The 144,179-nt window shown below is 40.8% G+C and overlaps 1 protein-coding gene across 1 annotated transcript; it reads right to left on the bottom strand.

Annotated features, from left to right (window-relative positions):
• Nucleotides 1-65,205: 65,205 nt before the first annotated feature.
• On the bottom strand, nucleotides 65,206-139,219 carry LOC138822795 (GATA zinc finger domain-containing protein 14-like). The gene is made up of 4 exons (XM_070015719.1): nucleotides 139,041-139,219; nucleotides 67,084-68,033; nucleotides 66,263-66,954; nucleotides 65,206-65,589 (listed from the first exon to the last, which is right to left on the bottom strand). The coding sequence occupies exons 1-4, from the start codon at nucleotides 139,217-139,219 to the stop codon at nucleotides 65,206-65,208; spliced, it is 2,205 nt and encodes a 734-aa protein (XP_069871820.1).
• Nucleotides 139,220-144,179: the final 4,960 nt, after the last annotated feature.

The following is a 144,179-nucleotide window of genomic DNA, read 5'->3' as shown; positions in this document are numbered from 1 at the left end:
AAAAAATGTGACATTCAGTGTGTTCTTATGTCAGCTCAAGTAACAGCTGCAGGAAAGTTTTTGAAGATCTCCAAGAGTGCTCTTAGGGAAAAGCCAAGGTTTTATGATGTCATATAATGTTATGTTCAGGCAACAGAGGAAAGAATGAAACAGGAAGCCTTACTTTTCTATTTTGGCATCCAGGAACAACCAGACAGGAATCGGAGCTAACAGAGGAGTCTTTGAGAGCTAGTGAATTGGAAGTAACAAGAACCCATCATGACTTTTAGAAAGATCAGCTTGATCTCTGGCTGCACAAGAAGTTTAACAATTAGAGATAATCTTGTTAGAACATGTTTCTAAAATAGTGAAAAAAATCCTTGCAAAGACAGGTTTGTGATCAAATACTTTCAGGAAAACAAGACATTTAAGGATATAGGTGGACCCGTTGCAACAATGAAAATTACAAGTTGTCATGTCGAAAATGAACTTTACCACTTCCTGTGAAGAGAGAAGCTACCATGACATGAGAAGGCTGGGCAGCTAGGTCCTGAGCAACCATTTAAGAAGCCTAGAAGAGATCTGAGGAAGGCCACTCGGAGCTGAGTATGAGCATACTCACAGCCAGCAAGGAAGGATGCCTTTTTCCTACAACCAGGAAGGATTGAATATGGCCAACAACCAGAATGAACTTGGAAAAGGACTCTGGGTATCAGATGAGAACACAGCCCCAGCTAGAAATAAGGCCTTGATTCTAGTATTCTGAGACCCTGATTTAAGCACCCAGCTGTCCTGTTCCTTGACTTAGTGGACTATGAGTCAATAAATGTGACTTGTTTTGAACTGTGAATCTTGTGGTGATCTGTTTTCAGTGACTTTATAATGATATCCAAATGAAAATTGCTTTCTTGAAGAAGAGGAAAAGGAAAGGAGACAGGATAAAGTTTAAAAAATGCAGACGAAAGCTGATAGCAAACTATTACATGTATTACCTCTGAAAACTATTTATCATATAATCTTAAGTTAAAGAAACTTTTAAGGAGTTTTGGTTTTGAGGTCTTGCAAACATAAGCCATCTCAGATTGCCCAGGTATAATCAACTGCCTATTAATATTGCACAAAAACTGATTAAAAATAAACCTTTAAAACAAGTATTAGAGAAGAAAAATAAGGAAGCTTTTATAACTGTGAGACTCCCTAACGAAGATTCATCTGAAATCCTGCAATATATGGAAGGCCCTCTGGAGAACTTGCTTAGCATGTGTGAGGCCCTGGGTTCAATCCTCAGCAACACAAAAGGAGGAGAAGGAGGTAGAGAGGAAGAGGAGGAGGAAAAGGAAGAGGAGCAGGAGGAGGAGGTAGAAGATTGTACAATAAACATGCAATTATGACACAATAAAGTGTTAAAATTTAAAGAAAAAAACACAGACTGTACACACAGGTCTTACAGAGCACATAGGGAACTGATTAAAAGAAGTCTTCTGGGCTGGGAAAGTGGCTCAGTGGTAGAGCGCTTGCCTTGCATGCATGAGGCCCTGGATTCCATTCCTCAGCACCACTTAAGCAAAAAGAAAAAAGCCGGAAGTGGTGCTGTGGCTCAAGTGGCAGAGCACTAGTCTTGAGCTGAAGAGATGAGGGACAGCACCCAGGCCCAGAGATCAGGCCCCACAACTGGACCCAAAAAGAAAAAAAAAATACCTTCCCTTGTATTTCCTCCATGGATTCCTTGAACTACATCAGCTTTGAATCTGCCTTAGTCATAAATTGCTCTTTGTTCAAACCATTTCTTGAAAATTTGTGCTCCAGTGCACATTGGAACATAACCTTAGTCATATACTCAATTCACCTGTGACATAATGATTTAAAAATCTACTGCTAAACCAGTAATCCTAGCTACTCAGAAAGCTGAGATCAGAGGGTTGTGGTTCAAAGCTAGTCTAAGCCCGAAAATCTATGAGACTCTTCTGTCTTCAAATAGCCACCAAATAGCTGTAGTGACCTGTGGCTCAAATGGCAGTGAAAAAGCTGAAGGATAGCCCCAGACCCTAAGTTCAAACCCTAGTATCACTATAGAAAAGAAAAAGAAGAGAAACCTGATGGCAGAAAATCATCTTCAAAGATGCCACACAACCTTAAAAACCTTTAAAAGATTACACAGCAAATAGTTAAAAGTTAATCTACATTGGACAAAATGTAATAGAAATGGCCAGCCCTGTTGAGGTGGAGGCATGGGTCAGTGGGTAGAACAATTGTCAGTGAGTGAAAGTTTCTTGTACTGGGTTTAAGTCCCAGTCTAAAAAAAATCAATCTTCAAGCAGAAAGATTGAAAACTTCTGCAAAATACTGAAATAAAGTACTACAGTTTGAACTCAGGACCATGTAATCTTAGTTTGCTTTTCCACTCAAACTGGCACCCTACCACCGAAGCTTGCAGCTCCACTTCTTTTGCAGGTTTGCTGGAGGTAAAAGTCTCATGAATGTGTTTGCCTGTCCTGGCTTTATACTGGGATGGAAGATACCTGTATCTTGAGTCCTAACCTCTCAATGTCCAGAAATATTCTACAAATATAAAAGTGATTGTGTGATTCCCTCTAAATATATATTAATAATATGGAATTTATAGAGGAGCTATACATTTCACAGTACTGTCCATATGGCTCCATATATACTGAAATCCGGTATGCCATTGTGTTAACTTCAAACTGAGATCCTCAGATCTCAGCCTTTTGTGTAGCTAGGATACAGGCATGAGCCACAGGCACTCAGCTTGGTATAACTTTGGGTTGCAGTGTTTATTCAACTGAATCAATTTTGAAAATGTCTTCTTCCCTAACAATTTATTAATTATGGAAATTCTGAAATCTTCAAAATAGATTTAAATTCAGATATGTAGATTTAAATGCTGATATTTCTGCTGTCAAAATATTATTGAATAGAGAAGCACTTTTTCTTAAATTAGTAACAAGAGTTTGTTGGTAATAACTAATTCTTGAATTAAAGAAGAATTTAATAGAAATATGAGCAAATAAGCCTGATCAGTGTATTTCTATCTGCTCACCTCCTAAATCCTTTCCTACATTACCCCAGTTCATCCCCTTCCTGGCCCCAGTGTTGGCATTTTCCTCATGTTATGAATGAGGAAACAGAGACACAGAAGAGTTTAGATAACTTAACCAAGGTCACACAGCTAATAAAAGAACCGTAGTTTGGACCTGAGAATTGTACTCCAAAGTCCACATCAATTCTTCCTCTAAAATTAAATGAAAGTGATTTCCATGTATGTATGTAAACATAAAATGTTTTCCCACCACTTTGAGTGCTTTATTAGTTAGAAGTCTTATTGCTTCACACAAAGAATGTCATGTGATTCTCATTTGTAGCAGTCTGTTGGCAAATAAGTAAACAGGACTCCGATTTTTTCTCACTGTATCTATTCAGTTCTGGCTCACTCTAAATCTTGCCTGTGGTTGCTCCACAAAATGCAGACACTCATTTCTACTTGGTGGTTTCAGGAGCAAGAGGATTACTTTAAGCATACAAATCCACTCATGTGGGGTAGATCAGATGAGGGCACGTTTCATGTTTATTTAGTGCAGTTTCTCTCAGAATAAGTTAGCCAGCAATGGAACTTCACATCACTGTTTGAATGAAACCTTTCCACTCATAATAGAACAGGTCTTGCTAAACTAGGCAGCTCTACTCAGGGGCACTTGTGATTTCAATGTTGTCATAAAACAATGAGACACATGAGTGCCAATCAAATATTTACCCACTAAATCACCTCTCCATTTATTGAACTACTGAAGTACTGGCTTGGGGGCCTTAAAACTGCACTGTAACTGAATTAATTTACATTTGAGTCAACTGAATGTTTTTTCAAGGCAGGAAGTAAAATATAAATGGAAGTCTCTGAGGAGGCATCCACTAGATAATCCTATGAAAGTGCCAGGCGGACCAATCAAATGGGGATGTTGCCCTGGTTACCAGGAAACAGAGCTGGGACTCTCATTGTCAGGAAGATATTGAAAATGTGCCCCAATAAACTCATAACACTGGAGGCATTCTGTCCTCTGTACCTTAATTATTGTGATCTTGGCTTTAGGAAGGAAGCCTGAATGGAGAAAAGTATCTTTGTTCTACCAGTTGGCAGTGTTCAATTCTTAGAAAGCTTTGCCAGTTGTATGCACAGCCCATCTTGAAAATGAAGGTAATTTCCTAACTGGAAAATGGAATAAACTTAATCATTCACGGAAGCCCCCTGCCATGGCTACCCAGAGCAAACTCTTGTTCCAAATGAGTAACACGTTTCTGTAGTTCCATGTCAGGATGGGGAGATAGATACTCTTGTCTCAATGGACACAAATTAAAGTTCGCGTCTCACAGTGGCTTATAACCTGTCACAGCACACTCTGTATTCACTCCCCATTACAGTTCAGCTAGGCTTAATGGGGAAGCTCAAATATATATAGTAAGCAAATCAAAGGGATCGAATATTCATCTTTATACAGATTATTAAAAGACGAAGAGCAGGTGTACCCCAGCAACTCTGGCACTCAAGAGTCAGAGTCAAGATGCTCTCAAGTTTGAGGCCAGGCTGAGCTAAAAAGAAATACCCTGTCTAAAATTTAAAACTAGAGAACAGTGAAACTATTAGCAACAACAAAAACAGGCAATCACTAAGACAGACAAAAACAGAAAGGCAATTGTGATCTGTAATAAGATCCAGCACAAGTTAGACCCAAATTAAAATTAGAATCAGGTAGCAATGAAGTAAACTTATTCCATCTTCCTTGCTATTTGGTTTGACTATCTTTCTTATATAAAAATCTATTGGACTGAGGGAAAGGGAAGGGAAGGATGACATTCCCCAAAGATATAATGTACCCATTGCGTAACTTATGAAATGGTAGGTCCTTTCTTCATAACAATTGTTTAAAAATCTATTGCAATCTGACAAATTACCTTCTATCAACTGCAAATTTACCTGCTATAAACTGCTGCATAAATCATGAAAGGAATAATGGATAGCAGCATAGGTAGAAAGAAGGATGAGCTGGGAGCCAGTGGCTTACATCTATAATTCCAGCTATTCAGGAGGCTGAGATTCAGGGATCCTACTTTGAAGCCAGCCCAAGCAGTAAAGGATATGAGACTCCAGTCCCAAAATGTTTAGCAAAATATTAGTTTGGAAGGGTGACAAAAGTAGTAGACTGCTAGCTGAGTGCTAGGCTCTGATTTCAAATCCTGACACTTGGAAAAAAGAAAAAAAGAAAAGGGTGGGTGACATTGTAGTGTAGAAAATGGAAATGGAAATATGTCTGATTTACAAATTAAATAGAACTTTGCAGGACCAGTGATCTACAAGTATCAAGGTATATATCTGTAGTAAATGAGTGAAAATGCTCAGGTAGTTTAAATGATCTGCAGGGGATTCATATCCATAATATAAAACAAAATAAAAAAAAATTAAACATCAAAAAACCCATCAATAAATGGTCAAATGAATGAGACAGTTCTCAAAAATACCAATGGGGGGCTGGGAAAGTGGCTCAGTGGTAGAGTGCTTGCCTACCATGCATGAAGTCCTGGGTTCGATTCCTTAGTACCACAGACGCAGAAAAAGCCAGTAGTGGTGCTGTGGCTCAAGTGGTAAAGCACTAGACATGAGCAAAAGTAGCTCAGGGACTGTAGTGCTCAGGCTCTGAGTTCAAATCTTAGGATTGGCAAATAAAAAAGTACAAATAGCCAACAAATACATTTTAAAGTTCAACATCTTTAGGGATCAAATCTACATTGAGATTCCATCTCACTCAGTCAAAACAACTATCATCAGAAGAGAAAAATATCCACAAATAGCAGCATATTTTAGATGCAAAAAAATACCATCTTAATGTGAGTGGGGAAATGTACAGGAAATGTTTGTATGTATGTGCTGGGTATGTGTTTATGTGTGTGTGTGTGTGTGTGTGTATGTCTCTGTGTGTTTATGTGAAACACAAGGAGAATTATTCACAATAATAAAAAACAAAAATGTTATTTATAGGAAAATAGGTGGACATGAATATAATTATTATGCTAAAAATAAGTCGGACATGGAAAACAGCATATTTTCTCTCATAGGAAAAAAACTAGATTTTAAGAGAAAAATTGGAAGTAGAAAGGTCATGATTTGGGAAGAGAAAGGATATGTGGGAGAAGGCCAAGAAATGATGATGGTGGTGAATACGGTCAAAGTGCATTATGCACATGCATGAAATGTCATGTAACCCATTATTGTGTACATTAATAAATGCTGATATGAGAAAAATAAAACATCAAGAGCTAAAAATAAAGTATATAATACATTGATATTCACAAAGTTTTGCAACCATCACCACAAATTCCAGAATATTTTGAAAACCCTGCCCTACACACAATAGCAAATTACTTTCCATTCCATCTTCCCCCTCAGCTCCTGAACAAAATGAATTCTTTCGTTTCTCTGTCTTCTATGCATGTCCTATGACTGGAGTATTAAAATAGTGTGATCTTTTCTTAGCATAATCTTAATTTAGCATAATTATTTTCAAGATTCATCCATTGTGTAGCATAGACCTGCACTTCATTCATTTTTATGGTTAAATATTGTATGGATATACTGCATTTTGTTTATTCAAAAGTTGAAGGGCTAGTTACTAATGCTTACCAGGCCGGGAACACATACCAGGAGAACAAAGTTTGGTCAGGAGGCAATAAGACACTAGGGAAAACACGGGCAAGAGCCAACAGAGTAAATTTTATGGAAGGAACCACTGAGGCAGAAAAGCATATTTACAATGGATTAATTTGAGTACTTCTAACAGCCTCTACAGTATAGCCCCCGACTATTTATGGTAAGTATTTTATCTGGTCCTCATATTTCAGACCATTCCCCAGCAGATGGGTAGTGGCATAATGTCTGGTAATCCCTGGAAAGGACATTCTCTCCAGATCAACAAGGTTCCAAGTACTAAAACTTCAGAATAAATTCGTCTTTAAGCCAGGCACCAGTGGCTCATGCCTATCATCCTAGCTTCAAAGGAAACTGAGATCTGAGGATCGCAGTTCAAAGCCAGCCCTGGAAGGAATGTCTGTGAGACTCTTAAACCACCAAAAAACCAGACGTGGCACTGTGGCTCAAGTGGTGGTGTGCTCGCCTTGAGCTGAAGAGCTGAGGAACAGTACCCAGCCCCAGAGTTCAAGCCCCATGAAAATCATCTTTAATATACATCTATAGTGACCACTTCCTTCAGGCCACCTTCAACTTCTTTTAATTGGTTTACAGAGAGGACAAAAACTAAAGAAGAGAGCTTCTTCTAGTAACTAAAATATAGTACCCAAGGACATAATTTTTCACTTGATATGATCATACATATAGCATAATGAAGTTGTAGAAATCACTTGCCACTATGGAGTAATTAATTGAAAACACAACATTTTCTTTAAAAAAATCTGCTCATTTGTGAGCAGATAATTACCAAACATTTATGATAACCTAATAAAATATGATACTTTAGTACTTCAATGTGTTAGTACTTACTCTAGTTCTTTTCATATCATAATGTTAACTGAAGTGTTTATGGGTAAAATAATATATATGAGGTTTGCTTTAAATTATCCCCAAAACAAACAGAAAAGCTAAAGGCACTGATGGCATAAGATAGAAATACTCATAATAACTGAGACTTGAAGATGAATCCATTAAAACTACAGCTGGGAACCAGTGGCTCTCACCAGTAATCTTCCCTACCCAAGAGGCTGAGATGTGAGGATCAGAGTTCCAAGCCAGCCAGGGCAGGAGACTCTGTAAGACTCTTATCTCCAATAAATGACTCAAAAAGAAGAAGGAGGAGGAAGAGGAGGAGGAAGAGGGGGAGATGAAGGAGGAGATGGAGGAGGAGGCAGAGGAGGAAGAAGAGGAAGAGAAGGAGGAAGAGGAGGAGGAGGAGGAGGAGGAGGAGGAGGAGGAGGAGGAGGAGGAAGAGGAGGAGATGGAGGAGGAGGAGGATGAGGAGGAAGAGGAAGCCGCCAGAAGCAGTGCTATGGTTCAAATGGTAGAGCATTAGCTTTGAGCAAAAAGAAGCTTAGGACAGTGGCCAGGACCGGCAAAAACAATAAAACAAACAAATAAAAAAAACATTTACAATACTTTTTGTCTGTGCATGAATACATTATTCACATAATAAACCCTTTAAAACTAAGGTGAAATCCACAGGAAAAAGAAGTACTAAAATTTGCAATCAGTTTAGGAGAGTAATTATATAGAATCCCAAATTCATATGTAATATGTATTTATACTATTATGAATCAAAACTCCATCCCTTTTCCTTAAATTCTAGGATTGCTAAAGTGACTTGATCTTTTCTCTAGTTCCAAATATCTGCAGGCTAATATTGACACAGGTTGATCCAATTCTTGGTGAAGTAGCTTTATGCTAAGCAATGGGATCCTGAGGGTGAGGCAATGCAGGTTGTTATGCTTTCTGATGACAGTCTGATCCAATTAGGGAATTTCACTAATCAATGACTCTTCACTCTCAAGAGAACTTTACGGAACACAGTAGAGGTTGCTTAATTAATAAGGTTAAAACACCCTTTGGGGGGCTGGGAAGGTGGCTCAGTGGTAGCACGTTTGCCTTGCATGCATGAGGCCCTGGGTTCCATTCCTCAACACCACATAAGCAAAAAGAAAAAAAGCCAGAAGTGGCGCTGTGGCTCAAGTGGTAGAGCGCTAGCCTTGAGCTGAAGAGCTGAGGGACAGCTTCCAGGCACAGAGTTCAGGCCACACGACTGTACCTAAAAGAAAAAAATAAAACACCCTTCAAAAACAAGAAAGGAAGACATTTCTATCTGTGTCAAGGAAACATCCTCCAAATATAGTACTGTGAAGTCTTGGTGGGAATATTTGGTCAGAATGATCAGAAGGAAGGGAAAGAGGGAAGGAAGGGAAGGGAAGGGGAGACTATTGATCTTTATACATTTATTAGTTATGGGTTTTAAATAGTATTTCCTTAAAGTTCCCATAAAATAGGAATTATTTTTTTGCTTAAGAAAATTATTCCTTCTTGAACAAGTAAAAATCTATTTTAAAAAATCCCCAAGTGACACTTATAAACCAAGCAATGGAGGAAATTAATAAAATAAACCATTCTCTGAGAATTGTGTCCTCATGTGCCTATAAAGTGAGGGAAAGAAATTGCAAGAAACATTCAATGTGTAAGAAAACTTAAGATATTTAAATTACTAGATGCAACTACAATGGGGAAATGACAGATAAACTTTGCTGAGGTACCTTGAATAAAAGCCATGAAGCCCACATTTGTGGCCCCATAGCAACTTGTCTACTACTATCAACTAGTCTGCCTGGACCAGGACTTGTCTCCTGAAATCCAGGATACACATTTAGCTCCTGGGAGATGAAAACAGGGAGCACTCATTAGAAATGCTTCAGAACAAGGAGTGATCAGAAGGAGATTTAATTACTAAGACAGCACTTGAAGAAAATACCCTGACACCATCACAGTAGAAACCAACTCCCACAGTGTAAACAGATGGGCCAAAGAAGGAGGAAGAAAATGACCATACAATTAAAACCATCATGTTCTTTGTAGACACAGTCTGCCATTCTTCCTACAGGATGGTTTACTGGTGCCAGCTCCCCTTCTGAGGTCATACATTCCATCAAGGGAAAGAAGATATTCAAGCCCCATAGGTGTTTGTCCAAACAGCCAACATGGCCATTAAAATTATATTTATAAAACACTTTTAATAAACGGAGGAAATAATAATTAAATAAAATGATATCTGTAGAAATGGTTTATATACTTTATAATTTCCAAATGTAATCTCCAAATATTTTGTAACCTTAAAAATGTTATTCGCCAACAAGGCAAAAATAATTCATAGCGTGAAAACTTAGAGCAGAGGTTTCCAGTTGGAGACGGAGCAAAATGTCCAAGGCAGCTTGTACTGGCTGTTATGGTTGTAGAGGTTGAACTGGTTGTAATGCTCTCTATGTTGAGGCAGTGAATTCACACTGGTGTACAATTGCGTTAAAACTCAACCAATACCACATTTGTATCTATTTCACCAAATATAAATATCACCTCATAATAAAGAAAGAGGAACTGTAATGAGAGGCATTATTACAAAGGGGAAAAGAAACATCTATATCAGTTATGTGCGTTAAACTGTCAAGAATTTAGCCATTTAAACCAATTGTATACCATCCTGAGTATGTCTTATCCAATGGCCTTTTGGGGATATTGCTTAAATATATAAGAGAATAATTAGGTGAGGGCTAAAATCATCCTATTATCTAGAAGAAAGGCCAGCTTGAGGATTTCAGAGAAGGGAGGGGAGGAGAAGGGAAGGGAGAGGGAGAATGAAGGGGGAGAAGGAAGGAAAAGAATAATGGAAGGAAGAAAGGGAGGGAGGAAAGGAGGGAAGGTGAAAAATGGGGGAATACTGGAACATATACATACAGGCAATAACTTCATAATAAAAGTCAAGTAGTTCAACAAATAAGAGCAAGGATTGACAAATATGAGTGCATCAAACTTCTGCATTGAACAAAATGTTACTAGACCAAAGACACAGCATACAGGATGGGAGAACACTTTTGCCACATATCATCAGAGGCAGAAAAAATGTTTAACAAAATCCAACATTCATTCATGATAATACAACACAGTAAAGTATAAACAGTGAAAACTTCCTCAAATTAGGAAGTAATTGTACAAAAGTCTATGCCTAATGTCATACTTAATGATGAGAATCTTGAAGCTTTCCCATTAAGATCAGGGACAAGACAAAGGCGGTCTATCTCACTATAGCTTTTCAGCATTGCACTAAAAATCCTAATGTATATGGCTAGAAAAGTAAATTAAAAATACATCTATTGGGAAGGAATTTCACAGATATTTGATCATGCATGCAGACAATATAAAAGAATGAACAATAAAAACAATAATCTTCCTAAATTAATAATTATAGGAAAGTTGCAGGATACAGTTAATATATAAAAAGTCAATTCCTTGTTTATGTATCAATGATGAATAAGATTTGAGATTAATAAAACAATACCATTTTCATCACCATCCAAAAGAATGACACACTTAGGTATACACTTAATAAGATACATGAATAGTCTCTATAAAGAAAACAATGAAAATAAACTTATTAAAGAAATCAGAGAGGTATGCACGTTCATTAACATTCTTTCCTAACTTATTTTTTTATTTGACTCAATCTCAATCAATATCCAAGCATGTTATTTTGTGGATAGCTACAAACTGATTGTAAAGTTTATATTGAGTAATAATATCCAGCACAAGATGAAAAACAGGATTTCAAACCATACTACAAAACTATAGTAATCAGAACAATGATACTTCTCAATTTGATGGTTAACCTAAAATTTACATAAAATGCAAAGTAATTGAATAAAAAGTACATATATGTAATACTTCAAATAGCATTGTTAAATGCCACTGATATGGATAAAATAAATTGATTTTTGTATAGGCAGAAGAAAAAGGGTTGTGTGGTAAGTTGTTAGTCACAAGAGGGTCTTATTGGATTGACAACAGTTTACTCCTGGGGGGGAGGGTCGGAGAGATGGGGGATGAAGAGGGGAAAGGATCAGAAGGGGAAACAAAGGAGGAGGTAACAATGCTTGATAATAAATGTACTCACTATCTTGCCCATGTAATTGTAACCCCTCTGTACGGTATTTTCACAGTAAAAAAAATAAAAAAGAAAAAAGAAAAGTATTCATTACCTCCTTCCTTATGTAAATGAAACTCCCTGTTCATCACCTTTGCAATAAATTTCTTTAAAAAATAGATTAACAGGGATGACCTGGTCTGTGTGTGTGTGTGTGTGTGTGTGTGTGTGTGTGTGTGTGTGTGTGTGTGTGTGTGTGTGTGTGTGTGTGAAGTCAAAGCCTGGGAGCTGTCCCTGAGCATTTTTGTTCAAGGGTAGCATTCTACCACTTTATCACCCAACACCACTACCAGTCTTTTTTTGGGGGGTGGTAATTAATTGGAGATGAGTTTCATGTACTTTCCAACCAGAGCTGGCTTTGAACTGCAATCCTCAGATCTCAGTTTACTGACTAGATAGAATTACGGACACAAGACTCTGGCACTCTGCACATGCTATGTTTTCTTTTTTTTCCTTTCTTTTGTTGTTGTCAAGATGCTGTACAGAGGGGTTACAATTACATAAGTAAGGTAATAAGTACATTTTTTCCATAGGTCATGGAACCTGAACCCTAGGCCTGGGCACATTCCCTCAGCTCTTCAGCTGAGCTTCCTTCCCAGTCCCAATAAGTAAAATTCTTGTGAAACTTGTTACCTCTTCCTTCAATTTTTTCCTGTTTTCTCTCCACCAATTCCCCCATACACACTACTTCATTTTGTACAGATCATTTCCGACGTATTGTTTTGTCTATATTGCTGTTGCATTGGTTTCCCCCTTGTGTTTTGTCTCACCATTTTGTTGTTCCCCTTCCCTTCCCTAATTCAAATAAATGTATATGAAATAACAGCGTACCAAAATCAAATTCAGTGACAACAGGGAATATACGACAGGGGGAAGAACATACAAAAGAAACAACAAATAATATAGTACATTAAAGCAACAACAAAGGAAAACCTCTTATAAGATCTTAGAAGAAAGCTCTTTAGGTTGGAACTGGAACCTCAGAAAACAGAAAAGTGAATTAATATGCTTCTCAAAACATGCCCATATCAACAGGAAGTTATTGAGTTTGCTAAGGGATCATCTTGCTGAGGAATATTTTCCAGGATTATTTTGGATTATAGTGAATCACTTTTGAATCTTCTCTAATCTAGAATATAAATACCAACTTACACCCACCCAGGCTGGAAACAATGGCTCACATCTACAATTCCAGATACTCTAGACAATTATGATTTGGGGCCATTCTGGGAAATAAAGTAAACATGATACCAACTCAACAAAACTAAAACCTGGACATGATATATGCCTATTATCTTGGCTATATGGGAAGTGTTGAATAGATGGATCTCACTTTAGGTTAGCCTAGAGAGAGACGACCCTCTCAGAAAAACAAACACATAAAACAAAACAGGATGGAATGCAGCTTAAGCCATAGATAAAGCACCTGTCTAGCAAGCACAAGGCTCTACATTCAAACTTTAATATAGTGAATAAAAGCACACAAACCAATAAAGCCAAGTTACTTCACAAAATCTAGCTCAGTTGACAATATTGATTTTGTACAATTAAATATTAATTTTTCTTAAGCCACAAAATACAATTTAGTTTTAAAACAAAATGGTCTACAAACTAGTTTACAGATTTTTTTGGGGGGTCATGGGACTTGAAATCTAAGCCGCATTCTGTCCCTCAGCATTTCAGCTCAAGGCTAGCACTCTACCACTTGAGCCACCATGCCAATTCCAGATTTTTCTGCTTATGTGGTGCTGAGGAATCAAACGCAGGGCCTCATGCCTACAAAGCAAGCACTCTACCACTGAGCCACCTTCCTAGCCCTAGATTACAGAATTCTACACCAAATTCTTTGTGACGTGTGTATCTGGCCATCTCCAGAATTTGTGAAGATTCTGTCTTTTTTTTAAATTTAATTTAATTTTATTCGTGAACATACTGTACAGAGTGGTTACAATTACATGGGCAGGATAATGCGTACATTTCTTACCAAGCATTGCAGCCTCCTTTGTTTACCCTTCACATCCCTTCCCAGCCTCCCACCTCCCCCCAATCCCAATCCTTCTTCTTCCCCCCCACCCCACCCCCGCACCGACGTTGTAAAGCTCGTTTTGGACATGACAACTTGTACTTCTCATTGTTGCAACAGGTCCACCTGTATCCTTAAACAACTGGTTTTTCCGCATCTCCTCAACATGTTATACTGACATCAAATATAGTGAAAGCAGGGGTTATACTGTGGGGGAGGGACATACAAAGCAACAAAGAGAAAATCTTATAAATGCGTTAGAAACACATGAATGAAAAAAAAAACATTAAAATACATACCTAAGGGTTCATTTTCCTGACCTCACATTATCTGACCTTTTCTGCTTGACTCATACATATACTATATATTGCAAATAAGGGAAACCATGGGACCTATGTTTTTTTGGCCTGGCTTACTTCACTTAATATAATTTTTTCCAAGTTTTTCCATTTCCTAACAAATGGGGCAATGTCATTCTTTCTGATGGAGGCATAGAATTCCATTGTGTATATATATCACATTTTCTTGATCCATTCATCTGCTGAGGGACATCTGGGTTGGTTCCATATCTTAGCTATGGTAAATAATGCTGCAATAAACATTGTTGTGCTGGTAGGTTTATTGTGGTCTTGTTTGTAAACATTTGGGTAAATGCCCTAAAGTGCGATTGCTGGGTCATAGGGGAGATCTATATGAAGTCTTTTGAGGAACCTCCATACTGCTTTCCAAAGTGGTTGAACTTCATTGTTGGTGGGAATGTAAACTTGAAGATTCTCTTTTAATGCATCCTTCCATTTAGAAGCATCTCTAAATATTGACTCTATTTAATATTTCATATTGAATAGGGTGCTGTGGTAGACAGTGTTTCCCCCAAATGGTAGTAATACACTTTCCTACCACATATCTTCTCATAGTACTTTTGCTACATGGAACTGAATTCTGCTCTTGAATGTGCTTGTGATTCACTTGTAAGTTACATAATGGGATGTGGATATGACTGCAGAACTTTAAATGTAGCAGCTGTCTCCAGAAAGCATGACTCAGGTTCTGGTAGCATCCACAAAACAAGACTGAGTTTCTCTTAGCACTACAATGCTACCATTGAACCATGTAATGCTGCCAGAACTTGAGTCTTGCTTTCTGGAGACAGCTATGCTGGGTTGGAAACCCGGCTTCATCAGGTGTGGAGACCATGAAAGTTCCACAGCTGCTCCTTCCACTTGCTCTTCTTATAACAACTCCAATTTCAAGGGACAACTGTGGGAAACGCTGGACTTTTGCTCATGTGTAAATTTCCCTTTTCTGCAGCAATCTCTGCTATAGTAAATAGCTTGACTTCACCATGATCATAAATCTAAGAGCAAACAGTTACCAGGCTACTCAGGAAGAGACTTTGGTTAACTCATTAGTGTCACATAAAGTCATTACAGCAGTATCAGAGAGCGAACACATGAAGCCTGAGTGTCTACTATTCCTTTTGCCAATAATATTCCAGAATGTGTTTGAAAAACATTGCAGTGAAAGGAGTCTTAATAACTCTCTGGCTCTTCTATCTCAACTTCAGCCTGAAAAACTCTTAATGGGAGGGGAGAGAGGAGACGGGGGGAATGAGAAAGCGACAGAAACAGAAAGACATCAGAGGAAGTAAGGAAGTCGGAAAGAAATGAAACAGCGAGAGAATGACATACAGGGCAGTCAGAGAAAAAAAAGGAGGAAAAAAGACAAAGATAGATAGAGAGAGGGACGGAGGAGAGGATAAAAGGCAGGAGAAGGAGAAAGAGACACAGAGACAGATAGAAGGACCAAGATGGACATGGAGAGACAGAAAAGGATAAAGTAAGAGAAAGGGGGGAGGAGAGAGAAATGAAAGAGAAGGAGGGAGAAAGACACTGGGAGACCTTTGTCTCTTTCTTTGAGAGGAATGAGGAGATCATACAGAAAACATCACGGAATGGATCATCAGATTTTTTAAAAAGAGTATCTCTTGTGGAGAAAAGTCTGACAACTTGGGACTAAAGATTAAACTGTTAGTGAACTAGTGATTAAGAAGTTTGCTCACTCGGGCGATGGTGGCTCACTCTTGTAATCCTAGCTACTCAGGAGGCTGAGATCTGAGGATCGAGATTCAAAGCCAGCTGGGGCAGGAAAGTCCGTGAGACTCTTATCTCGAATAAACCACTAGAAAACCGCAAGTGGCACTGTGATCAAGCGGTAGAGCATTAGCCTTGAGTTGAAGAGCTGAGGGATAGCTCCCAAGCCCAGAGTTCAAGCCCCACGACCGAAAAAAAATTGATTACAATAACTAGTATATGTCTGGGACAAACAGAAAAGGTCAAAAGCTATGTACATGTGACCAGACAAAATACTGTTAAAAAAATTGAACCCCAAGAAAAGGACACAACTGTTTTTTTTTCTTTCTTGCTAATGTTTCTAATTTATTTATAATGTACCAAGTGATTTTTTTTGTTTCTTTTTATGTTCCTACCCCAGGGTATAAGCCTTGTTTTCACTATATTTGATGTCAGTGCCCTGCATCTTGTATATACACTTATCTCATTTGGGAAGGGGAAGGGATAAAACAAAATTCTTAAATAGGGATACAGGTTGAGTCATTGTAAAAATGAGATGTACAAGAAAATGAACTTTACAATTTCGGCAGTGGGGTAGGATTGTAGTTGTAGAGGTGGGAGGGAAGGAATGATGGGGTAAAACAAAGGAGGAGGTAACAATGCTTGATGGGAAATGTACTCATTAACTGGCTTATGTAACTCTAACCCCTTTGTACAGTGTTTTTGCAATAAAAATATATTTTAAAAAAGATGTTTGCTCACTTTTTTCATTGTTTAAGAATTAGGCAATACTGTGGGCACTGGTGTGTCATGTCTGTAATCCTAGCTGTTCAGGAGGCTAAGATCTGAGGATCTTGGTTTAAAGCCAGCCTGGGCAGGAAAGTCTGTGAGACATTTATATCTAATTAACCACCATAAAGCTAGAAGTGGAGCTTAAGTGATGGAGTGCTAGTCTTCAGCAAAAAAAAAAAAAAAAAAAAAAAAAGATCGGGGACAACACACCGGCCCTGAGATCAAGCCAGGACTGGCACAGAAATAAATAAATAAATATGATAAAGGGGTTACAAAAGTCTCCTTAAGCTAAATAATATTTAGTGTAATATTTTAAAAAACCTACAAACAAATCTATGGTAAACATAATGACAAAACTTTCAACGAAACAAAATCACTAATACTGCTATTACTCAGCTATTACTAATACTGTTGTTTCTCAGCCCTAAAGGTCACACAAATTATGCTTCACTAATATATCCCATTCAGAAATTGTGCTACAAGAAAACAAACAAGAAAATGAATGGTTGTTTTAGATTTTCCCAAGCATATCCAAGCTCTCTTTTATGTGTAGATCACACTTATCTATTTATTACATCACTTCAGGAAGCTGTGTAAGTCAAAGTGTTGCTAGACACCTGTATTACCTATATTTATTGAAATGCGATATGTGTGCATATCTATCTGTCAAAGAAATGGAGATGTCGTAGCCTTAGGAAATCTTTGCATATAGAGAATGCTGATTCTGTATTGATTACCTCCCTAAGTGGCTTGAAACACCAGCCTCTGAGTAGCCTGTAAGAATACCCATATGGAAGGTTGAGCCTATCTTCCCTAGATAGTCTGCTGGTACCTGTGTATGTCCATTTAAGGTCTGGCATCTTGTCTTCACAATGCGGTGAGGGAAGGCTATGTCCTTCTCCCTTCTCAGGTTATGGGCATGCCTGGATAGCTGGAGACAGGGGCGAGCACTTGGCTGATATGTTACTGAATCTGTCAGCCAATTCCTGGGACTGGGAGTGTCCTGTAACCCTACTCCAAAAGGTACATACTAAAAGGCATTGAACAGCATAGACACCATTATACCATACCATGTGTCTCCGTGTTTGTGTCCTGTCTCCTGTTTCCTGGCTGTTCACCATTCATCCCTTTTCAGCTCTCCATCGGAGCTGAGTTGGTTTCTTGGTATTGTTTTTTTTTTTTCTTTCTTTCCTCTGTGGCCTGTTTCCTAACCATATTATGTGGGATCTGCAGTCCTTTTTAACAACTGGCTGCATGCAGACTGCTAACTATAATATAGACTCCAAAATTCCATCTACTAAAATGTTGCTGCTTAGATAATACACCTTAAAACAGTCACAGATGAATGAAAAGGAAAGTTCTCTGGTGCAAATACACAACATGAGGGAAGGGAAGAGTGGGACATGGACAGCAGTTGGGCAGAGATCATTGCTGGGATAGCAAGTTGGGCAGGGCTGTGTCATGCCCTCTCCAGACCACCCCTCCCTGACCCCAGAACCTCTCTATGACTCCCATACTCTGTGATGCAGGCCTGGGGTGTAAAGACAAGCCCCTGTCCCCCTCAGAACTCAATTGCTTAAGGCAGTCTTGAGATTCAGACTATGGAGAAAGTTCTCTCTTTTCTGAATAACAGTACTGAAGCATGGATGAATTTTTCTTAGCTTTTTTGGATTTTGACCCCTAATATACCTTTTTGGATGCCATGGGGGTCCTGATTTTGTATTTGTTACTGGCTGTTCCTACAAGTTTATTCAACTCTTTGGATCAATGCATTCATTCAAAAGGTAAGGAAGTGTTGGGTGAACCCTCAAGAGAGATTTTGTTATGTTTGACATGGGAAGTTTGAGGAGACGAAGTATTGCGGTTGTAGGGCATGAGGCCCAGCCTGGGAGGGCTCAGGCTTCCATCTGAATGAGAAATGAATAGTGACTTTTTTCCTAACTGTGCTTAAGTTACATGGTGTGAACACTATAAGAACTCGTAGTTTCTGACATGTGATCTTGAGTCCTGTCCCCAAGTCAGATGTCCTGTCATAGGGTTTCCTTCCTGCTGAGATGCACATGAGAGCAGTACTGACCTATGAGGTACTCTGAGCAGAGCCTCAAGTGTAAGCTCTGTCTTCCTGTGAGGGAGCACATATGTGGGCTGGTGGCTGCATGTTTGATGCCCTTCTCTAGCAGAGGCCCTCTGATTAAAAATCTATATGCATTGTCAAAACCCCTCTGTGAGTTTTTCAAAGGAAAATTGAAAATATTTGCCCATTAATATAAGGAAAAATCCCTGTTGATTAAAATGAATCATTTCATTTCCATATCATCTCTGAACTTGCTAGAGAAAAGAGAAATAGAAATGATTGAAACCCAGTTTCTTATTTTTTTCTCAGAATCAAGGCAGACATATAAGGAAAAAGGAGAGGAGCATTTAGAATTATGTTTTATCGTGGGTGATGGGAATTCATCAATGGTGATTCTTTTTCTTTCATGAGGTGTCAAAGCCCATGGTCTCTGAGGAAATCAGTCGCTATATATTGTCTCTCTGAGAAAATGAGCCCTCAAAGGTAGACAGTCAGGCCCAAGACGCTTCTCAGAGTCTGTGCTGTGCCAGCTCTGGGCATGAGGCAGTGATAGACCTGGACATGTGTTTTTGCTCTTTAGGGGGACAGGTGAGATGTAAAGCCACAACTTCACTTGTGTAAGGAAGGAGCTTTACTCCCAGAAGCTCAGACCCATGTCCAAAGTAACCACCCTAAGTGTTTCCTATAAAGAGACTTCTACACAATCCTTATGTTTCCAGTTTCATTACACTGTTCTGGTTTTCCAGGTCAGAGAACTTGCCAGAAAGACATTGAAGAGGAGAGGAAACTTCTTTCTATTTTTAAAAGGTAATTAGCCATTCTTCTTTCCTGGTCACAATATTACATTATAAGCACCCATGGAGAGTACAGGTGGCTAGTTTACAGAGGAGTAGCCATAGCAAAGGGTGTGTGAAAGGAGACGGTACTATGAGATCACAGATGTGTGAGAACAGAAAGGGTATATGGATGCAGGTGTCCCCCTTACCCCCTCTCACTGGCAGGCCCTCCATTTCCCATGATAGTCCTGGCAATAACCTTGCACTTTTTGTCTCCTGCAGCTCACTGAACCAATCTGATGATATCCACCCCTTGAAGACATTGCTGTGTCCAGAACCCCTCTGTCACATATGTAACAGAACCACAGCAAAGGTCAGTCAGCTACTGTCTAGGGCATCCCTGGAAAATGATGCTTTCCCCTTGTCCTGTTTGGTTTCCACAGCTTTGATAAAAAAGTTATCATTCACTTGTTTGACAAACCCTCCTGGACATTCATCTCCAGCCACTTCACCTGAACCTTGCCTCTCATCTTCCTCCAATGTCTCTCTTAACAAAGTCATCTCCTTAAAGAACTTATCTTCACCACCACCACCAGGAGACTCTCTGTCATCATCATCTATTTCTCCCATGGATTCCCAATTCTTGGAAGACCTATTCCTAGTTGGGATTTCCCTTTGCCCATATAATACTCAGGAAACAGGAAACAGGACAAGATAGGTCCTTGTATATGGTGGACAGTCTTGATGGATTGCCCACTTATTACCCAGCAATCACGTATGACTGAAACAAGAGAGCCATTGACAGTACAAGCCCCTCTATGTCAAAACTCCCCATGCTGCAGCTCCATGCTGCAAACCTGCCTCTTCCCAGCTTGGCAGAGTATTATATGGACCAAGAGCTTACTGACCTCGATAGTCTTGCACGATTTTTTGAGGGAGACACTACAACCTACATTACAAATTCTAAAACTCACTCATTTATCTTCTTTGATGTCCTGAAACTGCTGGAGAGACAAATCCAAAAGAGAGGCGATTTCTTGATGTCAGAGGATAAGGAAGATAAAACACAATATTTCCCCAATCAGTCAAAGCCAGAGCACCAGTTGAATGTTTCAGAGGAATTGTTGCAGTCTATTGTTGATCAGCAAGACTCAGCAGTCTCTCTTCCATTTGCAAGCACCACAGGCAAATTCGAGAATTTTCACATGCACCAAGAGCAGCCCTCACATCCGAAGGTCTTTGTGGACCATTCATCTCAGCTTTTCTGGGGTCTCAAATCCCTACACTGTGAGTCCCTGAGCATTATGTCCCTGCCTCAGGTGACTGTCCCTCAATCTGCTTCAATCAAATTATTCATGCCTACAATGCCCATAAGCCCACTGTCATTTCTGGTCAAACAACTCTGTCCTTGCCCCAAATTCAACATCAAGCATTGTCTGAAGTCCTTCTCTAATCTCCATCCCAGCATCTCCCTTCTGTCCAATTCCAGACCCAGGTCGAATCCCCACTTCCAGTCCTGCCACCTTCTGGATCTCAGCTCTGCAACTGCGGAGTTTGTTTTCATATGCCTCAGCCTCAGAGCAAGACACAGCTTCTTAAACTGTCTCAAATTGATGGTCTAGAATATAATGTATTACAGAAAGTTCATAAAAGCATATGGGGTTTACCCCCTGTCATCCAAAAATCCCAAGAAGACTTTTGTCCTCCAGCTCCCCATTTTTCATTTGTTAAACATACCTGCAAAGCCCATGATTCTTCCATCTCTATACTTCCTGGAGACTTTCCTCTTGAAGATGAGCTCCGGAAAAATACTAGAGCATCACGTTCGAAAGTGGCTCATCCAGCACTGCTGAGACCTGCCCAACAGGATCATTTTATCTTCATCATCAATGAGTATTCAAACAGAGAAAAAGAGTAGCCATGGACTTGGATGCATTTCTATTTTCACTAGTCCCAGCATCAAAAATTTAAGCAAGGTTGAACTGCCACAGTTAGAAAGGCAGCTCAATGAGAGGAGTTTGGAGATACCTCCTCTAGAGCAGGATATAAAGAAACAAGGACACGGTTTACAGAACAGAAAAAAATATCAATGACTGAGCCATGCCAAGGTGGCTCCAGATGATCTTCCAGGACCTGCCACTCACACAGACCAAGAAAGACCTATAGATATTCATTCAGGATATATCACTCAAGCACCTTATAGGCAAGTCAATACCAGAAGGCGGCCCTGGAAGCACATCTGAGCAAGAAATTTGATGAAATCAATAAGGATCAGATCCCAGAAATTGTGCAGAGTTCAAGGCATTCTGTCAAAATGAATTTTTCTGAGAATTTCCTCAGCCAAGTGAAAGATTCGGTGCCATTGGAGAGAAAGGAGAGCATCTTTAGTTCTTTCCCTTATGGCGAAATGCAAAATATTTTCGAGGATCACATTGAGATTTTTTCACTGGAGAATGGTGAATGGCCTTCCACAGAAGATTCAAGAATCCATAGAAATCTTCAATGTAAAAAAGCTCCAAACAAATTCTTACAAATTCCATCCTCAGACATTCTTAATTCTGAGCCGGATTCTAAAATTGAGGTTCCCAGGCCTCTAATAGGACACTCTAACACTTTTCACGGGGACACAATGAGAACAGCAAATGTCCCTCTTGTGGATAATTGCCTCTCTGCCACTGTACCTGTGGGCAAAAGAGGACAGGAGATTGTAAAGCAATCACCCTTATATACCAGTCTTCAGTTTGCAGTTGAAGATGGCAAACCTACAGCTTTGTCCCACAAAAATGACAGCAGCGATAAACCTGTGCACAGTTCAATGCTGTCCACAAGACAAGTTGGTACTGAACCTGAGATACTAGATAAGAGTGAGGGTTCCATCAATAATACCAAAAAGTTTCAGAGAAAAATGAAGAATTTAGATCATTTTTCTATGACCTACAAGTCCAAGGAGCTACTCAAAGCAGAAAAACATCATGATTTTCAATCACAACCTAATAACCTGATGACCAAGGAGTCAGGGTGTTTCCCAGTGACAAAAGTGAATTCTCATAAAGTAGAAACTACCCTGACTACTAAAAAGTCCCCAACAAGAATCTCAGTTCCTGATTCTATATCAATAGAAGAACTTAAAAGCAAAATGATTAATGAGTTGAAGTTAAAATCTGAGAACAGGAAGCAGAGGCAGGTTCAGCAAGCTCCCCCTGATCCACCCCGAACTTCAGATAAGGGGACAATCAAGGGGACAGTCCAGATCTTGCTGACTCTTTACCAGGGTGTCCCCAGTACACAGTAGCCATCCAGGTATTTCATGTTAATTCATGCAGCAAAGGGAGCAGCATGCAGCAGCAGCAGCCAGAGCCATAGGTCCCTAGCCACATGATACCCAAGTGCCAAGCCCAGGATTCCCCTCGAACAATGAAGACTAGTCTCTAGGTTATCTCCACTAGGGACACAACAGCCTACCAGGTACTTCATGTTCAGTTGCACAACAGATGGACCAGCATGGAAGAGCAACAGGAACCTACTCAAATTATATCCAAATGCCAGGACAAGTATTCTTCAACAATGCAGACCTTGCTTGCTTGTGACCAAGATTCCCTACAGCAGCCTCCCAGGTGTTTCATGTTCAATTGTACAACAAAGGGAACAGCATAGAGCAGCAGCAGGAGGAGCCATGGGTCCCTAGTCACATTGTTCCCAAATGCCAGGCCAAAAAACCCCACTCAACTACAAAAAGAGTGAACCTTAAGGTATCCAAACTGGATGAACCTGGCAGAAGTGATGCCAGACTGGAGAAATCCCAACTGAGAAGAAGAGCCACACCCCTCCAAACAAGGCACAAAAGATACTTGGGAGCAAGCCTTTCCAAGCCCTGTCACAGAAGAGACAGCCCTCTCCTGAAAATAGTTTCAGAAACCAGATTAAACAATTTTTCCAATGGCTTAGCCCTAATAAAAAACTCAAAGGGGAAGAAGGTTTGATAGGGAAGGGTATTTCTTCATCTTATCTGCAGGTGAGAGGTCTAGATAAAGCTGTCTTTTCTAGAAACACAAAATCCCAGGAAGTCACAGAAGATGTTGACCAAGTCCTGTTGGAGAAACAGGTATGCAGTAGTCATGCAATGGATGTCACCTGCTCCAGAGGGCCCCCTTCTTCCTCTGTGAAGGCTGGAAAGACCCAACAAAAGGTAGAACTAAAGATCCCAACAGAGAGGCTCCAGAGACACTCCTCAAATTACAAGGCTACCTACTCTACAGTAACCAAAACCCTTCCAGTCAAGAAGCTGCCACTGCAGCTCAGAGTAATTTTACAAGAAACAGATGCATCAAAGACAGGGGCAGATACCGCCAGAAAAATGTGGCATTGCAAGACAAGGCCTTCCATCAAAGATATCCAGAACCCATGCCCTAAATGGAGCCAGGACCCAAAACCAATACCGACTACCCATAAAAGTGAACTTGGTCAAGTACCTCCAGATGCTCCTGTCTTTGTGGAATGTACCATGTTGGGAGATTTGTCCCTCTTATTCAAACACAAAAAGCTTTTCCAGAATTTTCAGAGAGGACGCTTCCTTCCTCCTAAATAACTGACTCCTTGTTGGGAATATCAATTTCCCTCAATAAATGTTGTTCTGATAAAGTGCTTTTATGTGTACTATGTTTGGCATGTGGCTTTGGGGGTAGCAGAGGGCTTGTAGTTTAGGAAGATAAGTGGGTTCAATTCTGATTGCCACTTTGTACTTCTAAAGGGCCACTGGTTCCCTTAAGCACAGATTTCACAACGCCCTCAAAATGCTTCCCAGCCTATGATGTTCTGATCCCTTAGGTTAGCCTGAATGATACTGGATGGCAGCTAACTTTCTTCTTCACTTGGGATGACAGCTTTCTCATATCTGGAGACAAGAATTTTGAGAAGAGTGACTTAGTCATTGTTGATACTAAGCAGAAATCGCACATGCCATGGGGTGGCCAGGTGGTGGGATGGAGCCTGGAAAGGTTGAACCTGGTGTTTGGAAGTTTGCTGCATAGGATTTTAGGTGATTTGGGGGTAGACTCAAGGAACAAAGTTAACACATCAAGAGTCTTAATGTGTTTCAGAAGCACACTTTATCTTGCCACTGACCCCTGTGGTCTTCAGACTGCCTGGACTTAGTTTTTAATGGAGCTGAGCATTGGACTCAGGGTCTCACACTTGGTAAGCAGGCACTGTCACTTGAGCCACGCCTTTAGCCCCCTTTGCATTGATAGGTTTTGAGGGGTTTTGTTTTGGTAACCAGTCTTGGGGCTGGTAACTGAGCCCCTGAACTTCAAATGGTTAAAGCTATTGGCCTATGATTTCAGACTCAGCTCCACTTGCAGTTTTTTTTTGTGTGTGTACTCATCCAGCACAGGTTGGATTTGAACTTCAATCCTCAAATCTGGTTCTTGGGGCTTGACCTCAGAGCATAGGTGCTGTTCATGGCTGCCTTTTTTTTTTAATACAGGGGCAGTGCATTGTCTCTGACCTATTTTGCTCAAAGTACTCTACGAGTTGAGCCACAGTTTGACTCGTCTGTCTAATTTACACCAAAAACCTGTAAGTCAGAGTTTCATAGACTTTCTTTCTCCAGGCTAGGTTTGAACTTTGATCCTTAGATCTACACTCTGAAGATTTTAGGTATGAGCCATTTGTGTGCAGCAACATTGGGGTTTTTGTTTGTTTGTTTGATTTTGTTGTTATTGTTGGTCCTGGGGCTTGTACTCAAGCAAGACTGGGCAGTGTCCCTGAGCTCTTGTGCTCCAAGTAACCATTTACCAATTAACCTACAGATTTACTTCAGCCTTTTGGTATAATTTTACATAAGAGTCTCACAGAATTTCCTCCCTGGATTCCTGAGTAGCTAATATTACAATGGTTTGCCATCTGTGTCCAACAATATTTAAGTTTTTTTCTGCATGTATTCTTTGGGGGGGCAGTCATGAGGCTTGAACTCAGGACCTGAGGGTTGTTCTTGAGCTATTTTGTTCAAAGCCAGGGCTCTCCCAGTTAAGCCACAGCTCCTCTAGTCCTGGGACTTGAACCCTGGCCAATGTCTCTTAGCGCTTTTTTTTTTTTGCCAGTTCTGGGGCTTGAGCTCTGGGTCTAGGCACTGTCCATGAGCTATTTTGCTCAAGGCTAGTATTGTACCACAGCATACTGTTGAGCCACAGCTCCATTCCCAACTTTTTGGAGACCAGTGTCACAGACATTCCCAGGATGGGATTAAACCTTGATCCTTACATCTCAGCTTCTTGAGTAACTAGGATTATAGTCCTGGCAACATTGATACATTTTAATTTTTTTCTGACAGTCCTGGGATTTGAACTCAGAACATGAGGACTGTCCCTGATTTTTTGGGATTTTTTTTCTCAGCTATTTTGCTTAGGACTAGTGCTCTACCAATTGAGCACATCTCCACTTTGTGAAGTAAATTAAATAGGTAGCCAAGAAAGAGAACACATGCAGTATTCAGGCAGAAAGAGAAGTTGTTTTACCAAACTGCTGCCCGAATGGTGGAGAGGTGGAGAAGCATGGCTGAAAGTGAAAGGGGCTGAAATCCTGTCTGGGTTTAAGTAAGAAAGGTGGGCGGGAGGTGCAGCCAGGTGAGAGAAAATGTGGCCATGCTGGATGCAGATGTTACAGAGATCTCAAGTTGTGCCTTCGAACAAACACCCAGTCCCCTGGTTTAAACAAATTGTGGGTAGGAATAGAAGCAGAATCATATAATGCTCTAAACTGGGGCCACATACAATTATACACCAGCTGTAAGGCTAGGGATAATGGGTTGAGGATGTCTATACATTATTTCAAAAGGAGTAAAGCCAAGCTGATAGGGTGAATTTCTTACTTTAAACAGGGCAAATGGAAGGAGTGATACCCATTCTGCGCCAGTCTCCAAGGCCCATTTAGTTAAGGTCTCTTTTAGAGTCCTATTCATTCTTTCTACCTGCCCTGAACTCTGGGGTCTATAAGCACAGTGCAATTTCCAATCCGTCCCCAGTGCCGCGGCTATTCTCTGACTTTCTTTTGAGACAAAGGCCGGTCCATTGTCTGACCCAATGGGGAATTTCTTCCAGGATCTTCTTAGCCACGATGTTCGAGGTCTCATGGTTTGTTGGTAGGCTTCAACCCATCCTGAAAAGGTGTCTACAAAAACTAGCAAATATTTATATCCAAATTTTCCAGTTTTAATTTCTGTGAAATCTACTTTCCAATACACACCTGGCCTATTTCCACGTAGGCGAGCTCCTTTTGTAACTGGTTGATTGGGGGTATTGGTGAACTGACAGGCTTTACAATTTTTAATAATGTCCTCAATGAGTTGATTTCCTTGCCTAATTTTTACTTCTGAGTGTCAGAGCAAGTCCTGCACTCTTTGGGTTCCCACGTGAGAGACCCAATGGATTCTCTCAAGAATCCCCTTGCCCAATCTTTGTGGCAAGTAAGTTTCCCCTCACCATTTTCCCACCAGTCTGTTTCCTTCTTTGTCCGGTGGTTTATTGGACATGGGAATTTTCTTTATCCACTCCAAGTCTTCTTGGGAGCACTGAGGCTCAGGATGCAAAGCTCATGACCCTGGGTCTATTAGAGTCAGTACTTCTGCTCTGGGCTGGAGGGCTGCCTCCTTAGCAGCGTGATCAGCCAAGTTATTTCCTTTGGTTATAGAATCAGTCCCTTTTGATGGCCAGGGCAGTACATAATGGTAATATTTGCTGGTTCCCTTAAGGCCTAGAAGAGGCTTAAAATTTTTGTTTGTTTTTAATAGTCATTCCCTCAGCTGTCAGCAGCTCCTTCTCTTGATAAATGGCCCATGGACATGCATGGTGGCAGAAGTATACCAACTGTCTGTGTAAATGTTTAGTCTCTTCCTTTTTCCCATATGTAGGACTTTTGTTAATGTCACTAGTTCTGCTCTTTGTGCAGACATTCCCTGGGGGAGTGCTTCTGCCCACACTATCTCAGTGTCCGTGGTGACTGCTGCACCCACGTACCTTTATCCATCTCAAATGTAACTGCTGCTGTCTGTGAAACAGGTATGCTTGGCATGCGATAGTGAAGCGTCCAACAAGTCTGGCCTTTTTTTCTTGGCCCAGTTTCTCTTTTCATGCTCAAGTTCACATTCTCTGTCCTTCCTTTCCTGTCTTTGCTCCTGTCTATCTCTTATTGTAAACCTTTTCCACTGTGGCTACTAAATCCCTAATAGACTTCTCACCAAGTCTATCTAGAGCCTGCAACTTTTGCTTTATGTCTGGTGCAGCTTGATTTATATAAGAAAACATAATCACCTGAACCGACTCCTGGGTCTCAATATCATATGGTGTATATTGACTAAAAGCTTCCATGAGCCACTCAAGATGTGCTACCAGACTTTCACTTCCTCCCTGTCTAACATCATAAAACTTGGACATATTAGTAGGTCGGCAAGCTGCCGCCTTGAAACCTGCCAACAGAGCCTAGCAGTAGATGAGGAGTCGCCCCCTACCTTCAACCATATTGTAGTCCCATGTTGGTTAGATCTCAGGAAAATAGGCAGCAATCAGGGCAGGATCCGTGATGGGTGCTCCTGTGGGACCAGGGATGTGTTTCTGGGCCACCTCTCAGAAACTATCTCTCTCTTCGGTGGTAAAAAGTACCTGTAAAAGCTGACTGCAATCATCCCAAGTGGGTTGATGAGTAAAGAGAATAGTTGCAAGCAAATGAATTAAATCCTGGGGTATCTCAGAAAAGGGGGCATTTTGGTTGTGCCAATTGTATAGATTACTGATAGAAAATGGCCAATATTGGAGTTGCTGTTGACCTTCTGCATCCACAGGACCTATGGTGCATAAGGGGAAAACAGCTGCATTAGAAGGGGGGTTGATTCCATGGCATCATCAAGTGACTGGCCCCTCAGAAACTTTAAGGGCAGGTGCCGAGGGTTCAGCTGCTGGTTCTATAGCTCCCTCCTCCTCTTGGTTATTCTCAGGTTCTGCAAAAGGACCTGGGAAGGGGAGTATGGGGGAGGAAACATTTCTTCTTCCAAGTTATCTCCCTTAAAAACTGGGGGGGATTACCTTTTCTTTTCCTTTTTCTCAGTTTCTTTTTGTAAGTCTAAGGTGCTAGATGCAGTGGTGTCCATGGTTTCCAGTCCCATCAGTAGTACAGTCCAAAAACAATAAACAATATAAACAAAACACATGCAGGACTGACAGTAAAATATGCTATGAAGTTGAGATCTCCCGAATTGGTCCGCTGACTTCTGTCACAATGGGATTCCACACCCACGGCCCACAGCAGAAGGAGCGGACCCACAGTGGGCAAATTGGCCCTTGGTAGGAGGCCCTCTTGGTCACCCACAATTCACAGGGCGGGTTTCCAAGACCCCCTTCCCCCGCACCCCACACGGCGGGATTCCAATGACCCCTGCCCCTCAAGAGGATCTGGGATGATTCCCAGTTCCTCCAGGGTTGTCGTGCAAGCACATTCACTTTGACAACCCTTTACACAATACGAATCGGAGCAGCTGTCCTCACAAAGGAAGACGAAAGTAGAACAGACATACAACAGGACAAGACAAATTAACAAAGACAGTGCTGATTTACCTTTGGAGTCTGAGGTCTCGGGGGTCTTTGGGGGGATCCCGGGCAAGCACCCACTAATATGTTGTGCCTAGGTTGCAGGACCCCCACCAAGAAGACCACCGAGAGTCAGACTTTACAGCTGTTTTAAGATTTTATTTAGACAGGCTGCAGCTCAGGCCTCTTCCTACAATGATAATGACAATTTGCCTTATGAAAGTTAAAATGTGTTTGTGCATCTTAAGTAAGTATCACTATTTCACAATACTGTGAAATATGTGAAATTTATGTAATCACCTAATGTCAATTAATTCAACTGTTTTTTATTTCTTTCATACAATTGTTTCTAACATATTTATAAGATTATTTCTTTGTTGCTTTGTGTGTCTTTCCTCCATGTTATAACCCCTGCTTTCACTGTATTTGATTTTGGCATAATTTGTGGAGGGGAAGGGAAAAAACAAATCGTTTAAAAACAAATCGTTGACCCATTGAAACAATAAGATGTGCAAGTTGTTATGTCGAAAAAAAACTTTATAACTTTGGTGGGGGGGATCGGGTGAGGGGGGCAGGGGGACATGAGAAGGGATAGAAAGGGGAAACAATGGAGGAGGCAACAATGTTTGATAAGAAATGTACTCGTTTTGCCCATGTAATTATAACCCCACTATATGGTATTTTCACAATAAAAAAAAGAAAAAAATGTGAGAGAAGGAATGGTTAAGAGAGATGGGTGAGAATGTTGTCAGACACTTTGTACTCATATACTGTTTTGTAAAATGGGAACTTCTTTCTACAACTACATAAATATACTTAAAATAAAATAAAGAATTAGCTGGTTATGTTGGACATAATTACATCAGTTCACTTAGAAAAATGATAAAGATTGCTTTTTTTTGCTTTCAAAGTAACTGTCAGATGGAATGGCATGAGAAGTAATTTGGTAGTAGAACCTGGCTTTGCCCTTCATTTTACTGTATGGAACAGAGTACACTACCAAGGGAAAGGGAAAGTGTGTGCTTAAAGTGAGATACTTTCTGTACTAATCTGCTGTGACAAGTAACAGACTGCTTCTGCTCAGAGAGCCCTTTGGACTGGAGCTCTGCATGGAATGCATGGTCTTACAGACTCTGCTGTGTCACAAGTGTGGATTCAATAGCTCATGCTTTTCCTTTGGGGAGAAATTAGGGAGTGAAGGCTTCAGGAAGAGGCCCATCCCTGTCACTCCTTTTCTCTGTCCCTCTCTCAGGACTCCTGAGCTCCCAGAGTCGATGCAGCCACCCTGAGAGGAAGGGTGAGCTCAGATTATCCTGTGGACATGCCCAGTGCTTTACTCTCTGTGGCCGAGTAGTCACCATGGACTCTACTGACTGGTGTCTCAGGTGGCTGAAGTGAGGTCCCCAGTACCTCCCCATCCAGACTTGGTGTGTTTTTCCAAGGTGGGTTTTATTTTGTAGTCTGTGTGTTGGCCATTTATGTTCTGGCTTCACGTGGCTGTGGCTCTTTGCTCTGTGTAGCTCCTGGTGCACATGGGCTATGTGACAGATGGGGTGACCAATGATTATGAGGTACCCAGCAGCTGTCATGCACTGAAGCAGAACTAGCCAGGCATCCAGGCTGAGAAGCCTTGCTCTTGGTAGTGTGACGCATTACTTTGCTCTTGGCCCTAGTGTCTTGGGTTGGCTGTGCTTGTCTTGTGTGGCAGGTCAGTATAACATTCATGGGGCTATGAAACCTGGTCAGGCCAAAGAACTATGTTCATAGGGATTTTTTTGTCAGCCATGTGGCTTGAACTCTGGGCCTGGGCACTGTCCCTGTACTCTTCAGCTCAAGGCGAGTGCTCCATCATTTGAGCCACTGTGCCACTTCCAGTTTTCTGGTGACTAATTGGAGATAAGGGTCTCATGGACTTTCTTGCCTGAGCTGGCTTTGAGCCATAATCCTCAGATCTTAATCTCTTGAGTAGCTAGGATTACAGGCATGAGCCACCAGCACCCAGACCTAGGATTCTTATAAAGGCATCAGCAGAAATTTGGGTGAAATGGATTAGAGGCCGAATAGTAGAATGCAGAGAATGGTGTCAGGCTGGCTGGCAGGCAGTGCTGGCAGCTGCAAAGGGTTTTCCCTTGGGCCTCATTTCATAAAGGTAGTGACTGGGGCCACTGAAGAGCAGACTATGTTACTATGGCTCTGTAGGCCAGCTGCCTGACTTCTGCCACTCGGGTGTCATTTTCTGCTGCTCCTGCTACACTGTTGATTTTGTATTCTCTGTTCATTGTTTGTTCATGTCATTGTAGTAGCTTTTAAATAGGCCTCTGCTACTCCTTCTTGGCTGCCCTGTAGTGGATTGACGTGACACCGTCTGGCTGTTCCTCTTCTTCCTCTTCAGTATTTTGCTATTTAATCAGGGCTACAAGTAGATTTGCAGCACAGTCTTAGCACGCTGATTCCTAAACATGAATGAACCCCATAGAGGGGCAGCGTGCAGGAGAGGGGAGGGATGCAGGTGTCCTGCAGATTTTAGGAAGTTGGTGTTCAGAAGACAAATGTTGCCCTGCTGTTTGTTGGGCTTGCTAACTCAGTAACTTGATGTCTGTCCCAGATGCAGTGGGTGCGGGTCCTGAAGGGTCTTTTCCCTAGAATTTTTATGGTACCTGTGTAGTCTGGGCTCCCACCTGTCTTTTTGCATTCAAAGCCCTAGACAAACTGACCTGTGGGTGAACAAGGGAGTGGGTAGAACACCATGCATCCAGTATCAGGCATTGATGGAGCCTCAGCCAAAGGCCATTAAGACTTTAGGAAGAGCAGTTATTTTACCAGATCATTACCAACAGCCAGAAATGGCTGCTGTTGAGTTTTCTGTCATCATGATGTCTGAGGATTGACCTGTGTTACTGATGAAGCACATCCTGAAGTCGGTGTTGACTGAGATGACTGTTTTGCATAATGGTTTTTGGTTCTGTGGAGCTGGAGGCTGGACCTGCTGATGAAGCTTGTGCTGCTTCTGCTTGGGCTGGTGTCCTAGAGACAGCAAACTTGCTGACTCCTTCTCAATGGCAGGAGAGGGGATGAGCCATATTATTATTCAACTAAATGTCCTTATCTCAGAATGAACAGATTGTTTCCTTTAGGGCTGTTTGGATGATTGTGGACCTGGAATTTGATAGCCCTGATCATGATCATGTGTCACAATATAGTGATGGTGTTTGTGTGTGCGAAAAAGGCTGGGGGTTAAATCCAGTGCCTTCTGCATTCTATCTAAGCACTCTACCGCTGAGCCTTGGTGGATGGATAAGAAGGGCTTTTAGCTGGCGGGGCAGCAGGGTAGACTTTTTCCATGATAGGCAAAGATCATGCAGTGTCAGCAGGAAGTTATTCAGGAGGAGCATGCATTTGCATTCATTTCCTTTATAGGGTCATCAGGGAAGGCTGTTACTTACTATCTTCTCTATCTTTTGATTCTTTTAAGGTTTTATAGAGGCCGGTTACCATCTATCAGTATTTGTAGATAAATGTCTCCCCATCCTGTTCACTTCTAAGTAGAACTTGATCTTAGTGTTCAGAAACTTTGTTCTTTTGCAGCTCTGAGCCTGTGTTTTGGCTATTTGAGTATGATAATATTCCCCGTGGTTCTGTGGCTGAAGAAAAGGAAGCTTTTCGGTAGTGGAAATCTGTAGGCATCCCTGGGTGCTGTCCTGCATGGGGCTCATAAGGCCTGCCCACAGCCTTTCTGCTCTCAGTTCTCACTAATGTTGGGAGGCACAGGCACTAGGCACTGTGCATATCCTTACTGCTGCCTTTACCTCTGCTGTTGGCTGAGCCTTCAGTCACTGTCAGTCATCATACTGACCATGAGGGATGGGCACTGAGCTTATAGGGATTGTGAAGAACCAGGATTAACAAGCTTGTCCTAGAATTCCAGACTCTGAAATTTGTGGTTCCTCCACTTTGCTGGAAAAACAGGTCTTACTTTGCCAAGATGGTGAAGGGATTAGGGCCTTTTATGACAGGTCTGGGTTCTGGGGTTCAGCATTGTCACCTTTGTTTAGATTGGCAATGAGCAAATGAGAGCTATCTGGGTCAGTGGACATGTGTTTCCCTTAGCACTGGGCTTAGTGTGTACCAAGAATCATGTGAGTTCTCCCAAATAGACATGGATATTATCACAACTTTGTACCAGAAGAACATGAGCTCTGGCTTGATCTGTTATGAAGTGTTAGAAATAGGGCTTGACCACAGGCCTCTATGTCTTCAGAGTTTTTGTGCTTCACCCAATGGGAGAGCCCAGGTTCCTGGGAGCTGAGCCTGTGTTGCTAATTACTGATACTCAGCAATGACCTTTGGGCAGTGTATCCTGAGCATTCTTCCTATGTAAAATGTCAGGTAGTCTCTAGTACCACTTAGTGATAAGGTACTGAGCGATGTGGGCACAGGTACTCTGAACTGTGAGTCTGCTTGGCCACTTTATTTAAACCTGATGGGTTCTTCAGAAGACCCATCAAGTCAGCCTCCAATTGCTACTACCCAAGCAAAGAACTGAACTCACTCTGACCTCCTAATGTTGGCAGTTGGTCGGGAAAGTCCATTGTTGCCACTGAGCCACTTGAAACCTGGTTTTCTGTGGATGCTTACAGAACCTGCTTAGGTCCATACTGGGCCATTATTCTGGGGATGTTTTTTGGGAGGAGATGTATTCTTGTTTAGCAAAGAGGCCTAAGGAAGCAGATAGGAGGTGGTAGCTCATGACCTTTCCATATTTTGGAGATTGTTCATTTGCTTCCCCTGCTGCCTCACAAAAGTGAGAAGTAGTCACAAATTAGTGCTCCTTGTCCAAAGTATTGAATCCAGTGCATAAATTATCTTGTAATATAATGAAACTTTGTCACTTTTAGTAGCCTATTACTGTGTGAGTTAAAGCATTTCTTAGCTGTCCTGAGATCAGCTAGGCCAGTCACAGGTATCCATGATTAATAATGTTAGGAGGTCCTGTGCTTCTGAATGGCTGTCCATCTGTGCCCATGGTGATGATGGTGATGAGCAACTGTTCACTGTGGTGGCTAAGCACACACTGCCCATGTTTGAAGCTCAGCTTTGTCCTTGAACAGTTTAGACTCTGAGCAACCTTCAGCTTTTCCTGATTTTGTCACCTGGAGAAGTCCGGTAAAATCTAAGAACATGGCTCACCACTCCATGGTAAGAACACAGGAAAACAACCTAACTGCAATGTGAGCAAAAGATTTGTATGGTCAGCTTTGACCACCACCAAATATAGATGACAAGCACATGGCAGGGTTTTGGATGCCATTACCTATTTGAAGTGCACTGGAGGTGTAACCTCAGACCTAACAATAATTTGCACTAAGAATGTGTGTTATAGTGATATTAGTAAGGATGAGAGAGATTCAGACAGTTCATTCAATGGCAGCAGAGTGCAAATGTTACACCCACTCCAGAAAAAAAAAATAGCCTATAAATGCAGCTACTCTTTGGCCCAGTAGTTGTATTGGAAGACATTTTTTTCTAAGAAAGGAAGTTGTTTTTTATACAGACTGTCCAGCCCAAGAGAACTAAGCTGTCTCTGGAAGTGAGTGGTAAGTTGTGAGCAGTACTGCCCTTGCTGGGGTAGTACTAGAAAACACGAAGATACAAGATATAGTGAAATCAGCAGTCCCTGTGGTGCTGTCCCTCACAGCCGTGTGATTAAATGTGTATGGCAGTACTGAGTAAGTGACTTTATGGAAAGCAAGTGCACATTGGCAAGAGTAAAAGCAGTAGGAGGGGAGATTTCCTCTCAGCAGCATGGCTTCTCTGTGTCATGACTGTCCGGTTCAGAATGAGATGACAATTGTGACAACACTTTGTCTGATGTCAACAAGCTGGTAAAGGCTTCATGTGGTCTCTAGAGTTTTCCAAAGGGGCATGCAGGGCTGTAATTTCACACTGAAGTGTTAAAATTCATACCTCCAGGAACCACAGAAAGGAAACCAACATAGTAATGGGACTGCTAATCTTAGAGCAAGGATCACCTGGCCACAAAGATAAGAAAAATAAGACTCCATAAAAAATCATTTTCAGAGATCTCAACTATCCCAATCACCTGATTTGAGTAAATTTCTTATCAAATGGTCACAGATCTGTCTTATCTCGGTAGAATTATTACTATTATTTTTTCAGTGACAGTTGTAGAGCTTAAACTCAGGGCCAGGAAATTTTCACGGAGGTTTTGTCCTGAAGGGTGACACTGACTACCTCTTGAGCCATGTCATTACTACTGGTTTTTTTATGTTTAATTGGAGATAATGCTCTGAAGGAATTTCCTTCCTGGGATGCCTTCATTGCATGTGACAGAGTTAGGTGTTGTGATAAACGTCAGTATGGGAGTATATATATGTGTGGAACAGACATTTATGGCTTCTTACTAAACTCACTCTGAATATCCCCCTGATCTTAGTCCTGTGAAATTCCTTATTTTTTCTCAAAAAAGACCTTGTCTTTGTTCAGTGCTCTGAAGGAAAGCCACCTGTCTTTCACTGAAAAGAAAGCTGATGATGCAGCAAGTAGACATGGTATGTGATGAACCTTCTTCTAGAAAATCAGGCCCATGGGGAGCACATTGCAGGCTGAGGTCCCTTGGTGAGGAAAACAGAATTTGTACCACAGCAGAGTCGGACAGGTCAGTCAGGTTGGGTCGGGGAGGCCAGGATATTTCTATGTCTGGTGGTGCCAGAGGTTCCTTGCTCTGTTTCTCCTCACAGGTGAACGTCTAAGAAAGGTACAGTGCTTTCCACAATGAGATCTCCATTCCTGCTTTGTTGAGGAAAAGGAAGGGTTTTGCTAGGGTTCTTTCAGTATCTCTGGCAGAGATTGGGCTCTCCAACCACTTCCCCCTCTCCTCCCTTCCTAAATCTACTTTCCCCCTCATCCCCACATTATTCCCTGCTAACCATGGACTGAGAGTATCCATTGGTGCTGTCTATGGGGATGTTCTAGACCCTTCTAACCTCTTGCTCTTCCCAGGGCTGTTTGGAGTAAGTAATCTTGCCAAGGTATCTTGAGTTGTACAAAATTGCCCATGGCATGAATCCCCAGTATTGGCACTGTTATTAATTCAAGTGACCTATTTCTTCAGAGCTTGGATGGGGTCTCCAAGCTAGGCCAGATTTGTCTAGGGAGAGTTCTCCCAGTGGTCTGCCTTCCCCTTTCTACACTGTCTTCAGTGCTGGCCAGCAGCTCCAACCCACCTGCCAAGGTGCTGGCCAGAAATCCTATCTGAAGACCGTGTGCACTGGTCTGCATACAGGCTGGTTGTTTTGTTGGGGTCTGTGGGCATTAGTTCCAACTGTTCATGTGGGGTCATCAGGAGAAGATGGGACATGGGCTGTCCATGTCTTTGGACAGACAGGCTCTTCCTCCCTCTTTCTCTCTCATGGATCTCTACACGAGATAGATGCTGGTAGGACCTTTGTTTGTGCATTGCACCCCAGGAATGTCTCCTTAACATGTACCCTCCGGGGTAGTTTTCCCTGCATTAGACTGGGCAGCAGCTGGAGTAGGCCCTTCCCTCTGTGTATGCCTTTGCACTTCTGTCTTCCAAAGTACATGCCACCCTGGGAAGATGAAAACAAGGTTTTCGGAGCTTTCTTTTTGCCCTGTGAGTTCTGTTCTGACTTCCATTCCTTTTGGGACACAGAGGCCTGTGACCTGAACCAAAGGTACTACTCCTACTACTAAGTGGGCAGATAACAGGCTACCAGCAAGGAAGGTAAGGAATTTAGAATAAGGAAGGTTGGATAGCTTCTTGGCTGCCAAAATCAAGGAGTCAAAGAGTGGGAAGGTCCTCCAAAGTGCAACTATTCAAGGATTGTGTTCCCTAATAGACAGTTCCAGGGGCTGCAACACTCGAAAATGATTTGGGGCCATGGATTGGAACTTTTTTATTCCACCAGAGAGATGTCATTGAGTTCCAGGTTACTTTTTCTTGAAACTAACAATAAGAACAGTAGAAACAAAGGAAACAATAGGTCATATGGGAAAGAAGGCAGAGGATTAGTGAGTAACACGGCAGGCAGGTGTGTGGCAAGGACTGGAGCTGTCAGAAGAGCAATTAGGCAAGGTTCCATGCATGCAGCAGCTTGTGGTCAGTGCATTTGTAGTGATGGCTGTTGCTCTGGTGTCAGTGTGGCTAGAAGATGGCGCAAGTGCCAGTGCCAGTGCAGCAGTGCCGGCAAAGCTAAGAGATCAGTCCCCAAGGGCATCCACACAGTGATTGCTCTCGGTCCTTCCACGAGGCTGCATTCCCCCCCCCATTCTTCTCCTGGTGTCTCCTCCATACACATTACACAGTATTCTGCCCTTGTACAGCCCTCTCCTGTGTGTGTGTATGTGTACCTATGGCTGGTTATCCCTTCTTTGGAAGGAACAGCACCAAGCCAGTTGCCTTCACTTACAGCCCCAGTGGGCTCCAGATGCTTCTGCTGAAATGGGAGGGCAGGGGCTGGGAGCTCCATGGGAGAGCCTCATACAGGCAGATGCAGCTAGCCCTTTCTAGCATGTGTTATGTGACTGCTATTGGTCTGAAAAGAGAAGGAATGGCATGAGGCCAGAAAGAAGCTTTGGTTGGGAGGGGATGGAGCATGCTGTGTGGTAATGGTTGAGACTATTTGTGATTCCATGGTAGTATCTGGACCTGGCACCTTCCCAGGCAGCATAAGGTCCAACAAACTTGCAGTTTTGATAGCTGGCTGTTGAGTGAGTAGGCCTACCTGGGGGCTTGTAAGAGGAGAGATGACAAAGAGGCCCGTGAAGGGGTGAAGAGGAGTGAAGGCTGGTTCTGCAAGAACCTATCTGCCCCAGAGGGGGAAGGCTGAGGGGAACACATAGAGACCTTCCAGTCCTGGCTTGGCCAGGCTGAAACTCCAAGGGGCTGAGCAGTGGGAGCAGGAGCTCAATAAGAGAGCTCTCACTATGGCCACATGTAGCCAGTTATTTATCCACCTTGACTGGGACTCTGGCACCAATCCAGGGGCATCAATTTAATGTAGTTGTGAGAAGAAAATGTGGGCAAGGTGGCTGCAGCAGAGTGAAAATTCCAGCTATTTTTCCTACATGTCCACTTGGGTGAGACCTGGGTGTGCTCCAGCTGACCACATCATTGAGAGCCTTGCAGGACCAGGCTCACCTGGTCACTTGCAGGGCTTGTTTGCTGGAGCACAGGGCCTCCATAGATCCGAAAGGGCTGTGGATACCCCCTGGGCATCTCCTACAGCTGCCCTTGGTTACTGTACATATGGTGTATATGTCCCCCACAATCATGAGAACCATCATCCCATTTTCCCTCTAGGTGTGGGCAGAATCTCTTGGCAAAGTACAACCCATCTCTCTGGAGGGTTGCTGGCAGGAGACCAGAATAAATTCTGCCACTTTTAGATAGGGGAACTGAGGAGGATCATGGGATACACACACACACACACACACACACACACACACACACACACACACACACACACACGTGTGAAAGCCTACAGAAAGGAGGAAGGTGTTAGGCCCCTGACAACCTAGCTGAGAGGCAGTGATGGGCCCAGGACTGGCTAGGAGGGGACATGTCAGAATGCAGCCAAAGCATGCCAAGTGAAATGCAGTTGAGTAGAGGTGGCTCTTAGGATACCTCATTTCACATGTGGGCAGTGAACTGCTTTCAGCTGTGATGAATGTCAAACCTGGAGGAGTGTTGGATACTGACCATGGAGACAGGGTCAGGATTACATTGGCACAGGGCCCTTTTCAGTGGTTTTGCTTTTGAGGATGTCTGGGGAGGAAAGGAGCCTAGGGCATTGTGGCAATTGCAAAGAAAGCCCTGTGTGACTGTCTCCAAGCCAGACACAGTGTTAGTGTGTTTTGTGGAAACCAGTGTGCACACACACTCACCCAAGTGAGTGACCAATGCAGGTGCCTATTGGTCACATTGAGGCAGGTGGAGGGTTAGCTGATGTTTGCCAGCTGGGGCCATCTCCTGTGTACAGGTCTGAAAAGATGGGTGATGACATGTGGGCAGCAAGAAGAGGGAGGGTGGGAGGGAGTGGCATGGGGTGGCTTCTGTTGGGGCTGTTTGTGGTCCTGTGGAAGTAGATGGGACTGGCACCTCCTCAGATAGCAACAGGGCCCTGTATTGTTGATGGTAGGTGAGTGTGGCATGCCTAGAGCATGTGGGATGAGAGATGACAGTGAGGCCAGTGTTGCCTCCCAGTTTCAAGTGACAAGCCAATCCACGTGAGAGATCTTTCCTTTGCCTTCTGTCCCTGTGGAGGCCTTCCACCTGCTGCAGAGGAGGAAGGATGATGGGCCTATGTGGGACTCACAGTGCTGGGCTGGCCAGGGCACACTTCCATGGAGCTGAGCGATGGGAGCAATAACTCACCAGCTAATGCCACCAAACCTCCTGTATTGTGTCTAAAATGAAACCCTTGAGTGTGGCCAACAAGCAGTACTGCCCAGCTTACCTCAAGTTCACACTCTCAAACGCTACCACTGAGGGATCATACTCCATGTACCTTGTAAACAGTACCTGGTCATGCTGTGTCTGATTCCTCAGGCTTTGGAAAAGGAGGATAAAGACAGTACAAATCTTCCATGGGCCGAGCTTCCTTCTACTCTGCTGGTCCTCAGAGCTGACCTATAGGCAAAGGATGTCGATATTCCTATCCAGTGATCTGGGCCAATATAACCTTGACCACATACAATGGGACCACAGATTCTACACAGAACAAATGTCTGAATGTATGTAGGTGCACCCGGGAAAAGGCTCATCTTCTGTGTATATGCTTCCCAAGGGTGGAGGCATCATTCAGAGAGTACAAGCACATCTGGTTCTGTGGCCCAATACAAGGGCCTAGCCCCAGTCTCTGGCCAGCACTCAGATGCCCTTTCCCTCTACCTTCGCTCTTCACTCATGCTGCCTGCACAGGCCAGAATGCCACCAATCTCTCATGTCCCAACACTCACCCTCCTGCATCCACCACCCCACACATCCAAGCCAAGTCCTACCTCTCCTACCTCAACCTCACCTGCAGGAAACATCCCCCTCGCTGCAGGTCATGTCCTGGTATATCCATTCGCTCCCTGGCAAGCTCATCCCTGAATCAGGAGCTGCTCTTCCACACTTGTGAATGGAAAGGAAAAGAACTTGAGGTTGAGGGATAGTGCAGAAAGGACAGAGGAAAGCAATCCAGAGACAAAAAGGGAAAACAGAGGGAAATAAGACTAGAAATAACAAATAGTGAAATTCAGGAGGTGGGGGAGAAAACACAGGGGGGAGCAATCTACAATCCTACAAACATCCCAAGTCCCACTGGCAAGCAGTGTTCATCCTTCCACCATTGCCCCAGAATCCTCCTTTGAGACCAAATTAAAGGACACTCAGGTAAGGCCCACAAAAATCACTTGTCATGAGACAGATCAGACACACATGCTTTTCACTGGCTGCCCACACCCAATTTTATAGCCACAGAAAAATGGCATAAAAATCCAGATGGCCCTTGCCTGAAAAATAAAGGTTCTTGGCCCTTGTGTAGATGATAATAAAAGTAGAGAGGAGTATATGCTATTGGTGATAGAGTCTGCTTCACCATCAAAACCTGCGTGGTGGACCGTCTCCCCAACTCCACTCATCTCACCACACTGGGCACCTCTGCTGCACAGCAGTAGCTGCTGGGACCTGGATGGCGCCTGCATCGTGGTAACAAGAAATGTTTCCCGGGGCTGGGAAGCACGAAAGAACCTTGAAGAATGATGTGTGTTACTGTCAATAATAGATAAACTGGCAAGCATCAAAAAGTAGCTTTTAAAGTTCTCCAAGTTTGCATAGTTAAGGGAACATATGATAGGTGAAATATTACTGTTAAATAAGCAAGAGAAAATCCATTATGAAACCCTGTGCAGGCACACCCTTCTGCACCCCATGCTCCACCATAGCTGGATGCTGGCCTGTGTGGCAGGCACAAGGTCAGAGCCCTTGGATGATTTTTCCCTGGAGGAGACCTCGACACCTAGCATCAATACCACAGCCAGAGCAGGGGTTCCTCACAAACTGCAGCAGACACATTTCTGGTTTGCTTTTCAGTCAAAGGTACATCCCACTAGGATAAAGGGGGGATACAGCTGCCTAGAAAGAAGAAAGCAAGGCTCTGCTCTGGTTTAAACCACATGACCAGCTCTGTACTCTACTCTTAGGTTCTGGCCCTTGAGCCAAATAAATTCATCTGTTTTGGAAAAACCCAAGGTGGTTTATTTCCAGTAGTGGGGATGAAATCCAGCCCCTCCCATTCCAGGGAAGAACACATCCCCAGTCCAAAGGCACAACCCTGTCCACTCACTCCCACACAGTCGATGGTGGTAACTGCACTGGGATAACCATGCTCCTGTTTTGCACCCAGCTGGACTGGTTTTAGGGTAGACAGTCTCCTCAGATCCATTCTGCACTACTGTGACAAAAACTTGAAAGCCCACACTGTCTTGAAATGTTACTTCCTGGCAAGCCACAACCCTGAATGCATCCCATGACAGCATCAGTATTCCAGTGCTTGCTTACATAAATACAAAAAGAAACTAAACTGACTAAATGGATGAAACAAACAAGATAAAGTACATTTCAAGTATCAGGATTCAAAACATCAAGGTTCCATTACTTGCAGATGACTTAGTAGCGAATCCTACTAGAATATCTACAGAAATGCAGCTAGACTGCAGAAAATACAAATGTCCAAACTACAGAAAAACCGCACAGTGAATGACTCCCTTAACTTCAATTTTCTTATAATTAAAAAAATCTGATTTAAAAGAAAATACTACTAAAATCAACATTACAAAACTTGTCCAGTATAAAAGATGACTGGGGCATGATACTCCAGAGACCAAAGTGGAATAGTTAGCAAGATGGAAAAAATAAAAGCCAGAGGGAGCAAATGGGAATACAGAGAACTTTACATCTGAATGTCTTCCACAAAGACTCTTAAACAATTCCTGTCAGTTAAAAAGAAGACAAACAACCATGCACTGACAAAGAAGGGGGTAGCCTGACCCTCCCTCAGTGTGGGAGGGCTATTTGGTACCCAGAACTGTAAAGGAGTTTGCACATGTCAAAAATTAATTGCTAATCTTCTTCCTCAGCCACCTCCACAGTGAGAGAGTATTGTGTTCCTGCTTCAGAAGTTAAATGCTTCTCCAAGCGACAACTGGCTCTTGCTCTATCTTGATGCCTCCTGTGCCAAAGATCAAACACAGATGCAGGCCAGCTGACAGAGTTGGGCACAGCTCAAATGACTGAGATGTCCAGGCTCCCCAAGGCCTTTGACAAGTTCAGCGTATGGACTCCTCTCCCAAAGTACTCTGGCTTAACCCTATTTCTCCCTAATCCAATCCAAGTCACTGCAGAGATGTTTCTGTTCTTTCTTGGTAATGTCTCTTTTGTAGATGTACTTCACTCTTGATTAAACATATTTCAATGAAGCCCATTTTAAAGCTGTACCTCATGCCTCCACCTACAGCAGTCTCAACAATCCAGAAGATTCCAGGCGTGGACTCAATGACTTTGACTTCCTGTCACTCTAGGTTGGTGTGACCTTTTATAACACTTCAGGTTTATGGAATCACAAACCTTATAATTCAAGCTTGACTGCTCAACGCAAGTTCCTCCTCTTTGCTCTGTATGTTATCCCATGGTCTAGATGTACCATGTCCTCATTTCCTGTCACCTGCAGGCACACACCTGAGTATTCCACTCTTTGACTGATACTACAAATAAAGCTCCTATAAACATCTCTGAACAAGTCCTAATGAGGCTATATTGTAGTGTGGACAAATATTTAGGTGCCGAATTGCTATATTACATTCTAAGTGCACAAAATGCTGCCTATTTCCAGAGTGACTTTCTGTACTATTTCCTATGGTCAAGAGAAATGCTCATGTTCTGTATTATTCTCTGCCAATAGAGAGATGATCACTCATTCATGGTGTCAGTCTGTGTCAGTTGGCACCTCTGCTTTGGGGCCTGTGACTACACAGTACAACCTGGCAGAAGTGAACCTGCTCAATTCCCAGCACCTGGATGGCAAAGACAGAGAGGAGAGCCCCAGCACCCTCTTCATGGGCACACCTCAATAATTCAAGCCCTACACTTCAAGGATCCCATCCCTGCTACTACCACATGAGTCTTTGAGGGACACTCATCCCAGTTGAGCACCCTGTGATCTTAAGATGTAACTTTGCTAATGTCTACTGCTGCTACAGCTTTTTGTGTCCTCATCTAACATTCATATACCACATCTTATACAAAAACTGTTAAAAAAAAAAAAAAAAACTTTGTCTTTTTATTAGTGCTCGGGCTCAAAGTCCAGACCATGTACACGCTAAGCAGGTTCTCCAGTGCTGAGCTCCGTTTTCTGCCTTTTCAAGTTTGGCCTCAGCAAGTGATGAGGACTTGAGTTCAATCCTCAATACTAGGAAAAAGAAGTTCTTATCTGATCATTACTGCTTGTCTCAGACATATACTTGTTATTGCAAATAAGGGAAACCATGGGACCTATGTTTCTTTGGGCCTGGCTTACTTCACTTAATATAATTTTTCCAATTCTTTCCATTTCCTAACAAATGGGGCAATGTCATTTTTTCTCATGAAGGCACAGAATTCCATTGTGTATATATACCACATTTTCTTGATCCATTCATCTACTGAGGGGCATCTGGATTGGTTCCATATCTCAGCTATGGTAAATAATACTGCAATAAACATAGTTGTGCTGGTAGCTTTAGAATGGTCTGGTTTGTGAACATTTGGGTAAATATCCAATGGTGGGATTGTTGGTAGGGGCGGAAAGTAGGGGAGATGAGAAGGGATGGGAAGGGGAAAAAAGGAAGAGACAAAAATGCTTGATAAGAAATGTACTCATTACTTTGCCCATGTAATTGTAACCATCTGGATATATTATCCCAATGAAAAAAGAAATTCTTATATGGTTTTGGTATACTTCTTCAGCCAGATAGATATGTAGATATAGACATATTGCCAAGAGTTTCTCTATAGTCTGTCTTTTTGCTAGCTCGCTGAAAACAAACTAAAGCCCAATGTATTTTATTTTTCCCAAGTATAATTAATTCATGTTCTGTATATCCTTCTTAACAAACATTAGTTTTCGGAGTTCTGGCTTCCCTCCATAGTCCTATGTGCCACTTGGAGTTCTAATTGGTGGATAGGCCACAGTTCGGGCTCATCCGCTTCCACACACATTGTACCACCACTTGGAATAACCATCTATTTCTCACTGAATAATCGAGTCTCTTGATTTTTTTTTAAAAATCAATGAACATTATATTCTTCAATTGATTCTGAACTTTCCATTCTGTTCTATTCAGTTACCTGTCTGTCATTGTCCCTAACTTTCATTGTCCCAAGCACTTTGCAATATTTCTTTTTTTTAATTGTGAAAATACCGTACAGCGGGCTTACAATTACATGGGCAAGGTTATGAGTACATTTATTATCAAGTATTATTGCCTCCTCCTTTGTTTCCCCTTACCATCACGTTGTAACATTTCTTGAACTTAATCATTTTCAAAATATCCTGCTCATTCCAGATCCTATGCACATCTATAGAAACTTTAGAAATTGGTTCATAAATTTCTATTCAAAAAAGCCTGCTAGGACATGGTTAAATAACCTGCCACACTGGCAGCTCTGAACATTCACTACATGAACATAGACTCTTATGATATCATAAGGCAGAGCCAGTCTGTGAGCAGCTGCTACAACATTTGAGATTCCAGTGATGACACTTGCTATGTGTTGCTGAGCTGGCTGATGGTTGGTAGCCCATGGAAGCCTCAGATTGGGGCTAGTCCCCAGACAACCAAAGACTGGATCAAAAGGCTGGGGCTTTTTGCCCAGATAAACAGAGGCCACGGCAGTGTTGATGATCAGTGGATCACATCACTGCTCATACCTACATGATGAAGCCACTGTGAAAACCGAAAGCACTGAGTTCAGCCCAACTCTGAAGTTAGATGGAAGTCCCTTGTGGGAAAGGGGTGAGGTTGAGGAAGGCTTGCAAGAGACATCCACAGTCTTCCTAAGAAAGTTGCATCGGCCAGGAGCTGGTGGCTGAAACCTGTAATCCTAACTAGCTACTCAGGAGACAGATCTGAGAATCGTAGTTCAACACCAGCATGGGCCAGAAAAGTCTGTGAGATTCATGTCTCCAATTAACACCCAAAAACCAGAAGTGGTGTTTCAGTTCAAGTGGTAGCTCTTGTGCAAAAGAGGTCAGGGACAGAGTTCAGGCCCAACAAACAGTAATAAAGCCAGATCACAAAGGCAGCAGGGCCACCTAGTGGTAGAAATAAATACCTCAGAACTCACAATGCTGGGCAGACTACCTCAAATGAGGATAAGTCCTAAAAAGACCTAATAAGAGGCCCTGTACTCAAAACAAATGGTGACCCTTGACAACTAAAGATCATAAAAAAAAACATAAGCAGAAGAGAGCCCGGTGTCAGGCCCAGGCCTGTAATCCTAACTACTCAGGAGGCTGAGATATAAGAATCATGGCTCAAAGCCATCCGAGGAAGGAAAGTCTGAGACTACTATATACAATTTACCACCAAAAAAATCTAAAAGGGGAGCTGTGGCTCAAGTGATAGAGTGTTAACCTTGAGCAACAAATCTAAGGGAGATTGCCCAGGCCCTGAGTTCAAGCCCTAGTACTAGCACACATATGTACACACACACACACACACACACACACACACACACACACACACACACTCACCACAAGGCCACATTCCCATGCCAATCATGCAGCTGCTCTGAGCCAGCTTTAAGAGTGGGTCCCTGAGCTAGCAGTCAATCATACCTGTGTGTGACTTGCCAACCTGCTACTGTGTAATTTCTCTTGTAGGGACACAAGCCTCAGCAGAGGGACCAACTTTTCACTGCTCCTACCCCTTCCACCCAGTCCCAGCACTATGCTCAATCTCATAAGCACAGGCTTCTCCTTGCACAGAAGGTTCTAATAGGTGCTCCCAAACTGCAAACCTCCCACCCCCAAGGAAAGGAAGAAAAAGAAAAATCTGCTTTTTCTCCAAACTCCATGGGATTTCTTTGTTTGGGGAGTACCTAGGACTCAACACTATATCTCCCCAGCTGGCAGGGAAGTGCTGGGCTCAAGCAGTCCTCCTGCCTCAGCCTCCCAAGCTGCTGGGAAATTCAGGAACACCACCTGAAAATGGAAACATTCTTTTTCATTTCCCTTCTTGGTGCTGTGAAAAGAAGTACGACGTGCGATCTGAACTCAAGGCCACACACTTGCTATTCACATGCCCTGGCTGCCCTCAAGCTCAAAGTGATTCTGGTGACACTAAATATAGTAGATTTGCCTCCCCCATGAGAAAAGTAAAACATGGGAGTGGAGCACAAATCTACTAATTTCAAGGCTGACTGATAACAAATATGATATAGTGGGGCTACACAAGGAGACAGGCATATAACATTGAGGTTTCCAAGATACTAGCTACCGACTGTGAGCCACAAAGCTGCAGTACAACAGGTGAACACAGGAGAATCTTCCCTGCACAGAAGTGTCTTCCCAAGGAGCTTCCAGAGACAAGAGCCTCCTTGAGAGCCCAGTCAAACCAGGATGCACTTAGTTAATGGAGGATGTGATCCTGCCAACTCATCACAGCAGAAGCAATACTGTGCTCCTGTGTTCATCCTGCCACTGAAGCAGGACAGCCACCCGGGGAGGGGTGTCTCATCATCTGAGGGAATCTCTTCATCTGGGGGAGGTATCATTGCCCTTGGAGGGTCTTGACACCTGGGAGCCTCCATTTGAAGAATCATACCTTTGTGTGTGGTGCCAGCACCAAAAGATTTGCTAGTTCATTGGAGACAGAGTTTCCCAGACTTTTCTGTCCTAATTGGCTTTAAAACACAATCATAAAAACATAATCTTCAGATCCTCTGATCTCAGTATCCTGAGTAGCTTGGATTATGGGAGGTGTTACCAGAACCTAACAGAAATCCTATCCTCAATGATGGCAACAGTTTAGTATAAAATCCAGCTCAGTATAAAATCTGAGCTCCTGCTCAATCCTGGAGCATATACAGGCAACCCCACTCAGAGCCTAGAACAGGACCAAGGGGCGAACGTAAGATGATGCTGCACATGGCCACCTAAGGACCAGCCATGATCACAACAGGGACATTGGGTGTAGAAATAGTTGCAAAGGACTCAAGAAGGAAGTGGAAATTTCAGCTAGCTGAGGAAGCCTATGCTACTTTGGCCAGAGTGGCAGCTCCTTCTGCCTGTTGCACAGTGTCATGTGGCAGACACTGGGGACACCAGTATCCCATCTACTCAACTGGGCTGGTCCAGATGAGCACAAAGGGTCTATGTGCTTCCTAACAGGAAACAAGAGCCAGAGGTTTCTCATCACGTGTGAGAATTGACTCTCACCGAAAAGAGGAGGAAGCCCCCAGCAACAGCCTGCTGGGACAGCCTCTGTGAGCCTGTTTTGCAAGTGGAGTTCAAAGGAGAATGTTGTCCTAGACTGCACCCTCTGAGCTCTCAAGAAAAAGAAAATCAAGGGGTATTGCCAAGAGATAGAAAACTGAAGGCAGCTCTGACATGGGGAATAGGCAGATATCTGAGCCAGTGGTAAACACCATAAATAAGGACTGTTCATCTCTATAAGAGTCTCAGTTTCCCAGAACAGCAGGAAAGAGAACCAGAAAGCTGGGGGTCTATAACCCTGAGCACACACAAACTCAGTGGGCTTGGGCCCTGCTCAAGGGCTCATCTGGAAGGGTGAATCCTCCACCTCGCTGAGACCCGGGCACAGCAGTTAAGATGGGAGGTGACTTGTTTGTAGAGTACAGCAGAAGGGCAAGCAGAATTTAAGCTGGAGAAGATAAGCTGTGGCCCGCAAAAGGATGAGACAGCAGACAGAATGGATGGGCAATGAGAACAGCCCTGTGCTGTATCACAACACCAGCACTTAGGGGCAAGCCACGCAACAGTTCCAGCCTGCAGCCCACTATATGTCCCTCTAACTACCTGCTATGCATCAGCAACAGTCTGCTACAGGGGCCGGCATGGGTCAAGAATCTCCACCGTGATGAAATTCTTTTGTCTTAATCATAGTTTGATCCCCAGTGATAATCATTGCTAAAAGGAATGACTGTCTCCCAGCACACACAGTCTTGAACAGCACAGGACAGACACTGCTCACTGCTGTGGGAGTTGTCAACAAAGGTGCTAAAACTTGAACAAATTGCCTAACTCAGCACTATTTCCCTCCCACTGTCAGGATAAACCTAGGCAGTGTGGAACAAAAGCCCCTGCCCCATTCAGAGAGAGAAAAAAACCTCCAGATGAGGTGCTCAGGCTGCCGGCCAAGGCAGAAACATGGTGGATGCTAGTTGCCAAAGAGCATTCATGATGGCAGTGGCTCACCCACATGAGGAGAGGGGAGATGAGGTTGGCAGCTCACCCACGTGAGGCTCAAGCTCAGGGTCTGGTCCAGTATCTTCCCTCTCCACAGCTTCACCAGCAGCTTCTGAAAAGACAACAACTACAGACCCCTCATCACAGACCAAATAAATACCATGTAAACTGATGGTGACAATGACCAAGCCATGTCTCCTGACCTTTGAAGCCATTCTGCACAGCCACACCACGCTCCTCAACATAGGCGAACATTCTCTTCCTGCAGTGGGTTCAGCTTCCAATACACCCTAAGCAGCCACAGTATCTCAGACTTCATGTTTCGCATGACAACTGCATCCTTCTCCTTCCTACAGGCACAGCTTCTGCTTCAGGTCCTGAACAAGGCATGGGAAAAAAGATAGGTACAGTGAGCTCTAGGAGACAGGAAAAATACCTCTACAAGTGGCGAAGCCAGGAGACTGAAATCTGAGCATTGCAACTTGCATAAAGTCAAAAGTGAAGGCATGGCTCAAGTAATAGAGCACTAGCCTTGAGCAACAAAGCTAAGCAAGAGCAAGAGGCCCTGAATTGAAGCACCAATATCAGTCCATGCACATGCACACACATGTGGGCACATGCGTCCATGCACGCGTGCATGCACGCGCACACACACACACAGACGCGTGCGCGCGCGCACACACACACACACACACACACACACACACACACACACACAAACAATGACTTGCAGACATAATCACTTTACACTGGGCCTGCAATGGCCACATCATACAGAGCTAAGAGCCACAGTACATGATTGAGCTTGGAGAAGCTGTGGAGGAGGGGACAGAACTGGAATCTCTGCTCTCATTCCATGATCCACAGGGAACAGACAGAGCCTCTTTCAGCCACGGAGAAGTGAGGGAGCAAAGGGCAGGTCCTGGATCCTCAGAGGACAGGAGTAGTTCCTGTTCAGCCAAGCCCAACAATGCTGCTCTCTCCCTGAAAGCCTTCATGGAAGCTGTCCATACATGCTATCCTAGAGTCGGTAGTGTTACAAATGTCTCTGGATATTGGGATGTCCTGTAGGAATAAGAACATCTACTCCAAAGGAATTTAGCAAGACAAAATTTACTCCTTCAGAAGGGTGTGTCACCAACCAAAAATTTGGCAAACAAATACACACAGCACACACTGTTCCCTTTAATTCCTAAAGCCAAGAGGCTTTGCCCATGTGCTCAGACTGTCTGAGCTCAGATACAGAATGTGCAAAAGGATGTGAATGAACAGGGTGTCACAAACATTCAAGGGTCTTTGTAAAGGATTCTTAAAGTACAGCAGGCAAAAGATATAACCAAAATGTAATCAACAAACGCCAAACAACCAGGCCAACAAATAAAGTTTCAAAAAAAATTCTCACAAGATTGGCAGAAAGGAGCCAATCTACTTTTGATAGAAAAGAAGCTTTTCTCACACTAGGAAACATGATCAAGCCTGACTCAGAGTAAGGCCTCATGTTATATCCAAGATGCTCCAGACACAAACCAAGGAAGGTTTAATAAGAGACTCCAAGGGACTGCAGCCCCATGGAGGGAAGGGTGAACCAGACCTTGAAGAGACTCAAGGGAACATAGCTGCAAAAGAAGTTACACGAAGCCATTCTCCCTCTCCTTCCTACCAAGACAACCTTTTTTTTGTTTTTATATTAAAAAAAAAGCTCTGGACTGGGAATGTGGCTCAGTAGTTCAGTGCATGCATGAGGCCCTGGATTCGATTCCCCCGGACCACATAAGGAGAAAAAAAGCCAGAAGTGGTGCTGTGGCTCAAGTGGTAGAGTATTAGCCTTGATCTGAAGAGCTGAGGGACAGTGCCCAGGCCCTGAGTTTGAGCCTGACAAAAAAAAAGAAAGAAAAGAAAAAAAGCAAAAAAGAAAAGATCTTATTACAAAGCCAAGTCTGTATCTTACAACCCTCCTGCTCAACCCAAGTTTTAAGATTACAGGTATGCATCACCATACTTAGCTGGACCACAGTATTTTGGTAATACTGGGATTAACAAAAAACAACCCATTAAGCTTGCTAGGATTGTGCTGCATCAATTAAACCATTCACCTAACTCAGGGCCGCAGCTTTTGAAAGCACCCTGGGGATTTGTTCAGTGTCACTCAGGTACATACACTCCCGGGGAAGGCAAACTCACAGAATTTTGGGCTCTATCACACTTGCTCACTTAACTCAGGACCTCCTAGAGACATTACCAGAAGATTTAGTATAGCCACTGGGCTACAGTAGCAATTCCCCATAAGAGAGAACACTGGGCACTCTTTAGAGGCACTTCTTTTTGTCACAGAGGAGCAGTAGCTTGTGCCTTTCACTGACACATGATAGGTAGAAGCCTGGTGTATTGCTGAACACCTCAGAAATCACAAGCAAATTCACAGAATCCCCAGACCAATGTAACAGTGGGAGCTCAGGCCACTGTGTGCCAGTAGCCAGCATCTCCTCCATCCCTCCACTTATGCATGATATTTTTTTTTCTTTAGACTCTTAAATCCAACACATCTCAGCCTCTCTCACTGTTATCCATGGAATCCTAATTCTACACTTCACCTTCACCAGCCTTCAGCTGCCACTTCCATGCCAAGTCTAAGCCTCTGGCAGAGAAAGGTAGACCCTACCCCACAGGGATGACAGGTGTGTCAGGGGCCCAGGCACACCTGCTCCATCTTTCTAGGGCACCAACTATATCCCAAAGAAATTGCACTTTCTTTCTCTTTACAAATGCCAAAGAATGATAGATTATGTGCTTCAATTTCTAACTCAAAGGGTCTAAAAGGAGGAAGAAGGACAAGGAAGAAGGGAGGACAAGGGAAAGGGAAGAAGGCAAGACACCCATTCACACTTGGATCCCAGCTTCTCCAGACCAGTCCTGTCCTCTGTTTTTCGCTGACACTCAGGGAGCTCCATGGGAAAAGAAATAATGACATGCGGGAAGGACACAGCCAAAGCCAGGCATCCAACAGGATATAGCCAAAGCCAGGCATCCGACAGGTCACAGCCAAAGCCAGGCACCCACCCAACAGCCCTGTGGTCATGAGAGCCCCTCTCTGATACAGCACTAAGTATCTGGTGCCAACCAGCAGAATGCTTGACAATGAACAGCAAGAAACAGCACAGTCCAATTCAGGTTCCAGAATCCCCTGGATCTACCAGCTAGAACACAAATCCTCAGATATTTGCATTAACTACAGACTTTTTTAGATAAAGGTTATCATTTTCTTTTTTAGGGGGGTCCAGTTGTGGGGCTTGAACTCTGGGCCTGGGCGCTGTTCCTCAGCTCTTCAGCTCAAGGCAAGCGCTCTACCACTGAGCCACCTTCCCAGCCCCAAGGTTACTAATTTCTTAAGTGACAGCAATCACACAATTGTCAACTATCACTCATATTTTAACACCCAAAAGAATATAGAGGACCTCTCCTCAGAAGACAGGGCTTGTTGAGAAGGGTAGTATACTATACAGAGCTCTAAGGAACACTAACTCCATCACTAAGCAGGCCAGTTCACAGAAACTTCCTCTGTTCCCTTGCTCATCTGCATTAGGACATCACTGCAGAATGACTCCAGACATGGAGGGGAAGGAGATAAGAAGAGGAGTTGAAGGCAAAGCCAGGGAGAGGTCTGGTAGAGCAGTCAGTGCAGAGGTACGCAGGACAGCACAGGATCCCTCCCCTCCTTCAGACCCAGAGACCTAGTCTCAACTGGGACTTAGCCCACCCACCCCACCCCCAGCCCTACAATCTGGACTCCTCCTGGAGGCCTTCCCACTTTGTCAGCATTCCCAAGAACTTGAAGTTAAACAGAACTTAAATCAGGGCAAACGTGTAGATGGAATCACTGCACAGTACACAAATGGCTCCAAAGGCTGATGTGGTGAAATGCCCAATCCTGCTTCTCCACCTGGTTTTCTCACAGTGCTGATGGAGACCTATGATTACAAAATATCCTCCTCATGAAAGCAGAAGACACACTGATGCTCCTCCTCCAAGTCTCTCCAAGAACGTCATCAGCATCCACTAGTCCATGAGCGGGAGCACAATGTTGAGCACTCAACCAAGAGGAAAGCAGTCACTAGGAGAGGATACGCACCAGAAGGAGAGCACTCACTCACCAGGAAAAGAGCACTCATGAGGAAAAGAGCACTCACCAGGGTGAGGAAGCCATTGTAACAATCGTTTACAGCATTCCCTGGCCTCCTACAATCACCCCAAATATGTCAGTATACCAGGATGAGATCTGGAGGACAGATAGCTGCCTCAATGACATAGGATGGGAACTTAGGCCAAAGTGTATTCCTAGACATCACCCTTACCAGCCTATCCTTCTGGGCTGCTTACCTGAGATATTCAGGACTTGACCAGGACTCTCTGCGCCCAGATATCTACCAGACATCTCACAGGGCACATACAGTTCACCTGCCTGTTCTGCTGCTTCTGCAGCTGTAGAGAACTTCTGGAACAGAAGTAGAAAGGTCCTTCCACTGTCTAAGAAATGAAGTTCAAGTCCTCATGTTGGAAAAGATGTTAGTATTTATCCCCAATTCTTCCATGGCCAACATCTTTCTCGAAGGCAAAGAAAGGTCAGAGCCAACCTCTCACACCCCATCAACTGTTGCACACAACAGTGTTTTGCATAAACTCTTCCCCTAAACCCCCTGTGAGCCCACAGGCACAATCTGCAATTATTTGAGCCAGAACTGTCTGTTTCCAAAGAGGAATGAGGCATACGAGCATGTGACCAAGTCCATGTGAGAGCTGGCCTGCACCCAAGCACAGAACGAGCCATAAGAAGAGGTGGTCAAATGCAATAGAATTGAAAACCCAGAAATGAACCTACAGACCTATAGCCATCTAATCTTCGATAAGGAAGCTAAAACAATAGAATGGAAGAAAGACAGCCTCTTCAGTAAATGGTGCTGGCAAAATTGGTTAACTACATGTAGAAAACTAAAGCTCGATCCTTATATATCACCCTGCACCAGAATCAACTCCAAATGGATCAAAGACCTTGAACTCAAAGCAGACACTCTGAAAACATTACAGGATGGAATAGGAGAAACACTAGGTCTCCTTGGCTCAGGCCGAAATTTTCTGAATAGAGACCTGGAAGCACAACAAATCAAAGAAAGGTTGGACAAATGGGATTGCATAAGGTTGCAGAGCTTCTGCAGGGCAAATGACATAGCTAGCAAGATCAATAGAAAGCCCACCGATTGGGAGAAGATCTTTACTAGCCATACAACAGACAAGGGTCTCATATCTAAAATATACTTGGAACTCAAAAAATTAAACCACCCAACAACAAGTCCTCAAAGAAACAACTGCCCAATAAATAAGTGGGCGAAAGACTTAAAGAGAAGCTTCTCTGAAGAAGAAAGAAGGATGGCCAATAGACACATGAAGAAATGTTCAACATCCCTAGCCATAAAAGAAATGCAAATCAAAACAACATTGAGATATCACCTCACTCCAGTTAGAACAGCAAAAATCAAGAACTCTAACAACAACAGATGCTGGAGGGGATGTGGACAGAAAGGAACCTTACTTCATTGTTGGTGGGAATGTAAACTTGTTCAACCACTTTGGAAAGCAGTATGGAGGTTCCTCAAAAGACTTCACATAGATCTCCCCTATGATCCAGCAATCCCACTTTTGGGCATTTACCCAAATGTTTACAAACAAGACCACACTAAATCTACCAGCACAACTATGTTTATTGCAGCATTATTTACCATAGCTAAGATATGGAACCAACCCAGATGCCCCTCAGTAGATGAATGGATCAAGAAAATGTGGTATATATACACAATGGAATTCTATGCCTCCATCAGAAAGAATGACATTTCCGCATTTGTTAGGAAATGGAAAGGTTTGGAAAAAATTATATTAAGTGAAGTAAGCCAGGCCCAAAGAAGCATAGGTCCCATGGTTTCCCTTATTTGCAATATCTAGTATAGGTATGAGTCAAGCGGAAAAGGTCAGATAATGTGATGTTAGGAAAATGAACCCTTAAATATGTATTTTAATGTTTTCGTTTCTTTCATGAATGTGTTTCTAATGCATTTTATAAGATTATTTCTTTGTTGCTTTGTATGTCCCTCCCCCACAGTGTAACCCCCGCTTTCACTATATTTGATGTCAGTATAACATGTGGAGGAGATGGGGACAAACAAGTCGTTTAAGGATTCAGGTGGACCTGTTGCAACAATGAGAAGTACAAAATGTCACGTCAAAACCAACTTTACAATGTCGGTGTGGGGGGGAGGGGGGATGCTGGGAAGGGAGGTGAAGGGTAAACAAAGGAGGAGGCTGCAATGCTTGGTAAGAAATGTATGCATTATCCTGCCCATGTAATTGTAGCCCCTCTGTACAGTATGTTCTCAAATAAAATAAAATTTAATAAAAAAAAAAGAAGAGGTGGTCAGCAGCCTGGTGGCACAACCCCCACAGGAACACCCACAAAAAGTATGGCCTCTGCGAATCAGAAACAAGGCATGCAAAAGCAGGACAAGGGCAGTGGTTAAACATGAACAATAGCCAGTCCACCACTCCTTCTGTCTCACAGCTACATATCCACGGTCAACAAGCCTCACAAAAACTAAACCTTAGATAAATATTAAGGAAATTGTAGAACACAGGGAAGACTTCAAGATTCAAGGATTGGAACACCGTAATGTTCCAAATCCAACAACGATCAAAGCAAAGAAATCCCTGCTTCTGACTCACTGAATGGTATTAACACTTTAGTGGTATGACATCCTAAAAATGGCCACAACAAAGAAAAAATTGACACAAATATCAATCCTCGTGAGAAAAGTGATCTTTGTTATTGCTGTTGAAGTCAAAGGCAAACTTGCATGCCTAATTTATGGCTCTGTGTTAACAGAAATGGAAAGTCAATCTGGAGCATAATTCAAGCTCAAAGCAGGCTAAACAGAGGTAGAAGTAGAGAAGAAAGAAGAGAGCTAAGGTCAGATGTATATGATCTTCCAGCCATTGTAGGATCTGCTTATTCCTTCTGGCTATGTCTGATAAATTAATGAAAACAATCAGAAACCAAAAGAAGGTAGGCTAATCAGCAAGCTTAGAGTAAAATACAAAGAATCTCGTCCTAAAATCTTCTTTCACAAGGATATTTCAAAAGATTTTAAAAATTGGATCCTTTGAGTATGACATCTCATTCCTGTAATCTGATATCCTTGGAAGACATAGGTATAAGGAAGGGGGAAGTGAGAACTTATCAGAAAAAGAGCCAAGGTGGGAGGTGTGGCTCAGAGGCTGAAGTGCCTGTATACCAAGAGCAATGCCCTGGGTTCAAACCCCAGTACTGCCAAAAAAATAAAATAAATGAGCCAGGCACCCCATAATCCAAGCACTCGGGAAGAAGAGGCAGGAAGACAGCTAGTCAAAGTCCAGCCTAAAGCACACAGCAAGACTTGTTCTCAAGGTACTTAAAGAAGACTGTTTGTTTACCTCTGAATTCCCCATTTAACAAGGGCTATAGCATCAGTTCCCTATACACAACACAAAGAAAAGAATGGGATGGGAAGAGAGGATGGACACATGAACACATGTATGTGGTCAGAGGCAACTGAACTCTGTCACTCTACCCCCACTTCTAAGCCTAAATCCATTCAGTTGTCAAGACTGGATGAGAAGTAAATTTTAAGTCCTCCCCTTCTACATAATGTTGACACCTGCCTGGGGTAACCCACCAGAACATAGCACTGTGCATGTTCAAATTCTGGGAACCCAATGCCTTCAGTCTAGCAACAAGGTGCCAGGGCAGGCTGCTCACCCACTTCATCAACTTACAGGCCTTGTAGCTGCTCCTACCCACTGCCAACTACCCAAGGCATTTCCTCAGCAACACACTGGGAGTTAGGCACAGTGCCCCTCAAACATGTCAAAGAAATGAGCCCAGTGTGGCAGTGACCTCAGGAGGAAAGTTAGTGGAAGGATGGCCTGGGCTTGATTGAGACACTGTCTCATTTCTCACAAAATAAAACAAAATGTCTTTTAGAGAAGACATCTAAACATTGCCAGGAAGCCTGCCACCCACAGCCTGGCCACACCAGTACTCTCATGAGTCTACCTACTAGAGAGAAGCTCCTAGTGGGCCACCCTGAGCCCCAAGGGAACCCCTTCAAGGTGGAGTGCACAGCTCAGAACATGCTGAGCCTCTAAGGGGGGAGGGGGTGCAAATGGCAGGGTGTCTGGGCAGACCAGATCTAGGGGCAGAGGGCCGGACATGTTCTGGGTGAGGGGCCAAGAGCCAGCTGGCTGAGGCTGGGAAAATCCCCGGGCGAGGTGCCAAAGGTCGACCAGCCCTGGTGATAAGGACGTCAGGTGCCAAGGGCCACACATGGTCTCAAGGCAACCTGGACAGTGGGGCTGGGGTCCACATTGGGTCTTGGGAGGGTGAGTGGCCCAGGGCTGGTGGGCTGGATCTGTAGGCATATTGAGATGAGTGGCCAGGGCCAACAGGGGTCCCTGGGCAGCTGTAATGAGGGGCTGAGGGCTGGGCCGGGGTCTCAGGCAGCCAGAACAAGGGGACAAAGTTCCCAGGAAATCCATGAGGAAGGGCGCAGGGCCAGCAGGTCTCAGGAACAGCCATGCTAGGTCCAACAGTCAGCCTTTTACTTTCCTTCCCAGGACCAGTACTCTACTGCATGCACATGCTATGTTCTCCATGTACACTCCACTATGTGTCAATACTCCACTGCATACACATGCCACATTTTCTGTATACAGTCCACTATGTGTCAATACTCCACTGCATGTACATATTGTGTTCTCCATGTACAGTCCACTCTGTGTAAATACTCCACTGCATGCACATGCTCTGTTCCCATGTACAGTCCACTGTGTGTAAATACTCCACTGTGTGTGCATGCCATGTTCTCTGTGTACAGCCCACTATGTGTCAATACTCCACTGTGTGCGCATGTCATATTCTCCATGTAAACCCATGTTGTGGAAATACTCCACTGCGCATTCATGTGGTATTCTCTGTGTACAATCACCTGCCAAGAGGTCCTTAGGTTGCTTCTGGCTTCTTTGACTACGGTGAACAATGTTTTATGAACATAGGTGTGTCTGTCCCTACCTTCTTCTGTTGGCATACACTTGGGAACTAGAGGTGTGTACCATCTCCCTGCACCAGCATTTGGGGACCAAGCCTCTGCTCTGTAAAACTCCGGGACACTCTAAGCACATCACCTCTTAGAATCTAGCACAATTAGTCCTTTTCATTTTTGTCACTTTAATAAATTTGAAATCGATTTTGATCCACTTTTCCCTAATCACCAGTGTTGGGCATCTTCTCCTTGTACCTTTCATGATATCCACAGGGCCTTTTGTGACCCTGGATGCATTTTGCCCAATTTTTACCATGTGTGTTATTGTTACCTTCAAATAGTTTTACAGAAGAGTTTTGATTTAACGTGTCCATATATGTGCACAGTGTATCTTGTACAAGCATTCTCCCTCCATTAATTTCACTTCCTCCAACTATCCCAAACCCGCTTATATCATTCAGTTTCCACGTTCCATTTTCACATACATATATTGAGACTGATATGTACATCCTCCCACCATTCTTCTCTCTATTCATTTTTCCCCTACCATTAGCATCCACATGCTCTAGTCAAGACACATTTCAGTTTCCTGATATTCATTTGTTAAACTATTAGCTTTTTGATGGGGTTATGCCATGGAATCTCACTCTAGCCTATACCATACTTTAGTCAGTTTGGTTTGGCATACATACATCCACACCCACACCCACACACATATATTTATATTTATACTCTAGATATATGTCATGCTAGCTTATACTATATTTTAGTCAGTTTGGTATGACCAGTATGTTTGTTTTAGGTATAAGATCCACATATGTTCCATGCACTAGTGGCTTATGCCCATAATTCTAGTCACTTGGGAGACTGAGGACTGATTGTAGTTCAAAGCCAGTCAGGCAAGAAAACTGTGATATTTTTATCTCCAATTAACCACCCAAAAGCTAGGAATGGAGCTGTAGCTCAAGTGGTAGAAGGCTATCCTTCAGTGAAAAAACTAAGGGACAGCACCCTGAAATCTAGACCCTGTACTGGCAACAAAGAAAAGTTTAAAAAGAGTTGCATATGAGAAGCGACATGAGCTCCTTATCTTTCTGAGCCTGGTTGCTTCACTTCAGATTCATCCATTGCCCAGCAACAACAAAAAATTCTTGTGTGTGTGTGTGTGTGTGTGTGTGTGTGTGTGTGTGTGTGTGTGTGTGTGTGTGTGTGTGTGTGTGTGTGTGTGTGTGTTTGTGTAATGGTCCCGGGGCTTAACTCAAGGCCTGGATAATATCCCAGAGCTTTTATGCTCAAGATTAGCATTCTACCACTTGACTCATCTCTGCTTCTGGCTTTTTAGTGGTTAATTGAAGAAAAGAGTCTCACTGAGTTTCCTGCCCAGGCTACCTTTGAATCACAAGCAGCATCAGATCTCAGCCTCGTGACTAGCTAGTATTACAGATGTGAGCATCAGAACCCAGAAGAAGTATATATGATTTTTCTTTCTTTTTTTTTTTTACAGGAGTCTAAAGTTCCCTGAGTCTCATAAAAGGCTTTACATTTAGACTCTTGACCATTGTTGGAAATTTTAAGACTGTGGAGAGTCTTAAGATTTTACCTTTTGAGAGGAACATGATCCTGAAGGGTCCAGGGGCAGAATGTTATACCCTTAAAATGAAATGTCCACCACCAGCTCATATTTTCAAGGCATACTGCCCAACTAATGCTGCTGGAGGAGAAACGTATTAGCTTACTTCTAAACTTAAATAGAAGTAGAATGGCAGCCATATTTCAGCATCTTAGACATCCCAGCCTTATCATGGAGCTGGTATAGTTTTCAGATATCAAAACAATATTTTGGAGGATCTACGTATCTTGACTGTCCCCACTAGCTCCTTTATATAATTTGGATTACTGATAGAATTATGGATCTCCTACAGACGTCTGCTTCGAAGGTGTTTCTGAAAACCAGTACCTCCAGCTAACAACATTGTTTGTTCCTTGCTTACATAGTCCTTCCTCCTCCATCTCCTTCTTCTCTTCTTACTCCTCCTGCTCTAGCCTCTTCTCCTCTTCCTCCTCCTCCTCCTCCTCCTCCTCCTCCTCCTCCTCCTCCTCCTCCTCCTCCTCCTTCTCCTCTTCCTCCTCCTCCTCCTCCTCCTCCTCCTCCTCCTCCTCCTCCTCCTCCTCCTCCTCCTCCTCCTCCTCCTCCTCCTCCTCCTCCTCCTCCTCCTCTTCCTCCTCTTCTTCTTCCTTCATTTCTATTTTTATTTTTTGGTTGGTTGTGGGGCTTTACCTTTTTTTTCAAGGTGGTATTCTAACACTTGAGCAATACTTCTTTTCCTGTTTTTTTTATGGTTAATTGGAGATAAGAGATTCATGAACTTGTCTGTACAAGCTGGCTTCAAACTGCAATCCTCAGATCTCAGCCTCCTAAGTAGCTAGGATTACAGGCTTGACCACTGGTTTCCACTATTACTGTAAATAGGTCTTTAAGAAGATATTGCACTACTAAAACCCCAACTTTTAGCTCAGTGCTTATCACTAAAGCACCAGGTTAGGAGAGCAGACTCAGGACACTCTCCCTGGATTGACAGACCTAGCTCTTCCTCTTAGAACACTCATGCCACAGAACATGGGCAAATGAAGGCATGCATGTCATTAAGGAGATACATGGCTTACACAAACAGGTCACAAGGACAACTGGAACTTAGTAGGCACTGTATAAGGTTCAGCTGCAATAACCAGTAAAAATAAACAGTATCACATCCACTTGATCTTGTGATATATCTTGTTTGTCATATATTAATTTGTTGAATTTTTATGTTCTTTTTGCCTGTCCTTGTGCTTCAACTCAGGATCTGGGTGCTGTCCCTGAGCATTTGTGCTCAAGACTAGTGCTCTACCACTTGAGCCACAACTCCATTTTAGGCTTTTCGTGGTTAAATGGAGATAAGAATCTCATGGCCATTCCTGCATGGGCTAGCTTTGAACCTTAAACCTTAGATCTCAGCCTCCTTTGTAACTAGGATTACAGGAATGTGTCACAGGCACCTAACCCTTTATATAATTTTAACACATTAAAAATATTTGCCATGAGCAAAGACACACAAACAAGAAATTATTCATCCAGACAATAAGTAATTACAGAATGAAAGGTGACTTTCAAGGCACTGAAGCTGCTCTTCCTTGGCTTCACCAAGATATAATGGAAAGGAGTAACCACTGAGAGTTGAACTTTCAATTGAATTAAATTCTAAGTCTATCTGAAGATTATGGCACCCAGGGTTGAATGTAGGGTTGGGCACTGTCCCTAAGCTTTTCAGCATAACATTTGAGCCATGGCTCCCCTTGGGGCATTTTTGGTGGTTGATTGGAAATGAGAGTCTCAGAGACTTTCTGCCATTGGGTGGCTTTGAACTACAATCCTTAGATCTCAGCCTCCTGAATAGCTATGACTATAGGCATGAGCCACTGGTACTTGGCAATTTTACATTGTATTTAATGAAACTCTTGAAACTCAAAGCATTTTACATTTTGTGTACAGTTTAGCTTCACTGTACATCCATTGGTAGTAATAACCACTGAGATATGTATATAATATTACATATATATTTTCTACATTATGGGGATGTGTGTATTTACTTATTATTATTACTACAGATCATTTTCACATGTTGAGTTATTTGATGTTTGCAAAATTAATCACATCAAGCAGTGTTTTAAATAACTCATGCTAATGCAGTCTGATTGTATTTCATGAATGTATTTAAGATTGCAACCTCTGAGCAGAAAAATGATCAGTAAAATATGTGAGACCTCTTATTATAAGGTCTACAGTAAATTTAGAAACAAGTGACCAGATAATATCAGCAAGAGACAACTTATCTCCATTTCAGCGATCTTAAAGCTGTTCTTAATCCTGAAGCAAATAGCATTGGTTTACTTACAGTTATTATGGTCCTTTGTGATTTGGAAATTAAGATGCAATGCTCATAGGACAAGCCCTAAGAACTTGTATGCTAACATTGCTGGAAGGAGAATAGGAATAAAGTGGGGAAGTGGTCTGAGTCCAGAAGGCCAATGGGAAGACAATAGCCTCTTCTCTTAAGTGGATGGTTTTATGGTGGTATAGTGGCAGCTTAAAGGTACCAGAGACAACATTGGCTTACCACTGTGCTTCACAATGTATGGTCTCTTGTATAGGTATTAACGTTGTTGAAGAAAGAATATTCAGTCTGGCATGTAGCTCAGTGGCAAAGTGATTGTCTAGCAAGCACAATGTCCTGGGTTCAATTCCAACTACCAAAAATGAACAGACCAAAAAAAAAAAAAGAATCTTCTGTTGGCACTGGTAGTTTACACCTGTGGTTCTACCTACTTAGGAGGCTGAGATCTGAGGATCAAGGTTTGAGTCGTGAGGCTATTATCTCCAATCAACCAGCAAAAAGCTAATAGTAGAGGTGTGGATTGAGTGGTAGAATGCAAAACTTGACAAAAAAAGCCAAGCAAGAATGAGAGGACCTGAGTTCAAGCCTCAGTTCCAGCACAATTAAAAAAAATCTTCAGAATCTGGGACTGGTGGCACACACCTGTAATACTAGCTACTCAGGAGGCTGACATCTGAGGATTGAGATTTGATGTAGGCTAGTCAAAAAAGTCCCTGTGAGATTCTTATCTCCCATTAGACCCTAAAAACTGGAAGTGGAGTTGTGGCTCAAGTGGTAGAACACTAACCTTGAGCACAAAGAGGCCCAGGGACAGTGCTCAGGCTCTATGATCAAGCCCCAAAACAGAAACAAAAACAAATCCTCAGAAAATTTAAAATGGCCCCTGAGCAAAATCACAGAGTTAATGGGTGTCAGGATCAGGGCTCAAATCTTGATCTGGGTACAAAGTACATTTTCTCCTTAAGTTGTAGTAAAAATTTTTATTATTTTTCACAATGTGAAAATGTGTAAATCAGTGACATTTAGCAATTCACAATTTTGTGTTACTATTGCATGATTTCTGGAGTATTTTTATTTGCCCTAAAGAAGACCTATTAAGGAGTAATTCTCCAACATTATATTGCCCCTAACTCCTGGGAGCACTAACCTACTCTGTCCCTACAGATTTGCCTATTCTATAGATATTTTATATCAGTGAAATCATACAATAAATGGCCTTTTATCTCTGCCTTCTTTTAGTTAGTACAGTGTTTGCAAAGGTAGCCTATATCACTGCATGCATCAAAACCTTTTGTCCAACCAGGAGGCAGTGGCTCACTTCTGTAATCTTACTCAGAAGGCTGAGATCTGAAGAACACAGTTCAAAGCCAGCTGGGGCAGTAAAGTCTATGAGATTCTTATCTCCAATTAACCCCCAGAAACCAGGAGTGCCAGTATGGCTCATTCTGGTAGAGCACTAATATTTACGGTAAAAAGCTCACGGCAGCACTCAGGCCCTGCATTCAAGCCCCACAACAACAAAAAGCAAGCAAGCAAGCAAACAAACAAATCAACTGAAAAATACCTTCTGGCCATATAATCTTTTTTTTCCACTATATTTTATTGTTAAGTTTATTTAGTGACAAGAAGGGAGGTAGGGAGTTTCCCAAGTGAGTTAAGTTGGAAGTTGGATACAATTCAGGATCTAGGTTTTCTCCATATTTATAGTTTCAATAAAGGGTTAGTTAGAGAGAAGAGTTTTTCCCAGACTTGTTTGCCAAGGCTGGTTTTGAACCATGATCCTGACATCTCAGTCTTCTCAGTAGTTAGGATGCTAGGCATACCACCTCTACTCAGCTTCAATTACTTTTTAGGTGTAAGAAAATATTACCCTGAATTTTCCCCTCCAATCAGCTCTGCCAGATATTCAAGGCAACCTATACTTCAGCAGTTGCTGGCAAAGGAATGGAAATACAATGAATCATGTAAGATTAATGAAGGTTGAGGCTGGAAGGGGCCCCATTTCCCCTGTTTCCTACAGTCACCTGATGCCTGAACATAATCCAAAATGTCAGGGAAAGTGATGGCTGTAAGATGGGGCAGCCACCAGTTGCGTGGGCAAGATTTCCTGTAGCAAACCCCTCTATCTCTGAGCTCCAAGCCTTAACTGGCTATCTGAAATGAAAAACAAAACCATCCAAATCACCAACCTCAACATGCCCAAGATGGAACTCATGGTCCCTTCCCATTGTTGCATTTAATTGTGACGAGCATTCCCATTTCAGATGCCCATGCTGGCAAAAGAATTTTCACATCAGCTTTATCATCCATACCAAGCACTGTCCAAGTCCTGCTGATCTAGTCACTGTTACTTATATCTACTGCTACCATCCTAAATCCAAGTGACCTCATCAGTTCTTCCCTGGATACTCCAGTCTAGTTTTTCACAGCACAGCTAGAGTGGGCCTTTCAAATATAAATTGGTTGTGTTTAAGGCACTGCTTCTGGAATGAGGACTAAAATGTGGTCTTTGTTCAATCATTCTCGTCCCAGTCACACTGCTTTCCTTTGAGCTTAATAAGGTTTGCACTCCATCCCACCTCAAGTCATCTGCATCTGCCCCTTGTCACCTCTCACTTTCACCTTAACCTTCATTTCCAAAGGAAAGCTTTCCCACACATCCTCATGGTCAGACCCTTGCACTAGGAGTCACATCCTCATGGCTATACCCTTGCACTGGTGGTCACATTCTCATGGTCAGACTCTTACACTGGGAGTCATATCCTCATGGTCAGACCCTTGCACTAGGAGTCACATCATTAGGGTCAGATCCTTGCACTAGAAGTCATGTCCTCATGGCAAGATCCTTGCTCTGGGAGTCACGTCCTCATGGTCACATTCTTGCACTAGGAGTCACGTCCTCATGGTCGGACCCTTACACTGGGAGTCACATCCTCGTGCCAAGATCCTTGCACTTGGAGTCACGTCCTCATGGCCATTTCCTTGCATTAAGAGTCATGTCTTCAGGTTAGACACTTGCACTGGGAGTTAGAAGAGGACTCTGTCTTTCTTTTTTTTCCTCAGTATGCAGAATAAGATCTAAGGTTCATAACAAGAAGTAGCTGGTGCCTCCTCAACCACACTCTAAATGCCAAGTACAGGGCTGTTGAATGACTAAGTGAATGGGTAACCTTCACAGAAGTGTAGCAGACAAGAACATACCCCAAGCTCCAGGGGGTTACAGGATGGCTGCGTACAATGGGTCTGCAGCCCAGGTCACCTGTGCCCATCTGCAGTGGCTCTGCCCCTGGCCCGCCTCTCACAAACAGGCCAGGGTGGGGCATGGAGGTCCTATGATGTAACAGCCTCCCAGCATGTGATTAGGCTCTCTGGCACGCAGGCTAGGGAATGGACGTGTCTCTGTGTACTGATTGGCTGTCTCGCTGCGGTTGGGCAGGCAGTGGTAGTGGCAGCGCAGAGAGGGACTAGAACAGGCCTGGCAGGGAGGGCAGAGGCAGGCAGCCTGGGTCCTCACCACAGGCTTCCCTGAGCCTTGCTTGCTTGGACTGCCCATGGTGGGCCCGCCGTAACCTTGGCAGGATAAGGGCTCCCTGGGGTGCCCTATGGTTGCCATCTGCAACACAATGCAGGAGAGGTTAAGCTGGGTCGTGGCCAACTGCTTCCACCAGCTGCTGGAGGAAGAGTGGGACCCATTCAATCTCTTGCGTTAGGCCAAGCTCTGGTGCCAGCAGCAGCTGCAGCACCAAATGCATGACCAGGTGGTAGTGACGGCTCCTGGCGGCTGGGGTGGCCGAGTGTGGCCAGGCCGGAACCTCAGTCCCCAGGCTGGGCATGGGCTGCAGCTGCAGGGAGTCCCAGAAGGAGCTCAAGAGCAGCCCAGCGCCTGGTGTGCCATGGCCAGACAGCCCCGACTGGGTACGCAGGTAGGAGAAGAGGGGCTTGGGGCTCAAGGCCACCTGGCCAGCAGCCTGTACTCTCCACGTGAGTCCGTGGCACTGTGCACAGCAAGGGTGGGAGCCCTGGAGACATTGCAAGGGTCAAGAGCATTCATGGCCACGAAGATTGCACCTCAGGTGGCCCTGGAGTCAGGCAAAGTTGGGGGGTCGCGGGGCCTGTGCACAAGTCCAGAGCGGGCTGGTGCTGCGCAACCACCATCCCAGCCAGTGCACAGTGTGAAAGGGGACCGGCAAAAAGGGAAGGGGGTGACCTGGAAAGGGGGGAAAAGTGGAGGGTGGGGCGCAGGGACACGAAGGGTGCAGGGGGCGGGAGGCAGAGGACATGGGCAGGGCTGCAGTTCTCCAGTTCTCCAGCTGACGCTGGCCTGGCAGCACTTGCAGTCCTGAATCACCCCTGATTGCTCTAAAAAGGCATTCCTAACCCTGTCACCTCCAAGCTTCTAGATGCCTCCTGCCTCATCAGACCACAGCCTGGTGCAGGAAGGGGAAGGGCACCTCAGAAACCACTTCCACCTTACCCGCCCTGACCTACGGCGCTTGCACCTGCCTCCCCCTTCTTCCCTGATTGCTGAGTGAGGTGTGCTGTTGTCATGAGGTTACATGTGTAGTTGTCACTTTTGTAAGTGTTGAGCTTAGTTGTCACTGTTTTGAGTAGTGAAGTGAGGTGTGCAGTACTCATTGTTCAGACTGTTCTGAGTGTTGAGGTTAGGTCTGTGGTTATCACTGTTGTGATTACTGAGGTTAGATTAGATGTGTAATTGTCACTGTTCTGAGTGTTGAAGTTAGGTGTGTGGTTGCCAATGTTAGGAATATTAAGGTTAGGTATGTGGTTGTCAGGGTTCTGAGTGTTGAGGTGAGGTGTCCAGTTGTCACTGTTGTGAGTACTGAGGTTTGATATGTAGTTGTTGCTGTTGTTAGTGTTGAGGTTAAGTGTATAGTTATCACTATCCTGAGTACGGAGGTTAGGTGTGCAGTTGTCACTGTTCAGACTGTTCTCAGTGTTGACATTAGGTGTGTGGTTGACACTGTTCTGAGTGTTGAGGTTAGGTGTGTCTTTGTCACTGTTCTGAATATTGAGGTTAGATGTGAAGTTGTCACTGTTCTGAGTGTTGAAGTTAGGTTTGCTGTCAGTGTTAGGAGTATTAAGGTTAGGTGAGCTGCTGTCACTTTTCTGAGTGTTGAGGTTAAGTGTGTAGTTATCACTGTTCTGAGTATTGAGGTTAGGTGTGTAGTTGTCACTGTTCTTAGTACTGAGGTTAGGTATGTAGTTGTCACTCTTCTGAATGTTGAGGTATGGTGTGCTGTTGTGTGTTCTGAGTATTGAAGTTAGCAGTGTGGTTGTCAATGTTCTGAGTATTGAGGTTAGGTGTGCAGTTTTCACTGTTCTGAGTACTGATCTTACGTGTGTAGTTGTCACTGTTCTGAGTACTGAGGTTATGTGTGTACTTGTCACTATTCTGAGTATTGAGCTTAGGTATGTAGTCACTGTTCTGAGTACTGAGGTTAGATGTGCAATTGTCACTTTTCTGAATATTTAGATTAGATGTGTGTTGGTACTGTCTTGAATATTGAAGTTAGGTGTACAGTTGTCACTTTTCTGAGTACTGTGGTTAGATGTGTAGTTGTCACTATTCTGAGTACTAAGGTTAGGTGTGTGGTTGTCACTATTCTGAGTATTGAGGTTAGGTGTGTAGTTATCACTGTTCTGAATGTTGAGTTTAGGTGTGCAGTTGTCATTGTTCTGAGTACTGAAGTTAGGTGTGTGGTTGTCACTGTTCTGAGTACTGTGGCTAAGTATGTGGTTGTCACTGTTCTGAGTACTAAAGTTAGTTTTGCTGTTGTCACTATTCTGAGTATTGAGGTTAGTTGTGTAGTTAACACCGTTCTGAGTATTGAAGTTAGGTATGTAGTTGTCACCATTCTGAGTACTGAGGTTAGGTGTGTGGTTGTCACTGTTGTGAGTGTTGAGGTTAGGTGTGTAGCTATCACAATTCTGAGTGCTGAGGTTAGATATGTAGTTGTCACCGTTCTGAGTACTGAGGTTAGGTGTGTGGTTCTCACTGTTGTGAGTGTTGAGGTTAAGTGTGTATTTGTCACTGTTCTGAGTATTGATGTGAGGTATGCAGTTGTCACTGTTCTCACTGCTCTGAGTATTGAGTTTAAGTGTGTTGTCACTGTTCTGACTATTCTGAGTGTTGAGGTTAGATATGTGGTTGGGAATGTTCTGAGTACTGAGGTTAGGTATGTAGTTGTCATTGTTCATAGTAGTGAGGTTAGGTTTACAGTTCTCCCTGTTCTGACTGTTCTGAGTGTTGAGGTTAGGTGTGTAGTTGTCGCTCTTCTTACTGTTCTTTGTATTCAGGTTAGGTGTATAATTGTTACTGTTCTGATTATTGAGGTTAGGTTTGTAGTTGTCACTGTTATGAGTAGTGATGTTAGATGTGTAGTTGTCATCATTAGCAGAGCTTATTTGACCTGTTCCTGGCTTGGTCAATACTTGTGCACTGCTTCTGGGAAGCAGAGACTCATGCCTCTTCTCCTAGGTCCTTTGTAGGCTGAGATGGAATCTAGGTTTGAATTCACCCTGGCAATAAAGTCCAGGAGACTTCTACATCCAGTTAACCATGGTGGGGCTGTGGTTCAATGGTGGAGTGCCAACTCTGAGCCTGAAGTCTTGAGAGACAGAGCTGAGGCCTGAGCATGCACACAAACATGTGTGTGTGTGCAGACACACACACAAAGTGTGAGTTCCAGCTCTATCAGAAAATTTTAAGAACTGGTACCTTGACTTGTGCAAATCATGACTCTGCCTTTACCTGTGCAAATCAATTTGCTACTTGTAGCGACCGTCTACACAACCAGCGAGGAAAAACGACCACCACACCAGGAGTCTTCTCAGATCACGCTTTATTGGAGAGCCTTTTAGTTGTAGGAGAGCTTGGGCGCGAGAGAGCGTGCACCCGAAACACAGCCGCTTATATAGGAGAATCGGAACGCGGGTCTTTCTATTGTTGGTCGCCTGCCTTTCACCGTCACCAGGTGTCATGGGATTGGCTGGGGACTCTACCTGGCTCGCGCACGCGCACAGCCCAGGCGTCCCGCCAAGCACCGTCTGGGGTGGTTACCTCAAAGCTGCAAGGGAGTGGGCAGAGTCTCGCCTCGGCTCCCTACAGTTCCCCCTTCTTTGTTTTATGGCAACAGGTAAGAGTAGAGGTTGGGCCTCTGTCTAAGACATTAATGAGAGGACCTTGCACTGGCCTTCGCCTGAGGGGCGCCTTCCCCAGTGATGACCAGGCCCGTCCGATGCCTTTTTTGCAGAGGTGGGATCTTGGGCATCAACCCACTTGCAACCCAGCATGCTCTTCTTGAGGGGATGAGACCCTCAAGTGCAGTGCACTTGCCTAGCACCCTGTCCCAAATTGCAAATTGCATACCTGTCCCGGTGCAATGGGATCCCCTGATCCCTCGGGGTGCTAAGGCTATGCAGAATGGTAAGGCTTAACTGCCTCTTAGGGCCGACAGCCAAATCTGGGGTGAGGATCCACTCCCCAAAGCGGCTAATGCTTGCGAGATAACAACCTTGTCCCTTCTGGTTTGGGCTCGAAGGTGACAGACCAACCATAGGCAGACCACGCATCCTCCCAAGCAGCAGGCTAAAAACATTCTGACTCCCACCCGCTCTTTGGAAAAGGACACCGCAGAGGCAATCCAGTCAGTAAATTGTAACAGCCCACAGCATCATCGGTTTAGCTATCACAGGGATTGCTATTAGCACTGTTGCTAACAGCAGGAAGATCAGCTGCATCTTCAAGAGGGGGTTCTGTTGCAGTCTCCACCGGCCTGGTCAGTCTCGTTGGCACCCAGTGAGGTACTTCTTGACTCTGTGGAAAAACACAAACAGCTCCCCTGGATCTCGTTATTACCGGATCCGGTCCATACCATTTATTATTAATAACATCCTTCCACATAACCATGTCTTTAGTATCCATGGAGTCTCTTGTCATATGCCGATCTGCGGCAGACTGATCGTTGTCATTTAGAATTAAAAAATTAAGGGTAAAGAGCGCAAGAGAAAGTCTTTCCCTGGGGGACGCGGACTCAGCAACTCCCCCTTTTTGTTTTTGAAGCATTTCTTTTATGCTTCTATTAGCTCTTTCCACTACACCTTGTCCTTGAGGATTGTAGGGCAATCCGGTGGTGTGGGCAACCTGCATTTGTGTGCAAAAGGCGCAAAAACCATGGGAAGTATAAGCAGGGACATTATCCGTCTTGAGACTAAGGGGCTTTCCCCAAGCTGCCCAAGCTTCTAAGCAGTGTATTTTGACGTGAGACACCTTTTCTCCTGCCAAAGGTGTGGCATGAATGACACCAGAAAAGGTGTCCACAGACACATGTAAATATTTTAACTTACCAAATTCTGTCAGATGAGTAACATCCATTTGCCATAGGGGGTTTGGTCTCAACCCCCTGGGGTTTACCCCCACATGGGGAGGATGAAGAAAGGTAACACAAAATTTACAGGCTTTAACAATATCTCTTGCCACATGCCTGGACAAATTATATCTTTTCCTAAGGGTATTAGCAGGTACATGATACAATCTATGAAAGTCTTTTGCCAATTCTACAGGATCAGCAGCGACCAGAGCCACAGCCCGAGTTGCCTGGTCCACCAAATCATTACACCTTGCCATCGGGCCCGGCAACATAGAGTGGGCGCGAATATGTCCAATATAAAAAGGGTGTTTTCTGTTTAAGATAAGGGACTGAATCTGTAACAAAACATTAGAAATTGTACTGGCCTGCTTAATTGAAGCAGCAACTTCAAGAGAAGCAACGGCATTTACAACATATAATGAATCAGAAAATAAATTAAAAGGTTGATCAAATCTTTAAAAAACTTCAAGCACAATTAAACATTCAACAGCCTGTGGGGCATTCGGCCGAAAATTAAAGACTACCGGCTGTTTGTGTCCTTGAACAAAAAAGGCACCTTGTCCAGATTTTGATCCATCCGTAAAGATGGTCAGGGCATCAACCAATGGCTCCTTTGAAGTGACAACAGGAAAATACACTAAATTTTTGTTAACTATGGCAAGCAGAGGATGCTTAGGATAATGGTTATCAATTACATTTGGAAATGAGCAAACAAGAATTGCCCACATATCCACTGTGGCTGCTAAAATTTCAACTTGCTCACGGGTGTATGGAATAATTAATTTATCTGGAATTTTTGCAAAGTGCATTAAACAATACTTTATACCCAAAATTGCCTTTTTTTTTCTCTCAGAATCAAAATTGCCTGTTTAGCCACTAATTCAGGAAAATATTGAACAGTTTTTGCTCCCACAGAATCATAGCATTAATAGTTAGCCTTTGAAGCAAGGCAGTGGTATAATTGGCCGTCACCCCATAAGTCCGGACTGCCTCAACTAAATCCTTAAGCTGGAAGTAGGAAACCGGCTCAAAATTTCTTTCATTAGTAATTGGATTTTCAAAAACTGGAAAAGCGGCCACCAGCCGCGACCAGGTGCTTCCTTTTATAAAATGACTCCGCCCTGCCGGCGGGCACGGCTGGGGGGCCGATGGGTGAGGGCCAGCTCCGTTTCCTCTTCCTGGCTGCTGCGGTACTCCCACCCCTAGGGGGTGCCACCCCCCATATCTGTCTGCCTCATACTCCGCCGCAGCCTCTTCTAAGTCTTCACTATCAGCTGGATCAAGCTGTTCTCCCTCCTCCTCTAACATTTCTTCCTCTGAGTCACTCATAAGATCACTGCATTCTTGGTCCCGCCCTTCCACATGTAGGGCTGAGAACCGGTTTGCTTTTAAAGAAGGGCATGGGGGTCTCCTTGAGACCCCCTCCTCCCTAAGACCCTTCTCCTTTTGTGAGGGCTGCAGTCCCTCCTGCTTTAATTCTTTAGGATCCTTTTGTCTTTTTTTCCCTTTGTCTTTTAGGCCTATTTTCTTCCCCTTTACTGGATGCTGACTCTGATAGACTATCCTGATGCCGTGTTAGTACTTTGCATCCTTCCTGGATTAAATCAAACCCTCCCTCCTCGAGGCAAATGCGCACCATCAAAAAGACAAGCCACAAAGGAAGAAGCAATGCAAGCAACCAATAAATATCTAAATCTACAGTGAACAGCATACCGGGGGATACTTACCGACGTCCCCTCTCCGCGTGTTGAGTTCTGGCTCCGGTTCGGACTCTCGCACGGGTCCCGGGTTTCGGCACCAGTTGTAGCGACCGTCTACTCGACCAGCGAGGAAAAACGACCACCACACCAGGAGTCTTCTCAGATCACGCTTTATTGGAGAGCCTTTTAGTTGTAGGAGAGCTTGGGCGCGAGAGAGCGTGCACCCCAAACATGGCCGCTTATATAGGGAATAGGAACATGGGTCTTTCTATCATTGGTCTTCTGCCTTTCACCGTCACCAGGTGTCATGGGATTGGCTGGGGACTCTACCTGGCTCGCGCACGCGCACAGCCCAGGTGTCCCGCCAAGCACCGTCTGGGGTGGTTACCTCAAAGCTGCAAGGGAGTGGGCGGAGTATCGCCTCGGCTCCCTACAGCTACTTGAGAATCAGAAGTCAGTAAAATAAAGATGCTGAAAACCAAATGCTATTCCGTATGTCAGTAAGTGTATGACCTTATTTAAACAAATGAGATAATAAACTTTTGATCTTACTTTTTCTCAAATTAGACAAATACAAAGTTAAACGAGGCAAGGGTTCTCCATTTATTTACTTATCTGTGTATTTTTGGCTGTAGTAGTTGGAACTGATGGCCTCATTATTTTTCAGACATAGATGTCTCCCTATGCTTCTTACATACCTGAGATTAGAAGTGTGTGCCATCATGACTTCATGTCTAGCTTCATTTTTTTAAACAAATGAAAATGTTGTGTCCTTTAGAAGAGTGTGACACTGCAGCTAATACTGCTAATAAGCTGACTTTTCACTGTTTTATAATTTAAAATTATATTTTGTCATGTTTTTTTTCTTATCATATTGTGGATCAAACATGGGCCTCAAGCAAGCCAAGCCAGAGGACTTTACCAATGAACTTCAGTCCTGCCCTGAGTTGGAAATTTTAAACATGTATGACACTGGATGAAGATCTTTTATTTTTCCTGCTGTCAGCAATGTGAATTTATATGCACAAATTTAACTACATAAATGCATAGTGCTGTTTCTTTTTTCAAAACTTAAGTGATATAAAACTGGGATGCAGTCTACTTCCTGCTTGACATTGTAATCCAGTGCACTTACCAATTTATCTGTCCATTTAGAGTCTAGGCAAAATGGCTTTTGAGATCTATATTTAATTTTATACTTAGAATATCTTTGTAGTTCTTTTTCAAGTGCATTATAGCAGCAAGCACCACATTAATTTCCATCTATGTAGTTACTGTACTAAAATTATATATAATGAATATTAGAGATCTACACAAATTCCTGTTAGCCCTGTTATGAAGGTCTGTGCTTTTCTATACTCAAACATTTTAAATTTAGTCTGGAGATTGAATGAATGCTTAGAATAGAGAAATGTCGAGCACTTCGGAATATGCTTTTTGACATACACCGGAAACATTAATCCTCCAGAATGTGGAAATCAGAAGCTTGCCCAATGGAAATGGATGTAACCACTGTCCAAATCTGTACAGAAACCTTCCAGAGGCCCTTTGCTCAGTATATTCTTGAACCATCAGAGGCTGTTTCAGCTTGCTTTCCTCAGCCAAAATGCAACTATTTTATGAGAACTCTTGCTGGAAATTTTACTGTATACTTTTTCTTCTCTAGGCTTATGTTTAGATCATTGATCAAAATCCGTATGCCAGCCTTTAATTGGAAAGGGCTGGTAAAATGCAATGTTTGCATCACCTACTTCAAGCTGCAGTTCCAGCATGGAAAAGCAAGGTGGATTCACTTGCAGTCTTGACCTCTTTCAACTGGTTTCTGGTGGAAAATATCTGTCACTATTTGCTTTGGTCTTTGGAAATTTCGAGGGAGAATGCAATGTTTTCATGATATTTGTAATTATCCTAATAAGTAGCCAATTCTATTTAACACTTTTCACCGGAAAGATCTTCGTGTATTTCAGAGACTACCTTATATTAAGATTCAGGACCAGTTGTATAATTAAAACTAAATTGTGGTGCTTGGAGCTGTTGGCTCATACCTATAAACCTAGCTACTCAGGTGGCTGAGATCTGAGAATTGCGGTTCAAAGACTACCTGGGCAGGAAAGTCTTTGAGTGTCTTATCTCCAATTAACCACCAGAAAACATTAAATGATGCTATGGCTCAAATGGTAGAGTGCTAGCCTTATGCTGAAGAGCTGAGGGACAGCACCCAGGCCCAGAGTTCAAGCCCCATGATCAACAAAAATAAGTAAATAATAATTTAACTGTAGGTTTGGAAGGTACTTTATTGGTAGAGCACTTTAGCATGTACAAGGCCCTAGGATCAATGTCTAGTATCACTGTAAAGGAAAAAAATAATTTTCTTGTAACTATGAGAAGCACTCTGTGTTTCACACCAGTTAACATAGCTGTTATGCAAGACACAACTTGGAAAAAATTATATTAACTGAAGTAAGCCAGGCCCAAAGAAACATAGGTCCCATGGTTTCGCTTATTTGCAATAACTAGTATATGTCTGAGACAAGCAGTAAAGGTCAGATAAGTTGATGTTAGGTGAAATGAATCTCAAGATAAGGATTCAAACGTTTTTTTCTTTCTTGTAATTGTTTCTAACATATTTATAAGATGATTTCTTTGTTGCTTTCTATGTCACTCCCCCACGGTATAACCCCTATTTTCATTGTATTTGATGTTGGTACAATTTATGGAGGGAAAGGGAAAAAACACAAAAATAACACACACACACACACACACACACACACACACACACACACACACACACACACACACAAAATAGTTTAAATAGGAATACAGGTGGAGTCATTGTAACAATGAGATGTACAAGTCCTTATGTCGAAATACAAACTTTACAACTTTGGCCGGAGGGGGTGGGAGGTTTGGGAGATGGGAAGGGAGAGGAAGGGGAAACAAAGGAGGGGGCAACAATGCTTGATAAGAAATGTACTCATTACCTTGCCCATGCATTTCTAACCCCTCAGTACGGTATTTTTACACAATAAAAATAAAAAAGCTGGGGGTGGTGGTACATGCCTGTCAGCTGTGTGGGAAGCATAAATATGGGGTCCAGGCTGGCCTAAACAAAAGCAAGAATACAAAAGTAACAAAATAGCTGGACGTTAGTGGCTCACATCTGTAACACTAGCTACCCAGAAGGCTAAGATCTGAGGATCACAGTTTGAAGTCAGCCCAAGCAGTAAAATCCATAATATTTTTTCTCTAATTAGCCAGTCTAGAGGTGTAACCTAATAGAGAAGCAGCTGTAAAAACATAATGGTAAGTAAAAGCTCAAGGTCCTGAGTGTAAGCACCAACACTGACACCGAAAAAAATAAACAAGTAAATAATCAAAAGGGACTCGAGGCGTGGTTCAAGTAGAGTGCCTTTGTAGCATGGCTACAGACCTTAAATTAAGCCCTAGTACAGCAAAACAAAACAAAACCAAAACAGATGGGTGTACTGTATTCTTTTTATTTATTTATTTATCTATTTATTTATTTATTTATTTTATTTGTGAACATACTGTACAGAGGGGTTACAATTACATGGGCAGGATAATGCGTACATGAAGTTTTAGACTAAGGAGCTAATTTTAGAATAGGGATATAATTAGGGTTTTGATTTAGCATTATGAATTCAGACTCCTAAGCAGATTAAAACAGATTCTTAATTCTATGATCTGCTAAGTAGACTATCATGAGATGAATGAAAAAAAGTCTAATATGATACATGATACCAATCTCTGGAAAGTTGTCTGGTGTGAAGTGTGGCATAGGGCTGGTGCATTCTGTCTCCTGAATCAGGGCAGAGCCTTCTACAAAGGTAGCTATTATTTATCTTATGCCTTCTGTTAGCAAGATAGTTCTTTGTCTAGGGAGTCAAGGTTCTCAAAGTGTTTTGACTTCCTGACTACCAAATTCATTTAGGACCTTGTCCTAAACAATGTCTTAGCCAAAGAACATGGCTTTATAAGGCTGGGGTGAGGAACCTGTTTCTGCCACGGTCCCTTTGGATATTTATAATCTGTAATGTACCAAATGATTTTTCAGGTCTTAAATGACCCATGAGTCAAATGTGCCTCACCCCTGCTAGAGTTGATTACATTAAGTGAATAAAGCACATGTAGTAGAGAGCAGCTCATCTGAAGGGGTGTGGTGACTAACTAGAAGGGACACATAAAACAGCAATCTACAACCTGGTGGATCTGCCACAAGGTTTGAGAAACTTCTGGAAAAGCTCACTTTATTTTTGGTGATTATTTCAAATTTTCTCCGTAATGGCTACTTATATATGAAAATCCTCTTAGATCAGAACTATATTTTTGAAAGGTTTATGTATTTTTTTCTCTATTCAGACTTTTATTCTATAAAAAAATGAAAATTTTGTTCAAAGGCAAAAGCCCATATTTCAACCATTTTTAAAAAGTACGGAACTTTAAAAAGTACAATTGAACATGTCAGCTTTTGAATACAATACATCTTGATTCCTGTCACCCTTTCATCATTTCCTTATCTCCCAACCCCACCCAGCTACCTTTTTTTTAAAATAATAAGTAGGGTAGCCTTGAAAAAGATAGATTTTTGTGACATGAAAATCTGTGAAATAACATATGTAATGGTAGGGGCACAGGGATATGAGACAATGTATTGACCTTTTCTTTTTTTCTTTTAAAATAACTTGATTTATAAAAAAAACATTGCGAGGCTGGGAAGGTGGCTCAGTGGTAGAGCACTTGCCTTGCATGCCTGAGGCCCTGGGTTTGATTCCTCAGCACCACATAAGCAAAAAGAAAAAAGCCGGAAATGGCACTGTGACTCAAGTGGTAGAGCACTAGCCTTGAGCTGAAACGTTGAGTTACAGCACCCAGGCCGAGAGTTCATGCCCCATTACTGGACCCCCAAAAATTGCAAGAATTATATGAAATATTCTTTTATACCCTTCATCTGGATTCCCTAATTATCAACTTGTTAACATATTTGCTTTATCATTCTCTCCTTTTCTACATACATACTTTTCTCTTTGTCATTTGAAAGTACGATGTGTGAGTGTCAAAAACAATTGTTAATATTAATATAGCACTGTTACCTGATTCTTTAAATTATCTGATTTGCATTCAAATTTCATGAGGTGGTCTACGTTCTTTAATCAGGAATAGAGTGTAGATCAGTTCTTTTTGTAACACACACCATGGTTTGTGTTTCTCTGATTTCTTTTTTCCTGGAGGAACACTGCCATTTACATTTGGTAGGAGCACTAGAAGTGGTCTCCTGTTAATGAGTCATGTGAAAAATATGTAGGGAAGTGTCATTTTGTTTTTCTTATCTTGGGCCTTGAAATTGGTCTGAGCACAGCTGTCCCTGAGCTTTTCTGCCCAAGGCTAGTTCTGTACTACATTGAGCAACAGCACTACCTCTGGTTTTCTGGTAGTTAACTGGAGATAAGGATCTCATGGACTTTCCTGAGCAAGCTGGTTTTGAACCACAATTCTCAGATTTCAGCCTCCTGAGTCGCTAGGACTACAGGTGTGAGCCACTGGCACCAAGCTCTGGATTCTTGAACCATTTGTTATTTTCTGTCTTTTGTGTTTGAGTTTGTCAAATATTAAACTTCCTGAGTACAAGATTATTTCATTTCATCAGGTTTTAAATTACAGAAGACCTGGTATGGTGGTTTACACCTGATATTCTAGTAATTATGAGGCTGAAGCAGGATAATTTCAAGTTCATATCCTGGGTTAGATTAGGAAAACCACGTTTCAAACAAACAGTAAGCCCAAAACAACAACAACAAAAAAGCAAAGGGGAAATGTATATGGAATATATTCTGTTTTCAAGCATTACAGTGTACCAGAACACAGGGATGTTTTTAGGCTTGGTTTCTATCATTAATATATTTGAAAAGACTTTTGTGTTTTATTGTTATCTGATTTAGATTTCTATAAATATAGGACTGATTTTCCCTGATGTTACTTTCCATATATGTGTTTGCTGTTCAAGTTTTGGGTAGAATTTTTTTAAAGATTTCTGTTTTACAAAAGACCTAGAATAGCCAAAGCAATTATAAGTAAAAGAAACAACACAGGATGGATCACGATACCAGATTTCATGCTCTACTACAGAACCATAATAACAAAGATAGCTTAGTATTGGCACAAAAACAGACTCGAAGAACAATGGAACAGATTAGAAGATCCAGAAGTAAAATCACATACCTATACTCAGCTGATATTTGACAAAACAGCCAAAGACATACAGGGGAAGAATTATTGGTGCTGGGAAAACTGGGTGGACACATGCAGAAAACTAAAAGTGTACCCCAACCAGTCTCCATGCACTAGCATCAACTCAAAATGGACTGCAGAACAGAGTAGGAGAGACACTTGAACTTACAGGCATGCAGGAACTTCCTGAACAGATTCCCAGGGTCACAACAAATTGGAAAGATACTTGACAAATGGGACTACCTTAAAATAAAAAGTTTCTGCATAGATAAAGAAATAGCAACACAACAAGAAAGACAGCTAATTAACTGGGAAAAATATTTACCAGCAATGTATCAGAGAAAGTCCTAATATCCACTATATACAAGGAACTTAAGAAACTACCCCCTCCCAAATCTATCCAAACATTAAATGGAAAAGCAGCTAAAGAGAGACTTCTCAGAAGAAGATATAAAAATGGCAAAGAAACAGATGAGGAAATGTTCACCACCTTACCCCAATCAGAATGGTCCACATCCTAAATTCAGCCAAAGACAAATGCTGGAGGGGATATGGCGAAAGAGGAACCCTACTGCATTGCTGGTGGGAATGTATACTAATACAACCACTTTGGAACGCAGTCTGGAGGGTCCTCAGAAAGCTAAATATAGACCTCCCCTATTACCTAGCTATACCACTCATAGGTATCTACCCTGAGCAACAAGAACCAGGATAGAAAGACACTTGCTCCTCCACGTATATTGCAGCACTGTTCACAATATCTAAGATTTGGAAACAACTCAGATGCCTCACTACAGGTGAATGGATCAAAAAATTGTAGTACCTATATACAATGAAATATGCAGCCATTAGAAAGGACAAAATAATGTCATTCACAGAGAAATGGGTAGAACTAGAACAAATCATTTCGAACAAGGTAAGCCAAGATCAGAGAGACAAATGGCACATGGCTCCCTGATATGTGGATGTTAAAACCAAAATGCAAGGATATGACAAAATAAACAGGACTCAAGAAACAAGGGACCACTACTTAATTTGTCATATCATTTCTAAATGACTCCATATTCTTGACCATAAATATGATGTATATATATGCATATATATTCCATATATGTGTGCACATCTGAGGGAAGCTAGGAGGAGGACACAGAATCAGAGGGTAATGGGAAAACACAAAACAGAGGGGCCCATCAGCTACACCAGACATTGATGAAAATGAACTAAGTAACTGAAGGGCAGCAATGGGAGTGAGGGAATGAGAGGGAAAGAGGGAGCAGCATGCACTAAACAAAAGGAAAGAAAGGTACATATCACCCGATTTGAAAGAAATAGTTGTATTGTCAAAGCTTATGCAATTCACAAACTATAGACCATGATAATGACAATTTTGCATTGTGAAGGTTAAAATGTGTATACGACTTTAACTAAGTATTACTATTGCACAATAGTGAGAAATTTGTGAATTTCATGTAATCATTTAATCTCAATAAAAACTATTTAAAACATTATTACCCTTTGGACTATATTTCAACAATTCATATTGTGCCATGATTTTTTTTTCTGTAATTCTATGTCTAGTCCAATTTCCATAAGGGATTTTGATAGGTTAAAAATAATTTCTTTTTTTCTCAAAATTATATTAAATGCTAATAAAGAAAATTGGAAAAGAATAGAATTTTAAATCAGAAAAAAAATCCTTTTTAAAATTGTTTTGGATTTCGTTAGAGGATGGAAAAGCCAATGTAGAGAATTTATTTAGAATAGTCTTTTATATGAAAAGCAAAATTAATCATCAGTACTTCGGCTTTTCTTTTCAAGAAAAGAAAATTGTAAATGGGATCTTTTGTTTTTTCTATTGTGGAAAGAAGGGCTTTTCTTAGCCATGAGAAAATGATAGTATAATGTTACTGGTGCAAGTATTGAAGCTCTGGATTAATGCTCTGGATTTCTTGATTTCATGATCCCTTTTTGTTTTGGTCAGTCATGGGGCTTGAACTCAGGGTTTGGGCCCTCTCTGCGAGCTTCTTTGTTCAAGGCTAGTGCTTTACCATTTTAAGCCACAGCTCTACTTCCAGTTTTCTGGTGGTTCATTGGAGATAGTGTCTCATTGACTTTCCTCTCTGGGCTGGCTTGGAGCTGTGCTCCTCAGATCTCAGCCTCTTGAGTAGCTAGAATTACAGGTGTGAGCCACTGGCACCTGGCCAGGATCTCTTTTAAATAAGTAATTTTATTTTATGGCAAATGTTTTGAAAAGACTTTACACATAAAAATGTTAATAAACAACGGTTAAAATAATTAAAATGATGTAGTCCTTTAGAACTACATCTTAGGAGATTATAGCCTAGTAGAAAAAAAGGAGGTTCTCAGAAAGCAGGAGGATGGGCAGAAGGGAAAGTGGGCAGGTGATTACACACCAGAGCCTGATGGTGTACCACACCATCCAGGAGACTGGATGTGGCAGAACACAGGCAGAGGCTTGGGTTCTCTTATCATATGGCATTGCCACCTTTTCCTAGACCAGTGGACAGGTTTGAGGGAGACAGGCAACTGAGATGATGTGGAGGCCCAAGAGGGGCATGTTAAGCACAGGCACAGGTGGTCCCGGGAACAGAGCTTTTGATGAATTTGACCAGAGAGGGAAACGAGATTTTGAAAGATACAGTGAGAATTATAAAATCTAAGTCACTTTATAAATACTATTTTGCACATAAGTTTCAGTAATACATGAATCTGTTTATTATGTCTGAATATTTAACCAACTTCATATCAGTATGGTATTACTCTGTGAAAGGCTGATCCTGGGACAACTTTTATGGTCCACTTTTTCTGATGTAGAAATTGACTAGAGTGTCAATTGTATGCTAAAGGAATACTCTTCATTTCTCTAGAGCTACTAGAACTGAAACAGCATGTGTGGATATGTATCTCGTAGCTGGGGATTAGGTAAAGACACCAGGTAAGGAGTGAATTTGTGTCCCCTGAAAGCCTATGATGAAGTGAAAGTCTGTGTACTTGTATTTGCTTATATTGAGAATTGTGATCATTGAATTATGCTTTATAATTAGATATACCTAAGCAGAGACTGTTTGGGAACTTGGAATTACTGAGATAAATTTTTTTGGTATAAGTACGTAGGTGAAAACTTTTTGCTGTTATTAGTGATGGTGGTCGTGGGACTTGAACTCTGGGCCTGACTGCTATCCCTCAGCTATTCAGCTGAAGGCTAGCTCTCTACCACTTAAGCCACAGCACCACTTCCAGTTCTCAGTGGTTTATTGGATATAAGAGTCTCATGGACTGTCCTGCCAGGGCTCGCTTTGAACTGCAATCCTCAGAGCTCAGCCTCCTGAGAAGCTAGGATCACAGGCCTGAACCACCAGTGCCCAACTTCTAGGTAATAATTTTTAAAACAAGTTTGCTCTGTTGCATTTACATTTGAAACTGTTTTTAAAGAGCTTTTTAATTTTATATTTGCTAAATGATTTGTGACAGATGTCTACATACTTGGTGATGCCCTAACAAGTATATGGCGTAGCATATTTATGTATGTCTCAAGAAGCTTTCTAAATACCCATATATTATATACTTCTCTGAGACCTTTCAGAGTTCTTTTAGCTTCTTGGTATTGCATCTTACTTTATAGTCATTTGTAGATGTCGGTTGCAGCTCCAAGAGAAGTTTCTCCTGTATTATGCTCCTGTTAGACATTTCTCTATGGCTTCATGATACTTTAGATCTTTGCCAATTCTGCTAGTTAGAGTAGGTATTTGTTTGCTTTTACAGTAGTTTTGGCCTTCATGGTGTCTGCTGAGAAAGTGATAGGATATACTGTAGGGTAAGGCACGGTGTAGAGCAAGAAACTGTGTAAGACCACCTTTCTGTAAATTAGAAAACTTGATGCATCTGTATTTCTATTTTTCTTCTTTTAAAGAATCTAAGCTTTTTATGCAATCTTGTTTTTATTTATTGTTAGTATTATTCTGGAGAAAGTTCCAGGGTGACCTGGAGTTCTCTGTGTCCCAGGCTGGCCTCTAACTTGTGAGCTTGCTACAGCCACCTCCTGAATGCTAGTGTTCCACTCTGTTCCACTATGCCAGACAGAACTTCTTTTCCTTGAGTATCTGTTCTAAAAGACAAATGTATAAAATAATAATGGCAAAAGTAAAATTAGGTTTACCACAATTCTCTTCTATGGAACCGGAACAGAAACTTTTTGAGTGGTTGCTCAATCTCAAATTCCGTAGTTTCAATGATCTCTTGTTTTACTTCAATTACATGTACGTATGTATGTATATATACATATATACACATACACACATAATATTTATATGTGGGTATGTAGAGGTGGCTGTGCCATTTGTGGGGCTTCCAAGATTGGTGTTAGGAAGACATATCTTGTGGCATTCATTTTGGTTTTGTTTGTCACTAATTTAGGTGATGCTAGTTCATAAATAAGTCTTAGAGTAAGATATTTTTGTGTGTGCAGAATCTGGGGCTTGAACTTAGGGCCTGGGTACTGACCCTGAGCTTTTGTGCTTAAGGCTAGCACTCTACTTGAACCATGTATGTCTTCACTTCTAGATTTTTAGAGATAAGAGTCTCACTGATTTTCCTGCCCAGCCTGGCTTTGAACCACAATCTTCAGATCTTATCCTCCTAAGTAGCTAGAATTACAGGTATAAGCCACCAACAACAAGTAAGAGTCACTTTTTGTGGTTGTGGTTGTAGTTGTGTTTGTTGTTTAATTGTTTCTGTATTTTTCAGAGCTGATGTCTGAAGTTAAATTTTTGCACTTGCCAGCAAGTTTTCTTTCAATGAGCAAAGTCCCCAATCCCTGTTTTTTGTAATCAGCTGATGTGCAGTCAGTGCTGTCATGTGAACTTTGGATCTGTGAAGAAGTGAATGAGAAGTGATGTGCAGTCCATCCCTGGCTCATGCCGAAAACACTGGCAGTAGTGAATAGAATAAAGGACAGACTCACGTGACTAAGTAGTTCTAACAGTTTTGAGTTTCCTTCACAGGTCTGGCATGGAGTGTCATCAATATCATTTAAAAACATAGTATTTTGATAAAAGCTTAATAGACAACCACACATGAGTTTTCAATAATACTGCCTTAGAGTTTATACGGTTGAGAGCAGGTAATTGTATGTTACCAGGTAACATTTGATGAAACTCCATCCACTGTTAGAGATTTGGGTTCAGTGTGAAGGCTGACTACATTTGAGCTAGGTACTAAAAGCCTTGAAATGTTCAACAGCAATTTTGGAGCCTAGTCACACAAAGAGGCATGCTTTTCTCTAGCATAACAAGTCACGGTATAGACAGAATCTCTCGGGCTGTTTCTTGTAATGAACTTAGCATTGTCAGTTTGCTTTCAGCAGAACATTATTTGTCAAAACAAATTGCTGCTCATCTTTGTAGATTTGATCAAATGGTTCAATAAGCTGTTAGTACACCATGAGTTTTGAATTTATGCATAAAATAATTTAGGTCAACACAAAGGGTAGATTTGTGATTTTTCCTCTCTGTAAAATCAGTTCACTGCTCAAGTTTAATAAATGCTGATTTTTATAGTCTCAGGTGTTTGTGTTTCCCTTTTTCTCTTTCCCCACATCTTCTTAGTCATTAATTGCCAAACAGTACAAACTGTATGTCTGTAGGGTTTTTATTGTGTGTGGGTGCCTGTCCTGGAGCTTGGGCTCTGGGCATGGGCTCTGTGCCCTGAGCTTTTGTGCTTAAGGTTAGTGCTATTCTGTTTGAAGCAAGCAACAGCTCCACTTCCAGCTTTTTTGGTAGTTTGAGATAAGAGTCTCATGGACTTTCCTTTTGGGGCTGGCTTCGAACCACATCACTCAATCTCAGACTCCTTGGTACTTATGGTTGTAGTCACGAGCCATTGATGACTCATTTTGTGTTTTAATCTTGGTTTGTTTCATGGCAAGAGAACAAAGAAAATATTAAAATAACTTAGCATTGCTATTTTGCTAGACTTTGGGACTACTGGGTGCTTAAAAATGAAGTGACCCACTGGGGTCTGTCTGATGGGTAGATGTGAGCATTTATGAAGGGGCTTCAACTAGGTGTGCGTCCTTTAATACATCAAATACATTTGAGTTAAGATCTTGTTTAAAGCCAGGCACCAATGGTGCATGCCTGTAACCCTAGCTACTCAAGATGCTGAGAGCTGAGGATCACGGTTGTTTGCCAGCCATGTTAAGAAAATTTGTGAGAAATAATCGTATAAATGCGTTAGAAACAAATGCATGAAAGAAAAAAAAAAACATTTAATTACATGACTTAGGTTTCATTTTCCTAACATCACCTTATCTGACCTTTTCTGCTTGACTCTTACATTTACTAGATATTGCAAATAAGGGAAAACTTGGGACCTATGTTTCTTTGGGCTTGGCTTACTTCACTTAATATAATTTTTTCCAAGTCTTTCCATTTCCTAACAAATGGGGCAATGTCATAAGATTATTTCTTTGTTGCTTTGTATGTCCCTCCCCCACAGTATAACCCCTGCTTTCACTGTATTTGATGTGGTATAAGTTGTGGAGGGGAAGGGGAAAAGCAAGTCGTTTAAATAAGGACACAGGTGGACTCGTTGCAACAATGAGAAGTACAAGTTGTAATGTAGAAAACAAACTTTACAACATTGGTTAAGGTGGAGAATTGGGTGGGGATGCGGGGGGAGGCTGGGAAGGGATGGGAAGGGTAAACAATGGAGGAGTCTACAATGCTTGCTAAGAAATGTACTCACTATCTTGCCCATGTTATTGTAACCCCTCTGTACATATTTTTACAATAAAAAAGAAGAAAGAAGAAGGAAAAGAAAAAAAGAAAGTTTGTGAGATCCTTATCTCTAACCACCAAAAAGCTGGAAGTAGAGTTGTGTCTAAAGTGGTAGAATCCTAGCCTTGGGAAAAATACCTCAGAGGCAGTAGCTAGGCCCTGAGTTCAGGCCCAGGACTTGCAAATAAAAATGAAAAGAAAAACATCTTGTTCATAGAGTAAAAGTTTTTAATAAGAGCGCAGATCTGTAGCCAACTGATATTTGACAAAGGAGCCAAAAGACACACATTGGAGAAAAAAAAAACTCTTCAATAAATGGTGTTAGGAAAATGGGTCATCCACTTAGGATACTGAAAAAGGGCCTTTTGTCACCTTCTAAAAACAAAAACAAAAACAAAAACTCCAAGAGGTACAGAGAGCTCAAAATGAGAACTGAAGTTTTAAATCTACTACAGAAAAATATAAGAAAACTTATGAAACACAGGTAATTATTTTCTGAATAGGACTCCAGAGAATGGAAATAAACATGGGTAAATGGGACAGTATCAAATTAAGAGTTTTTTTCAAAGCAAAAGAAGCGACCAGAATCAAGAGACAACTCAAAGAATAAGAGAATAATCTTTGCCACTTATCCAACAAATAAAGGATTGATATCCATACTATACAGAGGACTGAAATTAGACATAAAAAAACCCCACAAATAATGTAATTACATAGTTTAAAGAAGAATAACAGGATGGCTAATAAAGTCATCAGGAAATGTCCAACAGCCTTAGTTATAATAAAGAACATGCAAATTAATACTGCAATGAGATTCTCTTTATAGTCTTTTGGTGGGAATGTAAACTAGTGTAATCATTATGGATATCAGTCTAAAAATAAACCCTTCCAAAGACTCCACTGTACTAGTATGAGGCATATGTCAATAGAATAAATCAATACACCAGAAAGATGTCAGAATAACTCATGTTTATTACAGCACTGTGTACAATAGCCAAATAATGGAATCAGACAGCTGGAATCTTCTTCTTCTTCTTCTTTTTTTTTTTTTTTTTGGTCAGTGGTGGGCCTTGAACTCTGGGCTTGGGCACTGTCCCTCAGCTCTTCAGCTTAAGGCGAGCATTCTACCGCATGAGCCACAGCATCACTTCTGGTTTTCTAGTGGTTTATTGGAGATCAGAGTCTCACGGAATTTCCTGCCCGGGCTGGCTTTGAACCTTGACCCTCAGATCTCAGCCTCCTCAGTAGCTAGGATTACAGGCATGAGCCGCTGGAGCCCAGCATTGGAATCTTCTTGAATGATAAAGAAGAAGTGGTATTGATGCACCATGGAATGTTACACAGCCATGAAGGAAAATGAAATCAAGTCGCTTTCAGAAAAATGGATATAATTAGAAGACATCATAATGAGCTAAGCTAAACAACAACAAAAAAAACCCCAAAAGATATATGTTTTTTTCTCCTATATAAAAGTTAGACCTAAAAATCATATGTATTTGTAGACATGATTCTACTTTTATTATTATGGGCAGACATACAATTTGAGTCTACAAGTCTATTTAAGAGGAGAAGGGGAAGGGGAAAAGAATGAATAATATTGAAATACATTGTAACTATATATGAAAATTACATGAAAGCTGTTGATCAATATCAAGTTGGGGGAGAGAGAGAGGCTAGGGTGGAGTACTAGTAATAGGGTTGACTAAGGGAAAATAGAATGAATATGGTTTAAAGTAGATTTTTGTCAAACCTGTTGAAATTGTTTTGAGAAGAGGGAGGGTAACATTATGTGGAAATGTCACAACTATAACTATTTTATGATATTTTTTTGAAATGCCAGGGACTTGTTGCTTAAATCTATAGTCCTAGCTACTTAGGAGGTTGAGATCTGAGAACTAAAGTTTGAAACGAGCTCAGGCAGATGAACCTGAGATAGATATTCTGATCTCTAGTTAAACAGTAAAAAAAAAAAAAAAAGGCCGGAAGTGAACGTATACCTCCAGTGGTAGAGCGCCAGCCTTGAGAGAAAAAGCTGACAGAGGGGAGAGAGAGAGAGAGAGAGAGAGACCCTGAGCTCAAGACTCAGGAACCTGTACAACAAAAGCAAAAGCAAAACCAAAGTGGAAGTTAATCAAAATTTATGGCAAAAAGAAACTGTGAGATTAAAAAAAAATGGTTAGTAATTTTTCTTTGTTGATCATGGGGCCTGAACCCTTAGCCTAGGCTCTGTCCCTCAGCTATTCAGCTCTAGGCTAGTATTCTTCCACTTGAGCCAAAACACCACTTCCAACTTTTTCTTCTTATGTGGTGCTGAGTAATCGAGCCCAGGGCCTCATGCATGCTAGACAAGGACTCTACCACTTAGTTAATTTCCCAGTCCCTGTTACTAATTATTAAAGAGATGTACAGAGGGGTCACCATTTCATAAGCAGATAATGAATATATTTCTTTGGTGGCAATTTCACCCCTTCCTTTGCTCTCTCCATTTCCCTCTCCCATCTCTACCTACAAATTGTATAGTTGTACAGTTCATTTTCCTGATAGTGTCTACTGAGTATCACTGCTGCATTTGTTTACCCTTGGTTCTTCCATTTCTTTGCCTCCTCTTACCCCCCAAAGACAGTTAAAGGAACAAACAGACAAAAAACAAGAAATAAAGACCAAAAAGAAAAAAAAAACAACACCATCTTCATCAACAATGGGAAAAAAAAATATTAAAAACTTGTTGCCATTTACTGGCATTCATGTTGATAAATATTATTTTACAGGTTCACTGGCACAGAGGCATTCATTCCACTTTTGGGTCCCTTCCTTAAGAGTACCTCCTTTAATTGTAAGGGTCTTTTCAAACTAATTGCAGTTTCTACGTGTTTAGAACACACAATATTTAAGTTGAGATGTATTTTATTAATGCAGCTTAATTTATATGTACTTTAAAACCTTAAAAAGCCATCATTGAACACTTATTTTTCTGCACTAGGATGAAAAAAATGCTGGATTCTGTATATGACTGTAATATTTTCCCAGCAATATTGGGAATTGAGCTTGGCTTGTTAGACCAAGCCTGTGTCACTTGAGCCACACATCCAATTCTACATTTTAATAGTTTACTAAAAGTAATATTTCTTTGTCTGGGCCTTCATAAAATGTTATGTTCAAATAGTATTAATGTCAATACAGAAAGGAAAAGAATGAGGTCATGTGAATTAAAATTCAAATTTTCGTTGTGCTGTATTTCGTCTGTAGATGGTATATTAAAATGAAATAGAATATAAATTAATTCAAAGTCTTGTTTTGCTGGATTAGTTATTACCAGCTTATTTATAATCATATGTGATCCTTTTTTTAAAATTTATTTCTACCTTATTGCCATTTTCTGAGTTTGTTCGGTGGTCTTTTTCTTCCTCTTGGGAGTACTAGGTTTGAACTCAGGGCCCTTGCACTAGCCATGCAGAGGCTCAATCACTTGAGTTATGTACCCAATCCTTTTTCATTATTTTTTGAATAAAGTAGCTTTTTACCCAGGCTAGCCTGACCACAGCCTGCCAAGTAATAGCTCCCATGTCTGTATAGTTCTTGTGGCAGGTGTAAACACTACACCAGCATTTTGTTGGTCTCTTACCCCAACCACACTCTGTGGTGCCAGGCCCAACATAGTCTTATTTTTATTGGGAGTATTTTTAATGCTTGTAGTTTAAGAATATTTATGTTTGAGGCTGAGAATGTGCCTTAATATTAGAGTACTCTCCTAGCAAGCATGAAGCCCTGTGTTGGATTACTTAGTACCACATAAACAGAAAAGGCCAGAAGTGGCACTGTATTTCAAGTTATAGAGTACTAGCCTTGAGTAAAAGAAGCTCAGGAGCAGTGCCAGGCCCTGAGTTCAAGTCCCAAGACTGACAAAAAGAAAAAAGAAAAAAAGAATATTGATGGCATGCTCACTCTTTCATTTTTTCTGTCTCTCTTTCTGTCTCTCATGCTGATCATGGTGCTTGAACTCAGGACCTGGTCATGTAAGCCCAGTGCTCTACCATTTGAGCTAATGCACTAAAGCTAGTGCTTTACCACTTTGAGCCACAGCTCCATTTCTGATTTTCTGGTGATTAACTGGAGATAAGACTCTCACATACTTTCCTGCCTAGGCTTGCTTTGGACTGTGATTCTTGATTTCAGCCTCCTGAGTAGCTAGGAATATAGGCATGAGTCACTGGTGCCTGGCCTATATCCCATTCTTAATTTTAGATTTTTTATGGAAATTTCTATTATAAAAGAACTTTTCACATTGTGGAAATTTATATGGATAAGAAATTCATTTTGGTGTGGCAGCTGTATGTGTACAGAACTCCTTGAAAAGCAAACCCTTAAGAAATAAGACACTAAACTTGAGCTCAGTGACTCCCACTTGTAATCTCTAAAGACTTGGGAGGATCATGGTTTGAGGCTATCTTGGAGAAAAGACTGAATATCAACAAGCCTGGTTGGGGGTATACATCTATAATCTCAGCTATGCAGAAAGCATAAGTAGGAAAATCTTCCTTCAATGCAATGCTCTTAAGTTCAAACCCTAATACTGCTTTTATTGGAAAAAGAAGAAATAGGTTATTGTTTTTTTTGTGAGCTTATGTTTGTAAAAGCATTGGTGTAATTCATTCATATCACTGCAGAGCCTTTTGCTGTTGTTCAGTGGCATGGAGTTAACGGCCCCAAAGAAAGAAACCTTGGAGGAAGAGACCCTGGGTGCCCTGGATGAGGAGTCCCAAGCCAAGTAGGGTGTTTTGCATATTTTCCTCATTGGATTGTAATCTTTTCATGCATCTTCTTAATGTATTAATAAGAAGCAATGCAGTTCAAGCTATCTAATGAGTAATTTTTTTTAACTTAGTCAACTTACTTGGGGTCTGAAACTTACATTCCCATTTTTTTCTTGCTAACAGTAGATGGCATTGTGTCTTGCCTTATGACCATAGTCATTCCCTGCTTGCTTTTTAAAAATATTTTTGTTATCTTTAGGTATTCGTACAGAGCAGTTTATGAATATTGTGTGTCTTGATCAATGTTATCCTTTCAGCATTCTCCCCCAATCCTCCAAGCCACCCTTCCCTTTACTTATATTAATTCTAGGTTATGTATTGAATGTTTTGCAATTTAATAAAGCAATTTATGTGTATTCTGCATCATGATTTGTGTCACCACATCAACATCTTTACACACTCCCTTTTGCAACACCCTTTCCCTTAATGTTTCTCAATTCTGTGTTATGGATTCTTGCCTGCATTCTCCACCCTTCCCCCTTCATCTACCCTTCTCCCCTTGCTCCCTTAGCCTTCCCCTCTTGCTAGCACCAATATCCTGGTTCTTGTTTTGCTGGGCTTTGACTTAAAGTCTACACAATTGCTAATGAGTGATTTATTTTTTTTTAGATACTGTGGTTTGAATTGGAGCCTTGAGCTCTTGCTCAGCTTGCTGACATCTAGTGCTGCACCACTTGGTTGCTGCTGGTTATTTTGGAGATGGAGTCTACGACTTTTTGCCTGGGCTGGCTTCAAACTGCAATCCTCTGGATCTCAGTCTTCTGAAGAGCTAACATGCAGCATGACCCACTTGTGTCCCCTTCTAACGGGTTTTAATAAAATTAATGGGTTAAATTCAAATATTCTGTTTTTGCCCACCTCTTTCCATCAGTAGCATGTTCAACTCATTTCTTCTGTTACTCTCGCCAAGTCTCTCTTTTCTCGCTTTTCTTCTTGTAGCTTAGGTGCCTGGTCTATATCTAGCAGGTTTATACCTTAAGTCCACTTGTCTTTTCGAGTTCGTTTGGGATCTTGCTTAACCAAACCCAAGCTCGATGACTCCTCACAGTTGTCCACCCTACCTGAACCCATAGGCAGGCATTGTAATCATTTGAAACCTCTGCATGTCTTGACTCCCAGTATTCTGAAATGAGCCCTCAGTTCCACCTAGCAATCTGTTTCAGGGTTTCACTTTTACCACCTTTAAAGCTTAGACTTTCTTGTCTGCTCAGAACTCTGACACTACACTTTCCTTCTCACCCCACACCTCCTCTTTCATTCTCCCTGTGCAGCTTTGTGTCTTAAACAAGGTGGGAGTCATCAGATGGGAACTTCACAGTTTTCTCACTGTCAAAGTTACAAACCTGTTTATAGCCACTCACCTCCTAGCTTCCTGCCTTCCTGGTAAAAGACTATCTTCTCACAGCTCTTCAAGTTTTTTATCTTTTCTCTCTCTAATTCATAGAAGCTTCATAGTTACGGCTTTTCTCTTCTGAATTCATGTTCTTTCTCCCAGATCTGGTCTTGGAATCAACATTTTAAATATGGTCATTCTCATGCTGGCACTGGGACTTGAACGCTGGGACTCTCACTTGACTTTTTTGCTCACGACTGGCATCATTAGCTAAAGCCATGCCTCCAGTTATGTTTTTTCTGGATAAGTGGAGATAAGAGTCTGAAGGATTTGTGTACCCACGCTGGCTTCAAACTGTGGTTCTCAGGTCTCTGCCTGCTGAATAGCTAGGATTACAGGTGTGAGCCACAGGTACTTAGCACTCAGAAATCTGCTGAACCTTCTCTTGAAACTCCATTCTCTCATGCTTCCATCTTTCTGAGTTGTGTTCCCTCTTTCTTCATTTCCATACCCCATCCTCATTCCTCACTTCACTCCTGCCCTCTTGTCCTTCTGGAAGCTGTCACCATGTCTCCTGATGTAATGGTTGTTTCAACATGAGTCTTCTTTGTTCTCAGAAGCATTGTACTTTATTGCTTTCTTAAACATGTCCTCTCACTGGCTTCTGACATTACTGTACTGGTTTACCTTCTGCCTCTCCGTATCTCTGTTGTAGGCTCATCCTTATCTTCTTGGTCTTTTAAAATGCCATTTCCTTCAGCGTCTCTTCTTCTAGAGCCTGTTTGTGGGATCTTATGTATCCTGTACCTTAAACTGTCAGGTTTATCTCCAGAATTTATCTCTGAGTCCTTCCTTCAGTATACTTCTGGACACCTCCCCTGATCCCATATATTCCTTGTATTCCACATATCCAGGATTTAGCAAATTACTTTCATTACAAGCCTCTGAGCCTCCTTAGTTGTTTCCACAAACTAGAAGCCTAGGAATCACCCATGGAACTCCTTTTGAGACTACCTCTCCCAAATTCAATCCTTCCCTCTGCCCTGTGTGATTTGTACCCTACCTCCAACAGCACAGTCATCTGGCTGTCACATGGCTCCCTGCATTCTCACCTTGTATGCCAAAATGGCATTCAGACTACTGTGCCCTCTTGCTCACTGAATCCTGTTCTTCTTTAAGTTTCTGATCTGACCTGCCCATTCCTACATGGTCTGGCCTCCACAGGACCCCTGGCTCTAACTGTGCCTTCCCTGGGTTCACTTCATGTCTCTTATTTTTAATCTCAGATATACCTGTCCTCTATTACTGTCCTCACATCTGACATGCTTTCGCAAGTATTGATTTCCTATTCTCTATATTTCCATTCATCTTCACCTTCAAACCATTAGAACTTTTACTCATTCTTCACCTGCCCATGGCAGCATGTCTAAAGAGCATAGACATGAACCCAGAGTGGTGAGTACAAATTCTAGCTCCACCACTCACCAGACTGGACAAGTTATTTAATCTTTCTTCTTTGGTTCTGTTTTCTTCATCTGTAAAATGGTAACAATATAGTACTTGTGCTAAAGGGCTGTTGTAAGGAGTGTGTGTATATGTAAGGGAAAGAATGTACACAAAGTGCCTAGCATCTGGTTAGCACTATGGAAATATCACTGTGAAAATCTATATCTATGTAGATATAGAAATATCAATATTATCAGTGTGACTTATCCTAAGAGTAAAAAGGCCATAATTATTGGTGATTATCAAAATAATTAATTTGCTATTCAAAGCTGATGAGAACCTGCTTTGTTCTCATAACTCCACGTTGCTTCCATGGACTCTCACCTCCCACCACTCCCACCCCCGGTTCTCAGGAATAATTCATTCCTGACCTCATCTGAAGTGCAGGACCAAAGCCGGGCACTGATTGCTCACTCCTGTCATCCCAGTTACTCAGGAGGCTAAGATCTGATGATCACAGTTCAAAGCCATCTCAGGCAGGAATGTCTTTGAGACTCTTATCTCCAATTAACCACCAGAAAGCCAGAAGTGGCCTGTGGCTCAAGTGGTAGAGCAGTAGCCTTGAGCTGAAGAGCTGAGGGACAGCACCTAGGCCTAGAATTAAAGCCCCATGGCCTACAAAAAAAAAAAAACAAAGGAAAGTTCAGGACTAGGATGATACCTCTGCTAGAAAATCCCAAATGGAATATAAATTCCGGACAGGACAGTTTGGATAATAAATCCCCAATAGGACCAGACAAAGAATCTCCAAAGAAGAGTCTATCAACTCCTGGTTTCTTCTTCCAGCCCAATCCTTTTATCTATACAAAGACCCTATATGAAAGACTTACCTCTCCCCTCTTGTCCCAATCTTCTTATGTATCTAAAAATGGAATATGAAGGAATGACCGCTGCCCTACTGTCTCAGGCACATATGGACCAGGCAAAGCCCAGGTATGTGTGCACTTGATGTGCAGGCAGGGCAGTCTGACCCAAGCCTGGCCTTCAACATTCCACTGTGGGCTGATTGAAAGTCCCTACCTTTCTCTGCCCTAATAGGCTTTTGATAACCTCTGCCCCCTGGCTCAGACCCCACAAAACCCACCTCCAAATCCAGCTCCTTGTAGCCTCCACTCCTGCGGGAAGGTTGGTTGCCGCTTGCTGATTCTCAGTAAGTAGACCTGTCGAAATGGAGAGTCCAACCAGTTCCTATTCCTTTTTCTATTTTTCTTAACAAAAACTGCAAAATACGTGGGAAAAATAAGATTAATAGTTAATATGATGACTTAAGCAGTGACTTGCCTAAATAAAGACTTGTAAATTTATATGAATGTTGGAAAATACATTAACTGGATACCTCTGGGAACACATAATATTCTTTCTGAACCAATGAACATTTATATATAGTTGGGTGATATAAGGTTGAGTAACAGAATAAAATATAGCATCATTCTAATCTTCATACTTATGGAGATACTGTAGCATTCATAAAAGACAAAGTGATTCTCTGATCTCTCTAAGAGATGGCAATCTCCATGAGGGCTAGTCAACAAATCTCCACTGGCCATAGCTGTTACTAAGCATCTGGTTGAACTGCTGGTGCTGCCCTGTAGAGCAGCCAGGTTGACCAACCATGCTGAGAAATCCTTGTTTTTGTTCTCTCTTGTCAAGCTTTTGAAAGTTGGAAAAACTATATCAAATGACAGTGACACTGGCTGGTCTCAGCCTTGTCTAAATAGTGATTTAACATTCCTGCTTTCAATAATATACAATGTGTACTTCTCAGTTATAGAAATTCTAGATGAATGAATTCAATACTATATAACCAACAATGTTTTCTTTTTACAGATAATCACAACTGCTCTTCTTTTTGATGTTGCTTCCTTAGATGAATGTGAAATGATCCCATGTGTTTTAATATGTGAGGATAACTGTCACAACTTGTATTTTGTTATAAAAATAGCATTTCTGAAGTATTACTGTGTGCCAAAATCTGCTCTTTATAGAACTGTGTATTAATTCACTGAACTCTGAACTTCTCTGAGCAGTTAACTCTTAACTTTTCACATGGAAGCACAGGGGTTAAACAACTTATTAGTAAATACATGGCTAAAATTATAGTCCAACTGTGCACCAGACAGAAAATGATAAGAATGGTTAATTGTCATTCAGATGACCATCCTGTTAGGGACTTCCCTTAGCTGGGAATAGGTTGCTCAGTCCTATAATCTTAGCTCCTCAGGATGCAGAGATCTGAGGATTGAGGTTCAAAAGCCAGCCCAAGCAGGAAAAGTCCATGAGACGCTTATCTTCAAGTAACCACCAGAACTGAAAGTGGCAATGTGGTTCAAATTGGTAGAGTGCTAGCATTGGCAAAAATGCTCAGGAAGAGTTCCCAGATTCTGAATTCAAGCCCCACAATGGACACACACACACACACACACACACACACACACACACAGAAAGAGAGAGAGAGAGAGAGAGAGAGAGAGAGAGAGAGAGAGAGAGAGAGAGAGAGAGAGAGAGAGAGAGAGAGAGAGAGAGAGAGAGAGAGAGAGAGAAAGAGATTCTCCTAAAAAGAGAAGTTACTGGTTCTGTCAGCTTGAGGATTGTCAGAAAGGTCACTGATGATTTCCCTAGATAGAATTGATGGAACAACCACCCCATTCCTTCCCTTCATTAAAAGAAAATGTTGAGGGTATGTTTGCTTGCTTGTTATCTTGTACAAGTGTTTGAACTGAAGGATTCAGCTTGCTTGCTTGTCACTCTCCCACTTAAGTTATGCCTCAAACCTTGTTGGTCATGGGGCTTGACCTCGGGGCCTGGGCTCTGTCCCTGAGCTCTTCAGGTCAAGGTGAGCACTTGAGCCACAGCACCACTTCCAGTTTTCTAGTGGTTAATTGGAGATGAGTCTAACAGACTTTCCTTCCTGGGCTGGCTTTGAACCACGATCCTCAGATCTCAGCCTCCTGAGAAACTAGGATTACAGGTATGAACCACCAGCACCTGATCTAGCCAAGCTTTTGCTGGTTATTTGGGAAAAGTCATATTGCAGACTTGTTATTCACAAGAGCTCAATTCTCCTCTATAAGACTGTAGTTATGAGCCAAGGTGGTCTAGCTGAGTAAGTATTAATACAAGGTATCTATCTTCTATTGCACTTTGTTTCCAAGTGTATTTGTATAAACAAAGAATATTTTGCATATTTGTGTGTTAGGCTAAATTTGCTTGCCTCACTCATGTCTGATTAGTAAGTTTTACTTAGTTCTAGGGCCCAGTTTCTTTGGTTCACTGTATTTTTGCCTAGGTTCAGGTAGAAAGTCGAAATGTGTATGTGTGGACTGGTGTTTTAGACATTCTCTTGGAATATCACGACTCTTTTTATAAGCTCCATTGCCCCCTTACTCCCTAAATCTCAATGTAGTACAAAGGTGAAGGTTTTATAGATGCAATGCATCAGCCTTGTGGTACCTTGGAGCCCCTCAGAGTCATCACATGGACCTCTGATGGGTCTACGTGTGCTGGGTATGAGGGTCTTTCCAGGATGCACATTTAGAAGTGCCACTTCTTTCTTGGTAACGGAAGCAACTGGTGCCACATATAATTTCTACTCTCTAATATTTTCCTTCAGTGATATAAACAGGACAAGAACATAGAAATACTATGTTTTCTTACAACAATATACATAACCTATGTTATTTCATCCTTTAAAAACATTGTAATATTTTGTGTAAAGTCAGTATTCTTTCTGTAATTCCTTTTTATTACTTTTGAATGTAACTGAAGTAATATAGTTTGTGCATATTTTACCATTCTAGTATAACTTCATTTGCAGTACTTACATGCAACTATTTTTCAAATTCTGAGATTTAATACTATGTTTTTGGATAACAATTTTATTGTACTTCTATTTCAGTTTGCCATTATGGCCTTATAAATACAAACAATAAAATCCATTCTTGCTAGTATGGAGTTCAATGTCCTTTGGAAACTACAGACTCAGGATATAACATTGTGCATACACTATTGTGTATCACCTTATTTACAACTGCTCAATAAAATCAGTAGTTCAGATGGCAGCTTCTTTATTTGGCACACTGGGCCCACTGGGCATGATGGGGCCTCTGGTGAAGTAAAAGCCTAGCTGCAGCCCTTCCACTTTCTGCACCACCTTCTTCTTCTCTGGCAGGCTAGGGCAGTCCTCAGTGGGTGCCACAGCACAGAGCCAGCTGCAGTCGCTGGAAGCTCTAGCTGGGCGTGGCTTACATGGCATGGTGCCACTGAAGCACTCTAGCACCTGCCTGAAGGCCCAGGGCCTGAATGACCCTTCCCTGGGATCTCACACTGCATTTCATGATGGGGCTGACAGAATCGAAGCCATTCGCCAGATCTTGGAGCAGGGGATGACTCTGCTGCGTTCTGAGGAGAAAGACAGGCCCAGAGGTCGTTACTCCAACTTTTGTACCCAGGTCAGTGTGGAAGCTTCCTTCCCTGCATCCTCCCGCTGGCTCAGGCTGCCCCGCTCCTTGTCAATGGAAGAGCAACCATTGACACTCATGTCAGGTACTAATGGTTGCTCTTTTGGGTTCATTAATTTATGTAAAGAGAGCCCCTCCCTCAGACAACAAGTTATATTCAGGGTTTTGTAAACTTTCTGTATCTGAGCATTCCCAATGTTTGGCTTTTGTATTCTTTCTTGTAAATTCTAGTGAAATTTGTATTTTAGGTGTTGAGGTATGGGGAAGAGCAACCAGATTATGAACATAGTTTCCTACAAGCTTTTTAGCTAAAAAGGAAAACATATTCTCCTCTAAAACTGCCTGTCAACAAATTAGAGGGGAACAAGGCTGTTTTCTCCTAAGATCAAAATGTGCTAGTTTTATATACATGCTTTATGTGTTCAAAATACAATTAAGTCGGCCTGGGTGGCTCAGTGGTAGAGTGCTTGCTTTGCATGCCTGTGGGCCTGGGATTGATTCCTCAGCACCACATAAGCAAAATGAAAAAAGCCAGAAGTGGCGCTGTGGCTCAAGTGGTAGAGTGCTAGCCTTGAGCTCAAGAGCCGAGGGACAGCGCCCAGGCCCAGAGTTCAGGCCCCAGGGCCGGACACCCCAAAAATACAATTAAGTCATTCTCTATCGTGGATACGATTGGGAAAACCTAAGAGTTATGTGTCCTGGGAGCTAGAGGCAGGATTTTTGTGAGCTTTATCCAAAGTGGGGGAGAGAGGAGAGGGGGAAGGTGTTAAAATCCGTATATTATTTTGTAGAATCAAATTAATACAAAATGAGGATGACAAAAAATCTGTCTGGTCTAGATCTCACGTGCTGCCCTTGACATGGCACTTTTTGCCGTTTCTGGCTGTGGTTAGGTCCACCTGCCTGGTGGGTAACTTGTCTTCAAGGCATCTTGGTCCTGAAGTGGGACCTGGATTACCTAGTGGCAGTTGGAACCAGTCCAAGTACAGGACAAAGGCCACTTCCAATGCATGGCTCCATAATTCCTCATGCACGTAGGATTACCAGTGAAATTTCTCTGAATTTGACTCCAGAAAACAATCACTGAACCAAAAGGACAGGCCATCTAACACCTTTCCTATTCCTCCATTCCCTCCTTCCTTGGTAAAGTGCAAAATAGTTTTGCAGGTTTTGGCTCACAAACAAATCACCCACCCTCCCCTGGTAAACTAAGTTGCAAGTGACTAAGTCATGTAAATGCATAGTGCCACATTCTATTCTGGACAACATCTTCAGGTTGTTTGATGCTTTAATCTTTTTTTTTTTATTTCTATTTGTCCGTTGTGGGGCTTGAACTCTGGGCCTGAGTGTTAACATGTTCCTGAACTCCTCAGATCAAAGGGAGCCCTCTACTACTTGAGCCACTGCAACACTTCCTCTTTTCTGGTGGTTAAGTGGAGATAACAGTCTCACAAACTTTCCTACCAGGGTTTGCTTTGGACCATGAATTTTTAAATTATATTTCTATATTTTTTTGCTAATTTCAGGAGACTTGGTTCTCCTTTCTCTTTAATTTCCTCCTGTATCTTCTTGTTTTGGAACAAATGTCATGGACTCTCCATCCATTCAAAACTAAGCTTATTTCATTAGTTTAATAGAAAAGGAATCACGCCTGCCTGCATCTCAGGGCAGCTTCGCAAATAATGTTAATCTGATAATTCACATCATGAATTTTCAAATTCATGTTGATAATTTTTTTTTGTAAACCATTTACTAAAGAGTTCCCAAAAAGCAAGAATAAATAATAATGTTCTGATTTCTAACAAGGTTAAAAAACTAGTAATTCAACAAAACACATTGTATTCTTCCCAGATTCCATGGTGTAGAAGCCGTTAACACTAACCCCCTCCTTTCAAACTTGTAGCTTTATTCAGTTTAACTGTGCTGGCTTTCATTTTGGTACTAGCATCAATAATTTTCTTGTAGTATTTGACAGTGAAATTCCATTTGTTAATAGCTCAGTTCTTATTGACAATGGTAGACTCAAAAGTTAACTATCACAGAGCATAAAATATTGAATAGCATTAATTATATGCAACTATTCCATAAATTAATAAAGTACCATGTATATGCATGTTCATATAATTTTTAAAACGCAAAATTATATATCTGTGTCTAGTCACCTCTGTATAACCTCTTTCCTTTCCACATCCAGTTAGTCACTCATGTTAAATATCTGAAGAATAACTTGTCCCAATGGGCCTTCAAGAGGCCAGGGGTACCCAAGTCTAATGGCTATGCCCAATCTGCCCTTGTTTTCTTAGGCAATGAAGTATCAGTGTCACAGGTGTCAGGGATCAGGTGCCTGGAACCATAGTACTATGAATTATGTAGAACACAGTAGCAGAGACTAGGATACCAGGGAAAGAAGAATTGTGACTGAAATTGTTGAGTTGTAAAGGCCAGGTGTAGGAAGCATGTCTCGAGTTCACTGCTCTTGCTGCTCCGAGCCCAGGGAAGCGGGGAAGGTTCCAGCTCTGGATCAGGACCAGGCTTTGTGGACAAGCCTGGGTGAGGAATCTGGGGACCTGCAAAGTGGCCACCTTGTGCAGCCTGGGAACTTCCTTAGCGTGGCCTAATCTTCTCCAGAGAAAGGCACATTCACTCCTGTGCCTCTCCTGCCTTCAGGATTCTTGCTGTCCTCTTGTCTTCTGCCATGTCCAACTACAGGTATCAACTTCTCCACAGCGCTGAGAGGCCATCACAGAGATGCTCACAAGGATTCTCATGCCTGGTTCACCAAGCATGCAGGACTCCGGGGTGCCATCCTCCAGGCAAAGTGTACCTCCATTTCAGCTTGGCCGCCCCTGCCTAGGGGACCACAAACTGCATTTTTACACAGGAAGCCAGGGGTACACAAGGACATCCTGCAGTCTATGGCATCCTTTCTCTCCTTCTGCTCAGGTGTGGGGAGGCTGTGGAGTCAACCACAACATCACATTTGATTATCTAGAAGGAAGAGGAAAAAAGTTTCATTGTTCCAGATATAACTGCCCCTTGGATTCTCTGTGTACACGAGGTGTGTGTGTGTGTGTGTGTGTGTGTGTGTGTGTGTGTGTGTGTGTGTGTGTGTGTGTGTGTGTGTGTGTGTGTGTGTGTGGTGTGAGAGAGTCAGACACAGCTGAGGTTTGGGGTAAAACACTTCTTCCCTTCAGCACTGAGTTTTGGTATCTAATGGTTTTCCCCCCATCCCAATTCTGAGTCAACGTTCTAAAGTTGTCCTTCTGTATACTTTTATCCTTTGATCTTCTTGATGTTCAGATTCCTATGGTCTGCTTGTGAACTTTACCATTTACTGTTGAAGGTGGTGCTGTTTTAAAAATAACTTATGAAGCCCTTTGATCACTTTAAATGCTATTTTACTGTGTTAGTGCATTTTACTTAGCCCAACTCAGGGCCTCGGCTGTGACTTTTAATTCTGAAATTAGCTTAGGGCTAATATGAGATACTATCCTTTCAATCTATCTTTCAAGTGAAAGATGTTCGGCATCTTTACTGAAATAATTGCCTGGTTGTAAAAAAAAAAACAGTGTTATAAATGTACAATCAGTTGATTTTAGTAAATTGTGCACCTTTGTAGTGATATTTATTTTTTACTAAGGTGAATTGTTGGAATGGGAGAAATCACAAATTCTTTTTTTATTGTGAAAAAATGTACAGAGGGGTTACAATTACATCGGCAAGATAGTGAGTACATTTCTTATCAAGCATTGTAGCCTCCTCCTTTGTTTACCCTTCCCATCCCTTCCCATCCTCCCTCTCCCCCAACCTGATCCTCCCCCCCAATTGTAAAATTCGTTTTTGACATGACAACTTGTACTTCTCATTGTTGCAACAGGTCCACCTGTATCCTTATTTAAACGACTTGTTGGAAAATCACAAATTCTATAACTTAAAAATTGATCAAATATAAAAAAAAGAAAGAAACACTGATTAGGAATCATGTACAAATGTAAATGTTTAATAAATAAATGAAATGTTTGAAATTCTTATCCACAAAGGAAATATACATCAAAAAGTCACAAATTCCATCTTACACATCAGAATACTTATCACAACTCAAACAAATAAAAACAAATGCTGGAGAGGTTGAAATAAATCAGGAACTATATATAGTTGTGTGGCATTATAAACTAGTGCAACACATATGGAAATCAGAATGGAAGTTTAGACAATGCCAAAAAAGACACATATTTTAATGAGCTTTACAGCAACTTGGGTACATATGGAAGAAATATGATTCAACATGAATATCCATGTACATGGGAGGAGTATTCATAGCAATCAAGCTCTGCAGTCAACCTGGGTGCAGAAAGGGAATAAAGAAAATATGATATTCATAGCTATAAACATATACTGGGATATAAGAGAAATGAATGCGTCTACTATTTCTTTTCAAAATATTTTTGGATATACACAATCCTAATTTCACTGGGCTTTATGGCATTGAGTTTTCCTTTCTTGATGAACCTCCATAATGATTTTCAGAGCAGTTAAAAAGGTTAAATATATCCTATAATAAGTGGATGGGGGACTGAAATTTAAATATATCAGTGAACACATACAGGACAATCATATATAGTTCTAATTTGAAGCAATTTTAAGAAGGCCACAATTAGGGGAAAGACAATGTTAGAAGATTAATAACAAATTTTGTTGAAAAGTTGAATAAAGAGGTATAAAATGAAATTTATCAAAAGCTGTTGAATGATAGAAGATGGATGGAGGTTAGAAAAACAGATTCATCTGCATGGTCAACTCGACTGAGGTATATGCATATTTGGTATACACTCATGAAACTCATTCCAAAAGATAAAATATCCTTAAAATATTCATGAGAAGATAGAACAGGATCTGTCTTGAGTATATGTAATAGCAAGAATTCACTGGAGGATCAGAAATGTGAATGAGAGAGAATATCACCAAAATAGTTTATGTGATTCTGTTAAGATGCACAATGAATCTGTGTTTGGGAAAAAAAGAAAGAAGATGAAGAAAACATATGAGGTGTTGTCAAGATATATCTTACACATATACAGAGATGGAAAAACAGGAAAAATGTGCAACTAATTAGTGCTAATTTAACAAAACATTTTGCTCATTTTAAAAACTGAAACTATGAAAATAATATTTAATATCATCAAATAAATATGCCATGGAAGAAAATGTACATAGACAGATTTTCCCCAAAATTTGTTTTATTTGATAAAAAATGGATTAAATTAAAATGTAATTATGTCTGAAGATGTTAACATTTTCAAATGTCATTGTTAGAACCACCAAAGGAAAATAACAGAGAAGTAGAGAGTAAAAACAATCTCTGTTTTGGATGAAGATACTCAGTAGAAATTTGTGACGAAAGAATGTGCTCTGTTTTCCTCATCAATATAGAGGTAGGACACATACCTTTTGACAGAACACTTGTAGTAAGCGCAATTAAGTTACTAATTTAGGTAGTAATTCATTACATTTATTCCCTAATTTTATGATGTGACTCCCAAATTGTATGAGTGGTCCTAGGAGATTTTCTGAGCTATTTCACCCAGAGTTTCTAATTGCATCACCTGTCAATGTTTCTTCTGCTACTTTCATTTCTCCTTGTTTCTCAAGTCAACTCCTGTGACCTTTTGATTCATGAGAAAGAGCTGGAGAAATGTGAGGATGGCCTGGAGTCTGAGCTAACATCCACTACAGCTAAGAGGATCTGGTGAAGCACCTCCACCTGGGCCTCAGAATCATATATTAATTGACCTCTTCATAAATGGGGAAACTCACTTCATCAGGAAGACTCTGTCATTCCTTGGCTTTCTCTGAAAAGATTTGGTACTAGGGCACAATTGAGAATGAGCTTTCTCTCCACCAGCCACAGCCTTAGCAGGAGGAACAGATTCAAATCTGAAAATGGTCTCAGTTCCCACAGGGCCAGTCAGAAGACAGGAGAACATACTTTCCTGCTCATCAGGGACCTTCTGGTAGGATTAGAGTCTGGACAAAGTCAAAGATGGAGATAAACTTAGACTGGGCGTAAGGGGGACACAAAAAAACTTCCCTTTCTTTGACTATGAGTGAGTTGGTGAGTTGTTTAGTCAGACATGATGCCTCCTTCATATCAGAAAATAAACTACGTGAATTATGTCACTGCAATTTTGTGGGAGGTCAGTTACTTCGAAGGAGAAGGGGTTAAAGTTGCCACCACAAGTTTGCTCCCTAGGCTGTTGTCTCTTCACACCTTCCCATGCCAGGAATACATGGATTCTTTCAGGCATTCAACTACTTGTCCAGATCCTAGGCAGGAATACTATAGGCTATTCTTTTGCATCTCTTGCATTTGAGATAATATAGACCCAGGCTTAGCTCATGCCAAGAGGTAGATGCAATGTGACAACAAGCTCAGATTTGTACTGAAGATCAATCATATTGAAAAAAATAACTGAAATTAATAGCACCCTTCTATACTTACATATTTACTAACAGACAACTTCCTGGTTGCTCATCATGTAATTTCTTTCTTTTTTTTTTGGGGGGGGGCGGGTGTCTGGTCATGGGGCCTGAACTCTGGGCCTGGGCACTGTCCTTCACGCTGTCCCTCAGCTCTTCAGCTCAAGGCTAGTGCTCTACAACTTGAGCCACAGCACTAGTTCCAGATTTTTCTTTTTGCTTATGTGCTGCTGAGGAACGGATCCCAGGGCCTCAGGCATGCAAGGCAAGCGCTCTACCACTGGGACACCTTCGAGCCCCTGTAATTTCAATTCTTTAGTAGCAAGAACCATTCTAGGAGGTCTTTCCTGGCCATACTTTTTGAGTTTTAAACTGAAAATTGAACTTACTAGAATCTCAAAAGTTTCAGTTTTGGGGTGGTAGATACTGGTGGTTCATACCTACAATCCTACCTAATCAGGAGACTGAGACCTGAGGATGGAAGTTCTAAGCTCTCTTGGAAAGAAAGTCTATGAGATGGATGTCTCTCTAGTTACCAAAAAAAAAAAAAAAAAAAAAAAAAAAAAAAAAAAAACAACCAAAAGTGGTACTCTGTACCAAAGTGGTAGAGAGCTAACCTTTAACGAAAGAGCTGAGGGCCAGTACTCAGGCCCTGAGTTCACATGCTGTGAGCAACAAAATGTAAGTTTCATTTTTTTGACTATGGTTTCCTTTTCTAACACACTATGTACTTTATCTGGAAGTCTTACTTAAGGTTCCTATGTCTCACTCAAGTAGATTTTTTTGGGGGGGGTGTCCAGTCGTGGGGCCTGAATTCTGGGCCTAGGCGCTGTCCCTCAGCTCTTCAGCTGAAGGCTAGCACTTTACCACTTGAGCCACAGCACCACTTCCGGCTTTTTTCTTTTTGCTTATGTGGCGCTTATGAATCGAACCCAGGGCCTCATGCATGCAAGTCAAGAGCTCTACCACTGAGCCACTTTCCCAGCCCCTCAAGTAGATTTTTGTCTGTCAACAATAACCAAGTCTATAAAGTCTACCTAGAGTACAAACAGCAAGTTCACAACAAGTAGTGTTAAGTGTGGGTGTGTAGACCTTAGACTAATTCTTACTTTAAAGAAACTATGTTGGCCTTCCTTCCACTTGAACAATTGTGTGGAAAATAGATGTATCTCTGGATTTCTTTGGTTCTTTCCAGAATCTATTTTCTTCAGATTATTTTTCCATTGATACAGAAAAGTTCCAAATTGTGGCTACTATTATTAATTGTATTGCTAGTTTTAAGCATGGGAAAATAGATCAAAGGTATTTCAAATTTCATTGTGTGAAAAATGTTCATCCATTATCTAAATTCAAAAAACATACATTACTAAAAGCACTGTTTCTTCGGTAAAAAGAAGAGCATGAGGGTCAGGAGTTCATAATTGTATATGATTCTAGTTTTAAGAGCAAGACTAAATGCTTGCTTGTACATAGTTGACACTTGCAAATAATTTATTATATAATTATATATGCATACATATGCATATATAATTTACATATTGACACACATATGTATATATACATGTATGCATATAGTATATATATAGTATCTGTATGCTAGTACTAGGATTAAATCAGGGCCTAAGTTATTTTGCTCTTATTTTTTGCACAAGGTTGGCATTCTTCCATTTGGGCCACAGCTCCACCTTTAGTTTATTGGTTCTTAGTTTAGTACCAAGGTCCATTTTACCTTGTCTGTCTTGAAACTATGATCCTCAGCTTTCAGCCTTCTAAATAGATAGGTTTAAAGGCAAGCACCACTAAAACCAGCCCTATTCTCTTTGAATTAAACATAAATTTAAAGAACAATAACTTGTAGTGATTTCAAATAAATGTCTTTTCATTTAAACTAAAATAAACTGCCTAATTTTTTTTTCCAACTCACCTACAAAGAAAGAAAAGGAAAAATTCTAAAGGAAAAATCCTAAAGAACCTCTGAATCTAAAAATTCTCAAGCCTGCTAGCCACAGTTTATTTGCTGGGAAATAGAACAGGATGATATTGTCTACAAGCAGAGCAGGAGAAAATGCTCTTCACTGAAGTTGCGGCAAGTCTGATGAGGATGAGGGCAAGCAACTTTATCCAGGAAGTATCACAAAGTGTTTGCTGTGGTAGGCTGACTCTAGTGGATAAGTGTAGCCTATCTTATAGGATGTTCATAATGATGTGGAGAATAATCAAAGGTGAATATGTGATTAGAGACGTGTGATTTCCTGAAGATGAATGTTTATATTGTAGTTTGTATACTGTTGAAAATAAGACAGTTAAGATAGGGATATTTATGCAATTTTTCTGCTTGTAAAACAGTTAGACTAGCAATACCTTTGAAAATTGATAGTAAAGTAAGAGTCCTTACAATTTCTTTTGCAACATAAAATTATACATATTAAGTAGTTGTTTATTCTGAATTGGTTTAGAAATGAAATATCATAATATAGTGAATACTCAACAATAATGACTTAAGAATATGCCAAGGACAGTCACAGTTACTTAGGAGGTGGAGATCTGAAGATAGCTGTTTAAAGCTAGGCCAAACAGAAAATTACTGTGAGACAGTTATTAGCCAAGAAAAAAATGTAAGAAGTTTTTCTGGGTTCAAGTTTTAAACTGCTAGCCCTGAGCAAAATAGCTCAAGGACAACACCAGGCCTAGTTCAAATCTTAGTACTGGCACAAAAATAAATTATGCAAATAAAACATACAAATATGTTTATTAAAATAAAGTCGTCATTCCTTGTATCCTTCACAATATAATAATAAACTAATTTTATAATTTATATAATTTATAGCAGTTATAGAATATCAGTAATTATACATATATCATTTATGTTATAATAACATTATATATATTATACACAGATTATAGTAATAACAATAATATCCATTAATTAATTCATGTTTTAGAATAAGGAATGGATTTCTTTGGTACAACAAAGTACCTTATCACAAAAAATTATTCCTTTTGGATTATATATCACTATCAAACTATTCCATGTGTATTCAAGATACTTAAAAGCCTGTGTTCATAAGTACAGGTGTTGTTGACATGGATTGTTACTCCTTAAACAATTACTCTAATTACTTCCACAAACAGTGGAAGCTGAATGATGTTCATCCAGGTTTCTTTAGAAATTAAACCGATCTTTATTGATACAAAGATCACTTACAAAGTCATTACCCATACCCTTTTCATTTAAAATTATTTACATTCTGTAGCAATTTTACTGCCATTATACCCATAATGAAGAAGATAATGTGGGTTTATCTGCTCCATAGTTCTTAAAAGGTATTGAATCTGACATTTACATAATATCCTTAGAAATGCCTGGTGTAAAACTAGATTTGAATTATGGGTATGCAAGTGGTCAGTCTTAGATAGTTGGGAAATTTGCTTGGCCTTGTTGCCTAGGTCTTTTTTAGTGAAATATTGAATTCCTATCCTAAATTAAAGTACTGTTATGAGCACTAAAACTACTTTAGTGAAGGTGCAATGCTTGGAATGGTTTCTGCACCTTGTGTAGTAGGTCCCAGATAAATATGCTTCTATCACCATGGTCACAGCATCCTTCCTGAAGGCCTTCAGAAATATTTACCAAGTGGAGTTCCGGAAAGATGGAGGAGGAGAAGCTGGAGGCTAAACAAGCTCTCACATAAAAAGCAGTATTAGAGTTCCAGTGAACAGTCCTAAGCAAGAGAATCACACCAAGTGTGCCATCACAGGACAGAGAGTTAGGCCAGAGAGGGAAAATCCAGGCAAGGAGACAGATCTGAGCAATTGCCAGCAGCCGCCATACCTGCAAAACAGAGAGTCAGGAACAAAGGAGCCAGGCACAGTGGGTGAACGGATTCTACTCAATACCAGCAAGAACTCACAAGGAGCAGATATCTTCATCCTGCAGTTCACAGACCAGAGATGACCCAGGAACCAAGACTCGGCTAGAGTAGAAGCCTAACGTCCTCACCCCTTCTCAGGGAGCAGAGGAGGGAAGGCCTCCCCTCCCCCCTCCAGTACCAGAGATCTCCATCTTGGATACTGACAATGTTCGGTGGAGCTGCTAGCTCCAACTCAGGCCTTGGAAGAAAACTAGGGTCATTTAGCAGGTCACAAGAACCTAAATTTACATGCCAGACTCAGCTCCACCCAGGGAAAAGACACCAAGCTCAGGTGCCAGCCCCAGGAGTGGCTTTCTTCACTGGGTAATCAGAGCCAGAGGCTGCCCCTCCTTTTAGCAGCCTTGACAATCAGTTGAAATTCAGTAAACATAAACCCTCAGAGTGGCTACAGCCTGGGCTCTGTGAGTTTCTCACAAACTAGCCCCCAGGAAAAGCTACTGTTTGCTGAAAGGCCTCAACTCTACCTAGAACACAGCCTCATCACAGTATCTCCAAACTTGAGGAAAAAGCCATCTCCCTCTTTTGTGAAACTCAAAGCAGATCTCCCTCCCATTGAACTATTCTGGGAAGAAGATCATAAAATCCTGGGTAAGGCAGACCATTTCTCTGCCTGTTCAAACAAACTGACTTAAGAAACCAACCAAGCCACAGGACAAAAAACCACCATAAGCAGACCAGAGACTCCAACAAGTGGCTGGTTATGGACACAAGGGAGATACAGGATTTTTCCTACCCCTCCCAAAAAAAATCAAAGAACATTTTTTCTATTGTTTTTGTACATTTTATAATTTTTTTTTCTAAAACTGTTTTTTAATTTTCAATTTTTTCCTTTATTGAAAAAAATTGTTTTCTAGTAACTTTTTTTCCCTCTTATACTTTTTATTTTAGGGGTATGTGTCTGTGTGTGCGTTGTTCTTTCTTTTTTTTTTCGTTAAAAAATTATTTTGTTTTTGTTTAGTTCTACTGAACTTCGGATCTTTTTTTGTTTCTTTCTTATCCTTTTCACGTTTTCTTCTCTTTCATTCTTCTTTATGTGACTTAACTGTTGTTCTGCACATCCTCAGATAAACCCATAGTCGATTATTAGACCTTATACCATATTGTGTACACAATTAATCCACAAATTTATTACTCAATTCAAAACCTTTGAGAATTAAATTCCTTAATAGCAGTACTACCTCTTTATACCTACATAATATTTTAAGTATTTTTATTTTTAAGTTTTTCACATCTCCTTTATATCCATCCTCTTCTCTCATTATATTCAGGTTCTTCTCTGAATATTTTGTTTTTGATATTGCATAATATTTTTCATTTTTACTTTTCTATTTTTTCTGGTCTCTTTTTTCCCTTTCTCTTTCTTTTTTTTCTTTCTCTCTACTTTCATCCTATCCAACCTATTTCCTGCTTTGAGATTAGGACTTAGTTAAGTTAAATCTTCCATTACCTTCCCACATCACTCTATTCCTATTTTTTAGCCACATCTCTCCCTAAACCTAATAATTTCTGATTTACCAAATTCTTCTTTGCGGTTTGTAGTCCATTAATATATAGCTGTTTGATGTTGAATAGATTTATGTGTTGAACTAGATTGTATCAGCAGACTATTGACTGTGCAAATACAGATTTTGGTTGGTGTTTGCCTTAAGTTAGTGTTATAGCATAAAACTGGTATTAACTTCAACCCAAATGGGCAGAATAGGCCGGAAAAACACAAGAAATATTGCAATTCCGGGTATCTCAAGTCCCACTCATGATAACCAGGGGACAGAACAGATAAGGAGTAATCCAGAGGAGAGTTCCCAAATAGCTCTGCAAACATTGCTGGCAAACATGATAAATGAAAAGATTGAAAACTTACAAAGGAGTCTTAATGAACATGGTAGGGAGAGAGGAGGCAAACAAAAGGTCAAAGCAGGAAAAGATTGAAAACCTCCAAAGGACTCTGTATGAGCGTGATAGGGAGAGAGAGGAGGCAATCCAAAGGTTGATAAAGGAATTTCAGGAGCGTGAGGAAGCTACTCAAAAACTGATACAAGATTTGCGTGAGCAGTTAGAGAATACTCAAAGAGAAAGGCAGGAATGGCATGAGCCGGCTAGGATTTGAGAGAACATGATGAGAATACACAAAGATCACTAAAGGCATTCATGGAATACATTAACAAAGAGCTGAAGGAGGTCAGGGATACCACAAAGGGAATGCTGAATGGAACCCAACAGAGAAATGGGAGTCCAAGGAAACCATAACCAATCAACTATATGATTTGAGAATAAACACTGAACACCAAATTAAGGAAGTAAAAGGTTCATACAAGATCTAAACCAAAGCTTCAACAAAGAATTTGAAGCCAACAAAGCTGACCAATTACAAGGAAAAGAAATGAAAAAAGAAAGTAAAAAGTCTATACACAAGGTTAGACCATGCAGATGATCGAATTTCGGGGATTGAAAACAGCTTAAACATTATAGAGAAAGAACATACAACCATCCAAGACAAGTCCAAGAAATATGATAGATCTATCCAACACTTGGAAGACACCATCAGAAAGCCCAATCTAAGGATAATGGGTATAGAGGAGCACCTAGAAACAGAAGTTAATGGTCTAGGAAATTTGTTTAACAGGATCCTAGCAGAGAACTTCCCAAACATGCAAAAAGATAGGCCTATTCAGATACAAGTAGCTTTTAGAACTCCAAATAGACCGAACCAGAATAGAACATCCCATCATCACATTATAATCCACAAAGGATCAATTCAGACCAAGGAAAAGATCCATAAAGCTGTCCAGGAGAAAAGATTAATCACCTATAAAGGGAAACCAATTAGAATCGTCTCAGATTTCTCAGCAGAGACAATCAATGCAAGAAGAGCCTGGAATGATGTATGCCATGCCCTAAAAAAAACTATCATCCAAGAATATTGTTCCCAGCTAAATTCTCCTTAATAACTGAAGGCCAAATAGAAACCTTCCATAGAAACGCAAAATTGAAACAATACATCTCCACCAAACAAGCCCTACAAAAGATTCTTAAAGATGTCCTACACATAGAAAACCAACAAGATGACAATAGAGGCCAGGAAACCACATGCAAACTGAGAATCCAATTACCATAGGAAGGACCCAGTTTTCATATCCCCAAAGAAGGTGGATAACATTGCAGGAACTCCCAAATACCTCTGAGTCCTATCTCTCAACATTAACTCTCCAATTAAGCGACATAGACTGTCTAGTTGGATTAAAAACAAGATCCTTCTATCTGCTGCCTTCAGGAGTCACACCTTTCCCATAAAAACAAACACATTTTCAATATTAAAGGCTGGAACAAAATCTACGAAGCAAACGGCCTTCATAAACATTCGGGAGTTGCAAACCTAATATCAGATAAAATAGACATCAAATTAAAATTGATGACAAGAGATAAAGAAGGTCGCTACATACTAATTAATGGATCTCTCCATCAGGAGGATATTACAATTCTAAATATCTATTTGCCAAACAACGGAGCAACCAAATTTATCCAAGAAACACTACTTTCCCTCAAATCCCACACAGATCCAAAGACATTAATTGTCGGGGATTTTAACACACTAATCTCCCCACTAGATAGCTCAACTCGGCAAAAACTCAACAGAGAAATTGCAGATCTAAACAGCTGCAAAGATCAACTAGATTTAACAGACATCTACCGAATATTTCTCCCAGCAGCATCAGAATACACGTTTTTCTCAGCAGCACAGTGAACATTTTCTAAAATAGACCACATTTTACGCCACAAAGCAAACTTGTCCAAATTCAGAAACATTGAAGTTATACCTTGCATTCTCTCTGACCACAAGGGAATAAAATTAGAACTCAACACCAAAAGCCACCAAAGAAAGTCCGGTATCACATGGAGGCTGAACAACACACTGCTGAATCAAAAGTGGGTCATGGAAGAAATTAGAAAGGAAATTCAAATGTTCATGCTATTCAACAAAAATGAACACACAAATTACCAGCTACTCTGGGACACAGCAAAGGCAGTACTCAGAGGCAAATTTATAGCTCTGAGTTCCTACATCAAAAAATTGGAGAGATCTGAAACCAACAATTGAATGGAACATCTGAACTTCCTTGAGAAAGAGCAGCAAGATAAAGCCCAATCAAGTAGATGGAAAGAAATCATTAAATTTTAATCAGAATTAAATGAATTAGAATGTAAAAAACTATAGAAAGAATCAACAAAAGAAAGAATTCTTTCTTCAAAAAAATTAACAATATTGACACACCCTTAGCAAATCTTATCAGAAAAAGAAGAGAACACACCCAAATAAATAAACTCAGAGATGAGCATGGAAACATCACTACAGAAACAAACAAGATTCATAACATTATAAGGGCATACTTCTCAAAACTTTATGCTAATAAGTTTGAGAACTTGGCAGAAATGGACCTTTTCCTAGCAAATATTGACATGCCAAAACTAAACCAAGATGAGTTAAACCATCTCAACATGCCCATATCAAGCATTGAAATAGATACAGCAATAAGAGAGCTCCCAGCTAAGAAAAGTCCAGGACCAAATGATTTTACAGCAGAATTCTACAAGGCCTTCAAAGCAGAGCTCACACCAATACCCCTCCAACACTTCAATGAAATTGAAAGAGAAAGTTCACTACCTAATACATTCTATGAAGCCATCATAACCATCATCCCAAAACCAGGCAGGGACTCATCAAAGAAAGAGAACTAGAGACCCATTTCTTTGATGAACATTCATGCAAAACTTCTCAACAAAATTTTGGCCAATTGACTTCAACAATTCATCCAAAAAATCATACACCACGATCATGCAGGATTCATTTCAGGGATGCAAAGCTGGTTCAATATACGCAAATCAATTAATATTATTCATCACAAAAACAGTAGCACGGATAAGAACCATTTGGTTATCTCAATAGCTACAGAAAAAGCATTCGACAAGATCCAACACCCCTTCATGATGAAGGTTTAGAAAATTAGGAATCCATGGGAACATTCCTCAATACAATAAAGGCTGAATATGACAAACCTACAGCCAGCATTATACTTAATGGTGAAAAACTAAAGCTATTTCCTCTTAACTCAGGAACAAGACAAGGATGTCCACTCTCTCCACTTCTCTTCAATATAGTATTAGAATGCCTAGCTATAGCAATAAGAGAAGATGCAGGATGCAAATAGGGAAAGAAGAAATAAAACTCTCCCTTTTTGCAGATGATATGATATTGTATTTAAAGAATCCCATAGACTCCACTCCCAAATTACTCAGCCTGATACAAAACTCTGGCAAAGTAGCAAGGTATAAAATTAACCCCCCAAAATCAATGGCTTTTCTGAATGCCAACAATGAGAAAAGTGGCTGAAATTAGGAAAGCAACTCCATTTGTAATAGCCAAACAAAAAATACAATACGTAGCAATTATCCAAAGAAGTGAAGGACCTGTATGAAGAAAACGTTAAAAACTTGTAAAAGGAAATCAAAACAGAATTTAGAAAAGCGCAAAAACTCCCATGCTCCTGGATTGGAAAGATTAACATCGTGAAAATGGCAATATTTTCCAATGCTGTCTACAAATTCAATGTTATACCTATTAAAATTCTAACCTCATTCTTCATGAAATGAGAAGAGGCAATCCTAAATTCATGTGGAACAGTAAATGACCCCTAATAGCAAAAAAAGCTCCTCAACAGAAAGAACACTGCTGGAGGAATATCAATACCAAATTTCAAACACTACTCTAAAGCCATAGTAATCAAAACCGCTTGGTACTGGCACACGAACAGAACTCAGAACAATGGAATAGAATTGAAAACACAGAAATGAACCTACAGACCTATAGCCATCTAATCTCCGATAAGGGATCCAAAAAAATAGAATGGAAGAAAGACAGCTTCTTCAGTAAATGGTGCTGGCAAAATTGGTTAACTACCTGTAGAAAACTAAAGCTAGATCCTTATATATCACCCTGCATCAGAATCAACTCCAAAATGGATCAAAGACCTCGGAGTCAAAGCTGACACTCTGAAAACATTACAGGATGGAATAGGAGAAACCCTAGGTCTACTTGGAGCAGGCCGAAATTTTCTTAATAGAGACGTGGAAACACAACAAATCAAAGAAATTTTGGAGAAATGGGATTGCATGAAGTTGCAGAGCTTCTGCAGGGCAAAGGACATAGTTTTCAAGATCAATAGAAAGACTATGGATTGGGAGACGATCTTCACTAGCCATACAATGGACATTGTCTAAAATATACTTAGAACTCAAAAAATTAAATCCCCCAACAACAAATCCTCAAAGAAATAGCTGCCCAATAAATAAGTGGGCTAAAGTCTTAAAGAGAAATTTCTCTGAATAAGAAAGAAGGATGGCCAATATACACATGAAGAAATGCTCACCCTCCCTAGTCATAAAAGAAATGCAAATCAAAACAACATTAAGATACCACCTCATCCCAGTTAGAATGGCAAAAATCAAGGACTCTAATAACAACAGATGCTGGAGGGGATGTGGACAGAAGGGAACCTTACTTCATTGTTGGTGGGAGTGTAAACTTGTTCAACCACTTTGGAAATTAGTATGGAGTTTCCTCAAAGACTCCACATAGAGCTCCTCTATGATCCAGCAATCCCACTTTTCGGCATTTACCCAAATGTTTACAAACAAGACCACACTAAAGCTACCAACACAACTATGTTTATTGCAGCATTATTTATCATAGCTAAGATATGGAACCAACCCAGATGCCCCTCAGTAGAAGAATGGATCAAGAAAAGGGGGTATATATACACAATGGAATTCTATGCCTCCATCAGAAAGAATGACATCGTCACATTTGTTAGGAAATGTTAAGACTTGGAAAAAATTATATTAAGTGAAGTAAGCCAAGCCCAAAGAGACATAGGTCCCATGATTTCCCTTATTTGCAATATCTAGTATATGTCTGAGTCAGGGCGAAAAGATCATATAAGGTGATGTTAGGAAAATGAACCCAAAGATATGTATTTAAATGTTTTTTTTTCTTTCAAGCAGTTGTTTCTAACGCATTTATAAGATTATTACTTTGTTGCTATATATGTCCCTCCCCCACAGAATAACCCCTGCTTTCACTGTATTTGTTGTCGGTACAATTTGTGGAGGGGAAGGGCAAAAACAAGTCGATTAAATAAGGGTACAGGTGGACCTGTTGCAACAATGAGAACTACAAGTTGTCCTGTCAAAAACGAACTTTACAACTTTGGTGTGGGAGGGGAGGAATGGGTGGGGTGGCATGGGGAGGCTGGGAAGGGATTGAAAGGGGAAACAACGGAGGAGGCTACAATACTTGATAAGAAATGTACTCATTATCTTGCCCATGTAATTTTAACCCCTCTGTACAATATTTTCACAATAAAAAGATATGAAAAAAAAATATTTACCAAGTGATGTTACCATCTGTGAAAATTTGTCTTTACTAAAATAAAAAGTTCTAGGGCCTGGGAAGGTGGCTCAGTTGTAGACCTCTTCCCTTGCATGCCTGAGGCTCTAGGTGCGATTTCTCAACACTACATAAACAAAAAGAAAAAAAGCCGGAAGTGGCGCTGTGGCTCAAGTGGTAGAGTGCTAGCCTTGAGCTGAAGAGCTGAGGGACAGCGCCCAGGCCCAGAGTTCAGGCCCCACGACAAGAACCCTCCCAAAAATAAAAAGTTCTATTCTTCCCATGAAATTATAAAAACAGTGTTGGGGCTGTCCTGTGGCTTCTACTCTAAAGGAGTTTTCCTGAATTTCATTTACTATATTAGTGGTACCAGTAGCATTCTTTAGTGCTGCCATTCATGTTTCTAGTCTGTGTTTCATCTGCAATATAATCATAGCAGTTTATAATCTTCATTGCCAGAATAAAAAATAAAAGTTTCTTTTCAATGACAAGACAATTTTAGGCATACATTGCATATTATATGCTTAATAATTGCCTGAAATATATTTCTGATTTCTTTTAGATCCATAAAGGACAGCTCAGACCAGGGAAAGAGTATTGCAAGGAATAATAAAAAATACTTTTATGGTGGTCTTAATGGCAAAGTGTAAGTGATATGTAACAACACTGAGTGTTGGTTAACTTTCTATTTTTGCTATTGTCTCTACCTTCTTTGTAGAAAGGTTCTCATTATGAAGTGACAAATGTTCTAGACCTTTCATGCCTTGTCTCAGTGACAGAAGTGATGGGATTAAGGATATGTGCTGCCATGAACTGCCTTTAAGGAAGTTAACAATAAAGCAATGCCAACACATATAAAGAAACTTTGTGATGTGTATTCACTTCCACAATTGCCAAACTTAAATTCATATGTCAAAACATCAAATTATTTACATTATATTACATGCAGTTCAACTGGAATCACTAACACCTCCACAAATCAAAAGCAATCTAAAAGCTTGATCTCAAAAACCAACATCTGCAGTATCTGAAATCCTAAAGATACACAATAAACTTAAAGAGTGAGACCTTTTGCACTGGTAATGAGCATTGATAACTGGATTTCAAACCAGGGCTTAAAAAGATCAGATGTCACTAAATACATATTTTAAATTGAAGAATTGACCTTGGTCTCAATATTAGATGTACAATTCAAAAGCAGCTAAGGTTGCTGCAGTATTGTTGCTGCAGATACAGTGTGACCCTCCCTAATAATGGTAACGTACAGAGTACAAGCTAAGTCAGTAAAAGGTATAGGACGTATTCTCCACTGAGAAAAATTGCAGGGGTTATCATCACTGTTGCCTTGAAAATTTATAGCCCAACTCATTTTACTTTAGGCTCTAGCATATTTCTGATCTGAACACAATTATAACACAGTTGTGGGCAATGAGTGTCGAGCAGTGAGCAGTTTAGGTATTACTCTAATACACATAAAAACCTTAGAGGTATGGGATGACCCCACCCTCACATTTCATTCTATGTTGTTGAGTTTCATGGAGAAATGTTCATAATTATGCAATTCAGACTAATCTAAGTATGATTCAGATAACTGAGATAAACGTTAGGGTCATCCACTCCAGTCATGTGGTTTGTCACCTATGAAATAAATCATATTATTTTACAATGTATATATGTTTGTGAAAATTTGTGCAATACCACATACCAAATGTACGAAAGGGACAAGTATCCATCTTTTATACTAGCAGAAGTAAAGATACTCCAGAAAGGTACTTCCTTGCTAGTGTATTACAGTATGACTGCTTTGGTGTCTTTCCAGATGCTCATATAATTTTCTGTACCTTCTTTGGGGAAAAGTGGATCCACAGGCAGAAAATTATGTCCCTGTCTTCACTTGACTGTTTGTCCTTTCCAGGGCATAGCTGTCAGCCTTCTGAGTGCTATTTGAGATGGTTTTCCTATCTCTTGTCCCGTTCCAGGTCTCATGGCTCAGCTGCAGAATCCCTCACATGTATGCTTACAGATATATTGTTTTGAAAAGGGTATTTTTTTCTAGGATAGGTTCACTTTATAAACTTAATATTCCCTTTCTCTCCCTCTGCATCTGTCTCTCTGTCCCTCTTCCTTTCCTTCTCTCTCTCCATCTCTCTCCCTCTCCCAACCCCTCTTCTGTCTCTCTCTCTCTGTAGTAATGAGACTCCAAGCCTCAAACTCTGTGTTCTGTGTGTGTGTGTGTGTGTGTGTGTGTGTGTGTGTGTGTGTGTGTGTGTGTGTATAGTAATGAAATTAGACTCCAAGCCTCAAACTCTTGCTTGTTTTTTTGTCACTCATGACTGAGGCTATCCTACTTGAGCCAAGGTTTCACTCTGCCTTTGACGGTACAAGTGAACACAAATGTATCATGAATTGCTACTGCAGCAAGCTGTGAACCGTGATCTTCCAATCTTAACCTCCTGTTTATATAGGAATAGGGATGGGATACTGGCATCCACCTCTATTATCAAGTGTTTTATGTTTTGTTTTGTTTCTTGCTGTTGTTTTTTTCATTGAAAATCTGTAAGAAAAGCAAATTATTCATAAACAGGAGTCTTCAAATAAAATATGTGTTTTTGAAAGATTACCTTAATTATGTTATCCTTCTGCATGATTTTTATTACTTGGGCTGTCCTGTGGCTTTTATTCTGAAGGAGTTTTGCCTAAAATTATTTACTATATTAGTGGTACCAGTAGCATTCTTTAGTGCTGCCCTTCATGTTTCTAGTCTGTGTTCCATTTGGAATACAATTCTAACTTCGTTTATATTCTTTGTTACCAGAGTAAAAATACAAGTGTATTTTTCAATAACAAGACAATTTTAGGCATACATTGCATATTATATGTAATACTTTCCTGAAATATATTTCTGATTTCTTTTAGAACCATAAAGGACAGCTCAGAACAAGGAAAGAGTATTTAAGGAATAATAAAAAATACTATAATGGTAGGATTAATGTCAAAGTGTAAAGAATATGTAACAAAACTGATGGTAGGTTAATTTGCTCTTTTTGCTATTCTCTCCCCCTTCATTGCAGAAAGGTTCTCACTATGAAGTGACAAATGATCAAGACCTTTCAAGCCTTATGTCAGTGACAGAAGTGATGGGATTAAGGATATGTGCTGCTAAGACTGCCTTTAAGGAAGTTCACAAGAAAGCTTTACCAACACATATGAGAAACTTTTGTGAGTGATTTGTATTCAATTCCTCTATTGCCAAAATTAAATTCATATGTCAAAACATCAAATTATTTACCTTACATTATATGCAGTTCAACTAAAATCACTAACACCTCCACAAATGAAAAGCAAACTAAAACCTCGATTTCAAAAACCAACATCTAATGCAGTATCTGAAATACAAAAAAAACCTAAAGGAGTGAGACCTTTCACACTGGTTAGAGCATTGATACCTGGATTTTAAACCAGGGCTTGAAAAGATCTGATGTCACTAAATATGTGATTAAATTGCCGAATTGACCTCGGTTTCAACATTGTAGGGACAATTCGAAGGCAGCTAAGGTTGCTGCAGAATTGTTGCTGTAGATACAGTGTGGCCCTCCCTAATAATGCTAAAGTACAGAATAGAAGCTAAGTCAGTAAAAGGTATAGAAAAGATTCTCCAGAGAAAAATAGCAGGGGTAATCCTCACTCTTGCATTAGGCTCTAGCATATTTCTGATCTGAAGACAATTATAATACATCTGTGAGTAGTGAGAAGTATAGGTGTGTATTACTCTAATACACATTCACACCTTAGAGGTATGGGATGATATGACCCTTAAACTTCATTCTATGTTGTTGAGTTTCATTAAGAAATATTGATAATTAGGCAATTCAGACTAATCTAAGTCTGATTCAGGCAACTGAGATAAGACTTTAGGGTCATCCACTCGAGTCATGTGGTTTGTGACCTATATTATTTCACAATGTATATATGTTTGTGAAAATTTATGCAATACCACATACCAAATGTACAAAAGGGTCAATTATCCATCTATTATGTTAGCAGAAGTAAAGATCCTCCAGAAATATACATCCTTGCTAGTGTATCACAGCATGACAGGTTTGGTTTCTTTCCAGATGCTCATATAATTTTATGTATCTTCTTTGGGAAAAAGTCTATCAACAGTTTGTTTAGAGGTGTTATATCAGTACTGTCACTAACTACAACAATACAAAGGCACAGATGATGGGATACCTGGACAAAGAACTGAGAAATCACAGAGTGCTATAGGAACGAAGACACCAGGGAAACAGAAGGCTCATTGTTCTGGATCCCAAAATCCTTCTTAATATTCTATATATTCATTTTAATACAGGGTTTCGGTCAGTGGTTACGGGTATGTGCACAAACTATGGCATCAATCTAGTCATTAACATGAGTTATTGTTTGTATACATAGTGACCCTTGCTGTTAGAGTGCATAAGGGAGCAATAATCAGATCAACCATAACACAGACAACAATATTATCTCGAAAATCTTAATTTTTTAGTGTCCTAACAGCTCTAACTTAAATAAATTTAAGGCAGAAAATTATGTCCCAGTCTTCACTTGACTGTTTGCCCTTCCCAGGGCATACCTTTCGGCCTTCTGAGTGCTGTTTGAGATGGCTTTTCTATCTCTTATCCCTTTCCAGGTATCATGACTCAACTGTAGAAATCCTCACATGTATGCTTACAGATGTATTATTTTGATAAGGATATTTTTTCCCTAATAGATTCAGTTTATAAATTTAATACTCCCTTTCTCTCCCTCTGCCTCTCTCTCTCCTTCTCCCTCTTCCTTTCCTTCTCTCTCTTGCTCCCTCTCCCTCTTCCTTTCCTTCTCTTTTCTTCCCCCTCTTTATTCTCTGTAGTAATGAGAAACTCCAAGACTCAATCTCTCTCTCTCTTCTCTCTCTCTCTCTCTCTCTCTCTCTCTCTCTCTCTCTCTCTCTCTCTCTTTCTCTCTCTTTCTCTCTCTCTCTCTCTCTCTCTCTGTCTCTCTCTCTCTCTCTCTCTCTCTCTCTCTCTATCTCTCTCTCTATCTCTCTCTCTCTCTCTCTCTCTCTCTCTCTCTCTCGTAATGAGATTAGATTCCAAGCCTCAAACTCTTGCTTGGTTTTTTCACTCATGACTGAGGCTATACTACTTGAGTCAAGGTTTCACTCTGTCTTTTACTGCACAAGGGAACATAAATGTCTCATGGATTGCTACTGCAAAAAGCTGTGAAACGTGATCTTTAAATCTTAGCCTCCTGTTTATATAGGAATATTGATGGCATACTGGCATCTAACTCCATTATCAAGTATTTTTGTTTTGTTTTGTTTCTTGCTGTTGTTTTGTTCATTCAAAAATCTGTAAGGAAAGCAAGTTATTCATAAACAGGACTCTTCAAATAAAATATGTATTGTTGAAATATTACCTTAATTATGTTATTCTTCTGGATGATTTTATTACTTGACATGTACATTATGTAATTTGATTTTTTGAATTCTATTATTTCACACAGTCGAGTCATATATATATATATATATATATATATATATATATATATATATATATATATATATATATATATAATTTAATTGTCCTTGTGTTGGTTTATAATGTGTTGTTTCACAACAGAGTTTATTAAAGTTTAACTCTGTACTACTGAAGCAAGACCTTTATGATTATTCAATGTTCTGTAAATCATAAGTTAATCTCTTCTTGTGGCACCGTGTGAGCACCACAGGTAGTTTCCTGTAATCATTCCACATGTTTTCAAAGTCACTGCCAGACACTTTTCTGAACACATATGAATTCACTGTTCTGCCAAATATGCAAGGGCATCCTTCATAATTCTCCTTGGATTCATTGTTGTAAGTCCTGTGATGGTCAGGTTGATTTTCTCCCCTGTTTCTTTCATCACTGTATCTTGGGAACTACTGATATTTACTATTTTACTTCACTCCATTCTCCTTGTGCCTTGGCCTGTACCCCTCTCACAGCAGAGGGCCAGATATTGGGAATATTTAATTTACTCTTTATTCCAGACATATAACTTTACTTTCTAGCAATTCATTCATTGAATTCATTCTGTACATTTTAATGTCTTAATCATGATTACTGTATTTTTGCGGCTTGTCTGTTATTTGCCTTCAGAGAAGAACATAGCTCAGTAACTGTACCCTAGGTAAATGAAGATCACAATCATGCCTCAGTAGATGTTGTTCAATGGATAATGTTTACTTCATGGTCTGCCTGCCTTTACATTATTTTTCAATATAGACCTTTCTCTGCAAAATATTTGTGGCCTTGTGAAGATCAATTCCTAGTTTAAGTAGTCATTAATTTTATTCCAAAATCATTTCATGGTACCTCAGAGTTTCTTCAGGGTCTGCATAGTAGTGCTTCACATTCTTGGATACGTTATAAGTATTGAGGCATCCAATGATAATTGCTTAAGTCACCATTTGGATGATTGTAAAGAAAACCATACTGCAATCTCACCATATGACAATTTTCTACTTTTAAATTCTTTTAGATTAAAATGGAGGGGGGAGGTGGGAAAGATTGGGGGGGGCGGGGAGACGATGGGAAGGGATGGGAAGGGGAAACAAAGGAGGACGCTAGAATGCTTGATAAGAAATGTACACATTATCTTGCCCATGTAATTGTAACCACTATCTACAGTATTTTCACAATATAAAATTAATGATGGAAGATGGAACAATCTGTATATTTTATATTTTGCTAAGTATTTAGTTTTAGTTTAGGTTCCAATATAGAAGCATAAAATTAAAGCATTATTATTTACTTGGTTTTAGTATTTCTAAAATGTTCAGAGGAAAGATTCTATTAATTCACAATTTTAAGACAATAGAGTGCCCATTACGACTAAGGGAGACAGTTTATAATTTTTGTGTTCCAATGCTGTTGCTGGGGAATCTAGTAGAGTGCTTCATTTGTCTTAATCTACTGTTTTCCTCTGAGCCTGATGTGATCGGTGGTTTTATTCTCACTCAAATGGAATAAAGAAAAAGTTCACTAGGAAGGAATTACTTGGTTTATTTATCCAGTATTTCTCGCATACATAAAAGTAATTTAATTCTTTTTTTTATTTTTATTTTTTATTATTTTTTATTTTTTTAATTGTATTTTATTTTATTTGAGAACATACTGTACAGAGGGGCTACAATTACATGGGCAGGATAATGCATACATTTCTTACCAAGCATTGCAGCCTCCTCCTTTGTTTACCCTTCACTTCCCTTCCCCGCCTCCCCCCACCCCCCACCCAATTTTACCCCCCTCCCCCCACCCAATTATACCCCCCTCCCCCCCCCACTGACATTGTAAAGCTGGTTTTGACATGACATTTTGTACTTCTCATTGTTGCAACAGGTCCACCTGAATCCTTAAACGACTTGTTTGTCCCCATCTCCTCCACATGTTATACTGACATCAAATATAGTGAAAGCGGGGGTTACACTGTGGGGGAGGGACATACAAAGCAACAAAGAAATAATCTTATAAATGCGTTAGAAACACATGCATGAAAGAAACGAAAACATTAAAGTACATATTTAAGGATTCATTTTCCTAACATCACATTATCTGACCTTTTCCGCTTGACACATACCTATACTAGATATTGCAAATAAGGGAAACCATGGGACCTATGCTTCTCTGGGCCTGGCTTACTTCACTTAATATAATTTTTTCCAAACCTTTCCATTTCCTAACAAATGGGGAAATGTCATTCTTTCTGATGGAGGCATAGAATTCCATTGTGTATATATACCACATTTTCTTGATCCATTCATCTACTGAGGCGCATCTGGGTTGGTTCCATATCTTATCTATGGTAAATAATGCTGCAATAAACATAGTTGTGCTGGTAGCTTTAGTGTGGTCTTGTTTGTAAACATTTGGGTAAATGCCCAAAAGTGGAATTGCTGGATCATAGGGGAGATCTATGTGAAGTCTTTTGAGGAACCTCCATACTGCTTTCCAAAGTGGTTGCACAAGTTTACATTCCCACCAACAATGAAGTAAGGTTCCTTTCTGTCCACATCCCCTCCAGCAACTGTTGTTGTTAGAGTTCTTGATTTTTGCTGTTCTAACTGGAGTGAGGTGATATCTCAATGTTGTTTTGATTTGCATTTCTTTTATGGCTAGGGATGTTGAACATTTCTTCATGTGTCTATTGGCCATCCTTCTTTCTTCTTCAGAGAAGCTTCTCTTTAAATCTTTCGCCCACTTATTTATTGGGCAGTTGTTTCTTTGAGGATTTGTTGTTGGGTGGTTTAATTTTTTGAGTTCCAATTATATTTTAGATATGAGACCCTTGTCCGTTGTATGGCTAGTAAAGATCTTCTCCCAATCGGTGGGCTTTCTATTGATCTTGCCAGCTATGTCATTTGCCCTGCAGAAGCTCTGCAATCTTATGCAATCCCATTTGTCCAACTTTTCTTTGATTTGTTGTGCTTCCGGGTCTCTATTCAGAAAATTTCAACCTGAGCCAAGGAGACCTAGGGTTTCTCCTATTCAATCCTGTAATGTTTTCAGAGTGTCTGCTTTGAGTTCAAGGTCTTTGATCCATTTTGGAGTTGATTCTGATGCAGGGTGATATATAAGGATCTAGCTTTAGTTTTCTACATGTAGTTAACCAATATTGCCAGCACCATTTACTGAAGAGGCTGTCTTTCTTCCATTCTATTGTTTTAGCTTCCTTATCGAAGATTAGATGGCTATAGGTCTGTAGGTTCATTTCTGGGTTTTCAATTCTATTCCATTGGTCCTGAGGTCTGTTCTTAAGCCAATACCAAGCTGTTTTGATTACTATGGCTTTATAGTAGAGTTTGAAATTTTGTATTGATATTCCTCCAGCAGTGTTCTTTCCGTTGAGGAGTGTTTTTGCTATTCGGGGTCTCTTTTGTTCCATATGAATTTTTGGATTGCCTACTCTATCTCCTTGAAGAATGAGGGTGGAATTTTGATAGGTATCGCGTTGAATTTGTAGATAGCCTTGGGAAGTATTGCCATTTTCACGATGTTAATCTTGCCAATCCAGGAGCATGGGAGGTTTTGCCATTTTTTAAGTTCTGTGTTGATTTCCTTTTTCAAGATTTTAAAGTTTTCATCATAGAGGTCCTTCACTTCTTTGGTTAAGTTAATTCCTAGGTATTTTATTTTTTGTGGGGCTATTACAAATGGAGTTGCTTTCCTAATTTCAGCCACACTTTTCTCATTGTTGGTATATAGAAAAGCCATTGATTTTTGGGGGTTAATTTTATAACCTGCTACTTTGCCAAAGTTTTGAATCAGCTTGAGTAATTTGGGAGTGGAGTCTATGGGATTCTTTAAATACAAGGTCATGTCATCTGCAAAGAGGGAGAGTTTTATTTCTTCTTTCCCTATTTGGATCCCCTTTATGTCTGCATCTTGTCTTATTGCTGTAGCTAGGCATTCTAATACTATGTTGAAGAGAAGTGGAGAGAGTGGGCATCCTTGTCTTGTTCCTGAGTTAAGAGGAAATGGCTTTAGTTTTTCACCATTGAATATAATGCTGGCTGTAGGTTTGTCATATACAGCCTTTATTATATTGAGGAATGTTCCATGGATTCCTAATTTTTCCAGAACCTTCATCATAAAGGGGTGTTGGATCTTGTCAAATGCTTTTTCTGCATCTATTGAGATAACCATGTGGTTCTTATTCTTGCTCCTGTTGATGTAATGAATAATATTAATTGATTTGCGTATATTGAACCAGCTTTGCATCCCTGAAATGAATCCTGTTTGATCATGGTGTATGATTTTTTGGATGAATTGTTGAAGTCGATTGGCCAAAATTTTGTTGAGAATTTTGCATCAATGTTCATCAAAGAAATGGGTCTATAGTTCTCTTTTTTTGATGAGTCCCTGCCTGGTTTTGGGATGAGGGTTATGATGGCTTCATAGAATGTGTTCGGTAGTGAGCTTTCTCTTTCAATTTCATTGAAGAGTTGGAGGAGTATTGGTGTGAGCTCTGCTTTGAAGTCCTTGTAAAATTCCGCTGTAAAACCATCTGGTCCTGGAATTTTCTTAGCTGGGAGGTCTCTTATTGCTGTTTCTATTTCAATGCTTGATATGGGGCTGTTAAGCTGGTTTAACTCATCTTGGTTTAGTTTTTGCATGTCAATATTTGCTAGGAAAAGGTCCATTTCTGTCAATTTCTCAAACTTATTAGCATAAAGTTTTGAGAAGTATTCCCTTATAATGTTCTGAATCTTGGTTGTTTCCGTGGTGATGTTTCCATTCTCATCTCTGAGTTTATTAATTTGGGTGTGTTCTCTCCTTTTTCTGATAAGGTTTGCTAAGGGTCTGTCAATTTTGTTAAGTTTTTCGAAGAACCAACTCTTTGTTTTGTTGATTCTTTCTATAGTTTTTTGGATTCTAATTCATTTAATTCTGATTTAATATTGATTATTTCTTTCCGTCTACTGGATTGGGGTTTATCTTGCTGCTCTTTTTCAAGGAGGTTTAGATGTGTCATTAAATTGTTTCCGATCTCTCCAATTTGTTGATGTAGGGGCTCAGAGCTATAAACTTGCCTCTGAGTACTGCCTTTGCTGTGTCCCAGAGGAGCCACTCTTTTCTGTTTATGTGGTGCTGAGGAATAAAGCCCAGGGCAAACAATTTAAAATTAAGCCATATTCTCGGCCCCCAAACTATATTTTATTTATAATAATTATCAGAAAAAATGGATTCATAAGATGTTTTCTGGGTTCTGGTTTTGAACTTTTGGGAAATTTTGGGTGGATCCTGAATAGTACCTCTGTAAATATGAAATATGAATGACCATCTAGGGAAAGGGGCTCTCCTAACCAGTATAAAATGTTTGAGAATGGACAGGTGGACAAAATACTAATGTGAAAGGGATAGCCAATTGAACCAAAGCACAGGTTCTATTCTAGTTGGACAGGAATGTCACCAACACTGGTCCTCCACAATACCATTGGACATTTCCCCTGGCTATGTTTAGTGCTTACTAGTTATCTCTTCACAGGTTCAGCCTCCACTGCTTCTTGATAAGTTTCCCAGAAATGCCAGTTGTCCCACTATCTAGAGAGGCAAATGGTATAGTTGGCCATGGGAAGATAGGATTTTTGTCTTATATCCTTACTCTTGCAAACAGCAACAGCACCATCTTACAAGTTTCAACAAGCTGTGTTTGACCGACAGATCATGCACTCCATGCATGATCTGCATGGGGGTCTGAGGTTCATCACAGTGGAAAGTGGACCACTTGTTTTTCTGGTCTCTGTGCCACACAATCTTAACAGTAATAATGGGCAGAATATTTAATCCATTTCACCCAAGCATTATTGTTTGTTGGTTATAGCACTTGAACTCTGGGCCTGGGCACTGTCCCTGAGCTTTTCAGCTCAAGGCAAAAGAAAGGCCTACTACTTGAGCCCAGCACCAATTCTATTTTTCTGGTGGTTAATTGGAGGTAAGAGTCTCAAGGACTTTACTGCCCTGGCTGGCTTTGAACCCCAATCCTCAGATCCTGAGTAGCTAGGATTTCAGGTGCATGCCACTGGCACCCAGATTTGGACTTGAATTTTAAGGTTACCAAGAGAGTCTGCTTCTGAAACTGTGGTTCCAATGCCATACATCCTTGGATCAGCTAAAGGATCAATCCAGGCTTCAGAGTCCAAGTGGGCAGCTGAAGGAGTTTAGTGAGTAGGACTTTTTTGAGTTCTCCTTTCAGGATATAAGATTAAAACACGCACATGCAAGCACATATGCATCACAAGTTTTTGTTTGGACAAGTGCACATTATGGAGCTCAGTAATAAATGTCATCCATTATTTAATAGTGTTCTCAGATTTTTTTCAGCATTCTCCCAGTGGATTATCAGAAGCAGGGCCTTGGATAATTTTTCTTGGGTTCTTTAGGCCTAGAATTCTTATTCCCCATTTTAGCAGCTTTCTTGTGATTTCAGTTTTTGATGCACTTAATCCTCCTTATTGTAAGTTTCTTGTGCACTCCTCTCATATTCAACTCTTCCCTTACTGGAGATTTCTTAAAGATGGCTTCCTATAGCTCCCACATTTTTATTCTTGGGCCAGAGAATGAAAACACGCATCAAGACTCAAGTTTTCTTTTTGCCTAAGACTCATTCAGCCCATGAAAATCCCCAATCCATGAGGTAATATGCACTCGTCCAATTTTTCCTCTCATGGCCAAAGCATGATTTTAATTTTTATTGGGGTGTTCCTTGGGCCCTTTCCTGACATTGCTGATACACTTTCCATCATTAGCCACAATAGGTGGTGTTTAACCCAACCTTGATCTACCTCAACAAGGCAGGATGTTTCTGCTCCTGAAGGGCTCCCTCCATCCCTCCTTGTATGACAAAGATCCTGGACAATGCTCCCGATTTTTGGGAATACTCTCATAGTATAAGCCAATATGCCAACAAAGACCAGCAACGTGAAAAAAACTTAGCAGGACCAAGTTTAGTTCTGTTAAAGGGTATGGTATTGGCAAGAAGACAACTAAGCAACCACTCTGAGTAGGAAGTCTGAGTAGGAAATAGGTTTTACCCCTAATGAGTTACAAATTCTGGTATTGATCAGAAGTTGTGTTCACAATCTTGCTCAATTGTCTCTTTTGAAGCTCAACTGGCTAGTTTGAAGGGGGATAACATTTTCATAACAATCCACTAAACCAAGCCAACCATGCCAGAAATTGTTAGAAAATTCTTACTAAGCTTGTGCTCTATGAGTTAAACTATGTCCCTAGAACGATTTTAGTTATAGGATATACTTTAGTTAAAATACCTTTTAGTAAGATGATGGCTATGCTTAGTCAATGCTTTCCCTCAAGCAATCACTTTCAGAGCTAAAGTCTCTAACTCCTACACAGTCCATTCCCAGACAGAATTTATTATCAGCAGCTTCCTCTTTGGAATGGAGGCTTATGAGCTTCCAGTTGAACAAACCTTATTCACATATTGCCTTGGATCTCTCAGGCAAACTCACCTCAGCAAGTGGTTATGAAACCAACAGTGGTGTGTGTCTGCTTCATTATAAAGAACCTGTCCTGTACTTCTGGTCCTACCGTTAATAGAAAGAGGAAAGCATACTCTCTCAGGAGGCACGTAGTTATGGACTTAAGCACACATATTGAACCCTGAGCACAGAACACAGATTAGGCTGTAGGATTTTCAGAGCCATCCGAGCTGCTTGGCTGACCGGAGGGCACACTTCTGATGCCACATTTCTGAGGCAAAGCAGTTCTAAGCTGCCAAGACACTATGGTAGGAAGAGGCCTGAGGGAGAATTCTTGGTGGGAAGGAGAAGGTGAAACTTTGGATTTAGGTTTTAGAAAATGCAAGCCACTTTGTGAATTGCTTGAGACATTGAGCAGATCAACATATTTTCTAGCCCTCTAGATGCGGAGTATGAGAACACTACACATAGCAGTTTTTAAGAAGGCAAAAATCAGTGAATGTGATCTAACTAGTGAAGAAAGCATATCCTTTGGATTTAGAATAAATCAATTTCTATCTCAGAACAAAAGGAAGAGAACAAACCACATTCTACAGAATTTAATACCTTAACGATGCTAGTTGGCTGCATTAAATTTTCAATGTTAGTTTCACGCAAGAAAAAAAGGAAAGCCAAGAATTTCTGGACCCTTTGCTAGCCTAGTATTGGTTCTTGTTTTTTGTTTTGTTTTTTCCTAATTCTTTTAAAAAAAACTTTTTTTTGCCTCCTCTTTTGTTTCCCCTTTCCATCCCTTCCCATCTCCCTCCTCCCACCACCACTCTCCCTCCTAAGCCACAGTTGTAATGTTCATTTTTCGACATAACATCTTTTACATCTCATTTCTAATTCTTTTATAGATTCTAGTAAGAAGACAAGAAAATGCAGACATTAGCCTGGTTCAGATTAATCTGTAATCACAGAATCTAAGTTATCAAATTCTAAATCTAGTCTCATAGCTGAAGGCGAAGGCTTCCCTCCCCCCAACATCTTCAGAATAGCAGTATTATTTGTCTCAGGTTTGTTTTCTTTTAAGAATTTGAGAGCAGAAAAGTTTTTAAGCGGGTTTCCTTCAGAGCAAAAACACAGCAGTGAAATAGACTTCTCATCAAAGTAAAAATAGATTATGAAACAGACTCCTTAGAGAAAAGAGGGACCAAGAGCTGGTCGCAAGGGGCCCACATCCCTCAGGTATATGGAGAGCCCTTTGTCTTTGCCCCTTAAGGCATGTTCCTGGATTGATTGGTCAGTGGGTGGGCTTGTGCCACATTGAGTCTCATAATTGATCTCCCAGTCTCAGAGAATGATTATGGAATTTTCCTTATTGGATACCCCAACTCAGAGCACAAGTGTGGAAAACACTTTTGATTGGATGGGAGGTAGAGGGAGACTCCCCAGATCATAGAAACAGTGCATGTTAGCACCTAAAGCTTGTTGGGAGCAAGGTGTTCATTCTTTTCTGTGTCATTCATCCCTGAAATCTTGTAGTCAGTTCCATCCATCGCTTTATCCATAACTACCCAGCTGAAGTGGTTTAACTCCCTCTGAGTAGAACATCTCAATTTGTTACTCACAGGGCACTTTACATTATGGTGTCCCATGAACCACTATGCTGATATAGAGATTGTATGTCTAAATTGCTGTTTTGAAGCAGCAAAGCCTGCTGACTTAAACTTGAACACTTACCTTGAATGCATTTTGATTTCTACTTACAGAAGGCAAATTTGGTTCTTCTTTGAGCCAACATTGTAAGATACCTTTAGCAAATCTAAGGCAGAGAAATTACTGGACTGTATTTCTAAAGTCAGTTGATGTAGGAACCCTCATTCCCCGAGTGCTTGCATTATGTTCACAGACATATATTTTGTTGTGGGAAGTAATTTCGCCTTAAGGTACATTCTGAGCTGCATTCAGACTGAAGATCATATTTGTACATCTGAAAGTATGTACTTAGGAATCTAAGCTGCAGATGAAGCAAGTTCTTAGTAACAGAACAGTATGTTCAATATATAACTGGCAATGACATTTTGATGAACAAATGAAAGAAAAATTATAAAAGGAGTGGTATCAATCAAGCTGCATTGTATTTATTTACTTACTTGTTGAATGATGACCCTTTGTACAACTACTTAAAGGAATATATATATATATATATATATATATATATATATGCAATACTATGTATTTTCTGTGAGTGCATATCAATCCACAGTGTAAGTATCTTGAGGACAGGAGAACTCAAATGACTATAACAATGCAGCTAGTAAAGGATTAGTCTCTTATCTGTTGAAAGCCCAGAGGAAGAAGATTCCAAGAAGATGGAGGCATACCCCAGCATTAGGATATAGCCCTCAATGTCTTGGCCCAAAGTGACCCTTAAAATGCCAGTAATCACTTCCAAGTTCCAGGAAGTGAGGTGAAGTCACAGAAAGAAAAATAAAGAAATACAGAACATGTGTGAACTGTCCTTAAGGCAATATCCTAGATGATATCAGGTAACATTTTCATCTGTATTATCTAAATATTATCATTACTGGGAAATGTTATCACTATTTTACTTAGCCTGGACTTCAGTTAAATCTATTGATTCACAAAGGAAGGGTAGTCGGCACATGAGATATTTTGCTCTGTATATCAAGGGCCCTAGACTCATGTTTAGTGTTTTACCATTTTCTATGGGGAATAGTTGATGCATTTTATGTGCAACTAGAAACTACTTTCAAGCATAAGAAAAAGAAGAAACATGTCTGATATGCTATATATGCTATTATATTTTGAAAATGTGTATGATAACCTCCAAATTAAGGCAAATTACAGAGCATACTCTCATTACATTAAAATACAGTCTGTACTCAATGGAGGGATGCCAGGAGGAGCAAAACAATGAGTGGGAAACAGAACAACGCACAACACAGTGGCACATCAGCTCCACTGGTCATAGAAGAAAAAGAACTAAGCAATCAGAAGACAGTGATGCAAAGGGAGAAATAAGAGGGGAAGAGGGGATAGTCTGTACTAAGCAAAAGGCAAGAAATGTAAACATCACCTGATATGGAAGAATATTGGTATTGTCAAAGCTCATAGAATTCACAAACTTTAAAGACCATGATAATGATAATTTTCCTTGTGTTGGTTAAAATAGGTTTGTGAATTTAAGTATCATGATTGCACAAAACTGTGAAATAAGTGAAAATTATGTAATCACCTATCTCCTTTTTTTTTTAAAGTGGGAGAAGGGTTGGTTTGGGAGGGATGGGTGATTATGTTGTTAGACACCTTGTATTCATATACTGTTTTGTAGAATGAGAACTTGTTTGTACAACTAGTTAAAGATAATAAAAATGAAAATATGTTTTTAAAATTTTTATTTACTTTTTATTGTGAAAATACTGTACAGAGAGGTTACAACATGGGCAAGATAATGAATACATTTCTTATCAAGCATTGTAGCCTCCTCCTTTGTTTCCCCTTCCCATTCCTTCTTTAAAAAACAACCTCACACACGTAAGTGAGATATAGTTTTGAACCCAGGATTATTGAATGTTGGCAATTAAATTGTTTCCCAGACTGTTGCAGTTGTTTTTTTTTTTCTTTTTTGCAATAATTGTGGTCAAATGCAAACAACTTAAATTTTATTATCTTTTCTAAACTCTGTATTAGCATTACCTAGTTAAATAAGTGGATTTCATTTTGATATATCCACATTGGCATTCAGTGTACCTTGCTTATACTTACCCCTTCATCATTCTCCTTCCCCTCTCCCAGGTTTCATTATCTTAATCATTTTAAGAATACAGCATATTTGTAGTAAGTATATTTACAAAATTGTATAAGATCAATGTCCACACTGTTTTCATCCTGCAAGATTCAAATTATGTATTCATTAAAATAATTTTCCACTCTCCTCTGCTTCAAGATATTCATCAAGTATGATTTTGCTTCCTGACTTCATCAATTCGTTTTATGTAACTGATATAAGTAGAATCATGTAATATTCGATCTTTTTATGACTGGTTTATTTCACTTACCACAGTGTCCCAAAGATTCATCCACAATATAGCACCTGTCACAACACAATTCTTTTTAAAGTTTGAATAATATACTACTGTGTGTAGAAACCACGTTTGCTTTCGCTATTCATTGGTTGATATCCACTTGGATTGCCTCTATGTTTTGAATATTGTACAAAATGAATATGAGTGTACAAAGATCTTTTCCAGACCTTGCTTTTAGATCTTTAGAGTATATGCCCAGAAATGGAGTTATTGGATCATATGACCATTCTGTTTTCTTTCTTTTTTATTTTCTGTTATTGGGGCTTGAATTCAGGGCAGGGTCACTGTCCCTGAACTTTTTCTCAAGGCTAGTGTTTACCACTTTAAGTCACAGATCCAATTCCAATTTTCTGCCAGGGTTGGCTTTGAATTTGTTTCTGCTTGTTCATAAACTACATATGCTCAATAGTTGGTACTCACACAGAAGATCAGATTAGAATTTCTGAAGTTAAAATATAGATTTAAATTGCTCTACATATGCACATTTATTTGTGTGGAGGTAGAGGATCAAACAGTCAACGTCAGCAGAATCCACACTCTGAACTCTAGGAATGAATAGGTGAAAATTTTAGCAATTTCTTGCAGCTTTGTGTCTATGATTGGAATTGGCTGTGGCATTCTCAATGGTGATTTTGTTAGGAAGTATAAATTTGTAATTATCACATTGGTTCACAGAAGAATTAGGGTTTGTGCTTTGTAAGTGTCATTTGGTATTTACACGTGAAACTTTAATTTTGCCTGATATCAATACAACACAAATATCTTTATATGGTTTCTGAGTTTTTTTTTATTTTTTTGCATTTTTATTGTGAAAATACCTTACAGAGGGTTTACAATAATATAAGCAAGGTAATGAGTGCATTTCTTATCAAGAATTGTTGCTTCCTCCTTTGTTTCCCCATACTTCCTCATCTCCCAGCTTCCAGCCCCCCACACCTCTCTCACCAAAGTTGTAAACGTCATTTTTTGACATAACGTCTTGTAAATCTCATTGTTGCATTGAGTCCACTTGTAACCCTATTAAACAATTTTTTCCCTTCCCTTCCACATATTATACCAACATCAAATACATTGAAAACAGGGATTATACCATGGGGAAAAGACATACACAGCAACAAAGAAATCATCTTATAATTATGTTAGAAACAATAGAAAGAAAGAAAAAGCATTTGAATACTTATCCTGAATTCATTTCACCTAACATAAACTTATCTGCCCGTTTTGGCTTGTCTGAAACATATACTAGTTATTGCAAATAAGGGAAACCATGGGACCTATGTTTCTTTGGGCCTGGCTTACTTCACTTAATATAATTTTTCCAAGTATTTCCATTTCCTAACAAATGGGAAAATGCCATTCATACAACTCCAAATTTATCAAAGACCTCAGAGTCAAAGCAGAGACCCTGAAAACTTTACAGGACAGAATAGGAGATACCCTTGATCGGAGTTGTTTCTTTCATTAATTTTGATTCTTCTTACAGCAGGCATTTTAAAAATTAGTGGAAAACTTAAGACTTTCTTGTGTTTTGTAGTCCCATTAGTACTCAGTAATCTTAATAAAGAATGAGAATCCAAGAACTAAGTGAAGAAATTGTATCTCCAATCACCTATTCCCTTTCATTAATTACTGGAGCTAAGAGAACCGGCTCCCCAGAATCTGATCTTCCGAATTCAAGAATGAGGTGGGAATAAGACAAGGAAAGAGAGACATAGTAATTTGCACTGGAGTTGCTGTGTTGTCATAATGAACACCTGTTCTCAGGCAATCTTTTTGAATCCCACAGTTAGCTTTTTTGTGCTTTTCTATTAGTATGACAAAGATAACTGACTTTCCCAGATTTAGAGTTGGAAATGTGTGGGAAACATTCCTTTATGTATGGAATTTTCCTTATTATTGTGTATCATTCATTTTGGCTCTCGGTGCCCTTTCCATCCTTGTTGCAAGTATGTATTTCTATAAATGGGACGTTGGTTCATCATTTGTCTTTAAATGATTAAGTTATGTGAATTTGGAAGATTGTGTGATTTGCTGTAGAAGTAAGGTATTATGGTTAGGACCCTTGGTTCCATGTTGGCATTTCTTTGTGGAATTTTTATTGGGGTCCTTACAGATGGACTCATGTGTAAATAATTCTTCCAATATTACAGTATAATCCAGTAGAGTGGGGCAATTCATTAGAAATTTAAAACATGCCTAAAATTCTTTTAAAATATACTTTTAAATATAATATAATAAATAAAAGCTTTGTTTTGTTTTTTTTTTGTAATTTTAATATTATTGTCAAGGTGATGTACAGAAGGGTTACAGTTACATAAATAAGTCAGTAAAGCATTTCCTGTGTAACTTGTTAAACCCTCCCTCATTTTTCTTCCTCTTTTCTTGGCTCTCTCAATCCCACTGCCCAAGTTGTACAGATCATTTCTAAAATATTGTCATTTTGATTTCCTTTAAATAAATATTAGTGCTGTTTCCATCATGGAGCTCCACAATGTGAACACTGGAGCACCACGGTTATACCCCTCTGCCTTGCATATATGCATATATATATATATATATGTATATATATATATATATATATATACATGCCTATAATTTGGGTTCATATATTTGTTTGATTATTTATTTGTTTATTGCCAAAACTGGGGCCTGCACATTGTTCTTTGCTTTTTTCCCCTCAATGCTATCCACAGCTCCACTTCTGGCATTTTGGTGGTTGAAAGGATTTTCTCTGGAGGCTGGCTTTGAACCATGATCCTCAAATCTCACCCTTGTGCTTATGTAGGATGACAGGTGTGAGGCTACTTTATACTTTGACTTTTCATATCATTGTATTATGCATATATTTCCTACCTAATAACATTCTTAGGAATTTCATACAGGGGTTGGGAAGGTGGCTCAGTGGTAGAGCGCTTGCCTTGCATGCATGAGGCCCTGGGTTCGATTCCTCAGCACCACATAAGCAAAAAGAAAATAACCGGAAATGGCGCTGTGGCTCAAGTGGTAGAGCGCTAACATTGAGCTGAAGAGCTGAGGGACAGCGGCCAGGCCCAGAGTTCAGGCCCCATAACTGGACCAAAAATAAAAATAAAAAAGAAAAGAAATTTCATACAGTTCTAAGAACATCACTTAAAATGATTACATGGAAGTCCAGTGCTTATAAATTCCATAATTAATTGAACTGTTTTTATCACTGAACATTTTTGTCGTCTCCCAAATATTAAATGTACCATCAAAGTTCTTTTGGATTTTTCATTCTAGTATTCATTTTTTATAAATAGATAAGTGTCTCCTAGTTAGAAATAACCAAATACAATCTTTCTTCTTACATAAATGTTCCATTTTAACGTTGCTCATCTAAAACAGTAAGTTACTCTTCCCTGTGAAGTTATTCTTTTTCCCAGCATGCAGTTCCAGTTTTGAAACCTTTACACACCTTACCCACTATAGCCTTTGTCTGAAATCCTTCTTGCTATCGTCCAGTTTTTTTTACAGTTTTTGTAAAAACATTCTCCATGGTATATCATTAATAAGAAGGCATATTCAATTAATACCAACTTAATGTCATTATTTCCATGGGTATTTGCATTTTAGCCTGGATCAGAACTTGATTCTAACAGGATATTATTTTAATGGAAGAATCAGAACATCAGTCAGAATGCTGAGATTACCCTTATGAACAAATTTTATCTTTCATTGCTTATTTTTTTTTTGGAATTTGAAGGCTAAAGATTACCAGCTCATATATCCTCTGTTGGCACTGTATTTGATTCTGGTTCCCTGCATCTTGTATATACATTTTTCTAATTTGGGGATGGGAAGGCTAACAAAATGTTGAAACAAGGATACAGGTTGACCAATTGTAACAACGAGATGTACAATACACTATCTTGAAAATGAACTTCACAACTTCAAGGTATGGAGATGGAAGAGTTGGGGAAGTAAGGAGGAAAGGAATTGTAGGAGGAAAACAAACGATGGGTAACAATGCTCAAGAGGAAATGTACTCATTACCTTATTCATGTAACTGTAACCGCTCTAAACAGTATTTTTACAATAAAAATATTTTAAAAGATGACCAGCTTATACTCCCATAGTTAACTTGCTATACACCTTAAATGCTTCATATGGCTGGAAATGGGAAAACAAAAAGAAAACAACTTTCAATATAGATTGTCTATTGTTGTAACACCAAAATGAAAAATGCAGTGCCAAGTGCAGTGCATAGACATTAACCTCAAGAATTCTGAGTTGTTTTCTTTGGCCGGAAATCTCTTAATTTTATTATACATAATATGCAGAAATGCCCTGAAAATTATTCATGCAGAAAAAAAACAGGTCTACAAAATCAGGAAAATTTGACCAAGTCAAAAAAATAAAATAAGACAAGAAAAATTATATTCCTGTTTATATAAAATCTAGGATTAAATATGGTTCTACTAATAGTCTGAAGAAGAAAAAACAATTATTTATGTGAATTGTTATTACGATGATGCTAATATCCGTCTCTTGGATTGTTCCCTGTATTAATATGCAGTGTCCGTCCTTGACTTTTTGTATTGATTTTAATGAAAAGTTTACTTTGTCAGATATGAGGATTGCTACACCAGCTTTCTTACTGGGGGCATTTGATTGGTAAATCCTTTTCCAACCCTTCACTCTGAGTTTGCTTGTATGTTCGGCTGAGAGGTGGGTCTCCTGAAGGCAACAGAATGGGTCATGTTTTCTGATCCAATCTGTAGTTCTTTTTCTTTTGATTGGCTAATTAAGCCCGTTAATATTAAGTGATAGTATAGAGCGATGCATTGTGGTCCCTGTCATTCCCTGTTTTCCTAAGTTTTTCTTCTTTCCTTTCCTCCTGGGCTTGCTCAGTTAGACTTCTATTACTGCCTGTCTGGTGCAGGTCCTTGTTCCTGGTTGCTTTCTTCAGGTTGTGTTCCCTTTTTTAGTATTGTTTGTAATGCTGGCTTAATGTTTATATATTCATTTAGTTTGTCTTTGCTATTAAAAATTTGCAGCTCTCCATCAAATGTGACTCCTAGCTATGCTGAGTATATCAGTCTGGGTTGGCAGTTATTGGCTCTCAGGGCTCGTATGGTACTTTCCCAGGCCTTTCTTGCATTCAGTGTTTGTGTGGAGAGATCTGCAGTGATTCTATTTTTTCCCTTTGTAATATAGCTCCTTCTTCATTTTTGCTGCATGTAATATTGTTTCCTTATTATTCAGATCTATCATTTTTACTATAATGTGTCTAGAAATGTTTCTCCTGGGATCCTGCTTGTTCTATATGCTTCTGTTATGTAGGTAAGATGTTCTTTTTTGAGATGGGGAAAATTTTCACCGATTTTCTTGTTGAATAGGTGTTGAATTCCCTTGCTTTGATATTCCTCACCTTCGTCCACTCCAATTATACGAAGGTTAAATTTCTTGTCACTATCTGCTTGCTCTTGAATTTCTCTTTGGCATATTTTAAGTGATTTTTCCATATCTGTCATTTTTTGGTCCAGTTGGTGTATTCTGTCTTATGTATCTGACACTCCAAATTCTATTTCGTTCACTCTGTTACCTGTGGCTTCCATTGTGGTTTGCATGGAGGAAATGGACTCATGTATGGATTCAATGTTGGTTCTCAAAATACTGATCTCACCTCTTAACGAGGAGTGTACTGCCTCTATTTTGGCACTTATCCCACTTCTTAGTGAGGTGTGTGCTGCCTCTATTTTTACGTGTACTTCCTGTTTGACATCTTGCGTCTCTTTCAATAGTTCGTCCTTGTGTTCTTTAAATTTCTTGTCTATTTCTCACTTTATTTCTTGATTCATTGCCTCCAGCATCTCTTGGATGTAGCTTTTGCCTTCCATTTCTGCTTTGCTCCCACTGGGGCTCTCCCCTGCTGGCTTTTGGGGTTAGCTTGCTATCCTGGGTGTTAATAAACCTTGTAATTTTTCCCTGTGATTTTCAAATGGGGATTCAGGGATTATTGGAGACTAATCTGAAATTTTGTTTTGGTCAATATGTGCCTGTCTTTGCTTGGTTGTTGTTTCTAACTGCTGGTAGAGAGAGTTTGTAACTGATCTCGGTTCTGTTGGGGGCCGATCTCCAGCTGCTGGTCTGACCCATATAGGGTTCTCAGCTCTCTGCTATAGATCACTGGCATTTCCCGCCTTTGGAAGGGTTGATCAGCCTAGACTGCTCCTGATTGCTCCTACAGGTGCTCTTGGTGAGATCGGATGTGCTGGATGCACTCTCCCAGATGCTGGAGTCTACTATGAGCTCCTGATGTTTTTAGTTTTTTTCTCTTGGCCAGTTGTGGGCTTGAACTCTTGGCTTGGGTGCTGTCCCTCAGCTCAAGGCTGGAACACCACCATTTGAGCCACAGCACCACTTCTGGCCTTTTCTGATTATGTGGTGCTGAGGAAGCAGATCCAGGGCCTCATGCACTCAAGATTAGCACTCTACTGTTGAGCCACTTTACCAGCCTGAGCTCCTGACTATTATCAGGTGCTGGTACCCTGTGTTGTCCAATCTTCAGCCTCGAATATATGGGTCAGGTTCTGGTGGGATTTAGGGCTTCTCTTGTCCTGAACCCCCGGGTCTTTTTCTGTCATAGGCATGCTTCCCAGGGGGTGCAGTTCCCTTTTTTTCTCCCCTCTGCTGAGGCGTATGCTCAGCTTCTGACTTTAGTTGGGAGGAGTTGGAAGTGTTGCTCAGGCACCGGATCCACAGGCCTAGTCCTGGCCCCCAGCTTGGGGCATGCCAGTTGTACCTGTGCTGCTGTGTATCCCACCTAGGGTATTCATCCTGGGGTACACAGTTCAAATCTCTTCCAGTGTTGGGTGTCTTGACCTAGGGGCACTGTTTCTGGCTTAGGAGTTTAAGCTCCCGTCCAGGGGCGCTCTTGCTCTAGACTGGCCACTAGCCAGCTGAGTGTGCTCTGTAGGCTGGTGGAGCTCTCGAACAGTTCCCAGTTTTAGTGGGTCCTGTGGTCCAGCTGTTGGGGTAGGGGGTCTCGGTCAGGGTCTGGGGATTCCCATCAGCTCTGATCTCCCTGGAGGGATACACTGTCCCCTGTGTGGTTCTCACCCTGGAGCTAGATGTTTCTGTGTGATTTGGTCGTTGGTTTCCATTTCAATCAGAGTTCAGTTGAGGTGGTTGTGGGCTTGGCTGGGCTGGGAAGTTGTGTCTCTGTGTGTTTCTCTTCTCTTTTCCTTGGTTAAGGCTGTTTGTGTCCATGTTGTGGGAGGGCCTCTGGCCTCTGCCCAAGAGGAAGGGGAGGGGCTTCCAACCAGGATCTGAAAGCTGGGTTTTGTCTCTGTGCTCTCCGGATCAGCACCAGTTCGTTGCAGGTCTTCTGCTCTGGTGTTCTGTGGGTTTCCCGTGTAGCTCTGAGGCTCTCACTGTGGGTCCGAATTCCCAGCTTGGAGGTTTCTACGTTCATCACGGTAGACTGACACCGGTACTTCATGCTGATTCTCGCAGATGATCTGCAGACATCCCCCTGTGTCTCTGGGACTCTGGCAGCCCCCGCAGGGCTGGGCTGGCAGCGGCTTGGTGCACTGCTTCATGGCCAGTAAAGATTAGGGAGGGCTCTTCGCGTTTCTCTCTTCTGAAATTTTTCTTTGTCTCTTTCTTTTTTTGTTTTTTTTTTTCACCTCCTGTTTTTCTCTCGGTGTTCGATTTTTTGTTGTTGTCTGTCTCTTGGGGAGATTAAGCATTGGAACTCAAACTCTCTTTTTGGTTGGGGAGAGCTGTGGCATTTTCCTACTGCCCTGTTGCCATCTAGGTCCTCCCTCAGAAAAAATAATAATTTAAATCAGTTTCATTTAACCTTTTTCTTTCTTACTCAGTTTATTTAAATGAACTTTATATGCCTAAGAGGGATATTACACAAAATAATCTTTCTATGTATATATTTTTTGCTTGTTTCTGTGGTGTCATGTCTCAAATTCCTTAAACTTTTTGACGGAAACATCCTCATTTTGGCAAATATCCAGATTGGAAGGGAAGGGAAGTGAGAATGGAGATCAACTAACATCTTACATCATCCACTGTTTAGGGCTGCTATTTCCACTATTGGAATTGATGATAGCCAGTTTGTAGATTCATTGTCATGAAATGGCCCTTACATCATTGATAAAATTGAGTAGCTCAGATTCCCTTTATAGCATTGTGCTTTTGGTGTCTGCATACTATGTGTCTGAAGGACCCAAAATCAAGCTGCTCTCGACAGAAGTGAGGTCTCCTCTCCTGAGAGAGTGAGATAATGTGGGGAGTTTTCAAAGGAAGAGGCTATTACTCAGCACTCCTATATTAGAGGATTTGGAGAGAGAGAAAAAGAAACCCATAAACTGCCGCTAGAACTTGACCTCTTCCACTCAATCTTTCCTTCTTCAGATAATAAAGCTGAGTAAGCTGAGGAAGGCGGAACACTACTTTCTAATTCAGATCTTGTTGCCTGGTTTTCCCAGACAATTCCTCCTCTCTTCTATGAGGGTCTGACTTCACATCTGACCTTGTCAAGTGTCTTCTCAGAAGGAATTCTGTCTTCAAAAACTAACTTTGTGGCAAATCTTTAACTCAGTTCACAGATGATTCAGTGGGAATAAATACAAATTGAATGTGCTGCATTATACACCTTTTAATGTTTATGGACATTAATTGTAAGTTTTAAAAGTTATATATAAAAACCATGAGCTTCTAGTTCATGCTTGTAATCCTAGCTACTCAGGGGGTAGAAATCTGAGGATTGTAGTTTGAAGCCCGCCCAGATGAAAAAGTCCATGAGACTGTTATTTCCAATAAAGTACTCAGAAAAAGCTGGAAGTAGTGTTGGGACTCAGTTGGTAGAACACTAGCCTTGAGCACAAAGAGGCTCAGAGACAGTGCCTAAGCCCTATGTTTAAGACCCAAGAATAGAAAACAAAACCTATATATTCTTACAAAAGTTGTACACATTTTCCTCTTTAGGTCCATCATGATCTCCTACCAGTAAACTCACGACAGCTGTATTTTTGTTGTTCATGATACTACAGCTTTGTGGCCTGGGGAGGTCTCTCCTGACAGGTTATTCCTACAAAGCTTTGATGGGTGGCTGTGTTTTTTAAAAAATGAGTTTCTGTTCAATCCCTGTTTACAAATGAATTCACAAATCATCATGGCACCCTACTTCTGACCAGGGCTGCTGGTGAATTTAACATCGATCTCTGAGACAGAGACATAATTTCATTTGACATTATTACCATTCCAGGCAAAAATAGAAATTGTAGTTATAAAACAATGTATCTATCCTGTTGAAATCCAAGTATTGATTTTCCTCACAGACTTTGAGACCAGAATTTGTTATATATGTACAAATATATCATGGGAGAAGCATGGAATAGTGAACCGTTTTTGATTCTTATGTATTGATGAACCACAGCTTTATCATTAAACCCCAGTGTGAGATTTCTAACAATGCCTTGGGCCATCTCATTTAGAATCTTTAGATATTAGTGTAGCTTGCTCATTTAAAGGAATCAATTCTTTTTTTATTGTGAGAATACTGTACAGAGAAGTTACAATTACATGCGCAAGATAAACGAGTACATTTCTTATCAAGCATTGTTGCCTCCTCTTTGTTTCCCCTTCCCATCCTTTCCCATATTCCCCCCACCTCCCCTCACCTGATCCTCCCCCCCACCAAAGTTGTAAAGTTCGTTTTTCGACATAACGACGTGTGCATCTCATTGTTGCAATTGGTCCATCTGTTTCCCTACTTAAACAATTTATTTTTGCCCTTCCCCTCCACAAATTATACCAACATCAAATACAATGAAAGCAGGGGTTATACTGTGGGGGAGGGACATACAAAACAACATAGAAATCATCTTATAAATATATTAGAAACAATTGCATGAAAGAAAAAAAAAAACATTTGAATACTTATCTTGGGGTTCATTCCCTAACATAAACTTATCTGACGTTTTCTACTTTACTCAGACATATACAAGTTATTGCAAATAAGGAAAACCATGGGATCTATGTTTCTTTGGGCCTAGCTTACTTCAATTAATGGAATTTTTTCCAAGTCTTTCCATTTGTAAAGAAATCAATTCTTTCATAGAGCGAAAACATTACTAACCTTGGGGGCATATGGCAAGACTGAGATGAGGTCAGCCTCACCTAATGGACTACACCTCACACCAGTTGCTGGAATCTGCATCTGCAAGCCCTGTTCTCCTGTGATTTTTACAAACCTCCCAACCTCGCTCCTTACAAGATATTCTAGCGGGATGCAGGTCACTCACATCTGTAATCCTAGCTACTCAAATGTCTGAAATCCATCCAGATGATCTTGACCAGCTCAATTAGAAAGGTGTGTTAAAATTGAGCCTCCAATGAGTAGGGCAAAGAGGGCTGAAAGTGTGATTTAAATAGTAAACTTACAGCCAACTAAACAGAAGACCATGAGTTCAACCCTCAGTACTTAAAGGGGGAAAATAGGGGGGCAAGGTGAGATGCAGGACTATATTCCAACTTGATAGTGTTCAGAGGATGTGTAGTTAGTAGGAAGTGTCTCAATGGCTGCTGTCAGTCAAGCCCTGGCTTAGAACTCTGTATTTGAAAAGTTGTAGTTGTTCTTCAATGGTAACACTCAAACTACATAAAAAGAATCACTTTGTATGTATATAGGTATAAGTTTATGCTTTGCTCAACTGTGGGAAATCAGAACAAGAAACCACCTCTGAAAACAGAATCAGCTGTATGGGGGGGGGGGAGGAAGAAGCAGATTCCCTACATAGTATAACATGAACCTCCCTGGAACTACAAAGCTTGTAAAAGCAAACTCCAGCAAAGCATTGGCTGGGATTTATGGCAAGTTCTTGTCCCCTGCAAAGGCAACCTTCCCCCATGCCTGCTTTGCTCTCCAATCTCCGGTGTCAGTATCATACATCAACACATAATGGGATACAGGCATTGGGATGCTTGCTGATCTTTCTTTCCAACTTCATGTCTTAAATTCGCCTAGCTCCATGCCCTTAAGTTAATTTAGTCCAGTTTATAAGACCTTAGGAATACATGTTGTTTCCAGATTCAATGTGTAATGTCTCCTAGCAGGGGCAGGTTATATCCCTTAGTCAATAACCCTTCAGTTACTGCCAGACAATCTTGGTGTCAAGTTTACTCTGAATTTTGTCTTTCTTATACACCACAACTCCCTAAAGTCAGTGTGATCCTTGGGTCTTCGAAGAGAGAAAGTTGGACATACTATATATAATGGACAGAGAGGCCAAAAGCCAATGTAAATACCAAAGCAGTTCTGGCTTTGTCACCTACCACCAGTGGCAGCAGCCACCTCTGCATGATATCCAGGCTGCAGTTAAGCATTTACAATCTGAGGATCCACAGTCTACTTGTTCTCCATTTATTTTTTAAATTTAGAAACTTAGTGAATACTTTCATTCAGTTTAAGATGCCTAATATTATAGCAGTAAAAGGCCCAGCAATTGGACTAGGAGAATCCATATTGCCTCTTTGTGATGTAGTTTGAGCCAATGAAAAGGCTTGGTTCCAAACACCCTATACCCCCTTCAGACAGGATGCAGGTGGTTGCTCTACTTTTATCTTTCCCAAGATTATGGGAGGCACGTCTGTGAGTACCTTGGTTAAACATATTTTAGACAATGTCCTAAAGACCTTTGGTTTGGGTGTTGTTCTACTCAGAGTATATGGTGTGTTCTCTGCGGACACTTCATCAAATCTATTTGGGTAGTTTAGTGCTCTGATCCTTCCCAGGAGAAGGCCATTCCTCCCATGAGAAGCCTCCAGATCTTCATAAATCACACTAATACACAGTTTTCTATCAAGAATTGTTCTTTTACTTCACAAGCTAAAAGCTGCCCTTTTAAAGTGGTAGTGGGAAGCCATGCACCAGTTGATCACACACAATTGTAATACTAGCCTTCTGGGAGGCTAATACCAGAATTGCAGTTTGAAGCCACTGTAGGCAGAGAAACCCAAGACATTCTTATTTCAGCTAGCCTGGAAAAGTCACAAGTGTACCAGTGGCTGGAATGGTAAGTGTGCCAGACTTGAACAAATGAGTGAGGTTAAGAGCCAAAGGACCTGAGTTCAAGTCTTATTATTCAAAACCCCACCCCCTGCACCTGAACCATACATCTCCCCCAACAAACACACAAAAGCAATTAGGGAGCAAACTTGTATAAATAAAAGATGTGGGGAGAGAGGTTCAGTATAAACTTGTGGTTCATTTTTTTCACTATTTAAATTATCCCATTCATGATGAGAGATTGTGTTTGCATTTACTCAATTACATATACCTTGTTTCTTAGTTCTAGAGAGAGGCTGAGAGAGTTGGTAGAGAGGAGCATACAGAGAGATTGAACTTTGTTGAAGCAAGGAACTGGATGTCAGATTGGATGGGG

This window comes from Dipodomys merriami, unplaced genomic scaffold, assembly GCF_024711535.1.
Source record: "Dipodomys merriami isolate MVZ:Mamm:240054 unplaced genomic scaffold, mDipMer1.0.p SCAF_1157, whole genome shotgun sequence".
NCBI lineage: Eukaryota > Metazoa > Chordata > Mammalia > Rodentia > Heteromyidae > Dipodomys > Dipodomys merriami.
Note: the sequence above shows the minus strand (reverse complement) of the source record. Positions and strands in the feature narration are given on the sequence as shown.

Coding starts and splice junctions, on each gene's coding strand:
- LOC138822795 (XM_070015719.1), bottom strand. CDS start 139,219: ATGAAGTACCGGTGTCAGTCTACCGTGATGAACGTAGAAACCTCCAAG. Junction 66,955..67,083: donor TAACTTCAATATTCAAGACA/GTACCAACACAC, acceptor ACATAACCTCAG/TACTCAGAACAGTGACAACT. Junction 65,590..66,262: donor ACACATCTAATCTAACCTCA/GTAATCACAACA, acceptor CAATGTCTCCAG/GGCTCCCACCCTTGCTGTGC.